This window comes from Emys orbicularis, chromosome 14 (assembly GCF_028017835.1).
Source record: "Emys orbicularis isolate rEmyOrb1 chromosome 14, rEmyOrb1.hap1, whole genome shotgun sequence".
Lineage (NCBI taxonomy): Eukaryota > Metazoa > Chordata > Testudines > Emydidae > Emys > Emys orbicularis.
Genome location: NC_088696.1, coordinates 38,550,877 through 38,689,515, shown reverse-complemented (window position 1 = coordinate 38,689,515; position 138,639 = coordinate 38,550,877). Strand labels below are relative to the sequence as shown.

The following is a 138,639-nucleotide window of genomic DNA, read 5'->3' as shown; positions in this document are numbered from 1 at the left end:
CGAGCGTCTACACTGCGGTTTTTACCCCTGCAGCTCCAGCCCCATGAGGTCCAAGTTAGTTGACACGGGCTCTGAGGGTTGCTGTCGTGGGTCTGGTTTTGCAGTGTAGACGTACCCTTAAAAGCCAGACATTCCCATTGTGGTCATCTAGCCTGACCTCTTCGTAACATAGCCCATAACTTCTCTGAATTCATTCCTACTGCAAACCCAAGAGCTGTGGTTGAGCATATCAGTCAGAAAACAAGAAACGAAAACCACCATCCAATCTTGCTTTCAAGATTCCCAGCAATGGAGAATCCACCATATCCCTGGGTAAGTTGTTCCAATAGTTAATTACCTTCTCTGCTAAAACCCTGCACTTTATTTGCACCTTTCCTCGTGCCGTAACTTAGTAATGGTTCCCGTGTTTCCATGAGATCATCTGTGTTATTCTCCATATTGAATGTTATATTGCTCATAAACCGTGACTGTTGGACCCCAGGACTGTCTCCTTTGGGCCCTGACTCAGCAGTTCATCCCTATTCAGCATGTTAAGCACTTGGTTTAAGTCCCAGTGACGACAAAGCCTTAAAATGTGCACATAGTCAGTATGTTATCTAGACTAAGGCCCAAATCCTGAAGCCGTGGCTTGCTCAGGCAAAACCCTCAGTGAAGTCAGTTGCGGGGTACAATGGGGGAAGGGTATGGGACCACTTTTGTCCTTGCAAATAAAAATGGAGTGAAGATTTTGTCCTGTGGCCCAATGGGAGTTTTCCCTGAGTCAGGACCAAGCTGAGCAAGGACCTCAGCCCATGGCCCGTTGGGTTTATAAGACTGACGCTCCTGGAGGACTTTGTTGCCCTTGGCTTTGGCTGTAAGCCCCAGAGAAGGCAAACCAGCTCCAGGATTCCAAACGAGGCAGGTGGGTATAACGGTACGGGGGGGAGAGGGTGGTCTCTCTCTTTCCAGCACCCTATGATACGGGGCATATATAAGGCCTGATTCTGCAAGGAGTTCAACATCCTCTACCCTTACTGAGATCAATGAGCGGAGGGGGTGCTTAGCTCCTCCCAGGATCAGGCCCACAGCCTTGGGTCTGAAAGTCAGCGCAGTGTGTTTCCTTGTAGCACAGTGACGCTGTGAGAGAGTCGCTGCTGCTCCTCTCCCCCCGCCTCAGTGTGGAACATGTGCCCTGGCTGGAAGGACGCCAGCTTCCCCATGCCGTTTCCTCCCTCCATCAGCACAGGGCTGCCAGTAATTTTCCACCCTGGCAGCCAGTGCCTCCCAAACCAGAGTCCCTGCAGGAGAAATTCTTCCTTAAGTATCTTTAATAGGGCTGGGTCCAGTTCCAGATTTTATTTTCATGAAGCCCCCAATCCACGTAGTGCACATTGATGTTGTTATTCGTGTTTCAAGTCAATTAAAGTCACGATTCCAAGGGACAGCTGGTCTCCTTGTAAACACAAACTCCCCCTTTCCCACACTTGATCTTGTGCAAATATGAAGGATTTTTTTAAACCCGACCATAGAAATTCCCATGGGCCAGCTGCATCCGTGTGGTAACTCCACTGGCTTCAATAGGGTTGCACCCAGGAGGCTGCATCTGGTCTCCCTGTGCCACTCAGCATTTCTATCTGGATTCTTTTGCTAGCCAGACACAAAATACTACAGCAAGTGTCACTCTAAGGCCTGACCCTCCAGTGGTGTAATTAAAGCACAGCTCCACTGTCTCCAATGACTTCAGTTGGCTTCAAAGAGCTGGGCTGGCGTGTACAGGTTCTTACAGATCTATAGAGATCTCTGGGAGCACTTATTCCTCTGAGGTGCACCCCTTATTTCACCTCCTCAGAACTGGCCAGTTATGACATGTTCCAGTTTTGGTCTCAGCCCAAAGGTGACTTTATTTTTTTAAGGGTGAGGACAATTCGTCCAGCGATTCGAGTTATTTATATATGAACCCACTTCAGCGGCACCTACCGGCGATCCAGCTGCTCTCCAAGTCCATGGCAAAGTTTCCAATGGCCCTGTGGCCACATTCCCTCTTCTGCCCCAGCTCTGCAACTGGTTTCCTGATCCTGCTGCCCTGCCCAGCCTCTAACACCTTGCGGGTGGAGGTGGCTCAGCCCTCTGGCTACGTCACATGACAGTTCCACCCTTCCCATGGCACCCAGAGTCCACAATCATCACAAAGAAACAAACCCTTCCTTTTCCTAAGGAGCAGCCTTCCTTAGCTCCCGGTCCAGCCTTCCCCCCGCCCCGAGAGCTCAAAGTCTGCCCTCCCTCCCAGCCAGGCAGCAACTGAGCTGGGCTCTTCCTTTTCAGCTCCTCTTTTGGTGCCTGACACCTGCTTCTGGGGTCACAAGGCTGGGCGCACTGCACCCCCAGCAACCTGTTAACCCTTTCCTGACTCGGGTGGGGACACCCCGTCACCATCTCCTATCACTAACCCTAGTCACTAACTGAATCTGGCCCACAGAAATCAATCACAATCTTTCCATTGACTCCAAGCCCTTATGGCTGTAGAAAGTGCATGCAAGACCCTACCATTCTGATCGCATTTGACATCCACTCTGCACAGGTCCAGTTGGTTACCCAAGGTGCCAGGGGGAAAGCAGGCTTTTACATTAAAGGTGCAGTGCAGAGAAAAGCAGAACATCCTCCCTACATTTCCCTAGCTACATATGCCACAGTAAAGAGGCCCCCTTTGGATGAAAGCCTGATCAAGCCCCAAACCAGGAAGTTTGAGTTTCTCTAATGGAGAAGCCCAAGAGACAACTGAACTGTTGGAAGGATGGATCTGTCACGTGAGCAGGTTGTCTTTACAGTTCTATGAGATACAACAGCACTGGAGACCAATCTCAGACTGAATGAGATAACCACGTTTTCCTATGTACCTAACCAAACATATTGCATCAAATAATGGAACACGTGCGTTCCCACTCTGACAAGTGCCTGTAAAAATGATGTCTTCTAACTCAACAGATCTGACCCCCGATTGCATCTTTTGACTCCAGTGACAACAATAAGTTGTCACTGCTTTTTACTCACTAGCTAGGCAGGAGCCAAGACAGGTACAAGAAAACGAGCTGAAGGGAAAAATCCTGGCTCCATTGAAATCAACAGCAAAACTCCCATTGACTTTAATAGGGCCGGAATTTCACCTCCATCTCATGAACATCAACAATACGGTGTGCTAAGGTCCAACCTGTGCAACCCCGTCAGGTTTGCAGCAGCGTCAACAGCTCTCAGCAGCAGCCCCTTGGTGACATGCTGAGAAGCAAGATCCCAACTCGACATCTGGATCCAAACACAAGTCTGCAGGGCCGGCAGTTCCCCCAAACCATTTTCCCTTGCAAACGGAGCACATCTGAGCTGGAGTCAGTGAGAAGTGAGAGACGCGGAGCCCCGTGGTGACAGTACTGACAGGCGCACTTTTCAGAGCACAGCTGCACTTTAAACAAATACCTGTCAAAGGAATGGAGAGGGGGCTGTTAAGGGGGCGATTGTGTGTGTGCAAATGTGTTTAACAAGTTGATACAGCAGAGAGAGGCCAGGGTCTCCGCTATTAAGAGCCAAGGAATCAGCATGTTATCAGAGGGAGTGTTAATAAGCATTTTCTATAAAGCAGCCACTTATGAAGAGGGAGGACGCCGCCCACTTCCTTACTTTACCTCCAGGGAGCAGCACAATGCACCTGCTCCAAGTCGCTGCTGATCGGTGGCTTTTACGGGGGTCGGAGTGGAAAGAATCATTTTTCTAAAAGTTTCCACACGTTCAAAAAATCCATGACAACCAGGGCCCAGTTTGGGAAATCAAAGGGCAGGGTTTGGAATCCAACTCCTACTGTCTCGGTGAACGTGGTTGTCAACCGCAGAGCACGTCAATCCAGCCGCTTGTCAGAAGCTCAGCGACCAGAACAGGAGTGGGCGTGGGGCGGTCCATGGGCTTTCAGAGCGAGGTCCCACTCTGAGAAGGAGCCAGCCTCCTTCCCCAGGTACTGGGCTCATTTCTAGCCCCAATTACAGCTCAGGCCACAGTATGTCATGAACAACCTGTTCCAGTGTGGCGCGCCTGCTGCAGAACCGCCGGATAACACAGAGCACAATGCTGTGTTCGCCTCTGAAATGGGCTGCTCAGATCCACTTGAGACCCTGCGCCTCAGAGGTGTGGAGCACCCACATTGTGAGTGCCCAGGGGGACAACTCAAGATGGGCTGTTTTTCTAGATCTGCTCTAGGAGTTATTTTGGGGACGTTCCATGGCTTGTGTCATTCAGGAGGTCAGACTGGTCCCTTCCGGCCTTGGAATCTATGAAAATCAGGGGAGATTTCAGCGGAAGCCCCCAGCTTGTGGCAGGAGGGGCTTGATTTGAGTTCCCATATATTACCGAGGGGATCCAGCAAACTGTGCTCTGCTATCAGTTCTCTCTGGACTATAACAAGGTCAATAAACATCAATCCATCCCCGCATGACACTAAGGACCCTCTCTGCCCAGGATCTGGAGTGTTTCCCAGCAGCCAAGATGCCCACGGTTCTGCTCCATTGTTTTGTGTGTGGAGAGGGCCCCTGGAAGAAAATGGTATAACAGTGTCTCTTGTAGCGCAGAAGCCATTTCTTAAGGTCCAAGTCTTCCCCTTCCAGCCTCCTGATCCCGCAACATTCCCATAACCTAGCACTGTAGCTGCCACAGGAAAAAGTTATATTAGAACAGCACTAAGGAGACTTTACCTGGGGACATGGTGGGTTCCCCATCACTCGTGTTCTATCAATCAAGTCTTTCTAAACCTCCTGCTGTAGCTCAAACAGAACTCACGGGCTTGCTGCAGGAATTCCTGAGTAAGGTTCTGCGGGCTGGGTTCTGCGGCCGGTCAGACTAGATGAACATGTTGGTCCCTTCTAGCTTTAAAAACGGAGAGTCCTGTGTGATGAGAATCTGACCCTGCAGTCAGTGGGAGTGGAGGGCACTCAGCATCTTTCAGGATTGGGCTCTGCCAGCAGCTACTTGGCTACATCCCCTTAACCTGTGCCTGAGCTATTTGTTTCCTTTCCCTGGGCACAGGCCTTCTCTTCCATTAGATGGGAGTCTCTCCACACCACCACCAGCCTCCTTTGATGCAATCTCTCCAGGTCACTGGCTTCTCCTCTGACTTTGGTGGAGTCCACACACTTGACCATGGTTGCATTCGTACCCATGAAATGTCCAGCAAAGAAAGATGCACGGAAGCTGTGCAGGCTGATGAGAGGGGAGTGGGCTGTAATTTAGGTGGTCAAAAGAGCCTCTGGGAATCCTAGAAGATGAGCTCCAAGTAGCAGGAAACCTCACTGCTTCTCCACTGTGATGGAAGCAGCTGTAAGGACCATCCAGAAATACTTCAGTGATCTGCCCAGAGCACAGCTTGAGCACTGTAGACACAGTGTCTAGGTGTACGACACCTATGAGGGATGCCTAGTCTTCAAACCCTCTCCTTGCCTTCAGGGATCTCATTTGACTGACCTCGTTTTGGTTAGAGGCTTGAGTGTTCCCAAGTCAGTGGTTGACTTTTAGGGACAGAGTTGCAGCAGGAGAGAAAGGGCTCAATGCATTGGGTTAACTGTTATTTCCTGGCTCCAGCCCTGCAGAAGGAACAGACAGTGAGCAGGGAAGGAAAGAGAATAAATAATAAAAATATCCAGCTTTTATACAGCACTTTTCTTCTGTAGATCTCAAAGCACTTTGCAAAGGAGGGCAGTATCATTATCCCCATTTTATAGATGGAAAAACTGAGGCACGAGGCAAGGAAGTGACTTGCCAAAGGTCACCCAGCAAGCTAGTGGCCAAGCCGGGAATAGATTCCCACTGCCTCCCATCAAAATGGAGACCTGCTTCCTTGGACTGGGTTCGCTCGGAGGTGGTCTCTCAGGGGCACAGTTAAATGGGGGTGTCAGCCCAGCTATTGATTTGCAGATGGGTTCTAAACACGTGCAAAGTTCTCAGGGCCTGTCTCTATTTCAACATCACTTAGTAGGGTTAACCCCTTTGTTACTAGTGCTCTCCTGCCCTGGCTGCGCGCCTTCCTTCCACTGAAAGTGACGGACAATTTGGAGACGCCTGGCGCCGTCACAGCAGGTGCATTCTGCATGGGCGCACCAGGCAGTTAATTGCTCGCCGGATCTCCTGATATTAGATACAGGGTTTTCTATTTAAAACCTGCTGGTTTTCCTGCTTGTATTAACGTAGTCAGCACGGGCCAAATTCTGCCTTTGGCTGCGCATACATGTGGCTCCCCCAGATGTCAAGGAGAGCCAGACAATGAATTTAAAGACAAAAGCCACGCCTGAAGCAGGGAGAGTCACATTCTGCCTTTCATCTACAGCTGGGAATGGCTTAGCCAGTAGGTGCAGGGCCTGGGGTAACTGAGGACAAAATCTGGCCCTGTGTATACAACCTCTTTGTCCAATATAGCATTTCAAAGCTTAGAAAACCATGGACCACCCATTCTGAGAAACCCACGTTTCTTTCCATGGGTCTGACAGGCTTCTCATCTCCTTATTCAAGCTCCCATCTGCCTGGGTTGTACATCTTCTAGTGTTGAAAGACCCTAACGTTCCTGTTCTGTTTACACCACTAGGCAATGACGGATCCAGAGCATCTGTCACTAGCGTCCACACCTTTAGAAACAAGAATGTAACATCACAAAAACTAGACTCCCAGAGGGTAGTGCGTAATGATCTGCCGGTAACATGTTGGCAGCTCTGAGACCTGGGACTCATTCTCGGGAATGCCAGAGCTGAGCTGGGGAAGGGGCATGCTCAGATTCAGGAAGGGGGATAGAGGCAGAAGACAGGGAAATAGACATCTGGCTGCTATGTGAGTGGCTCGTCCTGGCGGATTCCCGGAGATGTATCAGTGTCAACTTTAGGGAAGGCTGACCGGAGCACCCATCAGAAAGATGGTGCATGGAAAAGGCAAAGGGAGGTTCTTCAGAATGAAGGTTGGGGTGGTGGACCATCGCTTGGCTCTGTCCCTAGGATCACAGTAGTGAGAGAAACAGCCGTCAGCCCACCGAGTCCACGTCCTCACAAGGGCAGGCAGCCCCGGTAGAGGACACAGCAGGTATCGAACTGAGCCCACATGCTTTTACTAAGAGCTTTCAGAAAAGCTGGCACTGAAAAGGCGAGGCTGCCTGCTCATTGGCAGCTCAGAAACAGCACAGGGTGCCCTGCGTCCACTCCAGCCCGGCTGCTGCTGCCGCCCTTCTCCCTGACCCAGAGCCGATCAATCCCTCTTGCTCTGGGGATGGATCCATTGTTCCTAATGATTGTGTCCTGGCTCTCGCTGATGCACTAACATGCCACTCGGGTTTTAGGTTGTGGATATTTGTCGGCTGGGAACAGGGGTGGAGATTTCATAGAATCATAGAATATCAGGGTTGGACGGGACCTCAGGAGGTCATCTAGTCCAACCCCCTGCTCAAAGCAGGACCAATCCCCAGACAGATTTTTGCCCCAGATCCCTAAATGGCCCCCTCAAGCATTGAACTCACAACCTAGCAGCCCAATGCTCCAACCACTGAGCTATCCTTCCCCCATTTCCAAGTACTGTGTCTCCCAGGTCCCGAAAGAGGCTGGACAGAGGCCCTAGAGAACCACAGGGATTGCCTGATCAAACAGGCTAATGACACAGGACAATGGACTAACCCTTAACAGTGCAGCCATTACAGAACTTCTCCAGCACACTAACGAGAGCGTCCCCCAGCCCGCAGCAATCTAGCTTGGAACTGTCATTGATCATCGGGTTCAATCTACACCGCCCTTGGCTTCCGTGGGAGCTGCTGGGTGCTTGGCACTTTTGCAAAGCAGCCCATTGATTTAGGAGCCTCCATCAGGATTTGGGAGCCCAACTTCAGGCTCCAGTTTTGAAGTTTTTGACCCAAGTCACCTTTCGGAACAAAACTGCACTGTCAGGGCGAAGCACAAGGTCATTTATCCAGGCTAGTTCGGAGCGGCGAGCTGAGTGGGGAGGGGTCTCCAGTCACATGGGCAGGGGAAAACGTTCCCTGCGGATCTGCTCGTGGGTGCAGTTAGATGTTAGAGCAGCACAATGCACAAGCTGAAATAATAAACGGGTGGAATGAAATGTCTATGCTGGGTCCTGCCCTCCTCCCTTTTGTCTTTGATACAGTCCGTTTCCTGGATTCTGCCCGTCAGAAGCAGGCACTCATCCTACAATCCCTCCACCACTGCAAATGCCCTGCTCCCGCACGGCACCGGGGCTCAGCGGACACAGTCTCTCTCTGCGAAGCTTCCACACAAACACCTGCCTTGCTCCAAGGCGGAGCCAGCCCTGGCTCTCTGGCACGCCAAGCTTTTCCAGCACTAAGGTCACAGTTAACATCCGAGGACAAGATGTTTACACTTGGGCACCTAAAAGCTCCAGCTTCCCTTGCAGGAAAGAGAAGCAGCGTGCTAGTCTGAGCCCCTCCAGGCCCTGTTGATTTCAGCGGGAAATCACACCTCTCCACATCAAGCCATTTTTATTTACTGTCATGCTCAGATATGGATTTAGGTGACTAATGTTAGATTCCCCAGTTTGAAAATTTTGTCCTAAATCCCTTTTTCTTCTGCATTCTCACTAGGTTCCCAACCCCTGCAGCCCCCTTTTCAGAGCAGCAGAGCCCTCCAGCTGCTATCTCCCTTGAGGAGACATAGTGAAACCAGCGGTCAGACTGCCACAGGCAAATCTCCTTGCAGAACCCCAGCTGGGATACCCTTGAGCCAAGCCCGCTCCCTTCTCTCAGGCCCTCGACCTCTCTGCATCCTGCTCTCAGCACAGTATCTGTTCCTCTGTCCTCCCACCAGGGAAACCTTTTGGCTCAATGTCACCAGCCCTGGGCCATAGAATTCAGTTCTCAGGACTAAGCACCACCTCGTTCCTGTGGGCCTGGGCACGCACTCACCTCTTGCTCTGCAACACAAAAGGATCTCAGTTTACCCAGCATCCACTGGAGCGCCAGCTAGCTCCCCTCCAGGAGCAGTGACTTCGCCAGCCCTTGAGAGGTCCCTTGGAAAAGGGCCCTCGCTGCTTGTCCCTTCTATGGAGCGTTTCAGATCATGCACAGACCAGGGCGGGCACTTGGGCGGCAGTGTGGTCTAGTGAATAGGGCACTGCACTCAGAGTCAGGTTTGCTCCTGGCTTTGTGTGGGTCATGGGTGCCCAGGTTCGGTGCTCTGGAGCTGCTCTGAATGGACTTCAGACAGGCTCCTCTTGCAGCATGACATCCCTCAGGGCACACTCTCCTGGCTTCAACAGCTCCTGGGCCTGACCTCGGGGTGTTCAGTACCCCTGTTTCACGCTGTGAGCTCCCCGCAGTGAGTCCACCTGAATAGGAAACCTGGGGAAGCCTTACACGCTCCCTGAAGAGGCCCTGCACACCAACTTCGCAGTCAGCAGTGTCTCTCAGCCAGCGTTGTAAAACAGAGGGGTTTATGGGTTGACTGGGACACAGCGTAGAACAGTTCTTAGTTAGCACAGAAAGCAGGAACATCGGAGTCCATCTTGGGGGTGGGGAGGGGCGCGGATCCAGAGCCCTGGGCTCTTCCCCCGAGCCACAAACCAGGAGACTGTCCAGTTTCCAGCAGCCCACCCTCAGTCATGCCCGGCTGCCCTTTCTCCGTCCTTTGTGCTGTTTTCCGGGCAAACCGGTCACCTGGCCTCCACCTCTCTCTTTGTTCTCCAACTCCTCCGGCTGGCTTCTTGCAGAGGGTGGGCCCCAGCCATCAGTTACCAGGATACAGAGTGTCCGGCCATTGTGTGGGCCCAGGGAGCTAGGCGGCAGTCACACCCGCCCTTCTAGGGTCTCTGCAGTGACCACACATCCTTGTCCCACTACCTAGATACTAGTGCAATACATAGGGGAAACTGAGGCACACCGAGTATTCATACAAAACATTGAAAATTCCCACTTTGTCACAGTCACTAACCCACTGTCTGTGCTTGAGCAAGTCTCTGCCCCACCCTGTCTTGCCTGTTTAGATTGACAGCTGTCTGGGGTAGGGGCTGTCTCTCACTAGGTGTTTGTACAGCGCCTGGCACAAGGTTAGAGCCTCAAGACACTTCGGTACGTCAACTAATAATACTGCATTTCATTACCACCTGTGCCATCGGCTCCTGCAGCTCCTCGCCACCCGCAAGTGTATTTCTTGGATCTCACTTAGACTCTTAAGCATAGATGTGTCACTGTCACAAGGTGACTGGCCCCTTTAAGGGGAGATGGGGCCAGCCACACCTGGGCCATAATTAATTAGCTTCCCAGCAGCCTGAGGGCACGAGGCTAGGAGGGTCAGGTGATAGCTGAATCAACACCTGGGTCTTGTAAAAGATGTTAGATGAGAGCCCTCAGAGTGAAGCATAGGGAGCAGGCAGGAAGGCAGGCTCCAATGGAAGGCCCTGAGCCAGGGTCTGCAGGAGGCCAGCTACTCCAGGGGAACCAGCCTGGGGGCCCAGTGCTCTATACCAGAGTCCAAAAGACTCTTAAAGGTACCCCAGAAAGGGGCTGGAAACAGGGCCCTCGGGGCACAAGAGATTAGGGTTGCCAATCCTCCAGGAATTAAAGATTCATAAGAACATAAGAATGGCCATACTGGGTCAGACCAAAGGTCCATCTAGCCCAGCATCCTGTCTACCGACAGCGGCCAATGCCAGGTGCCTCAGAGGGAATTAACAGAACAGGCAATCGCCAAGTAGGGTGAAAAATCGGGACGGGGTGGGGGCTAATAGGAGCCTATATAAGAAAAAGCTCCAAATATCAGGACTGTCCCTATAAAATTGGGACATCTGGTCACCCTATTGCCAAGTGATCCATCCCCTGCCACCCACTCCCTGCCTCTAGCAAACAGAGGCTAGGGACACCATCCCTGCCTATCCTGGCTATAGCCATTGATGGACCTATCCTCCATGAACTTATCTAGTTCTTTTTTGAACCCTGTTATAGTATTATCTGTAATGAAAGATTATATCACGTGATGAGACCTCCAGGAGTATGTCCAACCAAAACTGGCAACCCTAGAAGAGAGGCCCCTGAAAGGCAGAAGAACTTTTGAGTTTGTTGGGACTCTGTAGTTTGGACTTTTGCTACCCTGGAAGGGGTTAAGTTTTGTTTGTGACTTGGCCAGAGTGCTAAGCCATATCTCCAGCACAGCCTGGTATGTGGCGAGCAGAGGAGACTCACCTTGGGAAAAGAAACTGAGTCAGGGAGTCCTGGCAGTGCCAGTCTTGGGCAGCCAGCAGCACGGGCAGCCATGCCCCAGGATAGTCACCAGTCAAGGAATGAGCAGTTAGCTCGTTGTACAGTTCAGTGGAATTTCCCATGAAGACACTGGTGTTATTTAATGGGACTAGCTCAGCCGGGATCATAGATTCATAGGGTTAGAAGGGACCGCAAGGGGCATCTAGTCTCACCCCCTGCCAAGCTGCAGGATTTGTTGTGTCTAAACCAGGGGTGGGCAAACTTTTTGGCCCGAGGGCCACATCGGGGTTGTGAAATGGTATGAAGGGCTGGGTAGGGAAGGCTGTGCCCCCCAAACAGCCTGGCCCCCGCCCCCTATCTGCCCCTCCCACTTCCCACCCCCTGACTGCCCCCCTCAGAACCTCCGACCCATCCAACCCCCCCTGCTCCTTGTCCCCTGACCGCCCCCTCCCGGGACCCCCGCCCCTAACTGCCCCCCCGGGACCCCACCCCCTATCGGAATGCGTCTCTGCGAACGCGGGCGGAGGACTCAGGAGGCGCAGGGGCAGCCACGCAGCTGGAGAGAAGCGGTGGTTTCCCCTTCAAAGCGCTGTTTCTCTCCGCCCGGTGCGCCTCCGGAGTGCTGTGGCCTTGTTCCCCATACTCCCGCCACCCGCCCCGCCCGCCTGCTCCCCTGCCCTTGCAGTGCAGCCCCTCCCCCCCCCCACGGGGGGTGCGCCGGTGATGAGCTGCCTGAGTGCCCAGCCCTGGGGCCCCCTGTTGTTGGGGGGCCTGTGCCAGGGCGCCCTGTGTTCACTTGAGCCGTGCCGCCCAGCCGGAGCCAGCCACGCCGCCGCGCTGCCGGCACGGCGAGCTGAGGCTGCGGGGGAGGAGGGACAGCAGGGGAGGGGCCGGGGCCGGCCAGGAGCTCAGGGGCTGGGCAGGACGGCCCCGCAGGCCGTAGTTTGCCCACCTCTGCTCTAAACCATCCAAGACAGATGGCTCCAGCCTCTTTTTGAAAATCTCCAGTGAAGGAGCTTCCACAACCTGCCTAGGGGTCTGTGCCATTGTCCTACTGTTCTTCCAGTTAGGAAGTTTTTGCTGAGATTTAATCTATATCTGCGGTGCTGTAGTTTGAACCCATTGCCTCTTGTCCTGCCCTCTGTGGCAAGAGAGAGCAACTTTCCTCCATCTTTTTTATGGCAGCCGTTCAAGGATTTGAAGATCGCTATCATGTCCCCCGCCTTAATCTTCTCTTTTCCAAACTGCACAGACCCAGTTCCCTCAGCTGTTGCTCATACGGCTGCATCCCATCCCTTTGGTCATCTTTGTCGCTCGCCTCTGGATCCTTTCCGAAATTGGACACCGTACTCCGGCTAAAGCCTAACAGTGCTGAGTAGAGTGGTACTATCCCCTCCCGTGACTTGCACGCTAGGCCTCTGTTCATGCAATCTAACACTGCATTTGCTTTTATTGTTTGCAGCAGCATCGCCTTGCTGACTCATGTTGAGGTGGTGATTGGGATCCACCACAACTCCCAGCTCCTTCACAGCAGTTATCCTCCACGCTGTATTTGTGCATTTGGTTTGGTATAAAGAATTTGGCCCTCTGAGACTTCAGACTACAACACTTCATTCCTTTAAGCCCAACTCTGATCTCACATTGATGTTACACTAGTGTACCTCAGTGGAGTCACTCCTGATTGGCACTGATGTAACTGAGCAGAACCCAGGCCCTTAAAATGCTATTCCTCCCTGAAAACCACCTATGGTTGCTCCCACGTCCTTACTCAATAGTTCTGTTCCCTTCAGAGCCACAGCCCCTTATTTCACTGCCTAAATAAGGCGATCTCCCCTGTCAGTGCTGCAGTGCCACCGTGGCTCGGGAAGAGGGAGCTGGCTATTCTGGATCATGCGCCATCAGAATCAGGTCAGCCAAGCTCCAGCTGCTGAATCTTTATTGGTGCTGGTGTAGGAGCCCAGAAGGACCCTGAATGACCTTCGCACCCAGGAGGAGTTTGCGGGGCTGGCAGTTAGGGTACGTCTACATTCGAGCTGGGAGGTGTAAAGGAGACTGTAGTGGGGCAGACTGCCCCACTCCCTGAGAGTGTGGGCTGCAGCAGGCCAGTGCGCCTGCGCAGACGGGCAGCCAATCGGAGAAGGGCTTAGTGGGAGCCAATCGGGGCCCAGATTGGAGGCAGCCAATCAGGGCCCGGCTCAGCCCTATAAAAAGGCTCCTCAGGGAGGGGAGAGTCAGTCTCTCCCAGACCTTCAGAGGGGAAGATCTGTCTCCTAAGCGGGGAGACTAGCATCTGGGACAGCGCAGTGCTGGGCAGGCCCGGGGGAGCAGAAGGGAACTCCAGCCCGGTGTCTGCCAGGCTGCAGGCCCTGAGGGGAAGGGCCTAGCGGGTGCAAAGGGGCCGAAGGGGAAGCGGCCCAGGGAAAGAGGCGCACAAGGGGAGAGAAGGAGGGCAGGAAAGCTGCCACCAAAGGGTCCCTGGGTCAGGACCCAGTGTAGAGGGTGGGCCTGGGTCCCCCCCTTGCACGAACATCCAGCCAGTGGATGTGGTAATAGTGGACTGCACCAGACACCGAAGAGGACACCGCCGAGCGGGAAGCAACACGGGTCCAGACAACAACAAAGGAGCAGAGGACGGACGGGACACCACCAGCAGCGGGCGCCCCGCCAAGGACTGAGCTAATTCCCAGAGCGACCAGCGGGAGGCGCCGCGGTGGTGAGTCCCAACCTCATTACAGAGACGTATTGGCACTAGCTGTGCTCAAGCTGGAGTGAAGCAGTGTTGCCATGGCAGCACAAGCGGTGGGATGGGCTAGCCACCCCGAGGATGCACCTAAGGCCTCGGACAGGATCATTCTTAGGGCAGGTAAACCCTCCCGCCGCTTGCACTGCCACAGCTACGCTGCTATTTTTAGCACACTGGCTTGATCAGAGCTAGTGCCAGTATGTCTCCCTGAGCTGGAAATTATACCTCCCAGCTCTGTGCAGATAGGAAAGAGCCACCTTTTCCCTTGTAAACTGAGCAGCTGTTAACTGGGAAACCCGAGAGACAATAAACAGAGTCCCATGGTGCCAAAGTCACTTTCAGCCACACTCTTTTAAAAGGACATTGCAGCTGCTCAAGGGTTGGTTACAAGTCACATGCTCCTGACTCTAGTGGGTTCGACTCAAGACCACCACCAGTAGAGATAACCAGCAGAATCTCAGCACCTCTCTGAGAGCTCCTTCGCTCAGTCACCTCCCTCTGGTGCTGCATGGACTCCCTGGGAAGAACCTTTCAGAGCCCTTCTCACGGGAGAGCCGATCACCTCTCCGATCGTCGGCCTCACTTTGATTTGATCTGTCTTTGATCCAATGATGCCTGGCCACAGTGAATTCCATCAAATGATATTGCATGCCAGTAAACAAAAGGCCATTTAAAATGGAAATAAACAACCCATTCTCTTCCTGCACAAGGGATGGGGTTGTAAAGCCATTAAACAATTGTAACATCACGCAGCCAAAGAACCAACCTACCTCAATGCAGTTTGCTGACAACAGTTGTATATTTCAGTGGGTCCTGGTCCAGGACGAGGGCTCCCAGGTGCTAGGGTAATGCAAAAAAGGAAAAAAAAAATAACAATGTTCTCTTTCCTCCATTTCAATCCTGTAAGTGAAACAATTAGACAGGTGGAGTCTTGCATCCAGCAGCAGCACAGGCAAAAATGAGATCAGTAAAGGTAACTTTGGTGTACCTGGAAAACAGTGTAGTAGTGTCATAGCTTGAAAATGTGAATGAATCCTTCCTGCAACTCCAAAGAACAGCTCTTCTCCCTTAGGGAATGAGATCATTTTGTGAGGTGTCCTGACCCCACTGCCCCTCCCACACACAATGCACCTGGGCCATCAGATTCAGTTTGTGCAGACACAATAAAAGACAGGCGAGCAGTTGCGTTAACGTTGTTGCTATGGTGGTACTGGCTATGTTTTTGGTTTCTTTGTTTGTTTTTAAGGGGAGGCAGTACTGTCTAGCGGTCAGAGTGAGGGCCTGGGAACTGTGAGATCTTGATCCTATTCTAAGCTCTGCCACTGATTTGCTGTGGGATGACAGGCCAGTCACTTAAACCAACATTTTCAAAGTTGGGCACCTCAATAAGAGTCCTGATTATTTTCCCCCCAGAGATGCTGAGACCCACTGGGGATAGTGAGAGTTGTGGGTGCTCATCACCCATGAAAATAAGGTTTAAACATGAATTACTGTGCCCACCTTTGAAAACACTGACCTTCTCCTCTGTGTCAGTTTCTCCATCTTTAAGAAAAGGTCCGTGTTATTTTCCTATCACACAGTGGGTTGTGGGGTTCGTTCAATGTTTGTAAATTGCTTTGTAATCCTCAGGGAACAGAGGCTATAGATGTATAAAATGTTCGTACTATTAACAGGCTTGTCGGTTTTTATTACTAATATTATCAGTTTCCTTATTTCTAAGACAAAAAGAACAGGAGTACTTGTGGCACCTTAGAGACTAACAAATTTATTTCAGCATAAGCTTTCGTGGGCTACAGCCCACTTCTTCGGATGCATAGAGTGGAACACACAGACAGAAGATATTTATACATACAGAGAACAGTTCATCTTCACTCTATGCATCCGAAGAAGTGGGCTGTAGCCTACGAAAGCTTATGCTGAAATAAATTCCTTAGTCTCTAAGGTGCCACAAGTACTCCTGTTCTTTTTGCGGATACAGACTAACACGGCTGCTACTTTGAAACATTTCTAAGACAGCCACCCTGGCAGTGGGGAGTGGTGTGGGTTTTTCTGGCCCCAGGTCACGTTTTCTTGACTGTTTGGTTTGTGTACACGGTATTCCCAACTTCAAGAGAACAAAAAGCATGAGTTGGATCCACCAAAATCGTGAGATTGGCCCCAAAATCATGACAATTTAAAAAAAAGATCACATTATGTTTTTTTAGGTCAGTCACTTGATTTTTTTTTTTTAACTCCCCTGGCCATCCCCAGGATGTGTACATGTGACAATTACTCTTGCCCACTCTCCCACATGTACTGGATAAGGTGATTTTTGCCCCTGCTGCAGGAGCTCTCACCCCCACATCTGCCCCTCTCGTGCCCAGAAATTAATCCTGCCCCCCATCAGTTCTGTGCCCATCCAGTATGAACTGAGGAAGAGCTAGTCCACAACCCCCATCATCAACATCCCATCAGTTCAGCCCCCCTACCCTCGCGACCCCCACCACCCTCAGTTCACCCTCCCAGCATTCACCCCACTGCTCAGAGCCCACCATCAATACAGCCCCCCCACCCCATCAGACCCTACACTCCTCACAAAAGCCTGACATTTGAGAGGTCTATCGCGAGATCGTGGGAAATGCAACCTAGGTGGAGCTACTATAAGGTGGGTGCAAAACTGGTTGGAAAACTGTTCCCAGAGAATAGTTATCAGTGGTTCACAGTCATGCTGGAAGGGCATAACGAGTGGGGTCCTGAATGGATCAGTTCTGGGTCTGGTTCTGTTCAATATCTCCATCAATGATAGATAATAGGATAGAGAGTACACTTACAAAGTTTGAAGACGATACCAAGCCGGGAGGGGTTGCAAGTGCTTTGGAGGATAGGATTATAATTCAAAACGATCTGGAGAAATGATCTGAAGTAAATAGGATGAAATTCAATAAGGACAAATGCAAAGTACTCCACTTAGGAAGGAACAATCAGTTGCTCACATACAGAATGGGAAATGACTGCCTAGGAAGGAGTACTGTGGAAAAGGATCTAGGGGTCATAGTGGACCACAAGCTAAATATGAGTCAACAGTGTAACACTGTTGCAAAAAAAGCAAACATCATTCTGGGATGTATTAGCAGGAGTGTTGTGAGCAAGACACGAGAAGTCATTCTTCCGCTCTACACCGCGCTGATTAGGCCTCAACTGGAGTATTGTGTCCAGTTCTGGGCGCCACATTTCAGGAAGGATGTGGACAAATTGGAAAAAGTCCAGAGCAGAGCAACACAAATGATTAAAGGTCTAGAAAACATGACCTATGAGGGAAGATTGAAAAAATTGGGTTTGTTTAGTCTGGAAAAGAGAAGACTACAACGTGTGACAAAGTTCCTCCTCTACCTTGGTGGGTCCTGCGCTTATTGGCGGATTTTCTTGCCTCAGAGATTCACCATGTGGGTTGGGGAACAGCCCAGAGACCTTCCCCTCTGGAAGAACCCACAGTCCAGGTCAATTGGGAGGTTTGGGGGGAACCCGGGCCCGCCCTCTACTCCGGGTTCCAGCCCAGGGCCCTGTGGACTGCAGCTGTCTATAGTGCCTCCTGTAACAGCTGCATGACAGCTACAACTCCCTAGGCTACTTCCCCATGGCCTCCTCCAAACACCTTCCTTAGTCTCACCACAGGACCTTCCTCCTGGTGTCTGATAACGCTTGTGCTCCTCAGTCCTCCAGCAGCACACCCTCTCACTCTCAGCTCCTTGCGCCTCTTGCTCCCAGCTCCTCACACTCACACCACAAACTGAAGTGAGCTCCTTTTAAAACCCAGGTGCCCTGATTAGCCTGCCTTAATTGATTCTAGCAGCTTCTTCTTAATTGGCTCCAAGTGTCCTAATTAGCCTGCCTGCCTTATCTGGTTCTAGCAGTTCCTGATTACTCTAGTGCAGCCCCTGCTCTGGTCACTCAGGGAACAGAAACCCTGTCTGACCTGGGACTAATAGATCACTCTCCTGTAGCCCTCTGGCCTGGAGGGAGGGGGCTGCTCCTCCTCTTTCTCTGCTACCTGCTTGCTGGCTGGCTGCTAGACCCACCCACACCCTTGGTTGCTGCTGCTCCAGCTACAGCCCCTTGGGGGGAGGGGGCCTGCTGGCCCACTCCCCAGAGGAGGGGAGGGAGAGACCCCAGCCATTGCTCCTGCTGCTGGGGATGACACCACCACCTCCACCTGAGAAGGGTCCTTCCTGCTGGCCACCAGACTGCCGCCTGGAGCTGCTGCGTTTGCCGCTGGGGAGCTGCTGGAGCCCTGAGGAGAAGAAGAGGACCATCTGCCAGTGGGGGAGCGCGTAGGAATTCTACAGACCACCGTGGAGGGGCCCTCCCGGACTGAGTAACTTTTGAACTGTGCTCTTGTGGTGGGGATCTAGACTGTGTTTGTGGGGACACGGGGTGTGGCGTGGAGCCTGCCCCCTGGTCCATCTGTGTCCCCCCCCCCCAATCCCCACCACCACCATCATCGTTGCCCCCTCCACCACCCCCACCGGCTACTCACCATCTACCTTGAGCTCCTGCCTCTGGGATTTCAGCTGCTCACCTAGGCTTGCCACGCCCTGTTGCCACCATTGGGCCTGATACAGCAGCCAGCTTCCAAAGACTTTCTTTTTGTTACAAGCGCATGTGGGTGCACGTTCCCCCCCCTTTTGGACTGACCCCCTCCCCCCTGCAGCAAGCCCCCAGCTTTGCCCCTGCTGCCTACCCATTTGCCCCTTGCTGCCTTTTGCCCCTCCCCCTTGCCCCAGCCCCTCGCTAGCTCCAGTTTGTTTGCCTGCCCCGCTCTTTCCCTCTGCAGCCTTTGTTTGTTTGACCCGCCCCAGCCTCTGAAGCTAGCCCCGTGGTTCCTCTGCCCCATTTCCCGCCTGGTTGCTCCCTTCCCCCTGCGGTTCCCTTGCCCTGATTAGCCCCTCCCCTCGTGCGCCCATGTCCCCTCCTATGCGCTTGTACCCCTCCCCGTTTTAGATTGATTCTGTCTCACTGCACCCCCCAATGCTGTTATATCCTCCCTTCCTTGGTGCAACAAGAGGAGCCGGAAACCTTCCCTGAGTCGGTGACTGACCCCTAGCCCTTGATAGTCCCCCCATCCACCCCCCCCTTTTTTTTTGGCGCCCTCCTCCCCTGCCTACAGCCTAGCGGGGAGGAGTGGTCGACCTGCTTCCCCCTTCCCTACCCCCCCTCCAGTGTTTGCTCTCCCCCCGTCCTCATTATGGCAGGGGACGAGGCGAGTGGAACCCCTCGGGCAGACCCTGCTGCCCCTCCTCCACCCGCCCCACCATCATCCCCCCTAGCCTCTACCTCAACCGCCGCTGCCGAGCCACCTACTACCACCCCTGCTGGAGCACCGGCAGCGGTGGGTAACGAGGTGACCTCCGCTGCTGCCACGTCCCTCGCCCCCTCTGACTCTGGGGGAGTCCCTCCGACCGGCAGGAAGGGCCAGGGTACAAAGAAGGGTAAAGGCCCCGCTAAAAAAGCCAGACCCTCCATGGCAGGGGGTGCCCCCACTGCCGCGGCCCCGCAACCGGCCGTGGCATCCCTCCCCGCTGTTCCCTCCACCAGCTCTGTAGGTGTCCCTCCCCCGGCCCCCAGGGCATATGCCCAGGTGGCGGCGGCCCCCCCGCCTGCCGCTACGTCATCTCCCCCATCCACCACTTCCGCTACCATCTATAGCGGCTGGGGCCCCTTCCCCACCTTGACTAGGAAGCACGGCGTCCGTTGCCTCCCGGTACCCGCCTCTCCCCACGTGGAAACCTACGTGCGGGCGTTGGCGAGGGTGGTGGGGCCCACGGCCATTGTGGCGGCCTCCAAGATGTACGGAAAGGTCGTCTTCTTCCTAGCATCGGAGGCCGCCGCCCAGGAGGCAGTGGAGAAGGGCCTGGCGGTGGGGGGCGTGTACGTCCCCCTGGAGCCGCTAGAAGACCTGGGTGCCCGACTGGTCCTGACTTCTGTCCCTCCCTTCCTTCCAAATGCCGCCTTGTTACCCGCCCTCTCTACCCTGGGGAGGCCGATCTCTGTGGTCAGCCCTCTTCCATTGGGCTGCAAAGACCCCGCCCTCCGTCATGTCCTCTCATTCCGCCGGCAGGTACAGTTACAACTGCCGCCGGCGGCACGTGACGGTGAGGCACTCGAGGGGTCCTTCTTGGTCCCCTACCAGGGGGCCCGCTAACGGGTGCATTATTCAACGGGGGAGGCCCGGTGCTACCTCTGCCGGGCGATGGGACACGTCCGGAGGGACTGCCCCTTGGCCCGGCACGGAGGGACATCCGGGACCCCCGAGGCCCAGCAGGGCGCCGGCCCCGTCATCGCCGGCGCCCCTAGCTGCCCGGCGCCCGAAGCCGCCCCTCCTCCTTTCCGGCCCACCAACGCTCCCGCTCGGGCCCAAGGGGTATCTCCCCCAGTGCGCCTAAACGAGCGGGAGGGGCCCGCCTCTGCCGCCTGCGATGTGGCGGGGCCTGTGGAGGAGGGTGAGGTAGGGATACTGCCGGGCATAGAAGAGGGCATGCCCCAGGAAGAATCTTCCCTCCTACATGCTACCCCACCATTGCCTCCCCGAGTCCCTAAGCCTTTGCCCTTGCTCCCTGACCCGACTCCTGTTAGCCAGCCCCCGGATGATGCCATGGAGGGCTGGTCCTTAGTACAGGGGAAGCGGGGCAAGCGGAAGGCTCGAGCTCCACTCCTTCCATCTGATGCGGTAGCCCCCCGGAAGACCAGGAAGCGGGGCACCGATGCTGAGCCTTCCGCTTTGCCCCCGGGTGGGTTTTGTCCACCGTTGCCGGCTGGGGAAGACGTGGCAGCATCGGAGGATAGCACTGCCCCTCCTCCCGAGTCCCTTCCTATGGAAGCCCCTGATGGAGCCCCTCTCGCCCCCTTACAATCTGAAGCCCCTGCAAGCACCAAGGTGAGCGTCACTTCGGGTGCAGGCGGGGAGAGCCCTGGGGTGGTGGAAGGTGATCTCCCTTCCATTTATGAGGAGATCGAGGCCCTGGGTCTGACCCCGGTTACCCAGGGGGAGGACGACCCTCTACCAGCGGGCCTCGATCTGAGCGACCTCGCCTCAGCCCCCCTTTCCCCATGTTCCATCCCCTTACCCACTGCTTCTGCTAAGACAACGGGAGGTCTTAGAGCTGGAGAGGCGTCTGGCCGCCAGCCCCGGTGATCCATCCCTCTGCGGAGCGTGCCGGGAGAAGCGGGAAGAGCTCCGGACCCTCGAGGACCATCGGGCCCGAGGTGCCTTTGTTCGATCCCGCATCCGCCTCCTTCGGGAGATGGATCGCGGTTCCCGCTTCTTCTACGCCCTGGAGAAAAAGAGGGGGGCCAAGAAGCACGTCACCTGCCTTCTAGCAGAGGACGGCACCCCCCTCACGGATCCAGCGGAAATGTGCGGGAGGGCCAGGGCCTTCTACGCAGGCCTTTTCTCCCCGCATCCGACCAATCCTAACGCTTGCAGAATGCTCTGGGATGAACTCCCGATGGTCAGCGCGGGCGACCGAGACCGGCTGGAGCTGCCTCTCACTCTGGCCGAGTTCTCGGAAGCCCTCTGCCGCATGCCCACCAATAAATCTCCGGGCATGGACGGGCTGACCGTGGAGTTCTACCGCGTGTTTTGGGACGTCCTCGGCCCGGACCTTGTCACCGTCTGGGCCGAGTCCTTGCAGGGCGGGGTCCTCCCTCTTTCGTGCAGGCGAGCCGTGCTTGCCTTATTGCCGAAGAAGGGGGACCTCCGCGATTTACGGAATTGGCGTCCCATCTCGCTCCTCAGCACGGACTATAAAATCGTAGCGAACGCCATCTCGCTGCGGCTAGGGTCCGTGCTGGCGGACGTGATCCACCCAGACCAGACCTACACCGTCCCGGGCCGCACCATCTTCGACAACTTGTATCTGGTCCGGGACCTCTTGGAACTCGGGTGTAGGGATGGTCTGTCGTTCGCCCTCCTGTCCCTGGATCAGGAGAAGGCGTTTGACAGGGTGGACCACGGGTATCTCCTGGGCACTCTGCGAGCGTTTGGCTTCGGGCCCCAGTTTGTGGGTTTTCTCCAGGTGCTGTACGCCTCCGCAGAGTGTTTGGTCAGGCTCAACTGGACCCTGACCGAACCGGTCAGCTTCGGGCGAGGAGTACGTCAAGGGTGCCCCCTCTCGGGCCAGCTGTATGCTCTGGCGATCGAGCCCTTCCTCTGTCTCCTCCGTAGGAGGTTGGCAGGGTTGGTGCTGCGGGAGCCGGAGCTGCGGCTGGTCCTGTCGGCGTACGCCGACGACGTGCTCCTCGTGGTCCAGGACCCGGGCGACTTGGTGCGGGTGGAGGCTTGCCAGACCATCTATTCAGCGGCCTCCTCCACCCGGGTCTATTGGGTCAAGAGCTCTGGCCTGGTGGTAGGGGACGGGTGGCAGGCGAGCTCCCTCCCACCCGCGCTTCAGGCCATCCGGTGGAGCGCGGGTCCGCTGCTCTATCTCGGCGTTTACCTTTCTGCCACGCATCCGTCTCCGCCGGAGAACTGGCTAGGTTTAGAGGGCAGGGTGTCGGAGCGGCTCCGGAAATGGACAGGACTGCTCCGGTGTCTCTCCCTTCGAGGGAGAGCACTGGTGCTCAATCAACTAGTCCTGTCCATGCTCTGGTACCGGCTCAACACCCTGGTCCCGGCCCCGGGCTTCCTGACCACCCTCCGGACGTTGATTCTGGAGTTCTTTTGGTCAGGACTGCACTGGGTCTCTGCGGGGGTTCTCCATCTACCCCTGGAGGAGGGAGGGCAGGGCCTGAAGTGTCTGCACGCTCAGGTCCATGTCTTCCGCCTCCAGGCCCTGCAGAGGCTCCTTTATGGTGCAGGTAGTCCGGCATGGAGCGTATTGGCGCACGCCTTCCTGCGCCGCTTCCGAGGGCTCCGATATGACCGGCAGCTCCTTTGTCTCCATCCAAGAGGTCTTCCACGAGGCCTCTCCGAGCTGCCGGTCTTCTACCAGGACCTCCTCCGGACCTGGAAACTGTTTTCAGTGACCAGGTCCGTGGCGGCCACCGTGGGGGCAGATCTCCTCACGGAGCCCCTGCTATACAACCCCCAGCTTCGTGTGCAGGTGGCGGAGTCCCCCATGGTGCGCCAGAGGTTGGTCCTAGCAGGAGTCACCAAAGTCGGAGACCTCCTGGACTACGACCGGGGAGACTGGCTGGATCCCCTGACGCTCGCTCAGCGCATGGGGCTCTCCAGACCTCGTACTCCCCGGCGCGTACTTCAGGAGGTGAGGGCCGCTTTGCCGCCCGCTGCTCGGGACTATCTCGACCGGGTCCTGCGAGAGGGCACGCCCCGCCCACCCTCCACTCCGAGCCCTCTAGACTTTTTCATCGGGCCCCTGCCCCGTGGACCCAACCAGCCCCCTCCCCGTCCATTCGCCATGAGCCGGCTGCACCATCTGCAGCCGGTTCTGTTCCGGACCGCGCCAAGGAAACATCTATACGCGCTCGTGCTCCATGTTCTTCATGTCCTCACCCTCGCGTCCCGCCCCGATACGAAGTGGCGGGACCTTCTGCCACCTCTGGAGGGTGAGGAGCCCCGGTGGGCCAGCCTTTATTCTGCTCTGATCCCGAAGCCCACCGGGGATATCAGTTGGCGGTTCCTTCACGGAGCCGTGAGCACGGGCGTGTACTTGGCACGGTTTACCCCATCCCAGACACTTGCCCCTTTTGCGGCGTGAGGGAGACCCTGGCGCATGTTTACCTGGAGTGCGCCAGGCTGCAGCCCCTATTCCGGCTCCTCACAGATATTTTGTTAAGATTTTGGTTGCACTTTTCTCCTCACCTTTTTATTTATGCACTCCCTATCCGTCGCCCCACAAAGTCACGGGACCTCCTGGTCAACCTCCTTCTGGCCCTAGCGAAACTGGCCATCTATAAAACCAGAGTGAGGAGGTTGGCCGATGGAGTTTCCTGTGACTGTGGGGCGTATTTCAGGTCCTCCGTTCTTTCACATATCCGGGCAGAGTTCCTCTGGGCGGCGTCCACTAGCTCCCTTGACGCCTTCGAGGAGCAGTGGGCACTGTCCGGGGTTCTCTGCTCGGTGTCCCCGTCTGGTTCGCTTCGTTTGACCCTTTGACCTCACTCCTGTCCCTGTTCTTTTATTAGTTGTCCCCCGTAATTTTTTTGGTCTCCAGGTCCTGTGGACCCCCCCTTAGGCTGGGGGGGATCCTTTGGCAGTGGGCGGGCTTCGCCCGCCCACTTCCTGGATCCCAATAGGTCTGGTCACTCAGGGAACAGAAAACTACTCATCCAGTGACCAGTATATTTGCCCTCTACCAGACTCCTGTACCCCACTGGTCTGGGTCTGTCACAGCGGGGACATAACAGTTTTCAAGTACATAAACGGTTGTTACAAGGAGGAGGGAGAAAAATTGTTCTTCTTAACCTCTGAGGATAGGACAAGAAGCAATGGGCTTAAATTGCAGCAAGGGCAGTTTAGGTTGGACATTAGGAAAAACTTCCTAACTGTCAGGATGGTTAAACACTGAAATAAATTGCTGAGGGAGGTTGTAGAATCTCCATCAGTGGGGATTTTTAAGAGCTGGTTAGACAAACACTTACCAGGGATGGTCTAGAAGATCATACTTAGTCCTGCCATGAGTGCAGGGGACTGGACTAGATGACCTCTCGAGGTCCCTTCCAGTCCTATGATTCTATGATCATAAGTAAAGCATAATTTTATTTCGTAATCGCGTCTCTCGCGATAAATTCCCGAGAGTTGTCATGCCTGGTACGGTATTAGGCAAACTCTAGTGATCACATAGGAGAGGATCTCTGAGTGCGCTGAGCAGGATCTGTGCTCCTGGCATCACTCTAAGGGAAGCAACCTGTCTTCCCGACGTCTGTAATTGACACAGATCCAGACCCACCAAGGGAGCTACCTGATCAAAGAGCACAGAGTCGGATTGGTGAGTTCCTGCCATTCTAGTGTGTGTTTCATCTTTTAGATGTCGATTCTCCCTGGACTCAGGGTACAGCTACAGGGCAGCTGGGAGCAGGCTTCCCAGCCAGCACAGACAGACTTGTGCTAGTGGGGCATGAGCCAGCGGGCTAAAAATAACCATGTGGATGTTACGGCTTGAGTGGCTGCTTGGATTCTCAAGCCCACCTGACCCACTGGGGTTGAGCTCGGGTGGCTAGCTCGACTCTCCGCCAGAGCCACAACGTCCACACGGCTATGTTTAGCACACTAGCTCACGCCCCACGAGGGCAAGTCTACCCGGGCTGGGAGGCTTGTTCCCAGCTGCAGCATAGACACCCCCTAAGTTACCGGCGCTGGTGACTTTCTCGGGCTGTGTTGAAGACACCGTACTCCTGGCGAAGAAACTGGCAATAGAAATGCTGCAGAATCTGGATTCTCCTCACTCCGATGAAAGTCAAGGGAAAATTAAACCGGTGTAAGTGAGGGGAGAATCAGGCCACCTGTGTCTACTACAAGGTCAGTACCAGACTTGCAGCATCAGCGACTGATCCCGTCGCCCTACAAACAAGCTTTGCTTCTTGTAAATGCAGCAGCGTATCAGTCCAGGGCAGGCATGCGGGTTTCACAGGCAGCATTCTTCTATGCAGCCCAGGATGATCGCATTTCACCTGCTGTGCAGGGCACCTTGGGCCCAGCTCTCTGGTGTCGTCATTTGCACCTGGCCACCGTGACTGTAAAACGCTGCAAGCGGAGAATTCTGGTCTGGTAGCATTTTTCACTCCCTTTGCCCAGGTGGCTACACAAGTTGTGCTCCCGCTATCCGTCTGTTGTGCCCACCTGTTGTCCCTGCTGTTGTACTTGGATCGGAAGCACTTCAGTTCAGGGGCCATCTTTTTGCTGGGTGGGTGTTTGTACAGCGCCTAGCACAAGGGGCTTCCACAGTACAAGTAATACAGAGCAGAGGAGAATCCGGCCCCTGGAATCTGCCACTAAGTGGGCCATAGAACCACAAAAGGAGAACCAAGTATATTTGGTGGGGACAGAGGTGGTTTCAGTGGGAGAATGAAACTCAGGCCTTGCACTAGGGCTTTGCTGCAGTGTAGCTTCACTCGTGCAAATCCCTCGTGCAGACAGGGTACGCCACTATAAGCTGTGCTGTCAAGTAAGGAGGCGCTCCGCTCCCTGGTGCCGATAGTGCCTTTGCCTGTTTACCCCAGGGGTTTGCACTGGCTGCTGGTCACTGGTGGCTGAAATCAGGGCAAGTCTGTGCAGACAAGGCCTCACTTCTCTCCTTGGAATGCTGCTGCGTGGCTCCATCTAGGACAAATTGACTCTACAGACCAAGTGCCTTCCTCTGTGAGTGCCTCTGCATTATTAATAGCTGACACGCTGGGGCTTGCTATAATAAAGGCTCTCTCCTTTGTCAGAGCGGGTTCGAGTAACAGGCTCATCAATTTGGGCATTTTGCCTCTCCCTGCTCAGTAAACCTTTCATCTATCTTCCATGACCTTATTCACAGGCTCCTAACAGGGCTCTCAGAACCAGCACGGACTGGCTTGCATTCCCCTCTGGGCCGTCCTCCTCATTTTCTGAACATGTGGTGCTCAGCGCCTGCCTTAGGCGAATTTCTAAAGCACACAGTTAGAGTGAAGCGGTCAAAATGTGGCATGTGAGAATCAGGAGCCCTGGGATTCATTCCCAGCTCCAGCACTAATTCACTGAGTGACCCTGGGTAAGTCACTTCACCTCTGTGGCATTTGTAAAATGCTGATAATAACTCAGAGGGGTGATGCGAGACTCAATGCCTGACTGTTTGCAAAGGGCTTGGAGATCCCCTCACGAGAAGATCTGCGGAAGTTCTGGGCTTCGCTACAACGCTGTAGGCAGTGGAGGAAAATAGATCACGCCCATTCAGCCAAGAGAGAAAAATGCTGTTGCCCTGTATCCGAGCCCCACAGCAATCAAGGCCATGTCACTGTTTCCGGCCGTGTGACTGCATTGCACCCAGCGTCCGCCACAAGCAGACAGTTCTCCAGCAGCTGCAGCCACGTTTTTCAAAAAGGAATGACTGGCTCTCCTGGGCCAGGGAGAGAACTGGTGGAAGGAGTCAGCGCTGCTGCTGCTCATAAACAGCAGGCATTCAAGCGAGGGAGCAGACGGGGCATGACTCAACAGCTCTTCTGCATACAGTCTAACCAGAGCTCCCCGAGCAGAATTTCTGCAGCCCAGCCTCTCTCAGTGACCCCAGCGTCTGCACTGAAGTGTGGGCCAACACTGGAAAGGGACCAGGGCAAAATGGCACCTTCGGACTCAAAGAAACCTCCTCCTCCACCGCCTGTATCCAGGGTTGCATCTGCTCTGACTTCAGAAAATGGAACTGCTTGTAACTTCTACACAACTATGGAAGCAGGACCCTGTTCTTTCAGTGGTGTCTGTTACACAGCGCCTTGCAGCCCTGCTGTATTAGGTGCTAGACACACACACAGGGTGAGACTCGAAGTAGACAAGTTGGAGGGGAAGAGAAGAGGTGATTTGCCCAAGGTCACACAGCAGCTCAGTGACAGAGCTAAGACAAGTACCCAAGTCATCTGACTTCCAATCAGTGCCCTATGTACTAGACCATGCCAGAGCTCCTGGGTATTATCGCTAGAACTGATTACTAAATTGCATTTACACCAAAACCAGTGAAACCAGTGTGACTCCAGAGAGGTCCCACAGGGCATAGCTTAAAACCACTGGTGTGATAAAGGTCTAAATGAGGACAAAGTTATTCAGGGCAAATTATATTACAGCTGATGACGCTCAAGAAGGAAAGAACCAAGCTTGAGTCTCAGATCCCAAGGGGAACCTGGCAGTTAGAAAATAAAACCGTATCTTTGTCTTAGTAAATGGCAGACATTTGAGATGGAAATTATCAGTCCAATGAACAAGGAACCTCACGACGCCATTTTCACAGAGTCACTCTTCAGAGAAAGATTAACGGCCACAAACTGGTATTTCAGTCCAGACCAGACATCACTTGTGTGTGGGGCTGGAAGCTGGTTCTCAGTCACTTCCTGAGGGATGCAGAACACAGAGGTTCTGTGGTTTTCATGTTTGAGCTGCTGCCCCTTTAACAGAGAAAATGGCATCCCTAGGGGCTGGAGGGGTACACTTGTACCTTCCCTAATTAGGGGCTGCCAGGGGACAACTCAGCCCCCAGCATGGGTTAGGCAGCCCTAGCAGCTGCTCCAACGTGGACTCCTCTTGGAATAGCCCCATGGGCCACTGCAGGTGTGCAGAATCAGCAGGCATAGGAACACCCCATCCATGCCCCTGACACTCCCTCTCCTTCCTGTGGTCCACTCCTGCTCTGCCCTGAACAGCCCTTGTTGCAGGGGCAGCACACAGCTGACTCTGTATCTGGCGTAGAGGGCCCCTGCACCTGGGCTATCCCCTGGGGTGGCTGTATGCCTGCCCTAGTGGCCCCTTTGCCCCAGGCCAGCTAGCAAAAAGCCACTGCAGGGCCCTGGCACAGCTCCTTTCCCTGTTTTCACTGTCCAGTCCCCGAGAGACAGCCTGGTATGTCAAGAAGCAGCCACATCTCAGCCTGGCAGTCTTCCCCGCTAGCACATCAGCGTCAGACGGGCACTGGATCCGCGCTGATTGATGAGACCTGGCGTGAGTGTCTGATCAGGTTTTCAACACTGCCTGCACCCACACCCACACCCCGCCCCCGTGGTAAAGTACGGGCTCTCCGCCTCCCTGCAGACACCACGCCGGGATGCTGTGCAGCACACCAGCGCCCCACTCACAGCTCTGTTCACCTCCTCCTCCCCGGACTGTTCTGTCAGCTCCTGCTGCCTTGGGCTTGCTACTCGGCTTTCAGAACTTGCTGCAGCGTTCTGCAAGAGCGAGAGGAGCTCAAGGGGCCAAGTTGGACCTGGATTGCAAAGCAACTCAGCCCAGCAATTTGCCAGGGAACAATTGACTCGGGGGCATGGTAAATTCTCCATCTCTGGCCCTTTTTAAATCAAGATTAGATGTTTTCCTAAAAGCTCTGCTGTAGGGATCATTTTGAGGAAATTCTCTGGCCTGTGTTATACAGGAGGTCAGCTTAGATGATCACAGCGGTCCCTCCTAGCCTTGGAATCTCTGAAACAGCCAATGGGCAGAGATGCTCAATAATAACACTCAGCAAATCCCCCCCTAAGGAGAGTGAAGCACTTTACAAACCACCACTAACCCCTTTTTACAGATGGGGAAACCGAGGCACAGGGCAGGGAAGCGATTTGCATCAGGTCACGCTGCAAGTTGATAGCTGCGCCAGGAATAAAACCAAGGTTTCAGTCTGGAATCCTCCCCACTTGGCTACACTGCTCCCTGGGCTGGGGGTTGGGTTCTCTCCTTGTTGCCTTATACTCTGTATCCATCTGTTGTCTTGCCCTTACATTGGAAGCTCTTTGGGGCAGGGACAGTTGTTTTGTTCGGTGACTGTGCAGCACCTAGCACCAGGGGGTCCTGGCCCCTAACTAGGGCTCCTGGGTGCTACCAAAACAGAAATAAATCGTTCATAATCATATCAAGACAAGAGCCGCTTGTCAAATGCAGATCTGGATTGGAGTTTGGATTTCAAGCACTTCCACAAGTAAAGGGCTGTCTCTAGGCTTTGCTGTCACAACCGTAGGCTGCTGGCCTGTCTCCCCAGCCTATGAAGGATTCGCTGCCACATCCAGGGTCTTTCAGCCCCTTCCTCCAAACCACCGTTTTCTTAATTCCAATAAAACCTCCCCAAGTAACACAAAGCTCCCAGCCAATGCAGAACCCAGAACCTTTCACTCTGCACCCCAGGGCTAGTCACAGGAGCCAGCCTCCCTCCTGCAGCCCCATCTTCACCCCGCGGTGTCTCAGCCCTTTCCAGGGAACACCTAACCCCTTCCCAGCTGGGTGTGATAATCAAACAGGACTGGGCCGCACCCCCTGTTCCACAGCCCCCTCTCTGCTTCAACCCACTGTTACAACTTCCCTGGGGTACTCGGATATCACTGCAGTCCTTTGGCCCAACCCCTACTGCCGGACTTTGGGGGAGTCGTGCACAGGTTTGGATTTTCCACCTCATGCAAGGAGGTGCCAGTGAGGGGAACTGCCCTCACAACCCCCCGCCCTTCGCCTCCAGGGTGGGTAGGAAAGGTTAGCAGACAGCGCTCTTGGGGCTGCAACCTATCTGCCTTGCTGTCCCTGTACAATCTGCACTGCTGGGGGAACCTCTGAAATGCCCATTCAAGGGGAAAGCGATCACACCAGCTCCCCACCCCTCATAGAGCCATTACGTCCCTGGGGCAGCTGAGCAGAGATCTTCCCAGCAGCAGCCTGCTGGGCTGCAAAATAAGAAAACCCAGGTGCAAGGAAAGATGCCAAATCCCCAGGGCCCGGGCGAGCTCAGTGCATGCCGGTAGTGACGCACGAGACTTAGCGACTGGTTCTGCAGTAACCTCTGCCAGCCGATCTCCGCAGCACATGCCAGATGCTGCTGCCGCTGACAGCTCGCATGTGGTGGCGGGGCGTGGAGAGGGAAGGACTGTCCCCCCTCCAGGGAGAGGTCTGATCTCTGCCTCTTACCCACGTCTTGCTACCTGATGGAGCATGAAAAGGCACCTGCCTCGCAACAGTATCTTACTGCCTCTGGTTCTCCAGCTCTGTTAATATTTCACTTGCCAGGGGACCCAATCTGGACCCTCTTCATTCCCATTGTAATGGCTCTTGTCACACAGGTGCTTCAGTACTTGCTCTGAGGGGCAGAGAATTCCAGGAACAGCCAAGCCCCCGGGCCAAGCGCTCCGAACTTGTGCAGGGAGTGTCCAGGCCGGGTTCTCGGGAATCGGCCTGAGGGTTGTGCTGAGGACAGCAGTGTGCGCAACGTTTTCGAAAAGAGAGACAGCTATCGAAAGAGGGAGGAGGGGTGGGACAAAGAGCCACCCCCCTCTTGATGCAGCCCTACTCACTCAGGCTGTAATCTTGTGTATTAAGCAGGATCAGTCCTGCTCCAGAACTGGGTGGGAAACCTCAACATCAAACCTAGGAAGCAGTGTTAACGATTCAGTAGGGGGCGCTCTTCCCTCCTGCCCCCCGCCCCCTGCAGAGTCAGTACTGGAAAGACGCCCCAGCATGGTGCTAAAGGAGCACAGTGCTGCTGACAGGGGTGTCTTGCCGATGAGGTGCCCCTCGTGGGCCTTAAAGATCCCTTGACACTGTTCAGTAGCAGGGGTATGTGCTCTGGGATCTTGGCCAAACTTCAGCTCTGCCTCCTTAAATTTCCCAAAGGGGTTTTTGGTGCAAAAAGATGTTCTTCCTTCTCCCTCCTGAAAGCTGTTGCTAGAGTAAAACGGGTGCTGCACCCCAGAGGGGGCTGCATTTCATTGGTTGGTGAATGATCCCTACAGACCCAGCCTGTAAGGCAACTGGGGATCCTTCATGGTGAGTGGCCTGACACACCTGCCCACACAGTAGGTTGCTTTGCTTCTGATGTTGAAGCCTCAGCCTCATGTTTTTAAATATGTTTAAAGTTTAAAGAACGGGTTAAGGACTATTTAGAAAAGCTGGACATGCACAAGTCCATGGGGACGGATGCGCTGCATCCAAGGGTGCTGAGGGAGTTGGCTGATGTGATTACAGAGCCACTGGCCATTATCTCTGAAAACCCGTGGCAATCGGGGGAGGTCCCGGATAATTGGAAAAAGGCAAATATAGTGCCCATCTTTAAAAAAGGGAAGAAGGAGAACCCGGGGAACTACAGCCTCACCTCAGTAGCCAAAAAAATCATGGAGCAGGTCCTCAAGGAATCCATTCTGAAGCACTTGGAGGAAAGGAAAGTGATCAGGAACAGTCAACATGGATTCACCAAGGGCGAGTCATGCCTGACCAACCTGATTGCCTTCTGTGATGAGATAACTGTCTCTGTGGATGAAGGGAAAGCAGTGGACGTGTTATTCCTTGACTTTAGCAAAGCTTTTGATACGGTCTCCCACAGTATTCTTGCCAGCAAGTTAAAGTAGTATGGATTGGATGAATGGACTATAAGGTGGATAGAAGGCTGGCTAGATTGTCGGGCTCAATGGGTAGTGATCAACGGCTCCATGTCTAGTTGGCAGCCGGTATCAAGCGGAGTGCCCCAAGGGTCGGTCCTGGGGCTGGTTTTGTTCAACATCTTCATTAATGATCTGGATGATGGGATGGATTGCACCCTCAGCAAGTTCGCAGATGACACTAAGCTGGGGGGAGAGGTAGATATGCTGGAGGATAGGGATAGGGTCCAGAGTAACCTAGACAAATTGGAGGATTGGGCCAAAAGAAATCTCATGAGGTTCAACAAGGACAAGTGCAGAGTCCTGCACTTAGGACGGAAGAATCCCATGCACCGCTACAGTCTGGGGACCGACTGGCTAAGCAGCAGTTCTGCAGAAAAGGACCTGGGGGTTACAGTGGATGAGAAGCTGGATATGAGTCAGCAGTGTGCTCTTGTTGCCAAGAAGGCTAACGGCATATTTGGCTGCATTAGTAGGAGCATTGCCAGCAGATCGAGGGAAGTGATTATTCCCCTCTATTCGGCATTGCTGAGGCCACATCTGGAGTATTGCATCCAGTTTTGGGCCCCCCCACTACAGAAGGGATGTGGACAAATTGGAGAGAGTCCAGCGGAGGGCAATGAAAATAATTAGGGGGTTGGACCACATGACTTACAAGGAGAGGCTGAAGGAACTCGGATTGTTTAATCTGCAGAAGAGAAGAATGAGGGGGGATTTGATAGCAGCCTTCAACTACCTGAAGGGGGGTTCTAAAGAGGATGGAGCTAGGCTGTTCTCAGTGGTGGCAGATGACAGAACAAGGAGCAATGGTCTCAAGTTGCAGTGGGGGAGGTTTAGATTGGATATTAGGAAACACTATTTCACTAGGAGGGTGGTGAAGCACTGGAATGGGTTACCTAGGGAGGTGGTGGAATCTCCTTCCTTAGAGGTTTTTAAGGCCCGGCTTGACAAAGCCCTGGCTGGGATGATTTAGTTGGTGTTGGTCCTGCTTTGAGCAGGGGGTTGGACTAGATGACCTCCTGAGGTCTCTTCCAACCCTGATATTCTATGATTCTATGGTTCTAAGTGAAGGCCCCATTGCAGAGGGCTGAGTCAGCTCGTCTTAAGGCAATGCTCTGCTCACGGACAGAAGGCTCCTCCTTCCAGAAGTGCAGCCGTAGCCGGGCAGATGGCTGAACAGCTGGAGGGGCAGCTGCAGGAGTCCAGGAAAGCAGACTTTGTAGTGTGCATCCCATGAGCATCAGCACGCCGAAGAGAGGTTGAGTTCCCTGCCTCTGCTTCTGGCCAAGAAGCCATCACATCATATCCCATCACAGATGTGGGGTTATTTTTTGTACCTGCAGCTAACTGCGGATGCAAATCCAGCCACGTGGAGGGCTCAGGCCCTTGCAATTCAGAGGCTTAACCTTCTAAATAGTCAGACGGGTGCCTGTCGTTCATTGCAGTTGCAAAACAAATATGTGGGCACACGATCTGCAAGGGCAAATTGCACCCAAGGAAAGGGAGGCTGCCTTTTAAAAAAATATATGCACCGGCCAGCTCGGAAGCTGAGAGGGTTTAGTTCCCCCCTACCCCGGGCCATATACCTGTGTACTTCTGGGCTGTGCTGACCTCAGTGGGTCTCAGCACAGCCTGGGAGCCAGGTGTGCCTGACTTGTAATGCTGGCTCTGACACTCATTTTCTCTTGGCCTCTCCTCTCTGTGCCTCACCTTCCCCACCTCTCATCATGGAGGCCGTCTCTGCTCTGCCTGCTCACTTCCAGTTCCACTGCCCATGGCAGGAGTGTGCCCCACCCTCTGCTACCACTGGTTTTTCCCTAGTACTGCACCTTAGCGGGCCGGGCGGACAGAGCAGATTGCTGGGCAGTGACTTCCAAAGGATGGTTTAAAGGAGCAGAATGGGTGGACTCCAAAGAGAGACCTTTGGAGGGTGTGATGGGCGAGGGGGCTGTCAGCCCAGAGGGCTGCGTACCTGGATGAGCCCGCCAGGAGGGGCCTGTCCAGCAGCAGAGGCATTAAGTTACAGCGTCCAAACCAAGCAGCTTCTCTCCTGTCCCAGCCCAGTCCCTGTGGCCTGTTTCCAGCCCAGTCCCAGATTAGAGGCTGCCAGGGCTGAACCCGGACCTGCCGCTCTCCGAGCCCTGCTGGAACGGGAGACTTGTGGGCTGGCTCTGACCTTCACTTTGCACCCGGTCACACACCCCAGGTCAATAACTAGGCGGGCGATAACAAAATGAGCTGTCACAGCCAATTAACACGCTGGGCTTAATCGGCTTGTGGAGGGTTAGGGGCCAGCTCTCAGGCGAGGGAGTCGCAGGTCTGGGAGCATCCCCTCCCCACCCCCGTCTCTCTTGCTCTCCTGGAGAAGCAAGGGTCAATGTCACACAATGCGCTTGAGGGGGTGGGCTCTGGGTCAGCAAGGCCATGCCCCCCAGGAGAGCTCTGCTGCAGAGCGGGAGGCAGGCAGACAAGGGCTATGGAAGGCTGAAAGCAGCCTGGAAGCTATTCTTTGCTCAGCGAGGGGAACAAGGTGGATCTCATTACTTGTGTATTAGTGAGGTTCTTTGCCAGGCACTCCCATAGCACCCCCACCCCCAGCTCCTATGGAGGCACAGCCCCCCTTGACCACACCTCCCAACAGTCACTGCTTCCTCTTGAGCCAAGTGAAAGGCTGCTAGGATCAAGAGGTAGCATCATGGGCAGGAATCTGCAGTGGCCATGGGCTTAAGGACCAACCCTAGGTCAGAAGTTCTGTCTGTGCAGCCACAGCCTCTGTGCCGGGTAAACCCCCAAAGGACTATTTACATACGCACCCAGTTGTTGGAGGTCGAAATGATTTGCAGCCCCAAGCTCCCGCTGGATCCCTTCCCATGCAGGAAAGCGCCACAAGCCACTTGCTACGTCGCCTGCAGCAGGCCAATAGACTGCAACTCTTCTCTCTGGGTTCTCAAGCCAGGCTCATGGCCAGGCTCACCAATGCATCAGCGACATTTCTGCCCCCTCCAGGATGGACCCAGGCAATGCACTCTGCTCGCAGCCACCTGTGGTGTGCACCCAGTGCAGAATATAGCTCCATGCCGAGTGGCACGTGGCGCTGAGAGCACGTAACGCCTGTTCACTGGTCTCTGCACTGGCTTTCTGATCAGGGGAACACAAGGGGCGAATACTCTCAGCTTCCCTGCCTGACGTGCTTTTGTGGGTGCTGTTCTCACACCGTTCTCAAGAGGTGGCAGTGATGCGAGTCAGTCTTGCATGGCCAGACACCGCTGGTCTCTCTAGGAGATGATACCCAAGAGGAAGGCCCCATGTTCTGGGACCCCCAGTCTTCTATGCACTGATCGCTCTGCTAAGAGGCGGTTCCCCAGTGTAACCTACCTAGGTATTTATTCAGCTCCTCTCGCTGCAGTGCCCGGATTCCTTCTCCCTTCACGCCGAGGGAGATTCAGCATCAGGCCTCCGGAAATCCTGTCTGCAGGCGTGTGCGTTTGTTTACTAGGCTGCAAATCCTTTTTATTGTCCCAATGCAGCTGATTTCTGAGCTGGCTCCCAAATGAGATGATTGCTGTTTACTGTGCTCAGCGGCATCAGTTGGGCTTGTCTCCATCTCCTGCCACCTGGGGTTGCTTTGCAGAGACGCTCCTGCCCATGTGCAGAGTAACAGCCACTCTCTGCTCACAGCCTGCAGAGGGCATGAAACAATGGTCACAGTGCAGCGAAAACCCACCCATCCCGAGTCATCGCCCGCAGTCCAGACGGTAAAGGCAGAGGGTGCCAACCAAAGGCATCCGATCCATTCATTATGGCAGCGATCAGCTATTATGGTTAAAAAACAAATGGATTCAACAGATTTGCTCAAAGCCTGGTGAGATCAGAGCTCTCCCAGGCAGATGGCTCCCGAGTAATTAGCTCCCTGCTTGTTTTTATGATAGAAGCAATTGTAAGTGAGATTGTCTTTCTTGGCCCGTGTATTGAAGGCAGTTCCCAATGCGCGATTTTTAAAGCAGTTACCTCTTCCTATGTCATCCAGAGGTATCACCGTGCTTCCGATTCAGGCAAAGCCCCTGGGCCTACAGAGACTCATTTGCGATCGCTTTGTAACCCCAGATTTATGGGTAGCCCTAGCCGCCCGCAGTGAGGCAACTGCTTCCTAGAAACATCGTTTGGTCACTAAATGCCATCAGTACAGTCGGCGCTGTATAAAGAGATGGAGACATGGGCCAGATTCTGAGCTCCAAGGCATTGGTGTAAATCTGGAGACACCCCTCCAGTCGATGGCATTACACCGGTGTAACAGAGATCAGAGTCTAGCCGACGATCTCTGTCCTGGGGAGTACATGAGCCAAGTTCTATCCTTGGAGGCAAGTGTTGGATTCACAGTGCTGGTAATGGGAGCAGTGCCTGTGTAGCTGAGGGTATGATTTAGCACTGAATAAATACCAGAAACGCAGGCGAGACCTTCAGAAACCTGATCAGAGAGCAGGGCAGGATTCATCCACACAGGTGTAATGGAGTCACTGGAATGACTCCAGATTGACACCAATGTAAGCGTGACCACATAGCGGTCTTGCTTGGAGTGGTACAGTTGGGACCCAATTCTGATCTCCATTCCTCCAGCGTACACCTGATGTACACCGTGAGAAGCTGGCCCTTGGCTTGCTTTTGCCCTCTAGTGGTTTTTCCTTTGAAAGCCTGTGCGGAGGAAGCGTGTGTTGAGGAGGGCTCAGGAATGGATGCCGTCGCTCCACTGATTTATGTAGTGTAGCCTGGCCTCAAAATCAATTATTGAACAGTCATTAAAAAACTCCATTTTCTAGATGGCCGAGGAAGGCTGGGAGCATGCATGTCATTAATTCTGAACAGGGCCCCTGCGTTATTTCTCTTTGCTGGTTCCTGACTGCTGGGAGTTTAATTCACAACCTACACTAATGTGAATTACACATATGATCGGATTACCCCTCCCGCAGTAATAACGCCCATTCAGAATTTACATTGGGGGTCACAGTGGACATCTCCACTGCCTGGGCCATGTAGAACGGAACAGGGTAAGGCACTCACAATGCTGGATGGGCCACAGCATGGTCCAATGGAGACAGCACTGGGCTGGGAGTCAGGAGAGCTGGATTTGATTCCTTGCTTGCCACTGACACACTATGTCACCTTGGCCATATCACTCAGTGTTGCCAATCCCCCAAAGCCATGCGCCGGACCCCCAAATCAGGAGAGTTTAGCAGAAGAGTTATGTGGTGGGTTTTGGCCTGTCTTCTGATGTTTGAATGCCCCCTGCCTCCTGTTCCCAGTGTGTGTGTGTGTGTGTCCGTTACCGCGGCCCTTCTCCCAACGGTATGGTGTAAGGGGCTTTTGGGCCTCGCTGCAGGCGCGCAGCACCCTTGTAGGCTGGCTGCATGTTTCAAACAGCAGGAAAGAGGAGGCCCCCAGGGCTGCTGGGGGTTATTTCATTCCAGTGATTTTAGGTAAAAAGTCTGTTAAAGACAGATATACTCATTTAAATTCACCTTAACCCAAGCTGTAACCTGCCGCCTATCACAGGAGCCAAGTACCCCTGACATGCTGGATAGAACATCGATTTTCAATCGTGAAAGCTTTAGAACCTAGCTAGACAGCCTGGAACAGATACAGATGCCTCTGCTAGCCCAGAGAGGCATTCATGGCTCTAATGACGGCGGCTACTGAAGTCCTTACTCAGCACCAGGAAGCTTCATGACATTTGACTGTTGCAGTTTCCTCCCCGTTTTTCCTTCAGAAGCAGGGCTGCCCCTGGCAGACTCCCCCTCCAGCTGGGCATGACAGCCACAAAGGAGATCCCACCATCCGTGGGAGGGAGGGAAGGAGGGGATCATTATTAATCCTGGTCTACATCTAGGGAAACTGAGGCACAGAATTAAGTAACTCGCCCAAGATCATCCAACGAGTAAGTGGCAGCACCAGGGTCAAAACAGAGCTACTATCAGGAGCATCTGGCACTGGCCACTGTAAGAGACAGGATACTGGGCTCGAGGGCCCATAGGTCTGACCCAGTGTGGCCGTTCTTATGAGTTCCTGGCCTTGTGTCCCATACTTAAACCATTAGACTGTGGGCCAAACCCCACTGGTGCTACAATGATTTACAGCTGCCAAGGAGCTGGCTTTGGGTTTGTTTTTCCATGGTAATTTTGCATAGTCCTTTTGCAATTTCTTGGTGTGACCCTGGGGCAGGGCTTTATTTGATCAATTCAGCTCTGGTATTTGATTTTTTTCTCTTTTATTCCTTGTTCTTGTAATTCTCCTTATGCTTCTACTGCAACCAGGGAACAAGCCCAGAGCCCTCCTGTGGCTAGCAGAACATCTGTCTCTGCTTTTATGGGCCTCAAAAGCTGAGAGCTCAGATCGTATGGGGGTTGGCTTTTTAGTAACATTTCTATTTGCTTTTTTACATTGACGCCTTTATTACAAAGTCACAGCAGAATTGTAACAGCGAAGTCATAGTCCAGGAGGAGATTTTCATTACAAGCCCCTGTTTTCAGGCAGTTATTACTTTTTTGGGGGTGGGGTAGATTACCTTTAGATTGAAATTTCTCATGTTTATTCTTAGGCCAAATGGTGCTTTTTTCTGGCAGAGATTTAATATAGGAAGCCTCTTCTCTTCTGACCCCAGGGTGAACAGAAGAGGGTTTCCAGGCTATAAAGCATTTCCCTGGGTTTTTTGGCTGGGATAATTCAATTTTTAATGCTTCAAAATGTGCCTAGGACTCAGTGAGGATATGAACTCCAAAGCACAAGGGCAAAGAGGATTTAGAAGTAATGTTCTTTTTGAATCTTGTTTATTGCCCAGCACTCACCTACGACAGCATCAGGCACTACAGAAATACCTGCAAGAGAAATACCCGGGCAGTACAGGCCTGATCCTGGGAGGTGCTTTGCTCCCTCTGCTTCCAGTTGCAGTCTGGCAGGATCTGGCCTATGTTTTCAAGAGGGCTCAGCTACCATTGAGAACAATGGACATTCACACTCCGCCCCCAATGCTGAGCGCATTGGTTGCTGTTTGGTGCCGAACATTTTTTTGTTTTAATCGAGCCGGACATTTTCATGAGTCACCAAGGTACAGAGTCCTGGTTTCACCCACGTTTGCGAGTGGGTGTGCAGCCGCACCTCCCCGCATTGACTTTGATGCAGCCCCACACCTCTTCTTGCTTCTCATCCATCCAAAGGCTTGGCCAGGCTTCCTCTGAGAAGCTGAGTCCTACGTGAAGTGTTTGAATGTGCGATCAGATGTCTGCTTACAATAGCAACACACACTGCACTCTGTGACTCATGTCTAGGCAAGGGGCCCCTCCCAAGATCCATAATATTTTAGGAGTCTCACCATGCCCAGAATTCTGCCAACCGGGGCAACAAACTCATGCTGATCATGCCCAAAGACTGGTGCTTGCAGCTCTCGGCCCTGGCACGGAATCTGCTTCCACCTTCCTGCAGGGCGAACTACAAAACATGACTACACGTTTTTTCAAGGCACAGGGGAGCAGCAGGGAAGAGCTGAAGCTACAAGAATTCACAGAGGCTAATGAAAGGTGAAAGGCCACAGAGTGTCCTGCCAATCCAGATAGAAAGATTTCTGAGGCTGCTGGCCCTGCTTGGCAGGCCGCCGTTAGAAAGAACTCTTCAAAAATAGAAGTGTGCTAATCTCAGGAACCTGCTGGAATTCTCAATGACATTAATGAGGTGTTTTAAAAGCGGAGCGAGCGCCTTGGCTTGTGCCATTCCTTGTAATTTTCCACAACAGTCTAAGGGAGGCACCGGGAGGCCCAGGGCACAGCTCTCTGGAATGGAGTTCTGCTCTACAAGGGAACAGCAAAGACTAATGCCAGGCGTGCTCTTCACCTGCACGGCATGCAGCACTGCGCTCTGGAAATGGGAGGGGGAGGAGGGAAAGTGAATGCGCCACATGGGGGTGGGAGTGGCAGTGTAGTCTAGCAGATGGGAGACCTGTGTTTTCAAGAGACCTGGCCTGCTGGGTGACCATGGGCAACTCATGTCCCACCCCGTGCCTCAGTTTCCCCATCTGTACAGTGGGCTTAAAGATACTGGCCTTTGTATAAGAACTAGGTATTACTAATCCAAAGATGTCCCTTTCACCTCCTCTTAGCACTGGTTGAAATAAAGCCAAGCACAAGGTGCTGACCTATGGGATGGAGGGGGAACATATTCATAACCAAACTACTGGTGGGAACTGCTGTTCTCCTGCTCTCAGACAGATGGATATTTATGCAGCTGTTTTAAAGCAGTTAGAGAACTGGACAGGGAGTCAGGACATTCCTTGACTCATTGTAGCATCTACCGGCCCTCCAGGTGACTGATAGTTACTCATGCCTTGATGGGGCTAGTTTTATGCCAACATGGATGCACAATCTGTTAACACAAGCAAGGCTGTTGTTAACAGGACACAGATAAGGAATTGTCTTTACCATTGTTTTACTTTAACGGAGTTGTACGCGCTGTTGGTTGTAGCTCAGAGTCACAGCTTCATTCTCGCCAGTTTGGTCTTTTTCTATTTGGCAAACGGTGATATATTTTCTCGTCCCTGGTGGAGCCTGAAATTAACATTTTGGTTTTTGTTTGCAGCTATCAGGGCTCAGGTTGGGTCCCATTTGATATTTGTTCCATCCTGTTACAGTATCTACAAGTTCAAAGAGACATTCTCAAGTAATTTAGGCTCCAACTTTGACCTCAGCTGGTGGAGAATAGCACCTGGATTCGTACTAGCCTAGATTTTAAAAAAAAAATGTTAAGGTAGGACTCATACAAAAACAGCATCTTCTGCTCAGTGCTCCCTCTGCTGACTCTGACAAGGCAGTTCACAAACAGCACAAAGAAGGTGAGGGCACAGACAGGGTCATTTCAAACTCCTCTCGGAACTAGTGGGGAAAATTCAGTAATTAACCGATAAATGTGTCCGATTCCGCAAGCAAGAGGTTAATACAAACACTGCCATAAAAAGAAGGGCAACGGTGTGTCCCTTACTTTGAATAACGTTGGCAGCAGACAATACAGCTTGAGTTCCTGACATGATTGGTCTAACTGACTGGCTGAGATCACAATGGCTTGGTCACAGTAGTCAGACATCACCAAGCCTTCCTCCCTCTTCCAATGAATCAGTGGATCATCAGCAAGGGATCGGAGCATTTCCGGGGTCAGATTTAACTGTGGGGGAAGGTGTTGGGCCAGTAACGTACATGTCAAAATCCAACCCAACCCCAGTGTGTCTGTCCTCTCTCCAGGCGTGTGAGTAATGGGAATTGGGGGTGGGGGTGCATGGAGAGGTGGTTAAGATGCCTACGGTACGTCTACACTTCAGTGGGGAGCTAGCCTCCCAGCCTGGGTAGAGAGACTCATGAGAGCTTGGCTCGAGCTAGCACTCTACAAATAGCTGTGTGGACATGGTGGCTCAGGGACAGCTTGGGCTCTGAAGCACACCTGGGCTCCTAGGCGTGAGAGGCCAAGGTGCAGCACCCACACGGCTATGTTTAGCGTGCTAGGTCAAGGCGCTTGCTTCCAGCCTTCAGTGCCGATATGCCCCGACAGTCCTGCTGATGCGAGGAAACAGAACGCATGACCTTGGAGCAAAAGTCTGCGGCTTCTTACAGATTCCCCAAGAGTCAACGGGCTTGGAGTAAGAATCACAGTTCATTCTGCAGGGATCTCCACCCAGCTCCATTCCCCAACTGAAAGCTCCATTGTGAGGTGACTCTTCCCCCAGGAGGTATTTCCATGGGAAGCCTGTGTTATGATGAACATTAACAATCTGCCCTAGGTAAAAGACCATGCTGTCGCCCAGGCTGACTTTGCAGAGTGTAAAAAAGGTGAAAATGACTGAGAACTGGACAAGTAACAGAATGCGAATCCCAGGGATGAGTCAGTCTGGTGATACCCTAAACAAAAAGAGCTCTCAGCCATGATTGTAGCTCTGTCCCCATCTCTTCTCCCTGATTCAACAGACGCTCTACGGAGGGAGGGATAGCTCAGTGGTTTGAGCATTGGCCTGCTAAACCCAGGGTTGTGAGTTCAATCCTTGAGGGGGCCATTTAGGGAACTGGGGTAAAAATCTGTCTGAGGATTGGTCCTGCTTTGAGCAGGGGGTTGGACTAGATGACCTCCTGAGGTCCCTTCCAATCCTGATATATTCTATGATGAGAGTGACGATCCTGGAATCTTATTATATAGGTTACTGTAGCACATAGGAGCCCTAATCCCAGACCAATACGCCCTCCTGTTATCTTAGTGCCTTTAGAAATGGACTCTGCCCACCACAGGTTTAAATCGTGTTGCCTGTTCACAGGGAAGCTTGGAAAGCCACGTCAAACCCATCACAGAGATCCCTTTCTCAGGCTAGTCTTGGAAAAAGAAACCAGTGGTCCCGCAGGATGCTAGTGTAGGCCAGACTCCCCAAATACTCACCACTCATCCCATCCCTGAATAGTCCCAGCACTATGAGCAATCGGGGATGTTATTAGCGGCTTCGTACAGAATCTCACTGAAGACGATTCGCAATATTAAGTGCTTAGGACTCCGCTCGCTCCAGCGGAAATACTGCCACTCGGGGAAAACCACCCAAAAGAGAAGAAAATGCAAGCTCAGCCCTGCTTCTGTGGCCACTTTGCAGCGGTGACGAAGCGCTGTTTAGGCAGGATAGAAGGATGGAGGGTGTAAGAAAGACGGCCCTCATGATGATCAGGTGGGTCCCGCCCCTAGAAGAGTTCAACAGTTAAATTTGTGACTGGGCCGATCAAAGAACCCAGAATGATTTCTAAATAGGGTAACTTGTAGATATTCTGTCGAGCCTTCCCTAAGTGAGGAGCTGGAGTTCGGCAGACACAGGGGCCTTGCCCTATTGGAAACTCTGAGGTACAGATTTATTGCAACAAATTAATACTTTGCACTGATGTTTATAAAATATCGCAGGCATTCAAACGCAAGTTACAGCTCACAAGACGTCCAACCCCTTTAGGTTGCCATTATCCTCATTTTACTGAGGCACAAAAAGGCCCAGATATTTAAAGGTATTTAGGCACTTAGGAGCCCAAATCCCATTGGCAGACAAAGTGCCTAATCCCTTTTGAAAATGAGACTTGGGCTCCTAAATCCATTAGGTCTTGCAATGCTGAGTGCAGCACGCCTACATACCTTTAAAGAGCCAGACCTACGTGACTTGTCCATTGTCACAAAAGGAGACTGGTGGGGCTAAGAACAGAACCCAGTTCTCCTGACTCCCACTGTTGTGCTTTAACCACTACACAATGCATCCTCTGAGCAGATGGGGCTGGGGGCACTTTATCTCTAGAACAGGTTTACCCTGGGCCATTCTTGGATTGGCTCAGGCCTGGACTGTGCTAGATCAAGTTGGATTGTGCCACTGGCTCAATTAGAATGTGGAGTACAGCACATCTGACACCATCCGTCCTTAGCATGAGGGAGTCTCATCTGTGCCTGCCATGGGTCAGTTCCCCAACTCTACTGGCGATGGGCAACACAAACCATCCCCTCTAGGCCTATGCAGGCCCTGCTACCTCTCTACAGGTTAGCAGTAGGAACACTCCAACCCCCGAGAGTCTCCCTAGAGCTTCCAATGATCCACTGGCCATTTGCAGTATTCACAGATTTACTACTTCCAAAGAAGCAATACATGGCAACTTAACAGTTCCACTTCAGATCACTACTCTGCTTGACACGCAACACTTACAGTGAAAACAAGTAAAAGTTTATTGAACGAAGTGTAGAAATTCATGTGATAGCAAGCAGAAGTACTAAAAACATATGGTTACATATAAAATAAAATCATGTTCTAGAACCTAGACACTTTCATGTCTGAGGGTACGTCTATACTTACCTCCGGGTTCGGCGGTAAGCAATCGATCTTCTGGGATCGATTTATCGCGTCTTGTCTAGACGCGATAAATCGATCCCGGAAGTGCTCGCCGTCGACACCGGTACTCCTGCTCCGCGAGAGGAGTACGCGGAGTCGACGGGGGAGCCTGCCTGCCGCGTGTGGACCCATGGTAAGTACCTTATAGTTCGAACCAAGATACTTCGACTTCAGCTACGTTATTCACGTAGCTGAAGTTGCGTATCTTAGTTCGAACTGGGGGGTTAGTGTGGACCAGCCCTTAGAGAGCAATGCTCACCCAAAGTCCTTGCACCGTTTTACAGCCAGGTTTGGCTATGATCTTCCATTCATGAGAAGTCACACCGTCAGCTTGCCTCCTCAGTGAAAGATCTAGGGTGTCTGTTTGCACCCACAGATATATCAGAATTATTGACTGTCCTTATTCATAAACCAGATGCCCCCCTGCTGGTTGTTTTTTCCTGTATATTCCTTTCTTGTAGATTTCACAATCTCAATCAGCATTTGACTTTGTCTGTAAATCAGCATCCATTGTGAGGCACACAATAACCATACAAGCATCCGGCGAGATGCCCTGCCTAAAAAGAACCTGTCCACAGCATGTCATCTCCTGGTTACCTGTCTTAACTTTAAGATTTTAAGAACACAATTTCCAGTATGGATAAGTAACTCCTTAAATATTATCCGTGAAAACATTTTGAAATGATTATGGAGACCTGTGGGCCACTGCCTCTCAGTAGAGACCTTACATGTCACCCTTTGGTGAACTAATACGCCTCTATCTGACCCAGGGGATCCCTGTGCAACCCTATGCATCCCTTGTGCTCTCTGCTGGTTGGCACCAAGAAGTCCCTGGGTTACACCTCACTCCTCAAATTGATGCAGTAGGGCTCAGCCACTGGCTAATCTGTAGGTGTCGGCTTAGAACCCCCCTTGCCAGGACAGTGGTGGGATTTTCAAGACTTACAAGCACACACCACATTGATTTGCAATAGGATTTGTGCTCCAAACTCACTTTGATACTTTCAAAAATCCCACCCTAAAATGTTTTCCTGTTAAATAGATTCCTTCCCGCCAAAGGATGTGCTAAAAGGTCTGGTGCCACTTTTTGCTTTATCTTTTCCTGATTGCTATTTCTTGATCTAGCTTGATCTTTCTGCTATGGAGATTGATGTCCAATACTGAAATCAGAATGACTACACCCACTACTTCCAGTCTGGCAGGGGCAATCAATATCTTCTCTTTGCCAACCAAAAATAACCCAAGCCCAGAGGACAGACTGAGACACTGATTAGAGCACAAAGCAGCTGGGGAAGAAGCAGCAACAGAAGTAAAAAAGGAGGAAAGAACTGGGATGGGTGGTTTTGCATGTTGGGTGAAAAGCTATTTATATTTAATTGGGCATCATGCCTCAGTGGCTGCCTCTGCTGTAAAGAAAAGTACCTGAGAAGCAATAAATAAAAAGTTTAAAGAGAATCTAAGTGCAAACGTAGACTCAGTAGGAGTTTTCCAACTCATTACTTCTGACAGGGATTCGCTGCCGGTATTCTAGAGCGACCTTCCACTTTGCTGGTTTGTTAAATACGTGCTCCTTAACTTTGTTAGTCAAATGCCAGGGATTGTTTCTGTTTTACAAGTATGCAAATCCAAACTCTTCTCACTTTAGTTTGCTGCTGTATGATTACGAAGTACAGTTTGTGTTTATCAAAATTACGCAGTAGGCTTAGCCAGATACCTTACAAGGCTTCTCAATGGCACCTAGTCTCTGGAACAGCCATGAAGTATTTCTGGATAGAATAAGGCATACAAGACAGCAAGAAAATCAATAGCACATAAAATCTGCTAACTGTTGGCTGCAATTTAAGAGGACACTGTCAGGTTAAATATGTTTTCTTTTAAAAAGTCCTATCTATTTTTATTTTTATTAATAACACCTGAAAGTATCAAAGGAACATTTATCTACGGAAAAAACAACCAACCACCACATTTCTGTGAAAATTTTGTACCTACTATTGTCACAAGTACACCTAAGATTACTGAAAGAGGTTAGAGAAAAAAAATTCTCTATTTTTTAATTTGTTCACTTTGTGCGTTTGACAGCATTTTGTGCAGAATCATTTCAATGTCTTTGCTGCTTGAGAGAAAACCATTTTTTAAAAAAACATGCCATGAAAATTGGTAAAAGAATTTAGGGAACGCGTGTTGTTTGGCAATCAGACTAGATTTCACGTCAATGCTGCCCCCCTTTAAAACTGGGTTTTTAAAACCTAAATTACTTTAAAATCATATCTGTTGATTGGTCTCAGTTTTCACTTCACTAAGCTTGGACAATGAAAACAGATTGTGTTTGTTTTGCTCTTATTTTGGAGCACCTGCATTCTAGTAGTTAGAGCACTGAGTAGGAGTCAGGACACAGATTCTATTTCTGGCCCTGCCATCATGTTGATGTGTGATCTTTGGTGTGTCACGTATGTCTGTGCCTCAGTTTCCCCCTCTGGGATTGTGAGAATTCATTATCTAATATTTGGAAAGTGTTTGAACATAAGCACTATATACCGTGAATGCTGTACAGTATTATCATCATCAGTCAATTTCACTTTCCGGTTCTTGAGTATTACCACAATGCTTCAATGTTTGGGCTGCACATGCTGCAAGAGAATGGTTACATCAAAAATATCAAATAGTTTCCCCCGGAATTAAAAACAAAAACTCCAAAATCTAAGCATAAATACTGACACGTTTCTGTCACTCGGGTTTTATACTTTTAAAAAAAAAAATAAATAAATAAAAAAAAATCAAAGGTTGGAGCCTTCTATCAACCTAGGAGTCATAGGCGCCGACTACATGGGTGCTCCGGGGCTGGAGCACCCACAGGGAAAAATTAGTGGGTCCCTGCTCCTCTGCCTACCTCCCAGCGCTTCCCACCCAGCCGCTGCCAAACAGGGGGGAGGGGAAGAGTGGGAACGCGGCGCGCTCAGGGGAAGAGGCGGGGCCAGGGATTTGGGGAAGGAGTCAGAATAGGGGCAGGGAGGGGGCGGAGTTGGGTGGGGACTTTGGGGAAAGGGTTGGAATAGAGGCGGGGCCTCGTGGAAGGGGTGGAGTCGGGGCGGGGGCGGGGGCAGAGAGGGGTTGAGCACCCATCGGCGGGAGCAGAAGTCGGCGCCTATGCTAGCAATGTCTCTAATGTGACTCGTGGCAAATGCTAGGGGAGCTGGAAGTCAAACAGAAGATGTTGCTATGCCAGCGGAAGTGTATAAACGTAACACTCCTATGTTTGGGAGCGGTGTGAAGAACATGGTGGGTTCTAGCAACAAGACTTCGCTAACCCTGTGGCTAAGGTTTCCGAGTGGCCATTCTTCTCCTGGCCATGACTGATTCTCAGCAGCAGGGCAATTACAGAGACACACTCTGTGTGAAGAACTTATTTCACGTGAAACGCTCATTTATGCAGCACAGAAATCCCAAAATAGAAAATATACAAATCCAGGCTAAAATTAGTTTCTTATAAAAAATGCATCATTTTCCTAGCATGCTGTCACTTAGCACAGTGGCATTTAATAATGTGCACGCTTGAACTCCCTCTTCATATTCCACTAGCCGCTACTTCATCTCCTGCAGTGGGACAGGTTGCCCTGTGCACTTCAGAGACCACGGCAAGTTGAAGATGCTGCCGTATCCAGCAGTCAGTGTCCTTTCTGACTAACTGCAGAGGCAGAGCTTTCACTCCTGAGGCCCAAAGAATGGCCACTTGCCCATTCTGGGGGATCCCTTAAGCCAACACTTACATTAAGTGTTTGTGGACAAGAACAAGTTGCCCATACAAAATGTAGCTCTCCATGGGGCTGATCCCAAGAGATGCTGAAAGTCTGATTAACATCCACAGCGACTAATGAAGTCAACAGGGACTGTGAATGCTCAGCACCTCTCAGGAGAAGGCCCCTCTTGTTAGTTACTTTTTAAAGGGCTTCCTCCCAAGGAAGGCTAAGAAACACCCCGATAGTTTCTAATGACTTGTCCCAAGAATACCAATTCCAGTGGTCCCATGAGTAGCTTTCTAGAGAGGGAACCATGTGTTTCTGGGTGTTCTCCTGCCCTCCAATGTGACTCACAAGCAGAGCTAGGTTTTGAGGACGTCTCCATATAGCAACTCTTGTGCTGTTTAATGAGTTCTAATTCCATTCGCTCCCAATGGCAAGAATGTTGTTTCCTCTCTGGAAATGCCAATAGATCAGAAGGAAAGAAACAACTCATTAGCTCTGCCCCTTCACCATTAGCCAAAACTAGCAATCAGGATAACTTCTTCCGCGAACTGGTGTCCACATCACAAAAACCACCATGCATCTCGGAGTGAATGGGCATTCCATTCCCACCTGCTGCCCAGAAGGAGGCTTTCCAGGTATAGTAGTGGCAGTGGGAGGTGGAAGCAGGGTGCGTAAAGCTTGCAGCGCCACTTCAACTGCTATGTGGACAAACAGAAGGCAGTCTCCACTGTACCAATGACAAGCATTAAAATCACATACAAAACTAAAGCAGCAACAGAATCAGCTAACAGCAGATGCTTACCCCTAACAAAGGCACTTGTACTGGCATATTAAGCCATAGCAAGAGAGAAGGGGATAACACAGTGCAGTCTATACCACTCTTCTCCTCATGTTATTGGGATGTCCTCTGGAATCATGAAGCTGGAAACAGCTGTTCCCATGTCAACACATTGGGGTATGTGTGGGGAAGGTGGGATTTGAGGTGGAGGTGAAAGAGTTGAAACTACATTTTCAGAATCCCTATTTACAATTCCAGATCTATTTATATGATAAAAACAGTAAATATTAAATGATCCTCTTTCAGAAGAGCCTTTTATATCCACTCAGCTATGAAGCCCAAAACTATTACCGTAAATCCATGGGAGAAGGATGTGTGTGCTGTAAAACAATTTTGTGATGTATTCTTGTTATACTCGTCCTCTAGTCTAAAACGTGCTTTGGTCTAAACTGAAGATGCTGCGCAGAAGAACTTCAGTTAAACTGGGAGGAGAGTCTGTCCCTTCCCAAGGTTGGCTGGTCTCTCTTCTCTCTGACACAGAGTACCTCAGCGTCCCCTGTAGCAGTTTTGTGTCCTTCATGCTTTCAACCATCCATGTCCGTGAATTTTCTCTTCCTGTAATTCTGCACTAGGCTGGACGCTGTGATCTGAGAAGCCTGCCCCTTCTCCCAGCACTGAAAGTCATTCAGCCCTTTCTGGCCAGCTCGAAACAACGCTCGTTCCAGCTCATCCAGCCGTGCCACCAGTGCAGAGGTGTCCTCATTGTAGGCATTCTGGGAGGAGTCCATGATGCGACGGAAACGGCCAATAAATGTCTAAGGGAGAGAAGCAGAATTACCAACGGCTAAGGAAGATTCTTCTTGAACTCAGGTGCTAGAGGCCTTTGCTTACGGAGCTGAAAGATCCAGGGTTCTAGTCCCTATGCTGTCTGTATGTACGCAGCCAAGGATTTGTTCTGGGCTAGCACCTGACTGCTGGTACTGAGCTCGATGTACTCAAGGATAAGCTTAACCTAACTGGGGTGGATGGATGAGTATACAAAATCCTGGCTAGAAAGTATGCGTATCACTGGGTGGAATTAGTTTTGGTCAAGCGTGATTGTTGCCTTCTAGTGGCTGGCCAAGAGAGGCTACTAAAACATAATACAACTATAATTCCACCTCCATTCAAGTGGGAGAAGTCATTGGTTTTGGAGCAGGGGGCCTTGCTCGGCTGCAGGTCATTAATCTGTGGTCATGCATTTGTTACAATGCTGCTTAATGTTTTTCTTCTCAAAATTGAGCCAAATGAGACTCCCCCTTTTAAAGGCAATATTATTACTCCTGATTGCATTTACCAAACACAAACCTCCCTCTGCCTCCGAAGCACTTGGGATGCCGCTCAAAACACTTTCACATTCAGTACAATTCAAAAACATACAATACATAAACAATACATTTAAAAAGCTAAACAAAGAGGGGATCATTTAAAAGATTTTTTTCCCTACCACCGGGGTAAAAAAAAAAAAAAAAAAAAAAGGATGTAATAAGTTACAAAGAAAGGAAAAAGGGTTAAACTCTTGATAATCTTTGGAAATTGGGTTTAAGATTACTTGGGAAACCATGCTTTTAGAAGCACCAGTCTCAAAATATGACTGGGTTTTATTTATTATTTCTAGTATATGCATTTATTTGGCATCTAAAACTTTGGTATTTGGGTGCTCTACAAGCACCAAATAGAGACTTTCAAACTCTCAATGAGCGCTCTGAAATTTAGTCACACATTTCATTTACACTTCTTTGAACGTTAGTTTATTTATGCCATGATCTACAAAACCCAACTCATTAACAGGGAGGAGGGACACTGTGGTGGGGCAGATCCTCACTCCAGTCAGGAAGGGGTTAAAGAGCTCTTCTAGGCACAATCAGCACCCAGCCCAGCACACCAGGGAAGCCTGTCAAGCCTGGAGATGAGCAGGTCCTTACAGGGGAGTATCCCTGCTCAGGGCAATGTGGCACTCAGAGGAAAGCGGAGCCCCCGAGGCTCACAGCACAGGGGCTGCTTATGAATCTCTGCCAACTTGACCCTCTGGTACAGTAAAAGGACCATCTTTACCTTGTTTTCTTTCTATTACAGTCCCAGGCACTCAGCCTGAGCCCCTCAGACACACAGACAATTAAGACCCTAGACTCCCCCCACTCTCTTCACAGAGACTATTTAACTTTTGCCTTGCAGAGAACAATGGGGTGAGCCTGTACTGCAGGATTATTGTTTGCCTTTTTTGTTTTGGATGCTGTTATACCAAGAAGTGAGCATGTAGGTGGGGGAGCAGCGTCCCTCAGATATACAACGAGAGGACTAAACGCTGCACTCCGAACCAGCAAAATCGTGATGCGTACAGCCAGAGAAGGATATCTGGGACCAAAGAGGCGCACCCTCTCACCTCAATGGGATGCTCCAGAGGTACAATCTCTGACAGATGCTTTGCATATTCTGTTACTAAGAAGTGATGCATCAAAGTGGTTCCTCTTCTAGGTGACATCATGTTCCTTGTACAAAACTCACAGGACCAAATTCGGCTCCTGGATGAATACATGTGAATCTTATTGAATTTTCTGGTATCTGAATATGCACATCTGAGGCCAGAGAGCCTGATCTTGCAGTCCTTACTCAAGCTAAAATCATGTTTTTACATGTTGTTTACAGCAAAGTTGCAGGAAATATGGAGGAGGCAGCAGCAAAGAAAAAGGAAACCAAATCTACCAAAGGAACTAGACTTGGTTCAAATACTTGCCTGCAGTATAGTCTGAGCTATCTCTGGATTCTCTGGATTGTCAAAATTCAGGAGCTGGGAGCCAAAGCCATAGTAGTATGGCCCCATTTTATGCAGGTCAACCACATTGGCATCAGCACTGAACACTGTCCGCCAGCCTTCCTTGTAAATCTTGGGCAGTTCCACTGAAAGTATCCTCCGTTTGTTGTCATACAACCCTTTTGCTAGCCACAGGGGTATTTCCACCTTTGAACCCTGCATTCACACAACAGAAACACCCCACACACACCCCAAAAAAATAGGTAAATGAACTCCAATCAGGATAACAAATAAACATGAGACTCAGATGAATACTGAAGTTTCACAAGGGAGTGATTTTATTTCAGTCTACAATAGTGGAAACTAATGTAAATCATAGATTTTTGGTTGTCACTGGCAAAGTCCGTAGGCATGAAATTTATGTTAGAATGAGTGCCAAAGTATGAGGCACAGAAAGACAGCTGCATGTGTAACATGTATATATAAATAAAAAACAACATTGCAGTGTAAGGAAATTTACAAGGAGAGTCCCTGATCCTGCAGACACTTTCACATATGTCCGGTGGCACCTCAAAGACTAACAGATTTATTTGGGCATAAGCTTTCGTGGGTAAAAAACCTTGAGGTTTTTTACCCACGAAAGCTTATGCCCAAATAAATCTGTTAGTCTTTGAGGTGCCACCGGACTCCTTGTTGTTTTTGTGGATACAGGCTAACACGGCTACCCCCTGATACTTTTCACATACACCTCTACCCCGATATAACGCAACCCGATATAACATGAATTCGGATATAATGCGGTAAAGCAGTGCTCCGGGGGGGACGGGGCTGCGCACTCCGACAGATCAAAGCAAGTTCGATATAATGCGGTTTCACCTATAACGCGGTAAGATTTTTTGGCTCCTGAGGACAGCGTTCTATCAGGGTAGAGGTGTATGTGCAACTTTGCTCATGTGATTCCCCGCAATAGGATTACTCCAGGAAGTAATTTTACACATACAATTTATTTGCAGGGCACGGTCCCTAGACAATAACCAGAATTTAAACTAAACAGCTAACCAACAGTAACTACATTCTCTACCAAAAATTCTCACTTCATTACAATATTTAGTGGGCATAACATTGATAGGCCCTTAAAAAAATACCCCTGCCACAGTAATTGCATTAGTAAATGCATTCTACAGGCTGAGGGTATGCTACATAAATAAGTACTTTCTGATACTGGTTTGAAGCGATATTACCCTCTAATTTCACTAAATAGCCCATAGATCTCAGATTAGACTATGGGGTGGGGTAAAATGGGCCCACACAGAGCAGTTTGCAGCCCCTCTAGTCTTTAATGCAAACGGGCATAGAGCCTACTGCGATTTATTGCACCCAAGGCCAACCCTGCCCACACAGAGGGTGAAATCCCGCCTTCGAGCAGAGACTTCCAGTCACCCCGCCCAACACCGAGTTCACGGGGGAGACTGCACTTCCCAGCATGCCCCGCTCCACCCCTGAGCTCAGCCCTCGGGCAGAGACCCCGGGTCTCCTCATGCCCGAGCCTCGGCGGGCAGATACAACGCGCAGCTCCCGCCCGGCCGACCCATGTCAGCGCCGACCCCAGCGCCCGCCCCGCCAGTCTGTCACGTGGCCAGGCCCGGTGGCTGCCGGGAGCTGTAGTCCCCGGCGGCGGGTTACCTCCGGGATGCCGTCGCTCTGGCCCGCGCCCTTGCCCAGCACGGCAGCCAGGCGGGGCAGAGCCGCCTCCACGCGCCCCGGTAGCTTCTCCTGGGACATCAGGATGTCTTCCAGCGAGAGGAAATTCTCCTCGGGCCCCAGCCCGGGCCCCACTGGGAAATAGGCTTCGGCCATGGCGGGGTGGCGGCGCGCTCCAACCCCGCTGCTCCCGCTCAGCCGCTGCCAGGCAGAAGCAGCCGCTAGGCCAGGGAACGGACAACGCGCATGCGTCCCTTTCTCCCCACCCCGGAAGCCGGCCGCAGCGCCAGGCGAGAGCAATCGAGCGGAGAGGGTGTGCGCGTGCGCGCACGTGCCATCAGTCCCACGCTGCAAAGAGCCACGATGGGGGCCTGTGCAGCTGGGAGTTGCAACTTGCGAGGCCAACGGTGTGGCACCCCGGCCCCGCCCGATGGGGGAGGGGCGCTGCTTCCCGACCCCGCCCGATGGGGGGGGGTCTCCTCCCCCGCGGGTGCTGCACCCCCGCCCTGCCCGATGGATCGTTGCGGGCGGCGCGAGCAGGGGCTGGCGGGGCGCGTGCTGCCTCATGACTCTAGCGGGGGCGGCCGGTAACCGACAGCGCCGCGGCGTCGAAGCGCGGGGCCGGGGCCCAACGGGAGGCGGAGCATGTGAGGGTGAGGCCCCCTGCGGTCAGTAGGGGGCTAGGAGGGGGAGCTCCCCTCGGACGGGGGGACCCCCCAATACTCAGTGATGTGCCTGGGGGACCCCCAATACTCAGTGGTGTGCCTGGGGGACCCCCAATACTCAGTGGTGTGCTTAGGGACCCCCCAATACTCAGTGGTGTGCCTGGGGGACCCCCCAATACTCAGTGGTGTGCTGCAAAGACACAGTGTATAACAGCTTTAATTCTAAACCAAACGGACCCACTGCTCCCTGCTCCCCCCCCCATCACCAGCTCTGCCCCTGGGGACACCAGCCGCCCTCTGGGGATACCAGGCCTCTGGCTCTTCCCAATGCTCACATCCCTTCCCCCCGCCGCCCCCGGTCCAGACGGGCAGTTTGCATTTGGGTTGAATCCAGCCTTGGTCTGGGACAGGTTGAGTCATGATGTCATGAAATGCCCGCATGAGACAACGCCACCCCCTTGCCGTGGCGTAATAACATTGCACTGGCAGGAGGTAGTGTTCAGGCTAACCTCCAACAGCCCTGCATGCAGGACCACTCCGGTGAAATCAGGACAGCCACGTAAAAGCCCGGCCTCTTGGGAACCTCTCGCTCCACTACAAAGTTGTGAAGAAAGGACCTGGGAATGACATGTTGCACCGAAGAGTTCATCGTGCTGTACAGACACGTAGGAAGACAGTCCCTGCCCCAAAGAAGTTACAGTTTGTTTAGATTTTTAAAATCTAGGGAGAAATTCTGGCAAAATTCTCATTGACTTTAATGGGACCAGATTTTCATCCCTAGTGAATTTAAATTAAAACTAAAAACATATAATTCAGAAGCTTTAGACTGCTCTGTCTAATTTGAGGGCAGGTCTGTTCAGTGGAGCTGGTTGGCATGAGAACATACCTCCATCCCATAAACTGTACTGGCTTCCCTGATGCAAGTTATTTTTAATTTAACGTAAAGCCCTCTGGCCTAGAATCTCAAAGGTATTTAGGCGCCTCACTCCCATGGGAGTGAAGTGTCTCAATACCTTTGAGGATCTGGGCATGATTTGGCATTTGTCTGTTTTAGAGTGTGGCCATCTCCTTTGTGATGGCTGAAATCAGCTGGAGTGTTTTTGCTGACTGTCTAAGATCTTGATGCAGGCAGTTCTTGGTTGGAAGGTCCCTGTCTGTGGAACTTTCTCATTCAGGCAGGTGTCAGATCTTGAATTTGTTAACCTTCAGCATGTTGTGCTAGGCTCATCTTTTCAGCTAAACCTTTGCCAACTGGATTTAACCAGAGGCACTGGGACAGGTTCACACTGATGCAACCCAGGTCGTGGGTCGCTGACAGCAGGAAGTCAGCCTGGAGAAGAGGCATAGTGATACAAACCATCCTTGCCTCTCTTTCCTTCCTTATCAGAACCCTAGGGGAGAGCACCTGTGATATCACAACTGCCTGTATTTGAGGTTTGAATCTTTTCTTCAGTGCAGCCACTCTGACAGGCACAGGGGAGCTGCAGATTGCACTCCATTATGCCCAGGGGGTGAATCTGGCCCTATCCACAAACTGTATGAAGACCACAGTGAGTATGAATTGGATCTGTGTGGTTAGGTATTCCTTTTTTTCTTTGGAGTGGAAACAAGGGTCATTTTGCTTAGTAAGAGACATAGTGAAAATCCAGACAAATTAATATCTGTGCTAATTAGGTTTAAGTAGATCTTAATGATCTCTGAATGCCAACGATTTAATTATTAAATTGTTTTCATGCAGAGGCAGAATATTGGATTTGAATTCAAATGCCACATTCGCTTTAGTGCTATAACTCAATAGACCAGAGATAATGCTTCTAGGTTAAAATCACACTCTTTGGGCCAGATTTTGATCTTGGGTAAACAAGTATAACTCCAGAGTAACTGCACTGATTTAACCGGAGTTACTCCAGACTTACACTGGTATAACTGAAAGCAGACTTCTTTTGTCCTTGTCTTGCTTGTTTAGAAATTTTAAAATGTTTTACATTTTATTTGGGAATTCATTTTTTTCTCTTTGCTTAATTAAACCTTGTTTGGCCTGCCTTTAATTGTGCACGTTGAGAAATAAAACAACATCAAAACCCCTGTACTATTACTAAGCACAGTAATCTATAAAGTAACAGAGCTTTTATATCATTGATAAATATTTTACTTTCCTTGTATCAGGGTTTATAGCTATGTTTATCAATCTCTGCTCATACAAAGCTTTGAGTAGGTTTGAAAGAAACATGAGCATCGGTACACCCGTGGGAAATGGTGATTTGGGTTGTTCCCACAGTTTTTGATTACTTAAGCAGAATGATATTTTTGAAACTCACTCTGTTTCCCTTCCAACCAAAGACATACTGGTAAATGGACCAGGAATGAATCAAAGGTATGGGGTGGGATTTTGAAAAACACTAAGCCGCTTTCAATAGGAGTCAGGGCCTAATTCTCATCAACATTCTTGAAAATTCCATCCTGTTTTTAGTGTGGTCAATATTAAAGTTGAAGGGTGGTAACTAATGTAGCCAAAACCAGACTAATCTGAAAAAAAGCCTGAATAGAAGAACAATATAGGGAATACTGTGATCATAAGACTTTTTCAATACATTTTAATGAACACTGGCTCATGATGATTTAGCCATGAATTGCAAAATTTCTCCCTAGTCGTTTAAAAATGGACAGCCTCAGATTCAGTGTGAAAGACTGGTGGCTCTCATCCTCTCTTTGAAATGTAGCTTTAAGTTTAGGTCTATATTTGGTCCCCCATTGAATTTGTCAGAGATTGACTTTTCATTGATTTTGAGCCTCTCCGATTGTACCACTCTTACAATTGAATACAGCCAAAGTTTTAGAGTAAACTTGGCTTGGATCCATGAAAAATATATGGCCCCAAATAGGTTCATATATTTGTGGGATCAGATTAGTAAAATGTGGGGAGCTTTTGAAACATGGGTCCTAGCCTGTCACACCTCCCCCAACCTCCAGCTTTGATTCTGGTTTAATCTGGCACGGCTTGTTGAAAGAGTGAGTGGGGAAGTTGAGTCTGCTCCGTGGAATGGATCACCCAGCTGACCCTTTTTTATGCAGAGGGTTGGGATTCTGTATGCCACTCTTTGTTTTACTGGGAAAAATAATAATGGAAATGTATAGACTGAACTGGGATTATAAAAAGTGTGTGTGATTATTAACCATGAACACTTGTTTCTTATCATCTTTTGAGGGGTGAAATCAGTCACTGCACTTGCCAACTAAAAATCTACATTTGAATCTTTCAAGATTTCCCTTTAAAAATTCATATATATCAAAAAGAGAAAGAAGAATAAAGGAAGAGATTTTGCAGTTCATGACTAACTCCCCAGTCAATGTCACTCTTTTCATTACTTTTACATTCTTATGATCACAGTGTTCTCCATGGAGCCGTCTGCTCAAGCTGGTTTCAGGCTGGTTTGATGTTGTTTTGACTGTGTTAATTTCCACACTTGTATTTTGATCAAAATCAAACCTGCTAAAACAGCCAAATTTGCAACACTTTGTTAAATCTTGTATTATCTATTTTGTTCAAGGAAAATGTCATCAAAAGTTTTTTTTAAAGTACAAAATGTTGGGCTAAGAATACACACTTGGATTATTTACTCATTGCTTAGATACCATGGTAATAGGAGCTATACAAAAAACACAGGTAGATAAAAAGTAACAACAGTTTTTTGTGAACTCCAGTATGCTGAAGTTGTGAAAATCCAAATGAACCTGATTTGTTAGTTAGCTGAGTAGAAAGGACATACACAGACCAAAGAGCAGAATATCTGCACATGTGTATGCAAATATGACACCCATACTTTGCCAGTTTTAGAAAGTCTCAGGTACATTACATCTTTGCAACAATGCAATGCACAACTGAAGGGCAAAAACCAACACCAGAAAAAAGAGTCACATAAAAATGAAAAGGTCAACATTTTGTCTTTTTCCCTAATAAGATTCCAAGTTTTCATCCATTGTACAGAAAACAGTTGGTATATTTCAGATAGAAGTCTTAAATATTGTCCTTGATTTGTGATGAGACAGAGAAATTTTGGAATAATTTTATTTCCATCCTTGCACATTTTCCAGAGGGCTGGTATAACAGATTTCAAGAGTCCTTTTTAAAGGACAGTTTTGGTTGAAGAGTCTAATTGAGAAGACTGGACTAAAAAAAATATCCCTGTTTAATCGGGTCATAGGAACAATGTCTTTGTGCTGAAAATGGACGTTTGCAGAGATTGTGAGACGAGAGGATTGTACAAATGGAGTCATCTCTTTTTATAGGGTTTGGAATCAAAATGTCTGGAAAGAGAAAAAAGAAAATTAATATTTCCATCAATCCCGAGATGCCTCAGCCTGAAATGAATGATACTGAAGTGAGACAAGACGACCCAGAGAGACTGAGGTACAGGGCAAACACAAAGATAAAGGAATCACGTAATTTCAAAGAACACTCCTATACTTATTACAGGACTACTCTGAGGCCATATCTACATTACAGGTGCTACAAGTGGCACAGGAGCAGTGCTGCAACTATGCCGCTGTAGTGTAGACCTTTCCTACAGCGACGGAAGGGGTTTTTTAGGGCTGTCAAGCGATTAAAACAATTAATTGTGATTAATTGCACGATTAAAAAAAATTAATCGCGATTAATCGTGCTGTTAAACAATAATAGAGTACTATTTATATAAATATTTGTGGATGTTTTCCACATTTTCAAATATATTGATTTCCATTACAACACAGAATACAAAGTGTACAGTGCTCACTTTATATTTATTTTTATTATAAATATTTTCACTGTAAAAATAAAAGAAATAGTATTTTTCAATTCACTTAATACAAGTCCTGTAGTGCAATCTCTTTATCATGAAAGTTGACCTTACAAATATAGAATTATGTACAAAAAATAACTGCATTCAAAAATAAAACCATGTAAAACTAGAGCCTACAAGTCCACTCAGTCCTACTTCTTGTTCAGCCAGTCACTCAGACAAACAAGTTTGTTTACATTTGCAGGAGATAATGCTGCCCGCCTCTTGTTTACAATGGCACCTGAAAGTGAGAACAGACGTTCTCATGGCACTGTTGTAGCCGGCCTTGCAAGATATTTACATGCCAGATGCGCTAAAGATTCATATGTCCCTTCACCCACCATTCCAGAGGACATGCGTCCATGCTGATGAAGGGTTCTGCTCAATAACGATCCAAAGCAGTGCAGACCAACACATGTTCATTTTCATCATCTGAGTCAGATGCCACCAGCAGAAGGTTGATTTTCTTTTTTGGTGGTTTGGGTTCTGTAGTTTCCGCATCGGAGTGTTGCTCTTTTAAGACTTCTGAAAACATGCCTCATCCCGATCAGATTTTGGAAGGCACTTCAGATTCTTAAATCTTGAGTCAAGTGCTGTAGCTATCTGTAGAAATCTCACATTTCTTTGTGTTTTGTCAAATCTGCAGTGAAAGTGTTCTTAAAACGAACAACATGCTGGGTCATCATCCGAGACTGCTATAACTTGAAATATGTGGCATAATGCAGGTAAAACACAGAGCAGGAGACATACAATTCTCCCCCAAGGAGTTCAGGCACAAATTTAACTAATGCATTATTTTTTTAAGAAGTGTCATCAGTATGGAAGCATGTCCTCTGGAATGGTGGCCAAAGCATGAAGGGGCATACGAATGTTTAGCATATCTGGCATGTAAATACCTTGCAATGCCAGCTACAAAAGTGCCATGCAAATGCCTGTTCTCACTGTCAGGTGACGTTGTAAATAAGAAGCGGGCAGCATTATCTCCCATAAATGTAAACAAACTTGTTTCTCTTAGCGATTGGCTGAACAAGAATTAGGACTGAATGGACTTGTAGGCTCTAACGTTTTACATTGTTTTGTTTCTGAGTGCAGTTATATAACAAAAAAAATCTACATTTGTAAGTTGCACTTTCATGATAAAGAGATTGCACTACGGTACTTCTATGAGGTTAATTGAAAAATATTTCTTTTGTTTATCATTTTTATAGTGCAAATATTTGTAATAAAAATAATATAAAGTGAGCACTGTACACTTTGTATTCTGTGTTGTAATTGAAATCAATATCTTTGAAAATGTAGAAAAACATCCAAAATATTTAATACATTTCAATTGGTATTCTTTTGTTTAACAGTGCGATAAAAACTGCGCTTAAATCGCATTGAAATTTTTTTATCGCAATGCATTTTTTTGAGTTCATTGCGTGAGTTAACTGCGATTAATGGACAGCCCTAGTTTTTTTCATTGCTTTAGGTAATCTACCTCTCCCAGTGGCAGTAGCTAGGTCAATGGAAGAATGTTTCCGTCATCCTAGACATGTCTACACTGTGGGTTAGGTTGGCATAGCAATGGCACTCAGCAATGTGAATTTTTCACACCCCTGAGCACCACAAGTATGTGAACCTAACTGTTAAGTGTAGACCAGGCCTGAGAATTGTGTCTCTGTATGCGTTGTAAGAAATGTTGGAATTCAGCTGCCAGGTCATGTTTTGTATAGTTTGCCCTTCCATGATAAGAGAGATACCATACTGGGATTTACCATTGAGCTACTGAGAGGGAGTCTTCAGCAGGTTCCAGCATTCCAAAATGTGTATAATCAGCCTTGAACAGCAAACCAGATTATAATTGATTGGCCTCGTTGAAGGAAAGGGAATGGTCTATTGCATAAGTGATCCTGCTTATGCATTGTGGAATTAATTATAATTCCATAATATGTGAACGTCAGTATAAATTGGGAGTGATCCTGTTGAAGTCACATGGAGTTACAATGGTATCCAGTGGTTTGAGAGGAGGATCAGACCCATTAATGAGATGAACAAAGATAAAAATACAACAACCTAAGCTAGGTAGAAGAGGGCAAAGAGGAGAATGGGAAAACAAGGGGCAAAGGAAAGGAGATGATGGGAAGATATGAAACAAAAATAAGGACAGAGGAGGTGGAATACAAAAGCAATGGGAGTGGGGAATCAAGAGGATAGGACACAGAAAACAGAAGGTGAAAGTCCATCTTGCCATAAAGGTTATAGATGAGAAGTGATGCCCCACTGAAGAGGAGAGTAAAGTATTGCAGCAGTAAATACTGGCTGTTATGGGGCAAACTGAATCACCTGAGCTTATGGTAGTGAAACTGGGGGAAAAGCAGGCAGTATCCCATTTCTGTTGGTATTAATCTATATCCCCAAGATCTGGAATCCCAAATCTCCAGGCCAGGATTTCACCCTGTATCATAATGCATGGAATAGGGGTAATTGTGTGCACAGGTAATGCTCATGTCTGTTAGGGGTATGCATAAGGCTGTGAGTTTGTCATGGAGGTCACGGAAGTCACAGATTCCGTGACTTTCCATGACCTCCGTGACTTCTGCAGCGGCCCGTGCAGCTGGCTCTGGGGCTGTCCGAGCAGCTCAGGCGGCTCCTGGGCCAGTTGCACCGGCCACTGCTGGGGAAGTCTTGGGCCCCCCCCCCCGTCCCCCAGCAGCAGCAGGAGGAGTTTGGGAGTTGGAAGGGGCTGGGGCGCGGGAGGGGGTGAGGGCTCTGGGTGGCGCTTACCTTGGGGGGGGGGGAGAGGGGCCTACCTGGAAGCGGCAACAGGTCCCTCCCTCCCTCCCTCAGCTCCTAGCTCTGTGCACTGCCTCCGCCCGCAGGCACCGCCCCTGCAGCACCCCCCAGACTGCTGCTCCCACAGCACCCGCAGCACTCCCCAGGCTGCCCCCCCATGCACCCATGGTGCCCCCTGGGCCACCCCCCCAGCATCCACGGTGCCCCCTGAGCAGCCCCCCCGAGCACCTGCAGCCCACCCCTGGGCACCCCTTCCCCACGAGCACCCGCAGCACTCCCAAGATTTAGTCAGGGGTCATGGACAGGTCACGGGCCGTGAATTTTTGTTTACTGTCTGTGACCTGTCCATGACTTTTACTAAAAATACCCGTGATTAAAACGTAGCCTTAGGCATGCACAGTTTTGAATATCAGGGCCTTAGTGTTTGCATGGCTGCTTTGAAGTTATAAGTTACTGTCATTATCCTTCAACCTGAAACTGTTCCAAATATTGGTTAAACCCATTTCTTTCCTTACTGGAACATTTGTTGATAGGAACAATTTGTGTTTCTTATTCAGCCTTGGTCTGATGATGTGGGTAGCATACTTGTAGCGACCAGACATATTGTATCCTCCATGCCAGATTTTGCAACCCATATGTTGAGTAGGACTGACAGTACTTGTGGAAGTAGTTCCATTGGCTTCCGTGGGATTACCTGTGGGAGTGAGTGCTGCTTCGCATGAATAAACATTGCAGAATCTGACCCTCCTTGAGCAATTTAGCAGCTAATTCATTTCTTGGAGAAAAAGAAGGAAGCAAGACTAGGAGTCCCTGCTGGAGCCTGGGTGAGAATAACAGCCTTTCTGCTGCTTTCTGGACACCTGCAAGGTCCATTAATAATGATTAAGGCTTGTCATCCCCTAGATCCCCAAGCACTTTTCCCTGACAAAGGAGGAACACATTTTACAGCTAGTGAAACAAACCAGGCCTTCTGAATTCTCGTCTAGGGTGGGGTCTTCTAGGCCACACTGCCACCCTATGACATTACTGCCTTCTACAGTTGGCCTATAAGATTAGGACTTGCCTAGATAGGAAGGAAGAATCCCGTGCACTGCTACAGGCTGGGGACTGACTGGCTAAGCAGCAATTCTGCAAAAAAAAGACCTGGGGATTACAGTGGACGAGAAGCTGGATATGAGTCAGCAGTGTGCCCTTGTTGCCAAGAAGGCTAACGGCATATTGGGCTGTATTAGTAGGAGCATTGCCAGCAGATCGAGGGAAGTGATTATTCCTCTCTATTCAGCACTGGTGAGGCCACACCTGGAGTATTGCGTCCATTTTTGGTCCCCCAACTACAGAAGGGATGTGGACAAATTGGAGAGAGTCCAGCGGAGGGCAATGAAAATGATTAGGGGGCTGGGGCACATGACTTACGAGGAGAGGCTGAGGAAACTGGGCTTGTTTAGTCTGCAGAAGAGAAGAGTGAGGGGGGATTTGATAGCAGCCTTCAACTACCTGAAGGGGGGTTCCAAAGAGGATGGAGCTCAGCTGTTCTCAGTGGTGGCAGATGACAGAACAAGAAGCAATGGTCTCAAGTTGCAGTGGGGGAGGTCTAGGTTGGATATTAGGAAATACTATTTCACTAGGAGGGTGGTGAAGCACTGGAATGGGTTACCTAGGGAGGTGGTGGAATCTCCATCCTTAGAGGTTTTTAAGGCCTAGCTTGACAAAGCCCTGGCTGGGATGATTTAGTTGGGGATTGGTCCTGCTTTGAGCAGGGGATTGGACTAGATGACCTCCTGAGGTCCCTTCCAACCCTGATATTCTATGTAGTTCATGGCAAGATGGGTATTAATCTACTCTGCACTAGCCTGCCGTGCACTAAGTGTCCGTGTGGACCCTGCTACTATGCACTAAAATTTCCCCAGTACACTTTAATCTACTCCTGTTTCAACGCAGCATACTGCACAACTGAACTGTTAGCGGACATCAGCAGGGTCCACATGGACGCTTAGCATGTAGGAGGCTAGAACAGGGTAGATTTACACCCAATCCAGCGTGCCACGAACTAACTGTTCATGTAGACAAGCTCTTAATTTCAAAGTTTTCTAAGAAGCCACCGAAGAGGAAAATTAAAGTGAGAATATATTTGTCTTTCAGATACTACAGTTTCTATTGAAAACTAAATTTTCAATAAAAATGAAAATGGAAGCATTACAGTAATTCTTCGTTTTTTTCCCCCTTAGCTGTCATACGTTGTGTGAATCCCTATTATCGTATGGGAGTGGATTCAACAATTTTCAAGGCATTTTTAACTGGTCTGTAGTCCTATTGGTAAGTGGAAAATCACCAAGTAACGTAGACCGATAATAGATGTTTGATTAGTGTTTCTGACTTTAAACCCTTACAGGGAGGTGCTGAATAGATTAAACCTTTCATGATTTACTTGGTAATACTTACAAAAATGTTTGGTATTTCTTGTCTCAGCTCCTAAATTTAGAGCCAGCAGCTGTCACTTCTTTGTTGTACCAAGTCAGTAACTTTCCATTCTCTTTGTGTTCCTTTATGTATATCACTAACTCTTTGCAAGTACCTGCAGCTTAGAATTGTGGGGAAATGGTGGGGAAATGCATTTTTCCTTTAGGGAGAGGTTGATACAACATGAAGCCCTGTTTAATGTGGGTCAGCATATTTTTCTAGTAGATCCCAGTGAATCAGTGTGATTCCCCACAGTTTCAGACCCCTGAAGTCAATGGAATGTTGTGGGTGTAAATCTGGTGTAATGCCATGGAGAGCCAGACTCAATATATTTGTTTTGTTTGTTTTAGAGAGAGGACTTCTCTTCTTCCTAGAGAGGGCCAACTGAGTAAAGCAATCAGTCCTTTCCTCCATTTTCATCATTAGGGTTTAACACCCTCCCTCCCTCCCTGAAATTTGTCACCTCGCACCGCAGGCTTCTTGTAACTGATTCTCTTCTCACACCAGCTATGCACAGATGTACTCCATTATGGGGAGTGACTCCTGACTTACACCTTAGGAGAGAAGAATAAGATCTGTTGTCTTCCCTGGGATCTATTGAATAGATTGTGGGGTTTTTTTCAAGCAGAATAAAACAAATGTCATCAAGAAATGTAAGAAATTGGAGTTGGTGATCAGTTTGGGAAAAAAGAGGCTATTCTCTTACATAAACTTGACTATTCTGAATGGACCCATCAGCTTCTTCTGAGCTACTCTGGCTTATTCTAATTAAAGGAAGCCAAAAGAATGCATTTGTCATCAACTTTTTGGTTTGTGTAAAGGAAATTAGTTCTTGCAGGCTACAGGCAAGCTGTTTCCAGCCAATCTGAATGCTGATATTTTAAGTGTGTTTTTGCATAGAACTCTGGTGAACTGTGTATATTTCTTTACTCTAGGTCCTCACACATGTTCACATGAGCCTGGAGAATTTCATCAGGTAAGTATGTCACTAAAAAAGAAAAGCAGTGTTTCACAGTTCTGGGGAACTTGAATTCTTAGTTGCAGGGGGAGTAGGCGTATATTGACTGAAGAGTCATTCTGTGATTAATCAGTAAACAACAAAAAAAGAAACAACTGCATCAAATTTTCCCCTGAACACTATGACGGTGTCCCAGAATTGTTTGCTGGACAGGACGGCATAGTGGTCTAAGCTTCAGATTTCAAAATACCTAGATTCTCTAACCATGGTTTCAAATCCCAGCATGATTAACTCGGCCCTTCAGCCTTCAGTGGTGGATAAGTTAAGTTCCATGATGTTTACTAAATAATTTAGTCCTTAGAAACCTGTTTGCTCTGCCTGAACATTAACAATCCCATGGTATGTTTCAGACGAGTACAGGTTTGCCCTGCTGTCCTTGACCAAAATTCCTGGGCATCCCCCAGTCATGCTGTGCATCATTTGTCCACCTGATTGCTGCCTTCCACTGCCAAAGTAGCTGCATTTCTGGGCTGCTGTGTGGTTATAGGACCCTTCTTCTGGTGTCCAAGAGTGGGGAAGGATGCAAAGAATTTGCTTTACTGACTCCCTGTGTAGGGGCTGTCCCGAATCATATTGTGTAGAGCATGCAGCATCCTCATGTGTTCATCTGCCACGTAGACCCTATGCAGCCTCCAAGCCGGAGGGTGCCCACGGAAGAATCTTGTCCATAATTTGTGAAATATTTTGGGATCCTTTGGAGTGAAAGATGCTACAGAAGTGTAAGACCAGATCTTCAGCTGGAGCTAATTGGTGCAAATCAATTGAGCTCAATGGATCTACACCAATGTACACCCTCTGAGAATTTGGCCCGTATAATATGATTACTATCAGAACCAGCTCAGCAAGGATATTTTGCATTACTGTAGGACCCTTATTTTATGAACTAATTGGGAACCGAAAATTTAATAAAATTGAAATCTGAAAATTACAGTAGGTACACTGCATACGTGAATGTAGTAATTGTTCAGTGAGTGTCCTTAATGAATGGTAACATGTATACAGCAGCCTGATTTTTCAAACCTGTACAGCCGCTTGAACATTGGCTGAGGGATTGAAGTCACATTTGGCAGCAGAAAAAAGGTTCCTATAACTGGCCGTTCATAAAATCAGGGTTCTACTGTATTTGGAAAAAACTATTAACCTTGGAAAGGGGGAATGTAAACCAGGGGAACCAACTAACAGGTCCATCTGAAGAGGAGTGAAGCAGCACATGTTGCCCACAATCTCCACTTCTTTAGGAGACTCCGAACCTGTCAGTGCATCCTAGCAAGTGGGCAAGACTGGCTAGTGAGGGGGCAGGGCCAGAGTGCCAGGGAATGTGTGCTGATTTAATGCATCTTCTGGGCACATGCCACTTGCAAGTCTCCTGCAGAACCCTCACCAACATTTTAAAACTGCTCCCTCTGGTGGAACCCCTGGGTGATGTTAAATTATAGTGTCTCTGCTGGAGCAAAGAGAGAATACGGGGGGATCGGATTTCAGTCCTCGATCCCAAAAATTGGGGGAATCATGCTGTCCATTTTGAACAACTACAGTTGGGAGAGGTTTGGGGATTCAAGGTCTGGGGGAGCGAGTAGGAGAAATGACACAAGCATCTTTTCTGAGTTTGACAATTAGGTAGAAGTGTAGTATCCATGGTTCTAAGTATCAAACCATAGAGTTTCTGCACCACCTCACTGTTTTTCTCTCTCAGATATGGACTGCTATTCGACCCGGTAAAGATAATCTCCGTTTTCCTGAAAGACCCCTATAAGTGGCCAGCAGTATATCTCATTGCTGGTAAGATGACAGTGTGCAAATATCATTTGCTGAATACTTAATGGTGTCACTTTTGAATTTAACACCATCCCATGAAATATTTCTATAACAAATGTATTTTCTCTGCACTTTTCTGGATCACAAGCAGCATCCAGTTTTATCATACAAACCCAGATGTGGATTTTTGGCAGGGTTTAAATCCCTGGTAGGAGAGGCAGCGTAGCTTCTGGTTTTTTCTTTTTTGCATATTTCCATATTTACGAGCAGCGTTAATGAAATCAAACAAAAGCACATTCAGTGAGAATGCCAAACCCAGGATGAACCTAGCTCAATTATTATGAGTGATGCTTTGAGACTTGGATTTTCCTAAAACAAGGCGTTAAAAATCTATCTTCTAGCAATGAAGTCTCAGGGCCAAATACACCAATGGTATAAGAAGCTGTAACTCCACTGGAGAAAGCAGAGTTGAATCTATTTACACCTATCGTGAATTTTAGCTTCTAGGAGAGAGACTTCAGAGGAAGAGTTTCTGTTCTATTCTATTGATTAGCCTGTTGTCCTCATCACCATAGTGTCTGAAGCCAGGTGTACACTAGGAATGCTTTGTTGGTTTAGCTGTGCTGAGCATTATACAGGCAAAGTGCTGCTAGAATGGTCGTAGCTTATAACCTGCATTTTTGACAGTATGTTTTTTCTCAGGCCCCGGAGCAAAATACGGGTGAGGGTGAGAGTACGAGTCCCCCAAAAGTGCGCTTTTGCCGGTATAACTACATCTGCAATAGGGGCTTCGCCAGGACAGCTATATTGGTCAGGGATCACACCTTTTCACACCCCTGACCAACATAGTTATGCCAGCAAAACGTTGTGGCCTGAGTGCCTTCCAGTGGTGCATTTAGCAACATGACTAACATCTATCACATGTGACTTGTTCTCTCTCTCCCCCAGGGGAGATTTGTGTGTGCAATGGAGTGCTTTGTTTTGGTAGGGTTTTGTTTGAGTTTTAAAATGTCTATGCTGGTCTGTGTTAATGTTAGAGAAGGCAGGTCAGAGGAGTGCACCTGGCATGTGGAGCAGAAGGTGAGGAGGTTTGTGATGGTCTTTGGTTCCTGGGGGAGTTTGTTCCACAGTCTGGGACCAGCCCCCTTATGGTAGCAAGTTTAATTATCATTCCATCAGAATCAAAGCTCTGATTTTCCCTACTGTGAGTGAGGTCAGTAGTTAGTACAATTGATCGGATTCTGCAGCTACTGTGCATGCACAGTTCCTATTAACTTCAGAATGGCTGTATATCTTAAACCTTCCTGATTTACAGAGCAGTTTGCTGCCTCTTTCCCAGCAAGTGCAGATACGCAGAAATAGTGAGCAGTTTTTAAAATGCTAATCATTTAAAAAATCTAAATCAGCTCTGAAAATAAAGATCTGATACAATTACCCCACACTCCATCAGGATGCTGCTGAAAACAGCATGGAATTCAAGTGGATTTTGGCTTTAAGTGTTGGTGGTGGTTTTCACTGTAGAGCACAGGAAAAGCGATACTCAGCTCCTTGTTATTAATGAGAACTGCACATCTCATTCCCCACATATGGCACTAAAAATTTAACCATATGGTGCTTGTTGTTTTACATTTTCCCTTCAGCTTCATTATATTTTTTCATATAACGCACACTCAACCTGTGGAACTCTTTGCCAGAGGATGTTGTGAAGGCCAAGACTATAACAGGGTTCAAAAAAGAACTAGATAAGTTCATGGAGGATAGGTGCATCAATGGCTATTAGCCAGGATGGGCAGGAATGGTGTCCCTAGCCTCTGTTTGCCAGAAGCTGGGAATGGGCAACAGGGGTTGGATCACTTGATGATTGTCTGTTCTGTTCATTCCCTCTGGGGCACCTGGCATTGGGCACTGTCAGAAGACAGGATACTGGGCTAGATGGACTTTGGTCTGACCCAGTATGGCCGTTCTTATGTTCGTATATTTACTCAAGGGTGAGGAAGTGATGATATTCTGCTCAGACTCTGTCCTCAAGACAAGAATAGGTGGATGTTTCTCCTAACATCATTAGCTGTAAAATAGTTAACCGTATTGAGTTTAAACTGTCCTTGTCAGGTATCAAAGTTAACATCTCATTGAGATGAATGAGAACAGCTCACACCCCTCTTGGCACTAACTGCTGGAACACCTCATGCAAAGTCCAGTTTTGGACAAAAGATCTAAGAGGGGTTGTAGGAAAAGACATTTTCCCTTCCCCAACCCAGCCAGTTGATGCTGAGCAGCTGCATAGCCACTTCAATAGCCCATGTGCTTTAATAACAACTGGGGCCCATATGCCTTCATAAGTGAGCAGTTTAGAACTGTCCGTATAGTAGCTGCTCTCTATGCCACTCTTCTACATGACCTCTGTCACACCACATTCCACTGCATGCTGTCCCTATCCTTGCAGGGAACCACAGTTGTTCCACAGTTTGTTTAGGGCCTTCCACTTCTGTGGAGCAAAGTTTAGCATTTAGCCCTGGGAGCTTTGATTTCATTCTGCCTGAAGTGTCATCTTGGTGTTGGATCACATTCAGAACAGCATATTCACAACCAGAAGGGCTAGAAACATCCTTTTAAAAAATGAAAGCTTCCATTCTGCTGAAACTTGTAGATCTCCAGAAAAGTTCTAGTAGAACATGTCACTGCCCACCAGTTGAGTCCTACCCGTGCACTTACTTACCATAGATGTGTTTGATACAGATTTATTTCCTGATGTTTTATTATTTTTCTTCCTTTCAGTCTCTGTTTTGTTTGCACTTCCTGCAGTTTTTATAGAAAGGTATTTAAGAAAGGTAGGTGAACTGGTTGTTTGCTATGCATTGTGCTTGCTCTCTCTAATGATATTTCTGACTGAACACTTCTTGTTATGGATCTACTGGGAGAAGTGAAATACCCATAAGCCATTATTGATTGTAAAGAACATTAGTAGCAAAGTAGCACAGTTTAATGTACTCGTGCATTTCAGCTTTGGAGATCAAGAGTCAAATTTAGATTTGGTCACCAGTAAAATTAGTTATGTGGCCTCAGTCTGGCTAGCTTTTTATCAGCCCTAAACTACCACACAGTTGGCACAACTCTCAGTCTTTGAGTCGGAGACTGGAGTTGAAATATATCTTGGAGGCTAAGATGGTTGGTCTTTGGTAGAGGTATATGGAGGAAGCTTGCAACATTCCTAGTTTTCTTTTCTGTCCAGCACTTTCATGAGCAGTAAATTCACCAAAAACATCCTGATTTAGAAAGCACTTTAGTGATAAGGCCAAAGAATCACTGGTTATGCTATAACATTATTATCCTTTGTAGGTTCGTGGCTCTGAAAGCATTGGTTTGGTGTTGCAGTCAGTTAATCTCTTTTTACTGGTAATATTCCCAGCTGTGATGGTTTATAGAATGCAAGCCATAACTCCAGGTGAGAGACGCTTGTTTTGTGCTAGAGGTACTTATGGCCAGCACTATAATGTAATGTGCAGTTTGTCACACAACAGGTGTGTTTGTCTTCAGGTGGGAGGAGAAGGGAAGGGCTGCTGGCTGCAAAAAGCAATATATTGTTTTTAAAATTCAATATGACAAAGTATTTAAGAGTGTATAGGGCAGTCTTGGTAATTCAGTATCATGTGGTCTCTGAACAGTGCCACAGAACAACAGGCATTAAAATTCTGACTTTGACATCTCGAAGTTCTTTTAGTAATGCGCATGCATATTCATCTGACTTGTTTGGCATGCAGAATATAAAAAGACAATTCTTCAAGATATTCTATCCTTCTGTTCCAAGTGTTCTGTTCCCTGGCCCCTTTGTACATGTGTGTAGCTTCTGTCAGGGATGATGATAATAAGTCGGCGTACCAAGAGGTGTCGGGAGTCCCAGTTCTCCTCTCTCAAAGTTTATGATGTTAACAGAAACCTTTGTTGGTCTATAGCCTCATATAATACATAGATGCTTGTACAGTAGATTATTAGGCCATCTATCCCAAATTCTAATTTAAAGCACTACTCCCACAAGTAGACATATTTTTAAAATATATTTTAGGAAATGTATATTCAATTTTTGTGTACTTGTTTATATTCCTTTTCCCAATATACCTGTGCGTAAATATGTCATCTTTATAAAAACCTGCTCATTCTGGCAAATGTATCCTTCAGTGTCCCAGTCTGGCACCAGGTCACTTCCATTGTAGTGACCTGTGATGTTTTAAAACACTGGATTGTGACTTCAGTGAGGTAATCTGGCTGAAGGAGATGGCTGATTATCAAGGTGAAAGCTGCTGTTTACATACACACAGGAAGGAATTACGTAAAGGCCTAAATTTGGGACCCAGAGGCCTGCAAATGGACATACAAGTGAGCCTAATTTGTGGTGCAAATGACCAGTTAAATGCACAGCTAGTCATTTGAGTGTGCAGTCACCCAGTTTGCATATGCACGTATGTGATAATTACAAGTGCTACCTGTGTGCACACTAGTGAACCTGGAGTTCTGAAACTTGGGCACTGAATGTACATAGCAGGTTAACCAATTTGCTAAACTATCATATTGTTTATAATTTCCCTGGAAGTAGCTGGCAATTCTTTCAACAAATAACCAAGCAGAAAAAGTACTTTTTGCTTTGAACACATTGGGTATGTATAGTAATGCAATAGCAATAGCTCCATCTGCTGAAACAAATAGTAAATCATTGGAAACTCCAGATGTCACAGCCAAGTGAACTCCTACCCATAACTCCCAACACTGTTAGTATGCCATGACACTTTCATGTCTTGCATGCTCTGTTTAATAATACACCAAACAAAAAAAAATCTGTATTCAGATTTTTGAGGGTAAATGTGTGCAGTGGGTGATAGTGTTAATTCAATCAAGTGAACTGATGAGTGACAATAAATAAAGAAGCTCTCTCAAAATTTGGAGTGTCACTTAGTTTTGCGGTGTGCAGATTAACGATGTAACACCATCATCTGATGTAACTAATATGATGTGGCTACATCACTAGGGAGAAGGAAACCATGTTAAACCATATTTAAAGAGGCTTTCTCTGCCATGCTTTATAATTTTAACTACTAACATTGTTTGCCATTAAAAAGTCACAGGTACAGCAGTTATTTCCTATACTAAATCTAGAGAGAGCCTATGGTATCTCTGGTATCACTGTGTGGTAACATGCTGCCATATGCTTTCTTTTCAATGGTCACTTCTGTTACCAACCTCCTGATTCACAGCTTTGCCTGGTTTAAGGATTGATCCACCCTCCCGGGGCAGTGCGGTTTATGCTGTGCTTCTCTATAGGAGCAAGGCCCCTTTCGCTATAGGGGGGCTTCACAGTGGGGGAGAGCTGGCAGTGTGCCCACTGCTGCCATCCAGCAGTTTTAATCTCTAGGGGTCTCTTGGAGCCTCTCTGGCAGAGGCTTCAGTGGGGATGTACTGAGCCAGGACATCTCTTGGCTGACTTGCCATGCCCTCTCCCTGGCCACGGGCTGCCCACCTTTGGGGCTGCCTTGGCTCTTGTGGGCTTTGTGACAACCTCTCTAGGCAGAATATCTGCTGCCAGGGCCCTCTGCCAAAGTCGGTGCCAGCAGAAAATTGGTCCCAAGGTGTGTATAGATTTAAAGGACACTCAAGCAGTCAAGTGTCATTGGGCACCTCGTTGTAATGAGAAGGAATTAGTTTGCAAATCTATTTTATGGATGCATTAGGCAGGCTGCACAGATAGACTGATATCCTTTATCTAATTAGCAAAGACAACATCGTTGTACTAAGTCTGTGTGTTTGGGAAGAAAAGATAAACTGAACCTGGAACTACCACAACAGGTTATTTTCTCTCTTGTTTCTTAGCTGGAGGGTTGCTGACCATGTTTGTGTATATCATCATTACCCTGAAACTGTTCTCCTACTATCAGGTGAATCGCTGGTATAGGGAGGGAACCCCCAGACCAGTCAGAGGAACTTCCAGAATGCAAGGTCAGCAAATTCCGAACCCTCCTATCGCTATCAGTAGGCACCGAAAAGAACGTACTATTTATGTATGGCTCAGTGGAGCGAGCAGAGCAACGCCAGGGGCTTGGGTTCTCATTCCAGCTCTGTCATGGATTCCTTGTTTGGCAGTCTCCTTGTCTCAGCTTCCCCATCTATTGACGGAAAATCTCTCTGTCCAGAATATTTGTCAATGTGCTTTTGTTGTGGCATCGAGGCATCTGTTATCTCACACGGTTATTGTAAGGATTCACTCGTTAGTATTTGAGATAAGATATAAAGTGCTCTATAAGGGCTAGATCTGGCAGCACTGAATTCGGTGGGAACAGGACCAGGGCCTCAGTGTTTATGAACAGGCAGACTCTCACCCTGCTCTCAGAACAGCGTGCACTCAGTAGGTTAATGTCTACATTCACCCCTCCCTAGGGTTTGCCTTTATTGTTAACTTAAGTAACAACCATACTTACTCCTCAGCCTACACTTTCTCCTGACCTTCGCTTGTTCCTAGCATTCTTCCCTGCAGCATTCCTAGCCCTAGTTCACCTCTGCCTCCGAACGACATTTTGAGCCCTTTGATGCTCTTGGTTGGGAGCAAATAGGATTCACCCAGTCTGGTGAACCAGCAGTAATAACTCAGCCTCTCTGTCCTGTGCACTGAATGAGGCAGCGGTCCTGTGGAAAAGATAGAATGTGATAATGTCATTAACGCATACGCACAAGGATGATGAATTAAGGTTGCACAGGCAACCTGAATACTGACGTTTCCTAACTTTTGAGCGCTTGGCTTTGCAACCGTAATGATCATTTAACATAGGTTTTTTTAATGTAATTTCCTAGGTTTTAAAAAACAATAGAAAAAGCAGAAATTTCATCCTGTGGACCCATATTGACTCCCACATGAGTCATCAGCAGGGTTGGGGTCTTTATCTGGAGCTAGCTGTCTTGGTGTAAAAACACACCTTTTTGGCAGTGAAGACATAGCTGTAACTGGGAGTAGATTGACAAAAACGATTTAAATTCCTCTCTACCATTGACTTCAGTGGGCTAAGAGTTAGGGCAACGCCGAGCTCATGTGAAAATCCCACCATAAGCTCCTACCTGCTTAGAGTCTTACCTACTCTAGCCTCTTGCTTGCCTCTTCTAGGCTCCTCTTTTTTTGGGGGGGGGGGTGTCTATTAGCCTCCTCCAGTCATCCTGCAACCAAACCCTGTGTGCTGGTTTGCCCAACCAATAGCAGATGATGCACATAATCACAGAGGGGAAAGGCAGTGGTCCGTGTGATCACAAAAGGAAGGGGAAGTAACTCACACAGTCGTGAACCACAGGAGACATGTTCATGAGATGATCTCTTTTTCATAAATATGTGGTTCTCTTTGTAAAAAAGAGGAAGAACGGTCCAATGGTTAGGGTGCTAGTCTGACACTCAGGAGACCCAGGTTCAAATCTCTGCTTTGCCATAGACTTCCTGTGTGACACGGGGGATGGCCTCTCAGTGCCCCATCTGTACAATGGGGATAATAGGTGCTCAGATATTATGGGAATGGGGGCTACCTAAGTGCCTAAAGAGAGAGAGAAGAAAAGTTGACCCTTGACCCAAAGTGTTGGAAACTATGCACCCAGTGATTAGCATGAAGTCAAAGCTGGACAGAAAGTTGGTGTTGGTGTCACCTCCTTGAACTATGTAAAAGTTGAGCTCTGTGGCTTCAGTCCCAGCTTGTTATATAAAGTCATTCGTGACCTTCAATTCACTTGAAACCATATGATAGATCTTACACCTTTTGTTAGCAGCAGATCCTTCAGCCCATCAGTCCAGAAGGAACGAAAGAGGACAGTCTAAGCAGATCATGTACCCAATGAACCTGAAAGTAAAAGGTAACATTTACACATATTGCAGCAGTTACCTCTTCACCGTCAGCAGTCTTCACTGTATTTGCAGCAGCTGAAATAGTTTAGCTGGTGGAAACCTAGCAGCTTACCTTGATAACCAGGTGAACAAAAATTGCATTTATAATAGTTCTTAAAAGAACATTGTCCCTTAAAAATCGCACTTCTGGCTGAAAATACTTTGCCTGCCACTGTTACAAGTCCACCTAAGACAACTGTAAGTGGAGGAGAACAGAGAAAACAATATCTGGGTTTTTTTAGGTTTCAGAGTAGCAGCCGTGTTAGTCTGTATCCGCAAAAATAACAGGAGTACTTGTGGCACCTTAGAGACTAACTAAATTTGTTAGTCTCTAAGGTGCCACAAGTACTCCTGTTATTTTTGCATAAATTTGTTAGTCTCTAAGGTGCCACAAGTACTCCTGTTATTTTTGCGGATACAGACTAACATAAATTTGTTAGTCTCTAAGGTGCCACAAGTACTCCTGTTATTTTTGGGTTTTTTTAGTTTACTTCGTATATTTGGCAGCACTTTAGGTATAGTCAATTTCACAGTTCCCCTTGTACAGTCTGTTGTTTGTGAGTCTTTCACAGGGCAACAGTGTTTGTGTGTTGGGGAAATGGGGAGAATGTTTTAAATGGAAACTATATTTATAAAGCCACAAAAATGGCTAGTCGCATTCGGAGCAGATGTAGTACCTGGAACTACTTTTTAAATCATGTTTGTGATTTTTTTATTAGCTGCCTAACTGGCACTGGTGCCTTTGAAAGATATCCCCACCTTGTCTCAGTGGGAGCTGTTGGGGGTTCAGCACTTTTGAAAATCAGGCCTTTTATTTAGGGGCCTTAGTATGATCTTAGGAGCCTAACATTAGCCACTCATTTTATAAAATCTTGGCCTTAAGTTTGAAAGTACGGGGCACATCTCACAGCACTGCCATTTAGCCTGCGTTCTAGTCATTGCTTCTATGAAAAATTAACTGTCTTTAAGTGTGCATGAACATTGCACAGCTCTGTCAGAACTGGAATAGTCTTCCAGAGGAGGTTGTGGAATCCTTGTCACTGGAGGCTTTTAAGGACAGGTTAGATTAACACCTGTCAGGGAGGTTCTAGGTTTACTTCAGCAGAGGGTGGTGGACCAGATGACCTCTCAAGGTCCCTTCCAGCCCTACATTTCTAGGATTCTATTATTCTAATGCTATTCCAGAGATAATGTCCTTATAAGAGAACGTCTTTGGTTCAAGGAGTTCTCTTTGCTGTGTCTGCCATGTCTCTGAATGATTTGTGTTTTGTAGCTGTTGAATTCTGATTGAGCTCCATGCAAGCTTCCAAATGTGAGACGTTATATGAGCACAGCAGCCTCACTCATCCCAAAGTGTTTTGTGATGAGCAGTGATAGCTTAATACAGTCAAATTGGTTGACAAATGTAGCGAAATTTAGCTATTATGGAGCACACTGTGCAGCAATCTCGCTCTTCCAGCGTAGCCCTACTATGGCTGCGTGGTATAGTCACTTAGAAGATGCAAAGATAAAGGGTGATATCCTGATCCTATTGAAGTCAGTAGGAAACTCCCACTGGTTTCAAAGGGCCAGGGTTTCACCCAAAATGAATACAGTCATAAATGCTAAAAGCAAACAACATCAAAGGAGAATTTTTTAATGAACCTTTCAGTCCCTCTTAGGGCGAGATTGTGCTGTCCCCTGCACATGTGCAAGGGTGGAGGGAATGCAAGGAACTTCTCCCTTCACAGAGCCCCATGCAGAGGCCGGCCACAGTTGCAGTCCTCATGCTTCCCTGAGCATAAGGACTGTTTGGGTTGTTCGGGCTGCCAAGTCTGTCTCTAGGGGTGGAGAGGAGGCCTGGCCATTGCCCTCTTTAAGAGCGGTGAGTCTCCAGAAGGCAATATATCACCCGGTAATTGCTGCACTGCATGTTGTGGGATGGAGGGACTCAGCACCACCCACATCTCAGGCTGCTGCTTCATGTCCCAGTTTAGCTGTCAGGGGGTATGTCTCCACTGCAGTTAGACACCTGTGGCCGGCCTGTGTCAGCAGACTCAGGCTTGCAGGGCTTGGGCTAAGGGGCTGTTTAATTGCAGTGTAGAGGTTCGGGCTTGGGCTGCAGCCCAAGCTCTGGGACCCTCCAACCTCACAGGATCCTAGAGCCTGTGCTCCATCCCAAGCCTGCATGTCTACACTCGAATTAAAAGTCCCTTACCCAAGCCCCACGAGCCCATGTCAGCTGGCATGGCATGGGCCAGCCGTGGGTATGTCTACACGCACTGTGAGCTAAGTCATCCACCCACTTCTTCTTAAGTGACTTTTATTTACACTGGAGTTATGCATGTAGCGTAGGTCAGGATCTAGCCTTAGATTTTCTGTCATTGGAATTACACATGTTCATTTGTGCATTCCTACAGTTTATTGGGTACCCAAAGTGATGGCATCAAGATACTCCATGGTTCTGGTTATGATTGGAATATCATGTCTCCAACAATATGGCAACCTCCATCTCTTTCCCGGTTCCATCTAGCAACATTAGCTTTCAGACAAAGCCTGTATTGGTTGAAATCACTGTACCTCACAATAAAAATAAATATGGTCCAAACTGTGTAGATATTCTGAATTCTAAAGTCGATTTGCCATGAAAAGTGATTTTTTTTTAAAACCTGGTATTTTTCTTCTTCCCCAAGATCTGTATTACTTCCTGCTAGCCCCCACGCTTTGCTACCAGCTGAATTTCCCAAGACAAAAGAATTGCCGGCAAGGCTATATCATTAGGAGATTCATTGAAATGGTGAGAACAAGGCATTGCATTTAAAACTGTCTGCTTCTCTGCTCCCGCTATCACAGTGAATGTATCAGACCTTGAGGTTTCACGTTGCATATGTTCCCTTGGAGGCTGAATGTGACACTTCTGAGCCAGGCATGATTTTCCCATTATATTTTACAAACACAGATAAGCCATTTCTGCTGTGTTAAAAAGATTTTCTTAGGCCCCTCAGTCCCTGGAGGACTAGAAGAATGTCCTAGGACCTCCTTCCAGCTCTTGGTCTACCAGGGATGGAATGCCATCCGGAATGCATCCTAAAAATGCAACAGCCAGCAGTGCTACCTGAAGCCTCTTTTAGCTTCATTGAGGCAAATTGTGCTGTACGTGTGGTGTGAAATGTCATCAAATTAACACAAATTTCAGATTTTTTTATTGACATTTTTGCAAAAATGTCCATTTTTCACAAATCCATTTTGAATCCCCATCCCCATCTTTAGAACACTCAGATGAGAAATTGTCTCTATAGGGGAGCCCTCTTGATGCCCCATGTTGCCACTTAGAGCCCTGTGCCATAGCAAGTCTTATGCTAAAGGTTCCTTTTGCAGCCTGTAAAGTGTTGGCCAGTGGGGTCACTGAAATTGATGTGAGGCCTCTGGAACTCTCCTGTCTCCAACCAACACAAAGAGCAAAGGATCAAACTTAGCATCCAAACATGGACCCTCCATGTATAACTCATTGCATTGCCACTAGTCCATCAGATCAGCTGATCTTTGGTCAGTTAATGCAGGAAATACACAAGATTAAAATTGCACTGCAGACTCCATGAAAATGCAGATGATGAGATGAGTCCTTGTATTTTGAAGATGTAGATGTTTGACATCTTGTATTCGATTGAATAATATGCTGGGAAGCATGCCATTCACTAGATCTTCACGAGAAGGCTGCAGCACAAGATATTTTAGTGTCAGTTGTACTTGAAGATACTGGGGCGGTTATGGTATTTTTATACAAGATAGACTGGAGATTTTGCAGTGATGACCCAGGATACGGTCAACTCAGCCTAAGGGAGTTAAGGTTCCAAAATCTTCTTTTGTTGTTTTCTTTGCAGATTTTTCTCTTTCATCTCATGCTGGGGCTAATACAGCAGGTATGTTTTTTGTCTGAGGTTAAACCCCAGGGATTCAGCTACCATGGATAATGAGGACTCTGTGAACCACATATTGCCTCTTAATGCTATAAGCTATTTAGGTCTGACCTTTAGCACTTCATTTTCTTTACTGTCAAAATAAGCCCCTGCACCTACCTTAATACTCACACCATTTGGAAATAGCTCAATCATTTAGATTCCTATCTTTAGCTGCTTAGACTGAGGCTATATCTATGCTATGATCAGCATGGATGCAGTGCACACAGACAGAAGGAGTTTTGCTGCTGCTGTAGGCACACCACGTCCCTCACCGATGTTAGCACTCTTCTGTTGGCATAGTTGTGTCTCCATCACCCCTGACTGACATAGCTATGCCAGGACAAGTTTTAAGTATAGCCCAAGCCATAGTTACTGCTCAGTGAGCTACCACGAGACCACAGTGCAGATATAATATAACAAAGTGAAGATGATGAAGTGTCGGGGAGTGGGATGGGGGGGAAGTGGGGCGGGGGGGGAGTTCTCCACTCCTGTTAGTTGTGTTGCATGCCCCCCGCACCTGCTACCTGGCTCCTCTACGGCTGTCCAGCCTCAAGTTAAGCACTGGGAATCCACAGACTCCTGTGGCTGAGTGCGTGTAGGGAAAATACCCACTGCGTCCCTCATCACAAGGGGATTGTTAAACTTGTTCTGCCGCTTCCTCGGGCTTCTCCCCATCTCAGCTGCTCCTCTCACAGCAAGCTGGAAAACATTTAATAGCAAAGATCTAAACTGGGGGGCTGGGGTTAAATGGCAAAGGAATTTCCACCCGGACCTGAAGACCAGTCAGGATTCAATGAGGAGACTAAATCCTCCACTAAGTGCACAAATATCCATGCCCCGTATTGGCCTGTTTCTAAATTTGTTCCCAATTCCTCCCCTAACACCCAGTTCATCAGCTCATCCCATTCACTCTCTGTCCTCAGCAATTGTCATCTGCCTTGTTGTCCAATATTTTCCCTTCCACGATTTGCTCCAAAATCCTTTTGCCTGCAGCAGTGGCAACTGAGTGCAGTGAAGGAGGATGCGGATGTTTTTCAGTAATCAAGCATAATTTTGAAGTGGATTAGTGCAGTTTAATAATCCATCTCGTAAACTACTAACTTTACGACTGCACGTAGAGCTCTTATTACGGCATGTTCATCTAAGATGCCACCCTTTTGCACCATGATAGCAAGTGCTGAGGATTCTTTACCATGCCGACGTACCCCCATACATTTGATTGTGTTTGCTCACAGCTAGAGAGAGTACAAGCGCTTTGTACCCCCAGGCTTCAGGGAGATGCAGGGGGATACAGATTCCAGCCCATGTCCAAACTGATGCTGAAGGCATTCTAGAGCGTCATGGTCTTTACACCCGCAAGGGAGTGCTACCCATGAGGACGACAGTAGTCAGCCGGCAGGTTGGGATGCAGCTGTTTAGCAGGGTGTCAGATGTCCTCCCAGCTATTCAGTTGGTGTGACAGCCTCAGGAAGGGTTTGTATGCTACTCAGGCTACAGTTGTGCTTTTTCATTATAGCAGAGACATAAAGGAATGAGTCACTTTACAATGCCTTCCAGAAAGAACTGTTTGTACCCTCAACTCTGTGTTTATTTTTCGTTCCAGTGGATTGTACCAAATATTCATAAATCAATGAAGCCCATAAATGTAAGCAAATCACACCTGGTTATTTTCTTGAACCAAATTCTGACTCATTCAGACCAGTGCCAAAGATAACAGTCATCTATTTTGTTTATTTCTGCAGGAAATAGAGTCCACCCTGCTTACAGAATACATCTTAAAACTAGCGGTGAGGTCAATCTGCATGCTTTGGATTCAGGGGTTAATCTGATGTGCATCTATGAGAAATTTCCCTTTGGAATAGAAAACAAAGGAGATTTGGGAATGCCAGGAGTCCAGTAACCATGCTAAATGTAGTCCCTTCTAGCTCTTTAATCTCTCTTAGGGTTTTATATTGCTGCCCATCACCATAGCATCTGATTGCCTTCCATGTAAAATCAGTAGCAATAGTGAAGTCCCTAGTGGACTTCATGGAATCTCTGGCACTTCTCACTTTTTGGAGTCAAAACTTTATTTGAAGTATCGTATTTTCTTTTTTAAATTATTGTTCTGGGTAAGGGTTACTGGGCAGAAGAGGGTATCGGTGTTGAAGATTATTGGGTACAAGGGGGTGCCAGTGTTGTGTCATTCTTATGGTGGAATTACTTTTTTGAAGAAGAAGGTTTTGCAGCATTTCTTGAAGACCCTCACATTCTGGATTGGCCCAGTCTCCTCTAGGAGTTTATTCCATAGGCAGATCCCCTCAGTTGAGAATGGTTTGTCCCTACTTCTCATGTGCTTCGTTCTGGGCTCTGTGATCTGCATTGTCCCAGAAGAACACAGCTGTTGTCATGGTTCAAAGATCGAAATTCAATCTTCGATGTAACTAGGGCTTGAGCCATTAATTGCTTTGAAAATAAGGACCAGGGCCTTAAATTGGCAGCAGAAGCTAACTGGGAGCCATTGGAGGGGCTTGAGCACTAGCCTGATATGCTCACAGCAGCCTAAGCCATGGAGAAGGTGGGCAGCTGTATTCTATACCATCTAGAGCTTGTGCATGGTTTTCACATTATGCTTCAGATACCATGAATAACAGTAATCCAGCCTGTAGGTGACATGTGCATAGATCGGTATTGGCAGGTCCTCATCTGGGAGGAGGGGACAAAATATCTTATAGTGAGCTGGAGTGAAAACCCTTGTGTTAAGTTAGCAGTTATTTCTTTTCCACAAACACTTACCTCCCTCACTGATATGTGGGAAAGACCTCCACATCCCCGGTGGAGCCCTAAACCTTCCTCCACTTTCCCCTGTTTTACGCTACGTCCGTTCATAGCTGGGTAGCGTCCCCTTCCAAGGCCTGTCAACAGTCCCCATGCTTCTGGCCAAGGAGGCCTAGGCAGCATTCCCTTTGGATCCATTAGCACCATGAGAGGTTGCTCGTCAGTGATGAAAAGGTCCTCTCCCCAGAGGCTGCGTGCTCTGCCTCCATAGCACTAAGCCCCTTTGGTTGTTATGGCAATGGATTGGTATCAACATCTTTGTGTTTGCTTTAAATGGATTTAGTACTTGTGGAAGATGCCAGCCTGTCAGTCCTGGAGATTGACATACTTTGTGTATCCAGTTGAACTGATGTTGCACAGGAAGGAACAGAGTCCAGTTCACTCTTAGCTGGGTTGCTTCTGCAGAGCTATGTCCCTGAAGTCAGCAGTTATGATGCACGCAAAGGGCTTAATTCACCTCTCCCCTTCCTTGGTTTTCCACCAAGAAGCTCCACTGATTTCGGTACAGTTACTCCTTATTTACACCCATGAAAGTAAGCAAAAAATCAGGATCAGGAAACAGATCTGTTTGAGTAAATCCAGTTTGACATGATCACTTTTCAGAATAGCACTGCGTTTTGTCAGGATCTTAAACTGCCATCATGTTCCATTTGATCATATCTCATCTTGAACTAAACTGAGAGCAGAAAAGGTATTATGTGGTGTCCTATGCTTGTTAGTGTATCAATGAGAAAATGTAACCCTTCATTTTAGAAAAAAAATACAAGGGGTGGTATTCCCTTGATGCTCCCCTGGGAGTTACACATATTCAGTGATTACATTACTAATTGCATTCATTTGACTGAAGTTGTTATGGGATTGTACTAAACAGCAAAGCAAAGCCCATTAAAAAGTGCTGCTGTTACACTCCCATTGTGGCAGATGTCTGGAAATTTGAAGTGAAATCCAAGCCCAGCTGAAGTCAGTGGCAAAACTCTCACTGATTTCAGTGAAGCCAGGATTTCACCCTGTTTTGTTTACTGCAGTTTTCTAGGAACAGAAAATTGCAAAGCTCCTCTGTGAATTCCTGGGAGACAAACAGGGGGGCTGGAAAACATGCAAAGAGCCAGACAAAATCAACTCCAGTCTAGATGTGTGTCAGAGAGGATAGCTTAGTGACCTAAGCATCAAGTTCGACTTAGCTAGATTCCCTGAAATCTTGAGGATTGAAGCCCAGAAGGGCCAGTGCCACCCTTTACTCTTCCAGTGTACCATGGATAAATTGAGTTTTATGCAATTTCCCATGTGCAGATCTTTCAGATGAAACCTCAGAAGCCAAGATCCTGTCTCTCCTGAATAGAGATTAAAGCTCTCATGTCACTTTTAGAAAGTCTAGCGATTTGTCCTGTGTCCTTGGCCAAAATATCCTCTTCCACCGCTGTTACGCAGAATGCTGGGTCCCCCTCATCTGCCGTGCTACCTGAGAGCTAGCAGTCGTTCGGTGGAAATGTCTGTCTATACCATTCTCTAACTTGTAAAGCACTTTGGGATCCCTCAGGATGAAAAGTGCTATGCAACCATAAGGCCTGGTCTACATACAGATTTTGTACCAATATAATTATTTTTGGTTAGGGGTGTGCTTTTTTTTAAACTGAAATTGTTATTCTGGTTGAATCCTTAGTATAGATTCAGGTATAGCTGTAGAAAGGTGCTTTGTACTGGTATAGCTTATTTCCCTTCCTGTCTATAGTAAAATTTATACTGGCATAGCCCCTTAGTGTGAATGCAGTGTACACTGACAGAAGGAATTTTTATGCTGGTGTAGAAACACCATCTCCCCAGACGATGTTAGCTATGTCAGCAGAAGCACTCTTCTGTCAGCACAGCAGCATCTACACTGGGGATTTTGTCGGCATAGCTAAATTGCTAGGGGTTGTGGCTTTTTCACTGACGTAGCTATGCTGGGATTAGTTTTATTTACGTGTAGACCAAGCCTAAGCGATACTGATAAAAGCACCTTTATTCCAGTCTAACTGCATCCACCCGTGGGGGGTAGTACTGCTACATGGTGCAGTTAAAGCGGTATGTCTTTTGTGTGTCAACAAGGCCTAAAATGATATTATCTCTTACAAGAAAACAGAGAAAACAAAGCATTGAAGGTGGGACCATGGTTAATGGATGAGTATTTCCCTGTTGGAAACCTGGGGGGTACAAGAGGAATGTATTTGATTCATTCTAGTTCATATTACATTTTTATCCACACTGAAGATAAAAAAATCTACCGCCCCCCGCCCCCCCCACACACACACACATTGAGCCATCTCCTTAGGGCACGACTCAGTCCAGATCTATGAGGCGCATTGGCACAACTGCCTGGAAAAGTTTGTCTGTCCTCTGCCTGACTCCAGCCGGTTACTCACTCTCTCAATATTCGCTAGGTTCAATTCCAAAATTACCTCATTACACACCATAGGCCCATATAGTTTCTCAGTTTCCTATAGAAACCCTGCCCTGCATTAGTCTACAAGCTTTATTTATATTTGAATCATTTTCATGTGTTTCTTTATATTAATCATATTTAAAAGCCTGTCTCCATTGCGTCACTTGCAACTGGATACCTTAAATCCAGGAGAAGGTAGATATCTTTATGAGAGCAGTTGCTGTGGCAAGGGCCAGTTTATATCTGATTATATTCAAGCAGTGCTGGAGGAGTGTCAGTGTACGGGAGGGAAAGATTGTTTTTATTATGTTCCCCACACAGGTGCCAAATCATTTCATCTGGCTGATCTTTTTTTATTGGTACTTTCACTCCTGCCTCAACTGCCTTGCAGAACTGCTCCGATTTGGAGACCGGCAATTTTATCTAGACTGGTGGTAAGGTTTCTTTTACCTCTTGTCAAAACAGATCGCTGTTGCTTAATAGAATCAGACCGCTATGTGTCATGCTTAATGTCAATGGGGAGACTGTAAAATTACCATTCCAAAAAAAGAGGAATCTGATTGGCTGGCAAAGGTGTCTACCTGTACAAGTATCTAGCATGACTGACTGGAGTTCTGTAACTGTTAGTCAATTAGCATTGTTAGGTAACAATGGGGCTGGGAAAAGCAAGGTAAGGAATTTAAAGTACAGATGTAGATGCTCTGTTGCTTTGCACCTTGTGCAGTCCTTTACACAATGGAAAGAGGATGTTAAAACATCACCTAATCAGACAGACAGTGATTTACACCACACTTTGCACGCATGTAAGTGACATCCCAAGAATCTGCCTCATAAACTTTACAAATATACTTTAACTTTTACCGCTATCTCTGCAGAAATAGACATTGGATCTGTTAAAATAAGATTCAGGTAAGGTCCACAAATCTAGGCTTTACCTTACTTTGGCCAATTCCCTGTGGAAGCAGGAAACAGAAGCCAGCAGCTGAAAGTAACAAGTGTTTTGGCATCTGTTTCTTGTTTCCACTGCCATTTGCACAGGAGGTGGGCTTGTGAAAACAAGATACAGGAGAGTTCTAAAACAAAGTCTACACTTTAAACCATTGTCTGATTTTTCACTGATCTGACCTCTATTTCCAGAAAAGCTGGTAATGTCAGTATCACTAGCACCTGATAGGGATTCCAGGGGCTGGCTTTTCCTGGCAAGATCTAGTTTGCATAAGTAGCCCAAAAGCCTGCAGTACACCTCTACCCCGATATAACGCTGTCCTCGGGAGCCAAAAAATCTTACCGCATTATAGGTGAAACCGCGTTATATCGAACTTGCTTTGATCCGCCAGAGCGCGCAGCTCCCCCCCCCCGGAGTGCTGCTTTACCGCGTTATATCCGAATTCGTGTTATATCGGGTCGCATTATATCGGGGTAGAGGTGTACTTCAGATTGGAAAGGGATATTTTTCATTTAAAAAAAACCACTTTGGGTTCTTTTAAAAAAATCAAATAGTTATTTAATTTCCAATCAGACAGTTGTACCCAGACATGCCTACTTTGCAGGTACTGTAGTTGAATTCTCTGTGCTTTTGGCTTTCAACCTGGTAAAATGACACACTTTCCTGTGTATTATTATTTATATATAGTACATGTGTCATAGAATATAGAGTAATTATTCTGTTGATACTCATTTCCTAAGCATTGGTACAGAAAATACTTTAAAGTTGTTGGCACACAGAGATGTTAGTTACAGCCTAACTCTGCTGCTGCTGAGGACAGGTGCATGCATGTATAGAGTTAAGCAATGAGTCATGGCCTGCAGGGGTGGAAGGGATGTTCTGCATACTGTGGATGGATCAGGAGACATGAAGCACGAATGATTTCAGCCTCCCAAGAAATGGCATAATCCACCCGCAGTGTCTGAGTGGATTTACGAGATACACGTTATGAAAGGGATGTAAAGAACCATGATACTTTGGTCTTTGTTGGGCATTAAGGAGGTGAATTCTTTTACCAACAATCAGAAAGATGCATGTATAGAAAGGGCTCCAAAGCCATTCCGTAGAGCTACTGGTCTAGTCCCCGCAGTATGTGGGAAAATTAGGGCAGTGATTTCAGTGGGAGGATTTCAGTACAGTACAGACCCCGGAGGCCAGGTGCCTAGGGCTCATTGGTGGGTTGTCTGCTTGTCAGTCAGGATGCCCCATGTCAAATATTTGACCATGTCATTCCTGCTCTGCCCTACTCCGAGGCCTAGAGATGCACTTTAGGAGCCTTGCATCCTTCTCCCGTCCCCTCGTGTCAGTAAGGGTGATCAGTGATTACATTTCCTGCTCTCCAAGGACAGAGACTGCCCTCCCCAAATGGCTTCCACTGGTACCTATTTGTTACCTAATCACAGAAACAAACTCCATTAACCCAATGGCAAGTCACTACCCCCAGGGACAAATACTTTGTAAGTGTAAATATTAAGCTACAGCATTGCCAACCCCAAGTGTTCAAAAATCATGAATCAGGCCTTTAAAAACATTAGATTGGCTCAAAAATTAGATTAAAAAAAATCAAAACTTTCGGCTCTTTTTATTTGCCTTCTGGTAATTGAGTCTTTAGAGTCCACGTTTTCCATTTTTGCTCTGCAGACATCAGGGCTAGAAACTTATTTTTTTACAAAAAGCTGAGATTCTCCCATATTCATATGACACACACTAAGCATGAGACTCAGAGACTGTGTCATCTCGTTGTAAGCTCCATGTGTAAATTCTTTGTAACTACAGTATAAATTAAATGAAAGCTAGCTATAAATACAGCATTCAAGAGAACCACGAGATGATAGTCAATAGAGTGTCATCAGGGTACGTTCCATTTGTATGCATAATCTTCTGTTGCTGGTATAAACATTGTCAGGAAAACCAGAATGTTACACTCTAGAAGAGTGGGTGAGAGGCAGGAAGTGCAGTAGGTGATGGATACCTCTTCATCATTTTCATTGACTATCCACCTAGCTCAGATTGCCAAAGCTGTAAAAGGGAAAGTAGGAATGGCTGCCAGTTAAATTATGTAACACTGAAAAGTTTGAAGTGATCTGCTCTGCAGCATCTGCACAAAAGTATGCAGGATTCATGCTGATCAGGTCTAGAAGATACAAGGTGTGAGATCTGCAGGAAAAGGGGGCTATTTTCTTTCATTTTTTTTAAAATTGGTTTGCCATTCTCAGTCATCCTTTAAAATATCTGGAGGGGGCATGCTAACCTCTGCAGCTCTTTTAGATATTGAATTTAGCTGAAATAAAAAACTACTGGCTTTCAGGGCTCTCTCTTCCCTGTATGTTTCCATACCCAATACCTTAGCCTTTCCTTTCTACAGTTAGGTCTGATAACTGATTCATTGACAATGAGAGACCTAAAATATTAAACTCATTGTCACAGTTCAAGGCAACTGCACCTGTATTTCCCCTCCATGGTCCACCAAGGATATCCACTTCAGGCTTCCAGCTCCCAGCGTCACCTCCCTCTCACATCTCACTCCCTTCTGACTAGGGATTTTAAGGCTGGAGATATCCCCAGCAAGCCAGACTGCCTAAAAGGCCAGTGCCTGTGCTGTCACATACAGCACTTAGTGGTTTCATAGTTTATCAGAATACATCATGTGTAGGGCTCCGTGTGTGTCACGGAGGTCGCAGAGGTCACAGATTCCGTGACATTTTGCGACCTCCGTGACTTCTGCAGCGGCCGGTGTGGTTGACCCCAGGGCCGCCCAAGCACCTGGCCCCGGGGCCAGCTACGCTGGCCACTGCTGGAGTGGCTCTGCAGCCAGCCGCTCGGGCGGCCCCTCAGCCAGCTGCTGCTGGAGTGGCCCTGGCCCTGGGGCCAGCTGCACTGGCTGGTGCTCTGGTGGCCCCGGGCAACTGGCCCTGGGGACTGCCTGAGCAGCAGCCAGTGCGGCTGGCCCCGGTGACTGCCTGAGCAGCAGCCGGTGCGGCTGGCCCCGGTGACTGCCTGAGCAGCAGCCGGTGCGGCTGGCCCCGGTGACTGCCTGAGCAGCAGTCCTGGGAGCAGCAGCTGGCCCTGGGGCTCCCCTCCCTAGCGGCCGCTGGAGCAGTGGCTAGGCCCCCGGGGCTCTCCCTCCAGCGGCGGCCGGAGCAGCACCCTCTTCCCCCCTCCCCCCCCAACATTCAATCATGGGTATTTATGGTATAAGTCACAGACAGGTCAAGGGCTGTGATTTTTTGTTTCTTGCCTGTGACCTGTCCATGATTTTTACTAAAAATACCTGTGATTAAATCATAGCCTTAATCATGTGTCATCGTTAAATGTGAAATAATTGGCTCCCACATTCTAGATCTGGTAAAAATGATGGGCTTACCACTGGAGGGATATATGCATGCAAATCAACTGCAGAGTAGTTACATGTGTGAGTAAGTGGATTTAACTGTACAGTACTCCAGGGTGCACTTGATTTTTTTTAAACCCTTCTACTGTAAATAGCAAGCACTGCATTTAAATGAAGTAAATAGCAACTCCCGGGGTTGCGTTACAGAGAATACCAAAGCCCTTATCCTGAGGTTATTTCAGTAGTGCTATGGAAAATGCAGTTGTAATCAGCAGATTGACTGAGCTGCATTTTGATTTTTGGTGAACCAAAATTGGTGCTGAAAAATGTGTGTCTGGTAGAATGGGTGTATGCCCTTCCTTCTGTGCTATACAAAGACGTCCCTTCTGCTTGTTCTGTTCTTGTAGGAATGCAGACTCCGTCTTACAGTTCTGGTCCAGATGGAATATCCCTGCCCACAAGTGGCTAGACAGGTACAAAAATGAGTTCTGCATTTTTCAGTTAAGATTCAGTTTCATTTAGGAGATGAAATATTGCTGCTGGGAATCAATAATAATAATAATAACTGATTTTCTTTGTGAAGGATTAAATCACCATGAATGGGTCTATTTGCCTGCTGTATCACATCAGTAGTTTTGCTGGCTTGAAATTTAACTCTGAGGCATTGCAATTAAGCCTTGACATTTAGGCATAATTAATGGGTGAGCTTTACATTTCAGGTGGTTGTGGAGGAATAGCAGGGTGGTGGAGGAAATGTAATAGTTTTGTTAAGTTCAATGCTTTAAAATAACTGTAAGAATCTAGCGTGTGCTGCTGAGAATGGGATCTTCAGGAATAATACAGCAACCCCATAGACCCCTGTCCCCTCTGCAATTGCAGGGGGTTCTGATCTGTGCAGTTCCAGTTGTGGGGGATGCAATTTGGGAACCTCCTCCTCATCAGGGAATGTGGAACCCTTTTGCATCACAGACCTCTGCTCCATGAGGCTTCACCCCAATGTGTAGATGGTCAGGGATGGGCCAGGGAACGTGCAGTATGGTGGGTCTGCCATTCTCAGTCACTTTCCCTATGCACATGGGGTATGTTGGTGTCTGCAGTAGCAGGTTGGGAGAAAGGATTCCTTAGCACTGAGATTCCCCAGCATGCAGCCCAACTATCCCAGCTGTACACTGGCTCTTATCTGGTTCTACATCTCAAACAAATAGAGTCTGTGTCTATTCAATGTCCATTGAAACTGGTAGCTCTTCTAGTGCCTTCTGGTACAGGTTGAAAAGGCTGAACAGGTGATTATGTGTTCCAGCCTAAAAGCCTCTCTAACTTTGGAAGGATAAATAGTGACCTGTTAGTCCACTGGGAACCCGTAATATTTGGGGCCTTTGCTAAAGTGACTCCTGCTCCCAGCGAAGCCAGTGCTACTCCATTCCCACGTTACCTGGGCATGACCTGACAGAGTTCCTTGTCATGATAGTCCTGTGCTGCCTAAGTCACGGTAGCAGGGTAACCAGTCTGAAGAGCTTGTGAGCTTTCTAACCCCGACCGTGCAGAGAATCATACACCCTGACCTCCTTAACGCTGCCCACCACCAATGTACTGTGCAAGAAGCAGGACCACTCTTCTAGGTAAAAGCTATTGCCAAGATTTTCAAAAAGGGGGTTCTAAGGTCATATTTAGGCAGCGAAATAAGTGGCCTGATTTTGATTCAGCTGACTTCAATGGCAATTACTGGTGCTCCGCACTTTTGAAAATCAAACCAGGCCACTCCTTTTCAATACCTTAAATATGAACTTGGAAGCAACGTGAATAGCCCATTTTTGAAAATCTTGGCCTCTTCGTGTAATTATATTTTTGATGCATGTTCATTAAAACATATGGAGGAACCAGTAAGCTACTAAGATCTGTGTGGAAGCTCACAGAACGCAGGAGAACCTATGGAGGTTGCAACTTACCTTCCTAGCAACATACCAGCAACAGCCAGTTCAGTGCAGTTACCCTTCTCCCTAGCTCCTTCTGTCACTGCGTAGGGCTAAAGGGCAGGAAACTAATGAATAGTGCTTTTGTAAGACAGAATAGTTTTCCTGTGGGCCAAACTCTGCACTTATTTACTGGTGTAAATCTGGAGTATCTCCACTGACTTCAGTGGAGTTACTCTGGTATAAGATACATATCTAGCTCTGTCGGACTAATACGGATATTAATGGCTGACTGCACCAGGAAACAACGTAAGTAACTCTTTTCCTTTTGGCTTGTGTCCATAGACATGTATACAGGCCCTTGCTGCATCACGGCTATGACAAGTGGCAGGCCCGAATGACAGTATTCCTACTCTCTGCATGTTTCTATGAGGTAGGTCACAACAGCGCCAATCTGGGCTGTGTGTCCTGGGTACACTAGCTGAGAAGCATTTAGCATATGGGACTAAATGTACTGGCGATGTCAATGGCCGTGTAAGTTAGACAGAAAATGGGTTGAAGTGCCAAAGTAGGCTAAGCTTCACCAGTCTGGAATCCACCAGGTGTGCACAAGGAGTCTCATTCCACTTAGTCAGACAGTGACCCAGGGCCTCGTAAGGGGTGTGGCTATAAAATGGGGTGTGGTCAGTTAAAAAGAGGGCATGGCCGGGGGAAAGTGCTACTGAGGCAGGTTAGCAGGTGTAGACATGCCAACTTCCCAGCCTAGAAAATTTTCTGGAAAAATTAACTCCTTGAATATGGGACTCTTTCCCACTGACAAATGCGTCACTAGTAACTGATGATCCACACAGTGCTAAGGGTGCACAGGTTTCTTTGAAGGTCTGTGCCGCTTTCCTCGTTCCCAGTTTTCTCCAGGGCTATCCCTCATTTCAGAGCTGAACGCTAGCACTGGGGCCCTGGGGAATTCCATTGTTTTAATATTTCATAACAAAGGTTCTGAGTCACTCTCTATCCTGCACTGTCACTGTGAGTCCAGTTCTGAAGAGCCTGCTCGGGTATCTGCTCCTGTGGACTCATGCAGCCTTGGGGATAGTAGAACAACCCTATTCCTGCAGACGGTGGGTGGCTACATGACCTGTTACATAACCCACCTGTCACAGCCTCTTTTGCTTCCATGACCAGGGTGCAGCATAGGTGCAGTTACTGCTGCCCTAGACACCAGAAACACCTGCTTTAGGACTGTCAGAGATTGTCATGGGGGAACTAGGCACAAGGCTGACAGGACCCTGGCCAGAGACAGCCCAGCACCTGTGCAAGCCATACTGCTGCTGCTGCATGCAGGGACGGGGCCAGAGGGCTACGGAGACTTCCCTGTGTATACTCTTGGTTCTTGGCAGTTAGCTGCCCGATTGACTGTGCTTTAGAACTAGACAGAGCACGTGAGCTCAGGCTGATGCCAGCAATGCTGGCTGTCATGTGCCCCACCCTGGTCCCTCTGGTCAGTGTACTAGGCTGGTAGTTCTTTACGAGCTATGCATCTCAGAAGGCTTGCTTTCCCCTTCTTCTCTCCTTTGAATATGAAGGGAATTTATCAACATCATTCCTTCCTCAGGAAAAAGTCCTATTGAAGTCATGTCAGGATCAGGCCCTTCACACTCACATATCCACTGCTTATTATAGTAAAGAGCAGAGTCTTGTAGTCTCATTCAGGGCAGTGCACCTCAGAGCCTTGCTTTTGTCTTTTTCAGTATCTAATTGCCATCCCACTGAAGATGTTCCGGTTTTGGATGTTTTTTGCTATGGCAGCCCAGGTATGCTAAGATGGAAACTCTGCCAGTGAATGTAAATCTAACGGGGAGTGGTTACCAAGCTCTTTGTACTGTTGCTGCTAACTAGCGAGGATCTTTATAATTAAGGCATGAAGCTTTTTAGTTTAAACCACGAGTAAAAGCTTTGCCAAGCCCAGGGTTTCTAGTGAGCATTGGGCAGGCATAGTTCACGCTGGGGAGCTACATTACAAAATGTTTTTGAGCTGTCGCTTTCTGACATGCAGTAAAGATGCTAAAAAAAACGGTACCCCAGTTTTATTTTTATGGCAAAAAATGCCAAACATCAGACGTCTTGGCTTATAAACCCGTCACAGAGAAATTTTTCCTTGTTCTTTGGTTTCTTTGGTATAATGTTTAGAGCCATTGGCAATCTGGGAAGAAATGTGCCAAATTCTGCAGTAATTTAACCCTGAACAGTTTATAAAATCTTTTTAAGCCAACAAGAAAAAACCTTATTGTGGTCTTGTAACCAGCTCAGTAAAAGTCGCTCAGGCCACCTGTTCTACACTTTAGCTCCACCTGGTTTTAAAACCTGTTGAATTTTGAGGGTTAATTTCCTCAGTGTAACAATCGCTCTTTTGCTATGATGGTTTGTGTGGTGCAGAATTTGTTCCCCCCCTGAAATCTTCTTATTTAATCTCTCCCTGCCTTTAAAAACCATCTTCAAGCCCTTCTGTTCCAACAGTGACTTTTAGTTTGACATCTGTTGGCTCTCTGTATAGGACCTTTCCTTCTCCTTGTGACTGTTTAGTTGTTAAGTATTAGCAGGTGGTCTCTTTAATGATTTTTTTAAATTGTTTTATTATTCTGTGCACAGGCCCAGGATACTTTGGCAAAGGGACGTGTTAGAAATAAAATGAGTCATTGTTATATAAAAGCAAATTCATTTTGAACCTAGTTAAGGGCACTTGCACCATTTAGAAAATGGTAGGAACTACTGGGAAGAATATTGTTAGTGACTTGGTGTTTGCTTCTCCCTACAGGTCCCACTGGCTTGTCTAATGAAAAGGCTTTTTGGTGGTAATTTTGGCAACATCTTCATGTGGATCAGTCTGGTCTTGGGTCCTCCCCTCATGATGCTCTTGTATTTTCATGACTATTACATCCAGCACCATCGGAAGGATTCAAGCTGGAGACTGTTTTTTTTCTAATCGACCCCAGTCCTAGTTCCCTTGTGCTCTCTGTCTGTCTGTCTTTATGTACGACAGAGGCACCCAGACTTGGCTCAAATTAGAACCACAGATTGAAGCCACCCTTTTCTTTAATATGGAAGGGGTGGCCCGGGCCTGCAATGCTCCATCTGGCCACTAGGAGATAGAGAATTGCATGCTGGTCTCCCCTGCATATTGAAGACGAGTGAGCGCAGAGCTGTGTGGGCCACATGTATTTGTTTACTTTGGCCACCTCTGATCCCTTTGTTTCTTCAATAGAAAGTTGATCTTTGGCTCCTGCAGGACTGACTTTAAAGAAACCTGCACAAGGTCCCTGAAAAGTCTGGTAACAGCCCTGGAGATAAATATACATTGTAGTAGATGCTCTTTATTCATATTAAAGTCCTGCTGTTTATGCTAACATCGTGCCTGGGAAATGCATTTAAGAATCAGGTAAAACCTAATACTGTTTCCTCACTTTTTTCATCCAATGATTTAAATGGGAGAGTTGAATTAATGAGGAGATAATGTCAATTGAACAGAAGGTTGTCACCGGAGAATGGGCTCCCGCAGCTAGATAAATGCGAAGGTGAAGCCAAGACATTTCTGTTCGCAGCAGGAGACGTTGAAGGTTTATTAAAATCATTCTCTTTCTTTTATCCCAAGTGACTGCTATATAGTAGGTATCATTATTTTGGGCCTAGCTCTGCCACCCTTACTTGTATTGAACACTTCCCTTGCTCCTCAAGTAGTCCCAGTAAACTCCAGGGGACTGCTTGCAGAATGCTATTCTACTCCCTGGAATTAAGGGTGGCAGCTCCAAGCCCTTTGTATGCAGTAGTGGAGTGGCAATTGCTAATGGATGACTAACTGCTTTCTGACTGCCCTGAATGCATCACATCTTCCTAAGGTGTGGGTTTCACCCTTCCCTTGCAGGACAGAGAGCTGCCTTCTGTCTCCAGACCTGTGTGGGGAGGGAACGGGGGGGGGGGGGGAGGGGGAGGGGGTGGAACTTGCATCACACCCCCCATCCCCGTGACCAACCCAACTGAGGCTCCAAGTACAGTATTCTCGAGACAAAGAAGTTGTGTGTTGCTATTTGGAGGCAGTGAAGTGGTTGGAGCTAGAAAACGGCCATTTGGCAGGGAAGTAGCCCCGAGGCTAGCGAGGTGCCTTGCCAAATTCAAAGGGATTCTCCCCAGAACACTGCAAGTGAGGAGGCTTTGAGGATCAGATTTCACACATGATCAGTAGATTGTTTTACCAATAGGCATGTAACAAGGATCACCTGATGTACTAAAGGGAGTTAGCTTTCACAGCGCACACAACAGTAACCAGTAGGTGGCCAAAGGATCCCTGTTCAGGAAAGCACTTAAGCCCTTGCTGAACTTTACAACTTGGGCTTAAGTACTTTCCTGAAGGAGGCAAAGCTGTTCTGAACCTGCCTGGCCTCATTCTTTGTCTCTCTTGCTGCACCATATAGTGAGGCCAACATTTTCATACGTGGGTATCTACAGTTAGGCACCTGATTCCAGGTTTGTTTATTACTGTCATTCTTTGTATTACCGTAGTGCCTAGGCGTTCCAGGTGCAGACCAAGACCCCCTGGGGCTGGGTACTGTACAAGCAGCACAAAAAGACAGCCCAGCTGTAAGGAGTTGACAGTCTACGGCAAGAGTCAATAGATGGGTACAGATAGGGGAGCACAAGGAAACGGAGAGACAGGATTCAGCATGATGGACAGGGGTCTCAGCACAACAGCAGGCTACATTAGCCTACATAGGTACCTGTAGCGGGGCAGTAACCCTGCTACTGCCCTGGAGGGCTTAAAACAGCCCTGCAAGAGGGCTGTGGTGGGAAACCAGTAAGCCTGGGCTGATTGGGGAAGCAGCCACAGCTGGGCCACGCCCCAATCAGGCCGCAGCTGGCCCGATAAAGGGGCTGCTAGGCTGGAACTCAGCCAGTCTCTCTCTCTAGATGCTGAGAGGGATGGGCCTGGCTGCTGGGAGCTGAGCAGGGTACCTAGAGTGGAATAGGGCTGGGGAAGGCCAGAGGAGCTGGGGAGCTCTGGCCTGGAAACCCCTCCAGGCTGCAGGCCTTGTTAAAGGCCCAGAAGGGTACTGGGGTTGCAGAGGGCAGCCCAAGGGTAGGCAGAGGCAGCAGATCCAAACCCCCCTTGCCAATGATGAATGGCTTTTACACTGCAGTCCACCCCAGTGAGCGGGGGCTAGATGATGACTGGCCGTAGCCAAGACTGAGGTGAGGTGGGGATAGCGGGTTGGGGGTTCCCTGGGGAGGGGAGACCCAGTGAGACAGCGGGTACTGCACGGAGCAGAACCCCGAGGTAAGGGGCACCGGGGTCCGGGAGGGACACCAGGGCCAGCGGCAAGCGAGACACCGGCCTGCAGAGGGCGCTCCTGAATGGAAAGAGCTAATTCCTTGGATGACCATCAGGAGGCGCCCTGCTACAGAACCTAAATCAGCAGCCTGATTTTCAAGCACCCATTGACAACAGTCAAATTCCTTAGATTAGATTTGCTTAGACTGTAAATTCTCTGGGACAGGGAGTAATAATATCAGAGTTACTCCAAATACACAGTGAAGGGAGAGGACAGTCAGGCCCAGTGTGCGCAGGACAGATGACATACAGGGAACGAGGCACTCAGTGAACAATGAGGATGAAGAGAATTTCTCGGAAAGCACTGATTGCAGCCAGTGGATTTATTTGTAACCAGTGTAACAATCAGTATGGTAATCCATTTTCCCCGAAGACGATCACTGAGTGGTGAGAAGTGACGGGGCTGGGGTGCTGCATGCAGCCTTCCTCTTTGCTTCTGTTTGAAGAAGTTATTTAAACAGAAATGTCTCGCCACTTCCTCGCTCCCTGGGCACTGTCCAACTGTGTCCGGGCCGGGGCCAGGAGTGTGCAGTAGCGACAGTACACGAGCGTTTAAGGAAAGCCCCTCTCGCCGTGCGAGCACACAAAGGCACAGTGCGGAGGCTGTGACCGTTGCCATCCTGTGCGTCACTGCAGTCGGAATGCTCTTTTAACACCAGGTTTCATAGGGAATCTAGAGGTATAAAAAGAACCATTCATGTCTTTCCGGCACTTCCATGGGGATGTTAAGATATACACGGGCTGACCTTCAGAGGGGCTGACCTCCAGCCGCTCTCATCGACTTCTGCACCTCAGAAAATCAGACCTAGAAAAGCACTCCTGACGGGGGCGGCTAAAAGCAGTTAAAGGCCAAGGAGGGCCCATTACTTATCCTGACCCCTCAGCTTCTGTAAGGGGGGGTTATGGGCTCCCGCTGCTCTTTCACTATCTCCATATTTACACTGATGATGATTTCAGCATAACTGGCAACATGTGGACGTTTCAGATGCATTCCATGTGAAAAATATTCTTGCTGCATGTATGGCCTTTTGGGACACCAGAGCTGCTGAAAATGTGGCTCCGTTACACACCCCCTCCCGGCTTTGACCAGCCTTTGTTCTCTGGCCGTTTTTCCCCTTCCTGTCCTCTTTTCTCATAGGAAAGGCAGAACTTGTAAGGCTGTTTCAGGGCGACACAGAACCCCTGCAGGCTAGGAGCAGTAGGCAAAAGAGCAGATGGGTTTTCCATCCAGGAAGGTTTTTAAAGATGGACTGTTGTGTCAATCAACTATCCTGAAATATATCTGCACTTGCTCCGAGTCATTGGCCGCTCCTGGCTGCACCACTTCTTCATTACAAGGTCACCCTATGTCACGAAGATGAATGTCATCATCTCAGCATGTGTGACATACTCCCGGTGTATGTTTTCTAGTAGGAGAAATGTGTCAATCAACAGGAACACACTGGGAAGTTTTTGAGGCCTTCCTGTCCTTGTACTCCCGTAAGCCCTGAGATAACGAGCATTCTCCACGGGGCTTCCATATCTGCCATTTCTCTCATTGTGCAGTCAGTGTATTCGGAGCAAAAATAAACCAATTCATCATGGGACTGGATGCTTCAGGCGACTGGTGGTGAGAGATGGAACCTTTCACACCTAAGACACAGTCCCCGGCAGTAGTAACTGAAAGCTGGTACCTTCTGGTGGTTGCTCAGTAGTCCACGTGGAATAAGGCTGTGGGCTCAATTTAGTTCATGGTGGAAACTTGTCCGCATCACAAAACCATCACCGCAGTCAGCACTAACCAACACCCGTGTTGGCAGATAGTAGAAGGGCTAAGGAATGGATGGGTAAAGAGGCAGCTGTCATCCCTACAGGCCAGGCCATGGGCTCCTGTGGGGGAATCTCCAGCGCCACTCTTTGTGTTGGACTTGGTCTGTGGCAGGAGGGCGTGAGTCTCCAAGGCCCTCAACCTGGCACATTTCATGAATGCTAAAAACAAACCCAAAGCCCCCGTCCATCACCCTTGAGCAAAGGACCCAAGTGACTGTATAACAACTCCGTTCACCTCCAGCAGCTGTTTACATTGTGGCTGGATTCAGAAAAAAACTCACTCTAAAGCTTTTCCTGTACAACTGTGGGCAGGAAATTCTTCTGGAAACTGCAGGGATCCTGGTACATTTGGCTGGCTGCATGAAAATCTTTGCCTGTTTGCATCTTAAATAAGGACATTTTAAGCAAGGAAGTTGCCAGTTCCTGGCTTGCCTGCAGGCCGAATACTTCCATCTGTAAAACTCACTGGAAGTCACTGAGCAGCATGAGAAACTGTGCTCATGGAGGCATTTCTGCAGGGCACCCTGCCGAGACTTCAGAACGAAGTCAGAAGGGGCTGTATCCGAGATCTGCCCTTAAAGGTCACCAGGAGCTATGTTTTTCGGTGATAAGGCCAGCAGTGAGGGGGATGTGATTTTAATCTAGAGATGCAAAGCAGCCTCACAGAGCCGATAATTGAAGAGGCAGGGCACCGATGTACAACTCTGCACAACGGGACAGAGTTCTGGGAAATAAGTAGAAACCAGTTTTTAAATGTCTCACTTTGTTTTGTTAATTTAATCAAGATTACCTGTCAAACGTGGTAAGTAAAACGGTCGCATTTATTTTGCCAGGTGGAAAACCAAATGAATGCATCTCAGCAGCCAATTGGAGACGGTCCTGTGTGTGCAATTTTTGCTGGATTCGTGGTTTTCCGGGATCAATAGATTTTTATTGGGTAGTTCCTACTTAATCATTAAATCTTCCCTGACACTCTGAATGAGCCCGAAACATGAAAGCGTAAGGGGACATTCAGCCAAGTAGATCAGTTGTTTGGATGAATGCTCTTAACCCCCTCAGTCTGAATAGAGAAGGCTTGGTGCCCTGGGTTGGCTTTCAGAACTGCAGCCTGTTCAATTCCAACTTCAGTAGGCTGAAAGGTGGAAGCAGGGCCACAGGCCTGTCTACATACAGGAGTTATGCTGGTTTCTATAAAGAGGGGTTTTAAATTGATTAATTCATAGGCTATGGCTTCACTGCCAAAAAGGTGTGTTTCTACCACAAGCTAGCTAACCCACATTAGTTGTCTCCCTTTAAGGGAAGAAGTACCCAGCCCCACCTGTGACTGATCAGCTCGCTGCCTCCTAGATGAAGCTGTGGGGCTAGGGGTCAGGTGATCCCCTAAGAGCACCTGTGTCTTATTAAGGCCAGTGAGCGCTCAGCTGAGCCAGAGAATTGCAGGGAGCAGATTGCTGGAGCAGAGGAAAGACTCTAGTTAGTAAGCGATCCCCAGGCAGATGACCCTGTGAGTGACAACTACAGGTGTGCCAGGGTCCGAGCAAGGACTGGAGGGGCTGGGAAAGGTGAGGGGAAAGTCTCTGGGCATTCAAGCCTACGTGGGGCAGAGGACCTGCTTTATTTGGGTATTTTGCTTGTGTGTTCAGTTTAACTAGTAAACTGTGGCCTGAGGCATGGCCTGACCCAAACTCTGGCACGGCAATGATCCTTCGGTTGCTGGTGAGGTTGCTTACGCGGCCCTGTACGTGAACCAGCTGCTCTGTGCTTTGCATCGGCCCTGCATGAGGAGCTGTCTCTGTCACAGCTCAGCTGCGAGACTAAAATGGCTCCGTTTAATGTGGTGGTCTGCAGACTCAACTGCTGCTCACGGAGACAACATCCTCTCCCTAACCTCAAGGCAGTCTCTCCAGTGACAAAGCAGCAAGCCACGTTCCCCGCCGGCTGAGCCAGCATAGAAGCAGCAGTGAGAGTTTCAAAGACGCATCTCCTGGGCCTTGTGAAATGCTGAGCTTCCCTTAAGGACATAGAGAGAGATGTTGCACCCTGATTCCACTCCACTAATAGAGACACTCCATACATGGAACAGTTTGGTAAACGCTTCCCCTCTAAACGAGCTTAGTGACAGATCCCCCAGAAGTATCCTGCACCGCACAGGCCTGCTCTGACAAGTGACTCTAGAAATGGCACCATGGGGCTCTGGGTTTATTGTCCATGGTTTCTGTAATAAATGTGCTGAGTTTAAAAGTAAGATTGCCAGCCCTGCCCACTGAGCCTAGCATGGCAGAGTCAAGCTGGGTTCTTTCCTTCTTGTGCATCATCACCACCAATAAAGATGCTGCCAGCCAAATTTTCTGCCCTTTGTTACATCCGTGCACCCCCACTGCCTTCGATAAGCAGGTTGGAATTTACTAAATCGCTCTGTGGGTGATGCATGAGATGGGATAGATTCCAGCTGAGTGACCGCTGCAGAGATGAAGTGCAGCAAATGCTTATTTTTGTAGCTGAATTGAGCAGAACTGACTCTGAGTTCACACAGGGAGGCAAGAAGGGGCCCCATTTTAAGGGTCCTTTCCCCCTGCTTTAAACCCACCAGTCAAGGCTCTGTTTTAAACACGCCATCCTTCCTGTTGGAGGACTGGGCAAAGGATTCACTTTGGAGCATCTCATTTCTGCGCTTTACTCTGCCAGGGCGCCTGCCGATGAATTACAGAAGAGACGCCCTTCGCCTCCAAGGTTGCTGTCAGGGTGGTGCCTCCGCAGCTCCCTGAGGCGTGAGAGCGGAAGCCAGCTTCTGATCTCCGTTCCCTCAGTGCAGTGTGAATTCAGAGTTCCTTCGGCCGGGTAATGGAGTGCACTCTGCAGTCACACCAAGGTCACTGGGATCAGTATCTGCCCCGGGGACCATGAGTCACATCTCAGTCTCTGGTGTGGCAGTGCTAAGCTGTGGGCTGGCCCTACCATTTTCAAACCGCTCTTTGATGGGAATGAAAGAAGATCCCTTCCACACTCCCCCGTGCAGGATGAGAGCCTCACCGGCTGGCTGCACATTGCAAATGGGCACTGAATACCGGCCCGCGGTGCTGGTCTCTATTTGGATCGGGGGGATTGTACCTAATGCTAATCTGAATAGAATTGTTTGGGGATTTTCATGCTTCCTGGTCCTGTAGCCAAGCCCCAGCTGAGCTACCCTGGGGCACCGGGTACTGTACAGAGCGTCTTAAACTGGCTCGCTTTAGCCTCCTCCCTAAGCGTGGCTGGAGATGCCATGGCAACAGTGATCTAACAGTGGCTGATTATGCAGCATCAGAACCCTGCCAGCACACGCGGTGCCCTGCTCCTTGGCTCGGCCCAGACGAACAGTGACTTCAGGGAGCGAGTGACGAACCTTCTCCCTGGGTAAAGCAGCTGCAGAGAGGAGAACAATGCAGAGGAGACCGGGGCGAACGCTGGCAGCGGGGGAAAGGTGGGGATGGAAGTGGCTGGGGGAGGTCAGTCTGTTCTCTGCTGGGGAATTGGGGCTCACACTAGTCTATGGCTAGGATAACCCAAGGGTTTTGGCAAGTGGGATGGAGAGGGAAGGCTGGGGCTTTGGAGATCGTGTAGGTGAAGAAGCAGGAGTCTGGCTGGGGTGAGGGAGAGGGGAGAAGGAACGGGGAGCTGAAGATGATCAGAGTGGTGATGGAGAATACGCTGGAGTGAGGCAGCCACCTGCGGGAGCTGATTTCTGTAAGAATGAACACGACACAGTAGGCCCTGCCTCTTGGTCTGTGAGGCCCCCTGACCAGCTGGGCAAGTCCAGCACTGGTTGGCCCTGGGTTCCCCGCTGAGCCGCAGCGAGGCCGCATGGCGGACATCAGGATGTGCAGAGCCCTAGTGTGGGAAGGATGCAGAGCTGGGACGGCGCTGGGGAGAAAACGCCGTTTCCAACTCGGCCTGGGGGACAGACAGACGCCTGGGCCTCCTACCAGACTGTCTAGCAGGAGGAAACCCTAACAACCCCTCCCCTTGCCGTGTGGCTGCCTTTGCAGGGGCCGAGGCGATGGTCTAGGCAGCTAAGGTGCCCCAGGCAGGTGATGGCAGGAGGATTGTTCTGTGGTTTCCCTAGGGGTCCGTCGCTTTGCCAGGGCAGCAGGACGAGAGGCCTGGTGCTGCTGTGGCTGTGCATTTCACGCTCCCCGGCAGCTGGTGAGTGAAGTTGTGTCTGGGAGATGCGACTGGGACGTTGCACTCTGTGATTTTATGAAAATATGCTAATGAGTGTGAATATGATGTAACTGGAATATGCTTCATGCAAAAGGTCTCTTGTGAGGTATCATTACAAAGCTTATAATCTACTGAGTGTGATACATTTATACAAATAGGATGATCACTCTTGTGTCTAAAACTAGAAATATGAAATATAACTCTGAGGGTCTATTGTAATTATGCAAAGTGTGGGCCATTAATGGTGGTTTGGAATCTTGATGGCTCCCATCAGCCAGGACAATTGACTGTGGATGGCTCTGTTTGCGGCCTTCCTGTGAGTCAGGCTGGGAGGAATGAAGGCTTGGAGTCTCACAGGAAATGTGACCATGTCACCTGGTACTGGAAACCATCTTAAACCTGGTGCTTTTCCATTTGGGGGGGGGGGGGGTGAGGATCCAGAGAGACAAAAGATTCCTGCCTTGTGCCAAAGCCATATAAGGGGGTGGAACAGAACAAAGGGGACTGCAGTCATGAGAAATCCCCTAGCTACCACCTGAGCTGGAACAAGGACTGTACCAGGGAAAAGGATTGTGCCCAGACTAGGAAGGCATCCAGTCTGTGAAAGAAGCTTACTGAAACATCTCTGAGGATGAGATTTTATCTGTATTCAGTTTTATTACTGTATTAGGCGTAGACTTGCGTGTTTTATTTTATTTTACTTGGTAATTCACTTTGTTCTGTCTGTTACTACTTGGAACCGCTTAAATCCTGCTTTCTGTATTTAATAAAATCACTTTTTACTTATTATTTAACCAAGAGTACGTATTAATACCTGGGGAGGGTGGGCAAACAGCTGTGCATATTTCTCTATCAGGGTTATAGAGGGCAAACAATTTATGAGTTTACCCTGTATAAGCTTTATACAGGGTAAAACGGATTTATTTGGGGTTTGGACCCCATTGGGAGTTGGGCATCTGAGTGTTAAAGACAGGAACATTTCTTAAGCTGTGTTCAGTTAAGCTTGCAGTTTGTGGGATGTGGTTCAGACCTGGGTCTGTGTTTGTGGCTGGCAAGCATGTCTGGTGCAACCAGGCAGGGCTCTGGAGTCCCAGGCTGGCAGGGAAAGCAGGGGCAGAAGTAGTCTTGGCACATCAGTTGGCAGCCCCAAAAGGGTTTCTGTGATCCAACCCGTCACCGTGACCTGACCATTGCACTCCCCAGCCAGTGCCTTCAGCTTGCTCCCAGGGGTGACAGAGCCTAGGCCCTGCCTGAATCAGCTCCAAGTGAGGTCAGCAATTTGGACAGCTGGTACTCATGGGACGGTGGCGCTGCCTGACAGGCCTGCTCAGATCTCAGGAGGCACCAGCAGCAGCCACTCACTAGTGAATGAGATGACAGGGGCCAGGGCGGGAGAAGGGAGGCAGAGCGCAAGCACTGCGGAGGAAAGGATGAGGTATTAATGGAGGAAAAGCAGAGAGGAGAGAGTGGTAATAGTCTGGGAAGCACAGGTCTGTCGGGTCCCGAAAGAGCCCTCCATTTGCTTTGCAGGATGTGGTACACAGATGAACTTGACACCATCTAGTTCAATGCAGGCATTTGCAGCTGTGGGGGAATTCCCCTGGGTGGTGTCGATACAGGACCTACAACACAACCACCTGGCCTTTGGCTCCATCCTGAGCGAGCACTGGATCCTGAGTGCTGCATCCAGTTTTCAGACAAGGTATGATGTGCTGTGGCGCTCTTCCTTATGGTGCGAGCTTGCTCTCAACTCTGGAGGACGCCACTTCTCAGAGGTCCTCTTTGGATGGAGGCTGCCAGGAGCACCCAGTTCCTCAGTGCATTACCTTCCATGTTCTGAACCAGCCCCCCCAGCACAGACTTGACAAGCAGGCTTTGCTGTAGAAAAAGACCAGGAACTGAGCCAATCGGAAGATTAAATTATCTCTAAAAAAAGGAGTACTTGTGGCACCTTAGAGACTAACAAATTTATTAGAGCATAAGCTTTCGTGGGCTACAGCCCATTCTTCGGATGCATATAGAGTGAAACATATATTGAGGAGATATATATACACACATACAGAGAGCATGAACAGGTGGGAGTTGTCTTACCAACTCTGAGAGGTCAATTAAGTAAGAGAAAAAAAACTTTTGAAGTGATAATCAAGATAGCTCAGTACAGACAGTTTGATAAGAAGTGTGAGACTACTTACAAGGGGAGATAGATTCAATGTTTGTAATGGCTCAGCCATTCCCAGTCCTTATTCAATCCTGAGTTGATTGTGTCTAGTTTGCATATCAATTCCAGCTCAGCAGTCTCTCGTTGGAGTCTGTTTTTGAAGTTTTTCTGTTGTAAGATAGCCACCCGCAGGTCTGTCATAGAATGGCCAGACAGGTTAAAGTGTTCTCCCACTGGTTTTTGAGTATTATGATTCCTGATGTCAGATTTGTGTCCATTAATTCTTTTGCGTAGAGACTGTCCGGTTTGGCCAATGTACATGGCAGAGGGGCTCGTTCACCTGCACATCTACCGATGTGATATATGCCATCATGTGCCAGCAATGCCCCTCTGCCATGTACATTGGCCAAACCGGACAGTCTCTACGCAAAAGAATTAATGGACACAAATCTGACATCAGGAATCATAATACTCAAAAACCAGTGGGAGAACACTTTAACCTGTCTGGCCATTCTATGACAGACCTGCGGGTGGCTATCTTAAAACAGAAAAACTTCAAAAACAGACTCCAACGAGAGACTGCTGAGCTGGAATAGTGTCCACCCTGGTGATTTGGACAGTGTGCCAGCGTTCAGTCAGCGGATGCGCAGCATTTCAGCCTGCCCCTCCCAGACACGGTACACCTAGGCCCCAATCCTCCCCTCTGATGTAGCACTCTGATGGTGAAAAGCTGGCAGTGGGGGAATCACTGGGTATCAGAGCTGCTATGGCATCTGTGCCCCCCTGCTCCATTCCCTGCTGTCAGAGGCATGGCTGAGGGAAGGGAGGGAGGGGGGGGCTGTGGGTGGCCAATGTCTCCCTACTGCCAGAATAGCCCCTGCAGGCTGTGCAATTTACAGCAGTCCTTAGACTACACGTCTAAGGGACCAGACAGGGGCTGGGCCACCCAGGTCTGGTGGGATGGCGGCATAAAAATCACCTTTGCACACATCTCCCTCCTGAGCTGTGCTGGGATCTGGACCCTGAGCCACCAAGTCAAAGGCATGGAGCCAATTCTGATCTCGCACTGGCTTTGCACCAGTATAAACTGCTTTGCCTAGTGGCCTCAATGTCTTCCGGGAGCTGGTGTCACCCTGCACACATTGAGCTGTCAAATTCCCACTGCCAAGGGGCTCTCCGTTCCCGGAGCTCTTTGCACGTCTAAGGCTCCTCTGGTCTCTTTCTTCAGGCATCCGGCTTTCGCCGAGGTTGGTATAACAGATCGGAACATGCAGAGGAAGCCCCAGCCCCAGTACTCAATCAGCACCATCATTCCCCACCAAGACTTCAACGCAATCACACTGGACAAGAACATTGCCCTGCTGAAGATGGCCACCCCCATAGAGTTCAGTGATGCTGTTCTGCCCATCTGCTTCCCCAGCAGGAACCTCACCGCAGCCACCCTGGAGAACTGCTGGGTGTCAGGGTGGCTTCACCCCACTGCAGGTAACCCCTTCCTTTTCCTGGGTGACCTGTACTAGAAAAGGCACAGGTCGAGTTTGACTGCTATATTTGGGGGGACAGCTCTAGCCAGGCCAATGGGACCGTGTGTGTGCGTTGAGGGGGACAGACGGACGTATGCACACACACACACATGCTGAAGCCAGTCCCCCGGCTCGCTGGTTCTCTCCCCCATACCTGGAGTGGTGGGCACTCTGGCTGCGGCAGGTTGCGCATGACCTGGGCTGCTGGTTTAGCGGGGGAGCCCCAGCAGCTGCTGTCCGCTGTAGCGACCTGAGTGCAGGAGCTGCGGCCGCTCTGGCACCAGCAGGACTTGATGCCGCTGCTTTTCTAGTGCCTCCTGGTGCTGCTGTGGCCACCTTCCTGCTGCAGCTGCTAATGAGGGGAGGCTGCTTCCCCGCCACACCACACCGAGACACACGGCAGCGCGGGCTCCACTAGGACCCTCACTCTGGGCTGCTGGGGGGTGAGGAGGAGGAGGAAGTCAGGGGTCAGTGGGGCTGCTGGCAGGCACCTGTCCTGGTGCATTATGTTAAATGCACTGAGCCTCATCCCCCCAACCTCCGCACCCCCAACGAGGCTGGCCCTGTTGTGGGGGGGGGAACACTCCCCTCGTCCCCCAAACTATGCCCCTGGAGAAGGCCAAACCTCAAGAGCTGCATTCAGAAGTCTGGGTGCTTTTAGTGAGACTTCAAAAGCCAGTCAGACCTGCTGGCTTCTTCCAGCTAGAAAAGCCGGTGAGAAACCAGAATGGTGACTGTGGTTCTTCAAGAGGTCTTGTCTGTGTGGATCCCACTCCGGGTCAGCATGCACCTGGGCAGGGTATGAAATCCAGTGCTGAGTAGCGGGGTGAGGGGTACACGGTCTGGGTACACGGGGCAGCATCCCAATTACAAAGGTCTTTGTTTTCTTTTCCTCCCCATAAAGCCACATGTCCTCTCATGCTAGGGGAGGCCAAACAGTGCTCCCCAGGGAGCTGTTAGATCCATTTCTGCTCAGCAAACAGCAGCTGGATCGGAGTCTCTGGGCTGGGGGGAATGGGGGTGCAGTGCCCCCGGGTGAAAGGAGAGGCTGGAGCCATGTTTCAAACCCAGCGCTCTCATTTGGCAGTGCAGGGACCTATCCCTGCCCACCCAGCGACGCTAATCCCTGATGGACTGAAGCAGATAGCGCTCCCTTTAGCCTGCTGGGCGTGTCAATAGGAAGAAACACAGCACATGTGACGCGGCCACTGCCAGTTCCTAGGCCCTAGACTGGGGGTCTCTGATCGCTTGGTTTCTTGGCTCAGACAGGAAGACGCACGGCAGCGAGCTTTCTAAGGAAGCTCTCAGTAGTGGATGTGGATCCCTGCCCCTTGAAGAGAATCGTTACGACCGAGTGCAGCAGCCACCGGGACTCCGATAACGTGACAGGATGTTTGGTAAGGAGCTTCTACTGATCCAGCCGCTGACTCTGATACAGGGTGCGAACTACAGGGGGACCTCAGCTCTGGAAGAATGGGAGCAGCCTCTGCTTCCCTATCCCCCAGTTAGCTCCTGTATTGTCCATGAGATCCGGGGCCCGCATCAGCCTTGGGCCATAATAAAGGCCTTAGTTTCCACAGGTTACTTTTCACTCTCCTCTGTCCTGCGGTTTTGTCACATCACACGCACTAGCCTTCGCCTGGGAAAACTAAAGTGGGTTCCCCTCCGTACCCCAGGAATGCGGCCCCTGTTCAGCCCGCATGCTGGGGATGTTTGGGGAGCCCGAAGAGCAGATTTCTGGGCAATGCATTTGTGATGGGGGTGCTCTAACAGCCTAAAGAAGAGCCAGCCCCCTGGAATTACTGGTGGCTTGTTGGAGCTGGTGGGATCTGTCCCCCTTCCAGTTTAGGATTAGTATAGAGGTGCCCACAGGATACAGGAGCAGTGAGAGCACACGTAGGAGGAAAACTGGTCTGTTTTGACTGAAACCTGCCTTTTCTCTCTTAAAGGGGGACCCAGGGAACCCAGTCATGTGCCAGGCTAAGGGAACTGGAGACTGGGTTCTGAATGGAGTGCTGAGTCAGGGCGGCATGAGATGCTATGGACCATTTCTCTACACCAAAGTGGCCTATTACAGCGACTGGATTTCAGCCACAACAGCTGATGCAGGAGTCCCCGTATATCCCACGTTTGCCAGAGGGCGCTCCGCTTTTCAAGCTCCGACTGAGGATTTGGGAGGGTCGTTTGAGTCAGCAGAGAAGGTGTTTCGATCCTCAGTCATCGCAGAAGCTGGGTCTGACCGTGGCCAAGCCAAGCAGCGACCGAAGGACATCCAGCCCGCCCAGGAAGGGCTAGCCAGGGCTTACAGCAAGTCTGACCCAGTGTACTATGACTACTACAGTGGGGAAACGCTCCCCATTTCTCAGGGGAGCTTACATCTGCCGCAGATCCCCACGGAAATGAGCGCTGTTTTCCTTCTGCTCGGGCTCCTGTTTAGATGAGACACTGTAACCGAGGCAACTGTGTGATTGACTGGCCTCGGGGACCATTCCCAGCACTCCATCGGTTTTAGTGCTGTTGACAGTGGCTATGTGGCATGATCCATGTGCACGATGCTGACAGGTCCTCCCCCCACAGCAACGCCCTCGCGTGTTAATCCGTCTCTGTATTTTAGCACTCACTCAGGCTATTAAACTTTAAACTCCTCCCCCCCCCAAAACTCTCCTGATTCCTTTTGTCCCGAGGGCCAGTCCAAAGAGGACAATGACTGTAAACATGTCCAGATACAATCGCCAGAGAGTAACTGATCAGACGTATTTGAGAGGGAAGGGAAGCTCAGGAGCACAGCTGATTCAGAACTTTGGGAGCCCCACAAAGAACCCAGGTCACAGAGCCCAGTGGATGCTCCAGCCTCTCCGACAAATGGGACTGGACAAACTAGAGGAGTCCGAACCCAGGCGGTTTTGATTTCTTTATCAATTGGGCTGAAATGGTTCCATCTCTTTTCACAGACCAAGCTGCAGTAGAAAGTGTTCTGCATTCCCCCAGTCGATAGCTTCATTTTTCACGTGGCTGGCTCCAAGCCAAATCTCTCACTGGCCACCTTGCAGGGGGAGACAAAGCTGTAGCTGGTTACTGGCCATCTTGACCTTGTTCCAAGCTCTGCGGTAGCTCTGCAAGGACATCTGCAGAAGTAAAAATGGAGAAATAAGAAGCCAATGGCAAACTGCCATGGAGTATACTGTACACCCAGGGCATTTGCCTCCCACGGCTTTCCTCTGAATACTGTATAGAAAGCAGTGAGATCCCCCACAGCAGTTTATACTGGGATCTGAACCTCAGGACTCTGAACCTGAATAACACTGAACTTTGGGGAATGCTGGATTCAGACCCCAGGGTGGATCTGACCCTTAATATTATTGGTATTACCCTAGTGCCTAGGAGCCCCCTCCTGAACCAGGAACCAGTGGTGCCAGGCGCTGTACAAACACAGAACAAAAAGCTGGTCCCTGCCCCAAAGACCCTACAAGCTAAGTATGCAACGTAGGGCCATCTCTCTGCATTAGAGAGAGAGCGAGAGAGAGAGTGGGTGTGTGTGTGTGTGTGATTAGTAGGAACCTGCCCAGGTTTCATCACACTACTGCATATCTCAATTCACTGACTGTGGGGCGAGGGTTGCGTTTCAATACAGAGAACTCACCAGTAGGTACTAAACAGTTCCCCTTTATTGTTGTTTTCTTTCTACCCATCTCGCTGCGTAACAAGGCATGATCTAAGGAAATAGCTTCAGGATCCTTTTCCTAGCTTGGGGCCAGACTCACTGTGTGTCCTTGGGCAAGTCACAACCTTTCTGTGCTTCAGTTCCTTCATCAGTAAAGTGGGCTGTGACGCTGGCAGACCAGGTACCAGCTCCTGCCAAGGCCCAGGGCGTCAGTGAACACTGACAAATGTGGAGCTAGAAACCAGTCTGGTTAGTAGAGTTAAAATAGATCTCAGGGTTAGACTTTCCGGAATGCTTGTAGGATGCTGCATGTATTAATCCGACTTACAATATCTGTCTCCCATGGTATAAAGTTAAATTGAGTGTTTGCATTGTAACCCTCTGCAATTGCGTAACTCACCAGACAGGAAGAGAACCATTAATTAAGGTAAAAGTGCTCGTCCTGCACACAAGATGGCCCATTGAAGGCAAATGAGGCATCCTGTAGCATCAAAGGACAGGTTTCAGAGCCGTGTTAGTCTGTATCAGCAAAAACAAGGAAGAGTCCTTGTGGCACCTTAGAGACTAACACATTTATTTGGGCAAGATGTCAACTGTTGGGAATGGGCCACATCCACCCTAACTGAATTGGCCTCGTTAGCACTGACCCCCCACTTGGTAAGGCAACTCCCATCTTTTCATGTGCTGTGTATTTATACCTGCCTACTGTATGTTCCACTCCACGCATCTGATGAAGTGTGTTTTAGCCCACGAAAGCTTAAGCCCAAATAAATTTGTTAGTCTCTAAGGTGCCACGAGGACTCCTCGTTGTTTTCATCAAAGGACAGAGACCTTGTTGATTGCATTCCTCACTCCCCCCAGGAAGCAGAGGCCTGTGCATGAACTCATCCCACCAGCTTGGATTCTGGAGTGAAGGGGATAAAAATCCCTGACAAGAAGGAACCATGTCTCTTTATATTGTCTGGACTCTGAGGGGCAAAACATAAGCAAGAGATCCCCATGCAGCTTGGCATGGGTCAGCCCTAAAGGACATAGAGAGCTGCTTATTACAGAAGCTTATATTACCGTTTAAAATCTAAGGGTACGTCCAGACTACCCGCCGTATCGGCGGGTAGCGATCGATTTATCGAGGATCGATATATCGCGTCTCGTTAAGACTCGATATATCGATCCCTGAACGCGCTCCCTGTCGACTCCAGAACTCCACCGGAGCGAGCAGCGGTAGCGGAGTCGACGGGGGAGCCGCGGCCGTCGATCCCGCGCCGTGAGGACCCAAGGTAAATCGATCTAAGATACTTCGACTTCAGCTACGCTATTCACATAGCTGAAGTTGCGTATCTTAGATCGATCCCCCCCAGTGTAGACCAGCCCTAAGACTGTGTGTGCTTCCTGCTTTAACCTTGTTGTCAATAACTCTCATTTCTTTTCTTAGTTAATAAATCTTTAGTTAGTTTATGACAGGATTGGCTCCAGGCGTTGTCTTTGCGTTGAGATCTGAGTACAATTGGCCTGGGATACGTACGGCCTGAATATTGTTGGGATTTTGGGTGGAAAGTGACTGCGATGCTGTATGGAATATGGGAGACACTTTATGATATTCTGGATGCCAATATTGTAAAATTGCAATGAATCGTGCCAGATAAGCCGTGTGAGGCATCTGCAAAAATGTTACAATTTGCCAAGTATGATGATCTTGTTTATATGTTTGTATCACCTTTGTGCTATGAGTTATAGATATGTAGGGTATAGCTGTATTTCCAAGCTTGTGCTGTGTTGCTGGGTGACACTCCCAGACAGATTGGCATCTGCCCTGCCTAGCCTGCTTGATGGCCCATCAAGGGACTTCAACTGAAAGGAACCAGGGAAGACACCTTATGAGTGAGCAGCAAAGCCTGTGCACAGAGAAGTCTAAGGCTTCCATGCCATGTGCTGGGCAGTTTTTGTTTGGAACAAAGGAAATAAGAGCCACATGGCAAAAGACTATAAAAGGCAACTGCATCATCTCCATTTTGTCTTCATTCCTGCTTCTTACCTCTGCAGGAACTTTGCTACAAACGGAAGCTCTGAACAAAGGACTGAATATACTGTAGCTGTGAATGTGTTCCAGAGGGACTTTTAAGCCAGCAAACTCACCAAGAACCTGATGTATGGACTTTGAAGTCTTTGTATGTGTGTGACCGCTTTACTATTTAACATCTCTCTTCTTGTTCTTTCTTTTCTCTTTATAATAAACCTTCAGTTTTAGATACTAAAGGATTGGCTGGCAGTGTGGGATTTAGGGTAAGATCCAACCCAATATTGAGCTGGCAATGTGGCTGGCCCTTTGGGGTCACAAGAACATTTTGTATAGTGAGAAGAGTTTTTAAAGAACTCCTCACCTTACTGCACCTAGGTGCTGATTGGGAGCCAGAGAACTGGAATGCAAGAAAGGGGGCTGTGTGATTTCTTTTTTTGCTTCTTGATAACTAGTGTGGGGGATCAGGAGCACGGTTTGGGACTGGTTGGGGCGTTTAACATCAGTGTCACCTACCAGTCTCGGGAGGATCTACTCTCCTCTTTGCAGCCTGCCTTGACCTTGACATTTCCAGTGAGGCCTGCCCCAGGCACCCCGGGGGACAGTGACTATCTATCACATAATCCAGTTTGCCTGGGTGGCAAGATAAACTGGAATGCCCAAGGCGACTGTCTGTGACTCCATGGTAAGGCTGTTACAGCGCTTTAGGAGTTCACACTTGTTACTGTGTTGGTGAAATCTAATTATAGAACATACCACCAATTTGGGGTGTCTCTGCCCTGCTTTTTGACCATCTGCCCTGAGGTTGGCACTCCCAGTCATAGCCGCCCCAGCCAGCGTGACATAGGGATAACGATTAGTCACTGATAATGAATGCTTGTAAAGTGCTTGGAGCGTGTTACAGGAAGATGATCAGAAATCAGCTCCAAAACATTTTCAAACAATCACGAGCGTGGGTGTTTGAAAAGGCCCAAACTGGTTACATGGGCAGAGGTGAGAAGTTTACACTGCTGCTCTTCTGTATTTGATAGTTGTTAAAAAGGTCAGGATAATAATAACTGGATGATGCTTCCTATTAACTCACTAATAACCAGGTCCTGGCTTAAAAGCCCTTGGGTTCCGGCCTCAGAGTTCAACTGTGAGACCCACTCTGTCCTCTGAATACATTCAGTTCAGCCTCTGACACGATCGCTGCTTTGTAAACAGGAAGCTCGTCGAGTTGTTCAATTACACTGTAGTTAAAACCACAACTAAAATCGCCCACTCATGCTGCAAAGCAACAGACCCCTTCACCATAATCGCATGAACGTGGGTGGGCACAGACAGGTGCCCTCTGAAGTTAAACCCCAGCTGTGTGCAGGGAAGGACACAGACACTGTCTATGCTCAGCTACAGACTCTGGGAGTTCTTGTCTTACTGTACCTCGGCGATCTCCACCTTCCTCTCCCAGATCTTAATATTGTTTTCCAGGTCATAGATGGCCATCTTCTGATTGACATACTTCACCACCGGGGGCACTCTGTAATCTGAGAGCTGCTGCCGCAGCTGCTTATTCACACTTTCTGCTTTGGCTCGCTCCTGAAAGAGGAAAAGGATCCAGGGCAGGTAGATTAGGTGGGATATTGCTTTCTGCAAAGCCGCAATTTGGAAAAAAACCAAACCCATCCCCTAAAACTGAAGGTCGAGCGATTAAACTGTGCAGCTGCTATTAGCGTTTCGGTTTTCTGTCTGCCGGGGGCACTCCGGAGCTGCTTGAACTCACTGGGCACTCCCTGCTGCTACAGCCTGGGACAGTGGAGTGGCACAAAACCCAGCCGGGGCCCCCCTTAGAGGGGGACGGGCAGTGCCTCTAAAAAGAGGAAGGATATTAAATGCAGGAAGCTATGCCAAAGCTGGGTGCCTAAAGTTAAAGTCCAAACTCCATCCTTCAGCACCTAAAGTGAGAGCTGGTTTTCAGAGCACCACTAAACCCTCTGACTTCAATCAAAGCTGCAGGTACACAGCCTTTCTGGTACCAGGGCACCTGCCTGCAGGTGCCTGAATGTAAATTTCACAGCATAACTTTAGACACCCAGCTTCTAGTATTACAATTAAATATATTGTAATATTCCTTTGCTAATTACATACGTAATAGACAATTTGTGATATTATTATGAGCATCTCTTATTTGTATGGGGTTGTGTCTAGGAGCCCTAATGGGAGATCAGGCCCCGCTGTGCTAGGTGCTGTACAAACCCAGCACAAAAAGACAGTCTCTGCCTCAAAGAGCTTCTGATCTAAGTATGTGGCCAAGTTAACACAGCTTTGAGAATCTTCATTCCTTCATCTCCTGACTTTTGTGTTTTAAAGTCCCTCCCAACTGCTGCCGGAATGAAAATAACTCCCATTGCTACGCCAGTGAAGGGCAGCTTACAAAGAGCCGAGGGGCCAGATTGTGATCCCATCAGTATAACTCAAGAGTAACTCCGCTGAGGTCAATAGAGTTACCAAGGGTGCAAAACAAGGGTGTGATCAGAACTGGGTCAACTGACTTGAATGGAATTACTCCAGCCTTACGCCCGTGGGACTGGGATCAAAATGTGGGTGTAATTCAATACCAGCCTCACTTACTTCTATGCAGTAACCCAGTGTTAGAAAATCTTAAAAGAAATGGTCTCATAACATGACATTTCTGGATTAAAAAACCAAGTAAACCCACAATCCCTGTATGGATTGTTTCTGATGTTCCTACTACCTCCTCCACCAGGATGGTTTCCCTTTCCATCTTCTCCAGCGCCTCCTTCCTCTGGGAGATATCTTTCATCAGGTGGGCGGATGTTGCGGTGGTGTTCTGCAGCTTTCTCTGAAACAGCACAATGTGGTAAAGTCAGCGAGCCCAAAAGAGGGCAACAGCTCATCAGTGACCATGGAAGGCTGGAGTCCCTTTACTCACTACACCGTCAAGCTTTATCTCGGGCTGGCCTTCTGGGACTCCGCTCCCTACTGCCACTTCGTCGTAGAATGCATTGATCAACGTGGCATCTCATTTCTGAGTTTCCCTTGTAGATGGCAGCCTCGGGATCTAGCCTTTGTTTAACACGTTCTAGCATGATGTTACTTGGTAGCCAATACGTCATCAAGGAGCGGTGGGGCCTGTGTCCTAATATTGCGAGAGGCAGAGCTACTGCTGCAACCCAACGTTTCTTACTCCAGAAAAAAGGAAAGGAAAAATCTTTCCCCTGCCCTTTCCCAGTGTAGTTTAACAATAACTCGGGGGAAGATTTCCAAAGGAGTAAAGCATCCAGAACCATTGACTGTCGGTGGGAGTTGCACATGCCTGTGAAAATCTCCCCCTTGGTTTATAAGGTAGCCATACCCAGGGATCCTAAAATATGCAATGGACTCACAAGCTCTTCATTTTTCCTCCCGCGGAGGTGCAGCCAGCTCTGGGGTGGAATGCAGTAACCTCGCTGGAGGCAGGAGCGGAGGGGAAGCGAAAGGTACACTGGAAATGCCTAAGGTGTTATTTTCCCCAGGATACTATGCCCAATATCCCAACTCTTGCAAAAAGTGCCACGGGATGAACCTTTAATGACCACATCCCTCTTTTTTATATTACAGCTGAGAGACAGAATCTGCGGCAGCACAGTGCCCCAACGTTAGTACTGACTCAGAGAGGAGGAGTCCACCTAATGAGTCACCTCCACCACCTGCAGCAGCACCTGGATTTTTCTTGAAGATCACCCGTCCAAGGACTGGGTAGTCTTAACCCTGCGTAACTGACGAGATCACAGCTGCAAGGATACGCAAAAGTCTCTAGGTAGGTCAATGCTAAGGTTACTGCTTACGGCCCTGTGGGACAAAATAACCACACTGCAATGTTGGCAGCTTCGCACCATCACATGTGGATGCAGGGCCGTCCCTAGACATTTTGGTGCCCTACGCAGCCCCCCCGTGGGGGTGTGGGGGGAAGAGGGCTGGCCCCAGGCCTCCGCGGCGGGGCAGGAGCAGCTTTGGGGGACAGGGAAACTGTCCCCCCAGCACGAGCCGGCGGAGCGGGTTGGGGCCGGGTCGCTCCACTTCCTGCCGCCTGGTGATTGCAGGGCGGGCCCGACCCCGTACTCACCGGGCAGTGGGAAGGGGACTGACCTGGCCCCAGCCCCAGCCCGCTCCGCTCTGCTCCCCTGGCTCCCAGCCTTGGGACTTGGGGGGCAGGGGGGAACCGCCCCCCAGCACTCACTGGCAGGGCAGCTGGGAGCCGGCGGGGCGGAGTGGAGTTGGCTAGGGCCGGGTCACTCCACTTCCCACCGCCCAGTGAGTGCAGGCCCGACCCCTGCTGCAGTCCCCCAGGATATAGCTCAGGGGAAGGGGTGGGGCAGGGGCAGGGGCAGCTTTTCTGGCCAGCTCAGCTGGCCGGGGCATCGGGCCAACCGCAGGAGCAGCACGCAGCTGCGTAGTTTGCGTATGGGTAAGGACGGCCCTGTGTGGATGCCACAAAACCCACATCAGGAGGATGTATCGAACACACCCTAGCAGCCACAGCGAATGTAAGGATCTTTATAGGCAGGCAAATCCATCAACAAGGGAATGGTTCCAAAAATTCCAGGGCAGGTGCCAACTCCCAGCCCCCACCTGCTGGAATGTATACTGCAGGCAAGCCAGGGAGCTGTTAAGCAGGAATAAAAATGCGTCTGATTGAAAGAGATGGCCTGGAAATAGAGTGTGTGTGTGTGAGAGAGGGACAGTGTAAGCACACCCCCCCCCCTTACCCTGCAGGAGATAAAGAGAATGCAGGTGCCATGGGCTTGACTCACTTTGTAGGAATTGAGGATTTGAAGAGTGTTTCCCGCTGTCAGTTTTAGCTGTAGCAGGTCCCGGTTCCTCTCATCAATCTTCTCCAGAAACTGAGCGTTCTCAATCTTCAGCTGCTGGAAATCAACCTCATGGAGTGCCTCGCCCATCTCTTCCTTCTGTAAGCCAGCAAAGAGACAGAGGCTGATGATCACTGAGCTGAGGCTAAATGCCACATAATAGGGCTTTGCTCTGTGGGGACAGCAAGCGGGGGGCCCCTAAAGGATGCAATCGTCAACCCAACCTGGCCGGGCTGCTAACTCAGGGAATGGGGAGGAATAGGGGACATAACCTGCTGCTTCCTTCTTAATCTGGGTTTCCGTTCAGTGGATCCATGCAGTGCCTGACCCCAGCACCACTGGCTATTCTCCTGCGACACCCACACGACCCCTTCCATGAGGAGCTGCAAAAATCCACCCAAGCTCTTCTCCATAGCACAAAAAGGTGCAAATTCCCACTCGGCAGGATCTCTGCTGCGGTCACCCTGCACAACCGTCTCACAGGTCTTAAGCTGCTTTGGGGCCTGCCTCGAACATACAAGGTGCTCTAGGTTGGGGCCTTTTCTTAATAAACTCAGAGATGACTACAATCTCTGCCAATCACAGGAATTAAGCTTAGAAGCAGAGAAAATACACAGAAACATTAGACCCGCCCTGTCTGGGTGAGCCCCTGAAATCGCCCTGCCTGCCTGCAGTGAGCTGCCATTGGCCCCTTTCATTTTCAAAGGGCTGCAGCTTCCCTGTTTCTCTTCAGTCTTTACACACCTGCTTGAGCTGCAGCTGCAACTTCTTCTTCTGCACTTTGAGAGAATCATTTTTCAAACGCAATTTTTCTTTCATTGCATCCTAAAAAAGACACCGGGATCTACTGTCATGGTCCTGGCTCTCTCTCCGGTGGGGCCCAACGTGAGAGAGCCCCCGGGCTCCACTTCTTAGCGTGACGCTCCCGTTCTTCCAAGACACGGTGTAACTTTCATGACACTTTGTCACTAGCCAGAAAAGGAGGGGAGCCAGCACCCGCACGAGGCTGTCGTTCACGCCCCTCTATATAAATCAATCAATAAGAAATGCTCCGACAGCAACCGGGACAGCACCCTGCCCCAAATCCCACATACCTCAGCCGTGTAACTCCTCCAACCTGCACTAGGGTGTGCATAGGTGAGCTATGCAGTCATTCATGTACCAAGTCTCCTGTGTCATAGCTGGACATGTCATTGGTGAGCCCCCAAGCAGGCTTCTAATGCACTACTGTAACAGTGAATTGCAAGGTAAAAAGAGATATCCAAACAGACTTGCCAAGGTAGGTGTACGTATGGCCCAAAACGTGGGGGAGATTATCCATGGATCAGGATTTTGTCTAAACTATTTAGCCTGGTATACAATGAATGTATAAATACATAACTCTGAACTGACCCTGTAGTGGTTCTTCTCCTCAAGATATCTCAGCACCTTCTCAGAAGCTATGACACTCCCTTTCTTCTTGGATATTGTTTGGATAATGTCTTTGTTAAAGTTGCACATGGCTTTCTTAATATCAGCCCACCGAATATCTGCTTCTTCCATGACAGCCTGTAGAATCGAAGTCACATTATAGTAAAGAGATGTCATCTCCCATTCATTTTTTGGGCCTTGGGGTGGAGAACAACACATAGGAACGGTGGGACAAGTTCTCTGTTGGCATAAATCCATTGACGTCAGTGAATTTTGCCCTATTTGCCCTGTGGCAGTGATGTTTTGGTAATAATATCAATCTCTCATTCATTGAAGAACAAGAAAAGCAAAACATCTACTGTACTTGAGTTTCAGGGTTAATCAGTTCTGCCTTGACTTGCAAATATCTCCAGATCTACCAAGTCTGAAGGAATGGTTGTGTTCAAAACGCCACTTTTGATAAGAACATATGAATGTTCAGGATGATACAAAAACAACGAGAAGTCCTATGCTGTGTATTTATACCTCCCTACTGTATGTTCCACTCCATGCATCCGATGAAGTGGGTTTTAGCCCACGAAAGCTTATGCCCAAATAAATTTGTTAGTCTCTAAGATGCCACAAGGACTCCTCTTTGCTTTTGCTGATATAGAGTAACACGGCTACCAGCACTCTGAAACCTGTCAGGATGATACAGTTAGGTTCTAACCATTTAGCTTAATCAAAGGGCTTTTATTTCACTCTCCCAACCCAAAAGTGGGTGGGATGAAAGAAAAAAAAGATGCCTTTATAGTGTAGAAGAAGCCCTTCCAAATTGATTTGTGTTGATGTTCTGGATTAGGAATCCAGGCAGCATTGCCATTTAAAGACCTCTTTGCAATTTTTAGGGACCTCAAAAAACAAACCCTTATTGGGTGAAGGGGCACATGGATCGGCAGATCTGACACTCGCGGCGCTGTATCAAGCAAACCTGCCTACTCAGTTAAGCAAAGGTGATTCTTTAAAATCCCAACATTTCCTCCCCTGAACTACGAGGTGTGGCAAGTAAGCAACTCCTGGCTTTGTGAGATGAATCTCAGTGTAAAAATCAGAGTATTTCCATTGATTTAAATGGTGTTACTCTGGTATCACATCAGTGTGAGATCAAAATTCTGGCCCTTTATCACTAGTGAAGCACAACAGCTCTTCTCCCCCCGAGCCTGGCCCTCAGATTTGGGCAGATTTGTGACACTGAAGTTAGGAAAAAAACTGGGTAACACTTGTAAACTGGGTAAAACTGACAAAGAGTCATTGACAGGGCCGGCTCTGGCTTTTTTGCCGCCCTAGGCAAAAAAGCCACCGGCCGCCCTCCCCCCCCCGCCCCCGCCATTGCGGCAGGGGAGGGCGCCGAGCCCGGCCGCGGGCCCGCAATCCCCGACCGGCCGGAGCGCCGGGGGGAGGGCGGCAAGCCCGCCGCGGCTCCGCTCTCCCCGCGGCCAGAGTGCCGGGAGGAGGGCGGAGAGCCCGGCCGGGGGGAGGGCGGTGAGCCCGGCCGGGGCCCGCTCTCCCCGACCGGCCGGAGCGCCGGGGGAGGGCGGCGAGCCCGGCCGGGGCCCCGCTCTCCCCGACCGGCCGGAGCGCCGGGGGAGGGCGGTGAGCCTGCTGCGGCTCCGCTCTCCCCGGCGGCCGGAGCGCCGGGGGAGGGCGGCGAGCCCGGCTGGGGCCCCGCTCTCTCCGACCGGCCGGAGCGCCGGGGGGAGGGCGGCGAGCCCGGCCGGGGCCCTGCTCTCCCCGGCGGCCGGAGCGCCGCGGGGAGGGCGGCGAGCCCAGTCGCGGCCCCGCTCTCGGGCCGGAGCGCCCCGCCGCGCCACCCCCCTCCAGGCGCCGCCCCAAGCACATGCTTGGTGGGCTGGTGCCTGGAGCCGGCCCTGGTCATTGAGACAAAATATGGAAGCCCAACGTGCCATTTTTAGAGCAGGACCAGCCTCTCAGAGTTCTTGGGACAGCTGCTTTATAGCAGCAGCCCTGCACCTCCTGTTGCCTCCCAAGAAGTTGCTATTGCCCAGTAACTCTAAGCTCACAGAAGAGTGATCACAGCATTTAGCAGCACACGTGCTACATGTTGGCATGATGACATTCCAGCCCCTTCGTTCTTTGTGCAGTGTAAAGAAGCCGATACGCAAACTGGACGGGTAATAACGCAATGGAATGCCACCATGACAAATGATCTAACGGGGGCATGAGGCAAGTGTTTGGTGCCCCTGTAGTTTTTGTCCTTACCAAGGATCATAAACACCCTGAGCAGCTGTTGCAGCAGAGAGAATCTGTCTTAGTTCATCTACCAGCTCTTGCATCACAGAATCATAGAATATCAGGGTTGGAAGGGACCTCAGGAGGTCATCTAGTCCCACCCCCTGCTCAAAGCAGGACCAATCCCCAACTTGCATCCTCCAAGGCAGTCAAAGAAAAAACCCTAAAGCTAAATGAATCATACTAACCTTCCTCTCTGGGTTAGCAATTTATAGGCATCTAAGAGAAATTAACACATTTCTCTAGAAAATCATCTTCCTCAGAGGAACGACCCTTTCTTCATAGCATAAGGGCTGTGAGGCTAAAAAGAGGTAGGACAAATGAGGATACTAACTACACCAGGGATTCTACAGCTCATGGAAGGCTGTACCTGGTAGTTTTGTATAATCCGTTCAGAATCCCCCTTGGTCCACTGAATTTCTTCCTTCGTCTCATCCAGCTCCCGCTGCGCTAGATCATTCTTCTGCTCCACTGTCAGGCCTATAAAACGATCAGCTGCAGCACGGGATTTAGATTTACGTCTGGCACGTGTCTGCAATCCGGAGAAACAAAGGACTGAAGGAGCAAGTAGATAGCGACAGGATCCATTCGAAGTGGTCGCCATTAAAAAGTCAATGTTTGCCAACGGTTACCGTATTTTCCCTATACTTAGAATAGGAAATAACCACTGTGACTGTGAGGGATCTGTAGACACATGATGGGCCTGATTCTCATTTACACTTAGGGTATGTCTTCACTGCAGGCACTTACCCGCGTGTTGCTCCAACTCCCATCCGGTACACACACAAAACTCTCTCACCCAATTTCGGTGGTGCTTTCAACCTGGGCTAGTAGGCTAAAGTTTGAGGGAGGCTTTCACATGAGCAGGTAATGCACCCACTTGGCAGTGATGATGCCAACTAAATCCCTCGGGTGCTGATACTCCTTCAATGTCTTCCCACAATTCCCCCCGGGTATCCAGAAGGACAGACAAGTTCTCTCCCAATTCACTGGGAAAGACTCGCACTGCAGCACAAAGACACATGGGATGTGCCCCCAGAAGTCCCAGCGACATACAGGTGGGTGCAGAACAAGTGAGGACCCAGTAACTCAGACAGGGCTCTGCAGTGTGACTGCTCACACCTGGGCTACCCTAACCCAGGTGCCCATCATCTGAGTTAACTCTGCATTGAAGCCAGACCCAGAGTGGCAGCATAAAGGGGCCTTAAAAAGGGTATAAATTAGCAATGTAAAGTGACTTTAGTGTAAATGAGAATCAGGCTTGTAGACTGTTTAGTAGTGGTGTCCATTTGTAGCCCCTTTTGGGCTGTTCTGATTGCTATTTAAACTCCACTCCACCTGGGAAAGAGCTGCCAAAGAGGCTACCCCAGTCTCAGTTTGAGGCTTGGAGACGGTGCAATATACCCCCAGGAAGGAGACCAGGGTGAGGAGTGCCCATAGAGCTCCCACTCCTTGAGTCATTGCTGAGAAGGTGAAACTCAAACTCAGGGGCTGCCTAGCTCACGGATCACAGGCCACAGGGGCAAGTAAAGTGCTCGCTGGAGCACAAGAGGGAGAGTCTGGGAGAGGTGGGTCCTGTCACAGATTTGATGTGTGGCCTCGGACAAGTCTCTTGATCTTGTTGTGCCTCAGTTTCCTGATTTGTGAAATGTGGATAAACCTACCTTACAGAAATTCATTAGTGCTTATAAAGTACTTTCAGATCTCTGGCAGGTGCCATGAAGGATAAAGTGTTATCGTATAAGAGAAAAGGTGAATGGGAAACTGAAAACTGGACTGGTCTTCAGACTGAATCCAGCTGCAGCAAGGGACAGCGCAAACCCTGATGCCTGCTAGAGCATCGGCATCTCACCTCAAGTATGTGGTTAATTTCCTTCTAAGACATCCGAGCACTGTGGCTGTACGGTAGAGAAGTTGCCTGGTAAACATCACTTTTCAACTCCACTCGCTTATTTTTAAATATTCCAGGGTACATTTCAAACTGGGTGAGATGCAAAGGGAAACCCATTGGATGTGTTTATGGGTGACTGCTCCGCTTGTACCTCTTCTCACGCAAGCATTAAATGAGAATCCCAGCGAGAGGGAGGCGGCTGGAGAGTCGGAGTCAAGCTGACAGGCAGACCCCGAAATGCTGCATTGCAAACAAGAAGTAACTATCGCTGTAGCTCTGTACAGTACCTGCCCCAGGTCCAGCGAGGATCCGAGTACATCTGGCAACAAATGGCTGACCAGATCCTTTGGCTCCATCTTGTTGTAGTATTTTTCAAACATTTCTGTCTCGACTTTGAGAATGGAGAGGGCATGGCTGCAAGGAGGTGGAGGTTGGCATGAGCAAGCTCTGACTTTCAGGTATAAGAGACTATAGAGCATATGGTCAGTGTATGAAACCAGAGGGGAAACATAAGGCTTATAGCGGTGGAAATTTTAGGTGGGGCACCATAAACATCCATAGATGCACACAAATGACTTGACTCTCTTCTTGATGCAACAGTGGGGTAAATGAAAGAATCAGGCCCATGCTCATTAAAGCCCCAATCCCGTTCAAACTGAAATCCATGGGAGATTTGCTATGGATGTCAATGGGAGCTCAGGCTCTAGGGGAAGGGGACTTTGAATGCACCCCTTCAAATCTTCTTCTGGGGCTGATCTTTCATATACAGGATCTCTGCTGGTAGTCCTGATCCCAGTAAGGCGTTCCCAGCTGGAACCAGCAGCACCCACTGTGGAGCTGTCCCCAGCTGGTAAATCAGCAGCTGTGAGTGACACATAGGGTGACCAGATGTCCCGATTTGATAGGGACAGTCCCGATATTTGGGAATTTTTCGTATATAGGCACCTATTACCCCCCACCCCCGTCCCGATTTTTCACACTTTATATCTGGTCACCCTAGTGACACACACAATCGGGATGTAGATAAAGTAACTGATCTTATTTTCTCATGTTTCTGATTGGGGCCGAGCCCAGAACATCCTTACCGAAGAACTGCCACTGGGCTCCTGTCAATTATCAAAAAACCCACCAGACTTAAAGGCTTTCTGATTGCATACAAGGCTCACACCTTTCTGAGGAGGCTGTGCTGAGACCACAGAAGTAACCCTCAATCCCCATGTGATCCATGACTTTTGTACAGCTCCACCCACCCACATCCCCGGTATATTTCCTCTCTATTACATTTGCTCCATCATTTTATTTCCAGCGAGTGACAGATGGAATCATCTACTGGGAACTCATTATAAAGGGAAGAAAATGTTTAGCAGATGGTTCCTGAACAGTCTGGAATGATGGACCTTGCTCACATATACACACAAGATGCCTCCTTTACTATCAAATACGTCACGATGCTTCGCCCTTCATCAGGGGGACAGGCACCCAAAGGCAGAGGGGTGGAAGCAGCTTCAAGCCTCGCACTGATCGACATAGAAAACATAACCCCAAAACCCCTCTCTCATCAGGGACAGAGGGCATTAAACCTGAGCCAAGTCTGTGCCAATATGAACAGACTGTGGGGGAAGAGGAGCATGTTATAATCCAGCTTTCTTGTGCATAGAGGATGGGGTTTTCAAACAGTCCTGCATATAAGGGCCATAGGGAAGGTATTGCCTCAGCCTGCCCTGATTATAAAGACTGGGGGAGATTATATCTGAATAGGACCGTGCTCTGTGGAGTGAGAGTGTGGTGTGCCCAGCCCCCCCCCCCCCCCCACGTGAGATTGGAGGCATAATGTACCCCCTATGAGAGCTGGGGGGTCCAGTGCCCAGCCCCCCATGTGGGATCGGGGGCATTATGGACCCCATATGAGAGCTGGGGGGCGCTGTGCCCACCCCCCATGTGGGATAGGGAGCATTTTGTACCCCCCTATGAGAGCTGGGGGGCGCTGTGTCCAGCCCCCCCCCCCATGTGGGATCGGGGGCATTATGGACCCCCTAGGAGAGCTGGGGGATGCTGTGCTCAGCCCCGTCCCGTACCTGGTCTCCTGCACCAGGGCCTCGAGCTGGGGCAGGGGCAGGGCTGCGAGCTCCTGGGACTCCGCGGTGCAGACGCTCTCCGAGTCCTCGTCCGCCATCGCTCCCCGGGGTTACCATGGCAGCGGGAGGCGGTGGCTCCGGGCTCCCCGCCCCGGCCGGCCTGGAACCCGGAGCCCGGGCCCGGCCCGCGCGGAACACTCGCCCCCTAGGCCGCCCGGGCCTTTTACCCGCAGGCGCCAGCTGCTGCCTCCTGTGGCCCCCCCCCCCGAGCCCTGCTCCTCTGGTGCCCCCCAGAGTCCTACTGCCCTGGTGCCCCCCAGAGTCCTGCTTCTCCCTGTGCCCCCCCGAACCCTGCTGCCCTGGTGCCCCCCAGAGTCCTGCTGCCCCACCCCCGCGACTGGCTGCTGGCCCCTGTGCCCTGCTGCCCCCCCGTCCCCAGCCTTGCTGCCCCCCCGCCGAACCCTGCTGCCCCCTTTGCCTCCCAGCGGCCGGCTGCTGGCCCCTGTGCCCCTGTGCCCTGCTGCCCCCCCGTCCCCAGCCTTGCTGCCCCCCCCGCCGAACCCTGCTGCCCCCTTTGCCTCCCAGCGGCCGGCTGCTGGCCCCTGAGCCCTGCTGCTCCCATGTCCCCCAACCCTTCTGCCCCCACGAGCCCTGCTGCCCCCCCGCCCCCAGCCTTGCTGCCCCCCTCCTCCGAGCCCTGCTGCCCCCCAGAGTCCTGATATCCCCCGAGCCCTGCTGCCCCCCCGCCCCCAGCCTTGCTGCCCCCCTCCCCTGAGCCCTGGTGCCCCCCAGAGTCCTGCTGCCTCCCCTCCCCACAGCTGGCTGCTGACCCCAGAGCCCTGCTTCTCCCTGTGCCCCCCAGAGCCCTGCTACCCCGTCCCCCAGCCCTCCCCAGCAGGCTGATTAGTGCCGTCTCTGGAGGGTCTGAGGAAGCTGAAAGGTCTTTTTGGAACACTAGGTGTGCAAGGGAATGCAAAATCTCTCCCTCCGAAACCCACCTTTACACGCCCTGGGGAGAGACCCTTTGTATGCTAACCTAACCCCCTTCTGGAAACCCCAGATCTGTATCCAAAGGGAACTGAGCATGTTACCAGAGTGCTTGTTTTGAGCTGACCCACCAGGTGAGGTGTGAAAAGACTGCATTTGCTAAAGTCCATGTGAGAGGATGAACTCTGGTGTGCTTAGAAGCATGCATGTGGGTTCCTTTGTTGTTTGTAATCTGTGTTCTTTGTAATGCGTCGTACCTTAAGAACAAAGCCGGCTTGCATACACGGATCTGTATTAATTTATGTCTTATCCGTCTCTGAAGGGAAAGCATGAAGGTGTGCCAGGGCAGTCTATCCATGCTGGGAAGGCGGGGAACTGTCCAGCCTGGGAATACCCCGTCAGAAGGGAGAGAGATGAGGTCTCCACTCAAGAGAGGCAACAGCTGAGGAGCTGAAAGCCAAGAGTGGTGCCCTTGCTGAACCACTGAGGAGAAAGACAGGTGTAGTTGCCTGGAACTGTGACAACATCACCAAATATTGTAATACAGATAAAATCACAGTAGGTTTTGGGGAGTGAGAAATCTCAGTCCCATAGGATTTGCTCAAGGCTGTCAAAATCTTCTCAGGCAGCAATGACCATTTGAAAGGCAGTGTCATCTAGCGGATAGGGTACTGGGCTGAGAGCCAGGATATCTAGGTGTATCTTTGTTCCTAATAAAACCTTAGATCATTAAAAAGTGAAGATTTGAAAAGTCCGGTGTATTTGTCACTACTAATGGTTTGTTCGTTTTTGCAAATGCTTGAATAAGGAAAATCGGTGAAGTCAGTTTCACTTTTCATTGCAGTCACTTTCACTCGGATTCTTAATCTTTGGGTTTCAGACACAGCAAGGGAATGTTGATGTGTTTAAAACAACCGTTTTCATGGGCATTTTAAAAAATGAATAAGTGGAAACATCGTTGCTGGGCGTAGATTTGAGAAGAGCTTGGTTTTACAGCACGTGGAGCCAAATTTACATTGACAGTGTTACATTTCCTATGGCTTTCCTTCTGAAAGATCCCAAAGCACTAAACGAACCCTGTACCACTGGGATCATCACATCTTGTCCCACCTGGCTCCACCCCCCCCAAGTCTCTGAGGGAGGAAATCTCCACAAGGACCCCCCCTTGCAGAGCCCCTCCCTGATCTTTCCATTGCTCTCTGTTTTCATCCCACCCCCAAGTGCTGAAACGTGGGACCTGTCACCCTCCCCGAATCCTCGCAGATCCATCAATGCAGAGGCTCTGAGCCTCCCCTGCTGTTCCAGCCTCCATTGCCCCTCCCCTCCCAAACACACTCTGCCCCCTGGCAGTATGGTTCCATTGGAGTCCCACTACCAGAGATTCCCTGGACTGTGGCTGCCCCAGGACCTCCCTCAAAACTGGGGTCCCACCACTAAAGAAGGCTCTGTGGAAGAGACAATAAGGTCCCAGATAGTGTGGCCATTTTTTTGGGAACCTGTGTGTGGCTAGAGCTGGGAAGATGGCAATATCTCAGCCCTGCCCCAACTAATCTCCAGCCCCTTCTCCAACAAAGTATCTTCTGTAAGGGTTTTTTTTTTTGTGGGGGAATGGTGCTGGAACACACCTTATGTCTCCCCCACATTGGAATGGGGGGGGTTGGATGTGAAAGGTCCCTAATGCACATAGGTTGGGGAGATGATCCCACCCTTGCAGTAGAAAGCAGCAGCCAGATTCACAGCGCAGTGTACAACAGGGATAGAGGCAACTTTGAAGGCCAGATTTTCAGTGAACAGAGACTCCAAGTTCACTTGCAAATACCCAGGTGTGGCTTCTTAGAATGAACACTGGCATGTGTTTAATAATCCTGTAAGTGGAGTTTAATGGAGATCTCTGGGTACTATTTCCTTTAGGGTCACATTTGCTCATGCTTTTGATACTTCCAGAAGCTCCCATATTAAATGTTTTCCTTTAACTTATCAGCATCGTCCAAAACCTCTGATTTGATCAGTGCCTTTGTAACACCCCAGGTGGGATAGCTGCAGATCTGATGTAGCTGCCCGAGCTGAGGGGTCAGGTTCATTAACTTGGAGGCAATAGCAACCTCATAAACCTCTTTCTGTGGCCCACCCACTAGAAGGGGACAAAGACATACTTTATACCTGAATTCCACTTTGTGAGTGCAATTGCAGTATGTACGCACACAACTGCAGGTGTATTGATATGTGTGGACCTTGGATCTCTTTGTTTCAGACTATGGAGCTGATGTTTATTATCAGAGGGGTAGCCGTGTTAGTCTGAATCTGTAAAAAGCAACAGAGTTAGTCTTAAAGGTGCCACAGGACCCTCTGTTGATGTTTATTATGATACCGTTGCATCCAGTAGTAAATTAAGGTAAATTGTCAAGGCCCAGTTCTGCAAACAGTTCCTCTTGTGTGTATGTCTACTGCCAGGAGCAATGGGTTTATGCATAAGAATAACTGTGTGCAGGAATAGGCTCTAAGGCCCAGATCCTCAAAGACATTTAGGTGCCTAGCTCCCAATGATTTAGGCGCCTAACTACCTTTGAAGATCTGGGCCTGTGTCTCACCACTGTGATATCACTGAATCAGATTCAAACTTGGGGTAAGCAGGTGCAAGGCCTTTCGCTGCCGTTATGTTGAGTAGGAGGGCAGTGACAGCACCAACAATGTGTTTGCAAAGTCAGTGTAAATAGACATCTCTGTCCTCCGCATGTAGCACAGTGACAAATTCATCCAACCCTACTGGAGTTGGGATACGTGATGTTAACCTATTTATATAACTACTGTGGGATCAGGACAGTGGCAACATTCTCCCTATTTCTGGTCTGTTGCTAAAACTTGATTTATTGTGTCACAATTATGATCACATCATGTTTGCAGAGGAACCGAGCCAGGATACTGCATATTCACAGAATGGCCAGAATATGTCAAAACCCATGTACAAAACAGATCTTAGGAATAATCAGATCTGATCCTTCAGCAAAGAAACAAGCTCTGTGGCCTCATTACTATTCCAGCAAGATGGCCACCTACTTGTGGTCTTATATCACTTATAGAGACTGGCTATGAATGTAACAAAGCTTTCTAAGATATGCTTTTTATAAAAAGGTTATGGGAGTGCGTGTGTGTGTGTCTATAGACATACAAAACAATTAATTTAAAAGTACATTAAGGTTGCAAAAATCAAACACTCAAAAATTAGGAAATACCACAATTAAGCTGCCTGTGCAACCTTCATTTGTCCCTCTTGTCTTTAATTAATGATCAGATATTATTTTTTCAACAGGAACCCTACCTCATTCATTGCACAGGATGGACAGTGCTCAATTATTGAGCAGCTATTCTGTATTTTGTTTTATCCTCGTTGTTCAATGTGTGGCCCTATGCCTTATTTACTGCACACCATTCAAACTATGCAGACAGAATTATTCATTTCCTCGTGGTCTTTTCTATCGTGTGCATTGCTATAGTATCTGAGTATTCCAGAAATATTAATGAATTTATCTTCATAGAACCACTATGAGGTGAGAGGGTGGTGTTAATCCTATTGTACAGATGATGAACTGACACACATAGAGATTAAGGTCAAAAGTATCCATTGATTTTGGGTGCCCAGTTTGAGTCACCTAGGACTTGATTTTTCAGATTACTTAGCATTATATAGCACTTACACGTTCAAAGTGCAGCTCCCATTGATTTTCAGTCACAGCTGTGAATGCTCAGCACTTTGGCAAATCAGACCTCAGAGTCTCGAGCTGGGTATCCAGAAAATGTGGAACACCCAATTAGCGACCACTAGTGAAAAGTCTGGTTTAAGTGACTTGCCCAGCACCACACAGGAACTCTGTGGCAGAGGCAGGGATAGACTCCAGGGCAGCGTTCAATTGCCTTAACCTGATACCATCCTTTCTCTTCCTGCAATCCCCCTGCCTCATTTACTACACACCTTCCAACTTCTGTACCAAATGAGGCAGGGGTCCTACAGACAACAGCCTTCTTCACTACACAACCCTGATTCATCCCCAAGGCAAGCCCATCCTGTGCATTGAATCAGGCAGGGGTCCTGTGGAAAAATAGTATGTGATCATGTAATTAAAGATTGTCTCCTAGTGCGTATGCCCAGGGAGCTGAAACAAGGTTGGCATTTCCTAACCTTTGGGTAATTTTGGCATTTCCTAACCTTTGGGTGCTTTGTAACCTTAATGTTCTGAAGGGGATGCTAGCATGTTTAAAATAAAAGTTCATCCAAACTTTTTAAATGGCAAAAAGTGTATTTTTTCCCCTAGCCTTGTTCTCAGAAGGGGCTGAACCATTTTGGCTGGAACTTACCAAAAACAATCAGTCTGAGACGGAACCCAGTATGTAAAATTTTAGCCCAAAAGGTTAAAGTTTGGCGAAGTTATAAGCAGCTCAAAACAGGGTCTTATAATGGGAAGTGCCAGGCAACCTTAATAACTAATATATATATTTACCTGTACCATTAGCTAACTAAAAATTACTTCAGGATCCTTCTTGAAGTTACCATGTGCAATATGGGCCTCCAAATTATCAAGAACTAGAATATACAGTAAGTCAATTCGTAGAGGTTAAAGTATCCACCTTTCAGGGGGAACAAACTGGGGGTGTGGGGAGGTGATGATCAAACATCAAGCTAAGCAAAAGGTCCAGTTTGGTTCTCAATAAAAAGTAACAGAGCATGTTCAAAGGAGAAAGTCAGATTGGTACTGAAGGAAGATTTGGCAAGGAGTCTTATCCAGACCCAGGGATTTATGTTAGTGTAGTCAACGGAGCTATGCTGATTTTAGGGTGACCAGACAGCAAATGTGAAAAATCGGGACCGGGGGTGGGGGGGTCATAGGAGCCTATATAAGAAAAAGACCCAAAAATCGGAACTGTCCCTATAAAATCGGGACATCTGGTCACCCTAGCTGATTTACACCAGATGAGGAGCTGGCCCTATATTTCTGTGAGTCCCCCAAAATCCCTTGGTATTGTACTAATAGGTACAAGTACATACTTCCAAATAGCAGAGTAGCCAAAAGCTGGACAGTTTTAGCCTCATTTTGAAATAAGGTTTGGAATTTCATGCCTAACATGTTTGCTTAGTTACTCTGTTTGCACAGACAGGTCAGGGGGTTGTGCACGCAAGTCACCGTAATTAGTCATTTGTAGGTACAACTGCCCGATCTGCACGTGCAGCCATAGCAGCTAGACACACTTACCTGCATAATTTGTTTCCATTCATGGGGTGATGTGAGTTATCTCTAATGTTAACTTGATGGTGCTGCAACATACAACTGTGTCAGTCTGCTAATGTGACTGTTTGGAATATTATCGGCATGCTCTGGTGTTGGTCAGAAGCAGGAATGTAACTGAATTTGGGGAAGTTGGGGCCGGACCTGGATCCAAACCTTCTCAAGGACTGAGGGTGTTTGGATCTGGATTTTGATTTGGGTTCACCAGTAGCTAGAATTGTCTGTGTCATATGCACTGTATTGTATACTATATGGTAGTGTTACTTTAACCCCTGGGGGAGGGATAGCTCAGTGGTTTGAGCATTGGCCTGCTAAACCCAGGGTTGTAAATTCAATCCTTGAGGAGGACATTTAGGGATCTGGGGCAAAAATCTGTCTGGGGGTTGGACTAGATGACCTCCTGAGGTCCCTTCCAACCCTGATATTCTATGATTATTACTATACTATACTAAGAGCAGGACTTCAGACATGCCAATATCACAGAGCTACTTTATACCATATGGTAGTATGAATCAACCCTTTTCATACACTATCACGAAATCTAATTGACCCTGGTAGGAATCACTGATTCCCTTTCTCTAATCAAAAGCAAAGATAATCCATTTCTGTATCCCTCAGATTCTTATTCCACCATACACAGCACCTGATCATCTCATCCTGAATTTCCAAGGGCTTCGACAACTTTTCTTTTCCTTTGCGAAGGCCTCTTGAAGTGGTAGATAGCTCTGACATTTCCCTTCAGTGCTGTGTCCCACATCGGGGCGAGGTAGGCCCTGCCGTCTGTTATTATAAAGTCTCATTTGGTTCTCTAGTCAATTTCATAAAGCGGAAGCTTTACAGGATTTTGCGTGGTAGATTCCATCTGTCTCTTGTATTTTTTTGAAATATTTCCGACGTTGCCTCGGCTCTCATCCCAGAAGACTCTATGGGCCTGATTCTGATCTCACATCAGGTTCACACTATCCAACTCATCTGACTGCACTAGAGTTCTGCTGGACTTACACCTGTGTGAGAAGAGAATCAGGCCCACTGTGTGCTTTTCCACGCTATTTTCTCTGTAAGGGAATGCACTCCAGGACTTGATGTACTGTATGGGCCAGAGCCTAGGCTTCACTATGGCTGCTTTTTGGCCCTCCAGCAGTGCAAAGCAGCTTTAAATCCTTGGGTAGCATAAAGCCACTGTAAAGGCTCCTACACCACCCTCCTTGTGACTCCCAATATATGGGATGTCTCCAGGGAAAGAGGGTGGGGCCAGAGAGCCGCTATGATCTGATTGCTGGAAAGGCCCTGTGGGTTCGATGGGTAGCCAGCATTAAATAGAGCAGCCCCGTGGCTGCTCTAATTTCCATCAGGGTCTGAATTGGTGCTTGGACAGCCCCAGGATTGGCAGGCAGTAAAGTTGACTTAAAGCCACTATTGCACCTTTCCTTCTTGAGGTGCACAAAGCTTTAAATCTGACCAGTGGGACACCATTGATGGGCATGGTGTAAAACACCAAACTGAAGAGAAATAGAATTGATTCCTCCGCATCAGCATGGGTCAAATGCAATGCCGGTATAAGCAGGCACAGCTCTTTCGAGCTCAATGGAGTTGTGTCCCTTTATGCAGGGCTGAATGCATCCCAGGTGTTCAGTGACAGAGCAGCAGTGTAAGTTTGCATCAGGGCTATTCAGGAACAAAAGCACCGTAATACCAGGTAACTAACAATACCGTAACATTGCTCCAAAATCCCTACCAGTAAAAGAACAGTGTGTTAGTTGGGAACCAGGGGCTGGTGGGTTAAAAAAAGACCATCGCTGTGCTGTGACTGATACTGATTCCTTTCCCCAGCTCCTCTCTGAAGCTAGGGATGGACACTTACTCTTGCATCTGTTCTCTGGCTGACTCTCCTTTCTCAGCGGATCCCACACCATTGGCAGTTCCTGGCACAAGCAGGCTCAATTCCATTGGCATCAATGGAGTTGTGTGCCAGCAGTGAGTTTGACCCTCTACATGATAACGGCCTTACACACCACAGCACACAGCCGGAGGTTCACTCTCTCTCTCCCAGCCATTAGGTAACGGGTCCCAAATGGCCTGCACTGGCTTTACCATTGTTTCACTGGTTTGGTTGGTCTTTGGGGGCTGGTTGAAGCAAAGCACGAGGGAGTTCTGTTTTCTTCAGCCGATGAAAATAGAGCCGCAGTTTCTGAGTAGAGGACGAAGGGCGCCATCCTTTGGTGCTTGTAAAGCTCCTAAACATAATCTCCAGGCCCAGACAAAGGCAAAGAGGACAGACGTTCCCACGGAAAGCATCAGCGTGGTGGAGTTTGTACCAATTAGCATTTGCGAATGCTGAAAAACAGATGCACCAGGGAAGCACAGAAATGCCCAAACAAGCTGACTCTCTCCCCATATGTCTTCTTTCCCCATTTGCCAGCTCCTCCTCCCTATATCTCCTTTATTTTCTGTTCTGTTTCTTTCCATTTCCCTTTGTCCAGTCCATATTGTCCCCTCTTGTGATGAAGCCCAAAGGCAGGATTGGACATAGATCCTAGGACACTGCAGGAGGTTCCCCAGTAGGGTTACTAACCCTCCAGGATTGTCCTGGAACCTCCAGGAACTAAAGATCAATCTTTAATTAAAGATTAAGTCATGTGATGAAACCTCCGGGAATACATCCAAGCAAGCCTACTAGACAGAGTTCCTGATGGACATGCCCCTTCCAGGGGAAAGAAAGATGGGTTTGCTCCAGTCCCACTGATGGGCTGCCTGCCCCTCTGTTCTGCAGTCAGGAACCCGGCGGTCCCTCACACTCCCGGAGAAGCAGTGCTGCTGTTGGCCACACATGCAGTGTATTCGCCCTTCCCTGGGAAAGGACAGCACAGAGCCGGAGCTAATGCTGCTCCTAGTGGCCATAACCCCTCCTGCTTTCACTCACCTGGGTTAATCTAAAGGGAGCCCACCACATAAACTGTCTGCAGTGCTCCACATCTTCACCCTCCAACATACCCCTCCTCAGAGCCCTGTTGGCCTAAGGTATGTCTACACTGCAGCGGGGAGCCAACGTCCCAGCCCAGGGAGCCAGACCCCCGCTAGCCGGGCTCGAGTAGAGTGCTCAAAATAGCCGTGTGGACATTGCATGTCAGGCTGCAGCTCCACTCAACCCCCAGGGCTGCCACATCCACACGGCTATCTCTAGCTCACTCGCTCAACCTCTGCCAGCGGGAGTCCCTCTCCTGGGGCTGGGAGGCTGGTTCCCAGCTGCAGTGTAGACACACCCTAAGGGACCTTCCTGGGGAGGAGGGTACAAGCAGCACTGCCTGTACTCCCCCCTCCTTCTATCCACTGCTTCTGGGGCATTTCTGCCCCATTCCTTTGATTTTTACTGTCTCTCCTCCATGTCTAGCAGCTGAGAGGGGCTCCAGGGCCTAAATCCAGACGACAGAGGCCTGTCACTGAAAGCCAGCTCCCAGCCCTGACACCGCTTCCTTCCACCAGAAGAATTCTAGGAAAGGGCTTCCTCATGCGGTCTGAGATGAGAATCATGGTGTCTTAGCGGGGAAGCTTCCGGCAAACAGTGGCTGTATTTAGAAGGGCTGGTTTTAAGTGTCTGCAAATTAGCCTCATCAATGGATAAAACTTCAGCTCAGTCAGCCTCTCTCCTCACCCAGCTGCTGGAGGCTGGAAAAGCTGCCAAATAACCAACAGTTTAACCTTTCAGAAGCTCTTGACATCGCTCGCATGTTCGTCCCCCCCTCCCCAAAGAGTGAGGGGAGGGGGGAAGGCTGGATTTAACAACTCCCTGGCATGAGTCACCAAGAATGGGGGAAACAAACAGGCACATGAAAGTCAGAGAGCCAAGTGCTGACAGCTTGGCTCAGGCAAAACTCCTGATGATGGGGGATGGGACCCTTAGCACTTTTCCCTCTCACTGACTTCGGTGGGAGCATTGCCTAAGTGAGGGCAAGGGCTTTGTCACACAATGATTGGCGCTAGTCATCTGCAAAGCAACGTTCAAAGAACTGGCCAGATTTTTATTTCTTATCCACCTCCTATGCCCCGCTAAAGATCTTACTGACCAATGGAGAATTCTCTTCTAGGGTGGGGGAGCTCTCAGCATAAAGCCACTCCTGCACCAGCTTCCCCCCACCCTAACAGAGGGGGCACATGGAGATCAAAGGGAAACAGAGAAACCAGAAACACCAGATGGAGCAGCTATGGAAGTGAAGCCCTTGGAGAGCAAAGGGCTATGGATGGGAAAGGAGGAGAAGGCAACCCAAATTTGTCAAAGAAATAAAAATCAAGGGGAACATCCACAGTCAGTCTTAGTTTAGAGAGAAGAAGAATGGTAAGGGGACAAGGTAAAGTAGACAAACCAATGAATGGTGGGTCTAGACAAAGAAATACTTTTCACCTTAGGCCTGGGCTACACTAGCGGGGGGGTTCGAACTAAGATACGCAACTTCAGCTACGCTATTTGCGTAGCTGAAGTCGAAGTATCTTAGTTTGACTTACCTGGCCATCCTGACGGCGGCGAGTTGACTGCTGCGGCTCCCCCGTCGACTCCGCTTACTCCTCCTGCCGAGGTGGAGTACGGGCGTCGATTCGGGGATTGAATTATCACGTCCAGATGAGACGCAATAAATCGATCCGCGATACATCGAACACTACCCGCCGGAGTATAGACATACCCTTATTTAACCAGCAGAACTCACCATCACAGGACATCATAGAAATCAAGAGTTTAAGAAGATTAAAAAAAGAGGAACCATTTGTATGGATAAGAGAACATGCATAGATATGTTAGGATAATTTTTAAAAGAAGTATAAACTGTCATGCTGCAGGGCAAAAGCCAAACATTAACTGAGGAGAGTTAGGGAGAATTTTCCCTTATAAGCAGATTGTTCCATAGTTGTCCACTATGTGGTTCTTGCCCATTCCTCAGGAGCAGCTGGTACTAGCCAATATAAGAGACAGGGTATTCAGCTAGAGGTTTCACTGGCCAGCTCTGGTGTGGCCAGGGCCGGCTCCAGGCACCAGCCCACCAAGCTTGTGCTTGGGGCGGCACCTGGAGGGGGGCGGCGCGGCGCTCCGGCTCTGGCCGCCGGGGAGAGCGGAGCCGCAGTGGGCTCGCCGCCCTCCCCCGGCGCTCTGGCCACCGGGGAGAGCGGGGCCGCGACTGGGCTCGCTGCCCTCCCCGCGGCGCTCCGGCCGCCGGGGAGAGCAGAGCCCCGGCCGGGCTCTCCGCCCTCCTCCCGGGGCTCCGGCCGCCAGCGGAGCCGCGGCGGGCTCGCCGCCCTCCCCCCGGCGCTCCGGCCGGTCGGGGAGAGCGGAGCCCCGGCCGGGCTCGCCGCCCTCCCCCCGGCGCTCCGGGGGGGTGGGGGCGGCGGGAGGCTTTTTTGCCTGGGGCAGCAAAAAAGCCAGAGCCGGCCCTGGGTGTGGCCCTTCCTGCAGACTGATAGGCTGACCAGAGAGCAAGTGTGCAAAATTGGGACAGGGGGTGGTGGGTAATAGGAGCCTATATAAGAAAAAGCCCCAAATATCGGGACTGTCCCTATAAAATCGGGACATCTGGTCACCCTACAGACCGAGATGGCGTTAATCAATATGTTATCTGATGTTGTATATAACAAGAGCTCCCAGGTCAAATGAGAAATAACTAGAGTTGAATGAAAATTTTCTGTTGAAACCTTTTTTCTTTTTAATTGCCTTTTTTTCTAAACGAAATTTTCACAGAAAAAAAAAGATTGTTGTGTTAGAAAGTTCCTGGTTTTCAATGTAAAACTGAAAACTTTTTTTTTTTTTCCAAAAATTTAATTTTTTTCCCACAAATGGAAAACCCATTAAAAAAAAATTCTTTCAAAAACGCTCACAGAAAACACCATTTTCTGAGCAGCTCTAGAAATAGCCCAGTAATGGTGGCAACTTATAACTCTTGGGTCAAGATAAGGAGAATAAAAAAAGAGAGAGAATGCAAAGCCGATTTGCTCTAGGCACTAGAATAATGGGTCTACCCATTTTTAAACCAAGAGTGCATGGTATAGGCTCCCTGGAGTGAATGACTCAAGGTCTTACATAAAACAAATGCTTCTTTCACACAGAGTTCACTGACTCATTTGAAGGTCTAAGGAATTGGATTAAGCATAAAGCAACATTTTACGTATACGTTCCAGGGAGAAGCGGAATGTGTTGCACTGGAGACCAAGGAAAACAAGTCATAGAAACCAGGGCCGGCTCTGGCTTTTTTGCCGCCCTAGGCAAAAAAGCCACCCGCCCCACCCCCCCACCCCAGCGCGGCAGGGGAGGGCGCCGAGCCCGGCCGCGGGCCCGCAATCCTCGACCAGCCGGAGCACCGGGGGGAGGGCGGAGAGCCCGGCTGGGGCTCTCCGCTCTCCCCGGCGGCCAGAGCGCCGGGAGCAGGGCGGAGAGCCCGGCCGGGGCCCCGCTCTCCCCGACCGGCTGGAGCGCCGGGGGGAGGGCGGCGAGCCCAGCCGGGGCCCCGCTGTGCCGCCCCCCTCCAGGCGCCGCCCCAAGCACATGCTTGGTGGGCTGGTGCCTGGAGCCGGCCCTGATAGAAACCCATGACTTTGAGAAAACTACATCAGTTAAGGGAGAGGCCTCTTACTTTCACAAGATACTTAGGCAAGTTAGACCTTACCAAGAAGAGCGTGCAGAACAGCCAGAACTAGAGATATGGGCATAGGAGGTCAGACTGTGGAGCCCTTGTTGACTCTGGTGAGCACTTACTCTTTCAAACAGTCCCAGTGAAGTCCTTGGGACTGTGTGAGTAATTACTCACCAGTGGGAGTAAGAGGTTCTCAGTCTGACCCAGGGTTATCGGAAAGCCTGTGTGGTGTTTATCCCTGGCACCATGTAGCTATCTGCATCCATTTTAGGGCCAGATTCTGGCCCTTTTACTCCTTTTGAGTAGTACTTTGGTCCACAAGTAGTAGGACTGCTCGTGTGGGTAAGGGTGTTAGAATCTAGCCCTTACGTAGCTGCAGTTGTGTTTACTCCACAGAATTGGAGCCCAGTCCTGCTCCCAGTGAAATCACTTAGGCACAGGTACACATTGGTAGAGCTGATGTAAATAGGCCTTCAGGAGTCTAAATCTCTGTCTACTCTGGAGTGTTTTGCACCAGTGTAGCTATACCACAGCCAACCCACCCTGGGCTGGGGCAGTGCACTGGGGAAAGACAGGGAATGCACCAGTGCAATTTATCTCAGTGAATCACTGGGGTAAATCGCACCAACACAAGCACTGTTTTCACCAGTGCATTGTGTCTACATTAGGGGTTTGCCTCAAAGTAGCTACATCTATGGAGCAGTACCTATGCAAATTTCCATAGACTAGACCAGCCCTATTAACTAGCATAAAGGAATTGTAAGCTAATGAAAGGTGGTCTAATTTGCACCACTCTGCATTGACTCTGTGCGTTTTGCCCTGCGTACTCCCAGCTACCATAGTGGGATGGTAGCACCACTTTAGTTAAGGTTGAGACTGGCTTACTGTTTAACGGCTGGTTGTTCCTAGTGCTGTAAAATCTACATGCTTACTGAGATTGTCTTGACATTTATTGTGCCTCATGGGGATCTAAGGTAGGGTCAGTGCTCCGTATCTGAGGTTATTTGGCAAGGAGTTGCTAAAATTCAGCCTCCACCCAAAAAGTCAAGGGACTTTTACTGTTACGTTTTTCTGCACACAAATGGGGCTCAAATTGTCATTCTGATCCCCCCCCCCCCACACACACACACTCACAACTGATATCAGAGGAGTGAAGTTCTGGAACAGTCTTCCAAGGGGCATAGTGGAGGCAAAAGATATATCTGGCTTCAAGACTAAGCTTGAGAAGTTTATGGAGGGGATGGTATGATGGGATAGCCTAATTTTGGCAATTAATTGATCTTTGACTATTAGCGGTAAATATGCCCGGTGGCCTGTGATGGGATGTTAGATGGGGTGGGATCTGAGTTACTACAGATAATTCTGTCCTGGGTGTCTGGCTGGTGAGTCTTGCCCACATGCTCAGGGTTTAGCTGATCGCCGTATTTGGGATTGGGAAGGAATTTTCCCCCAGGGCAGATTGGCAGAGGCCCTGGGGGTTTTCGCCTTCCTCTGCAGCGTGGGGTACGGGTCACTTGCTGGAGGATTCTCTGCACCTTGAAGTCTTTAAACCATGATTTGAAGACTTCAATGGCTCAGACATAGGCTAGGGGTTTGTTACAAGAGTGGGTGGGTGAGATTCTGTGGCCTGCATTGTGCAGGAGGTTGGACAAGATGATCATAATGGTCCCTTCTGACTTTAAAGTCTATATCACCCACTTGGGATTGATCTCAGATAGCAGACCTCAAGGCTGTATTTCCTAGTTTTCAGAGGTTTAAGTGTAGGTGCATTAGATGTTCTGGAAGGATATGGCACTGCAGGTCAATCTTAACTCTGCGTTTGATTTACTGCAGAGGGACTTGGGGGCGGTAGCCACGAGTTAAGGTAGTAGTTACTGATATTGTGTTGTGTATGTTCCAGAGAGAGAACATTTACTGCTACGTATTAATTAGCCAACTTCACTTCCTCTTCTCTGAGAGGCATCATAGGGGAATCAGCGGATCATAATTTTTTGGCTTAAAATACCAACAGAACCCTACTTATTACCTGGATTCCCTGTAATAACTGCAGTAATCTAGGAGAAAAGAGTGTGTGTGGGGGGGTACCCTTCTAAACTGCTATAGAAAGGATTCAAAGGAGACCAGGCCAGGCTAGGTTTAAAATGGTTCCCTTTATTTTGAGCTCCGTTGTGTCTTTTAGCCACCACTGCATGTTAGGGATGGTGTGAGAGGTGCCATGGTGTTTAGCTTGAAATGGTGGTGGGGTATGTAGGAGGTGATGGTGTAGAAGCAGCAGTAAGGTTGGATGGAGATGGAGGAGTAGGTGATGGAGGATGTGTGATGGAGACTTTGTGGGGACTGAAGAACTGGGAAGGAGTTCTTAGGCTCTGAGATGTGGGGTGGGACCTGGTTGGATGGGGAGTTGCAGGGCTCTGGGACCTTTGGCTTGTAGGGGGTTCTAGGGACATGTTGGATTTCAGGGTTATGGAGCTGGAATGAAGTGGAGGCTCAGTAAGGTTCAGAGTCTGGGGCAATAGAATAGGGGATTATAGGACTAGAGGGATTAGGAAGGGAGGTGAGGGGTTATAGGGCTTTAGTGTTTGAAAGCTAGTAGTGGAGACTGGGGGTTGTAGATCTTTGGGGAATCGTAGGACAGTGAAGATTGTGGATTATAGGGCTCTATGTGTAGCAGGGATGTGGGAGATTTATAGGGTTTTGGGGTAAAAGGGATTATACCACTTGGGTTTGGAGAAGGGTTACAGGTCTCTAGGAGTAGGAGAGGAGGTTGGGGGTCGAAGGGATTATAGGGCTTTAGGGATAGGTGGGGAAACTGGGGTTCATGGGGATTTAGGGGCTTCATTTAGGATTTAGGGGCATGGTT

The 138,639-nt window shown here is 49.1% G+C and overlaps 4 protein-coding genes across 5 annotated transcripts; 2 read left to right on the top strand and 2 right to left on the bottom strand.

The window, feature by feature from the left end:
• Positions 1 to 47,267: 47,267 nt before the first annotated feature.
• GINS3 (GINS complex subunit 3) lies at positions 47,268 to 53,023 on the bottom strand. 2 transcript variants are annotated; one of them, XM_065416553.1, is made up of 3 exons: positions 52,850 to 53,023; positions 51,149 to 51,382; positions 47,268 to 49,190 (listed from the first exon to the last, which is right to left on the bottom strand). In XM_065416553.1, exons 1-3 carry the CDS (start codon positions 53,021 to 53,023, stop codon positions 48,960 to 48,962), a joined length of 639 nt encoding a protein of 212 aa, XP_065272625.1. In that variant the 3' UTR covers positions 47,268 to 48,959. The 2 variants fall into 2 exon arrangements, with proteins under 2 accessions (XP_065272625.1, XP_065272626.1); XM_065416554.1 differs by lacking the exon at positions 51,149 to 51,382.
• Positions 53,024 to 53,341: 318 nt separating this feature from the next.
• LOC135888906 (diacylglycerol O-acyltransferase 1-like) lies at positions 53,342 to 93,052 on the top strand. The gene is given in 19 exon segments (XM_065416700.1): positions 53,342 to 53,404; positions 53,406 to 53,520; positions 57,820 to 57,940; positions 63,350 to 63,437; positions 64,517 to 64,557; positions 66,293 to 66,378; positions 69,130 to 69,182; positions 69,691 to 69,796; positions 72,211 to 72,336; positions 74,134 to 74,220; positions 76,924 to 77,027; positions 78,112 to 78,150; positions 79,793 to 79,834; positions 79,932 to 79,976; positions 83,747 to 83,859; positions 88,149 to 88,214; positions 89,997 to 90,084; positions 91,400 to 91,462; positions 92,464 to 93,052. Coding segments are annotated over 19 exon segments (1,575 nt in total). The 5' UTR covers positions 53,342 to 53,380; the 3' UTR covers positions 92,632 to 93,052.
• A 7,077-nt stretch (positions 93,053 to 100,129) lies between these two features.
• Positions 100,130 to 107,159, top strand: PRSS54 (serine protease 54). The gene is given in 5 exon segments (XM_065416803.1): positions 100,130 to 100,297; positions 102,612 to 102,739; positions 104,424 to 104,680; positions 105,988 to 106,115; positions 106,668 to 107,159. Coding segments are annotated over 5 exon segments (1,173 nt in total).
• Positions 107,160 to 107,750: 591 nt separating this feature from the next.
• Positions 107,751 to 123,006, bottom strand: CFAP263 (cilia and flagella associated protein 263). The gene is made up of 9 exons (XM_065416849.1): positions 122,909 to 123,006; positions 121,121 to 121,247; positions 119,313 to 119,474; positions 116,636 to 116,791; positions 115,988 to 116,068; positions 115,187 to 115,342; positions 113,128 to 113,235; positions 111,816 to 111,971; positions 107,751 to 107,843 (listed from the first exon to the last, which is right to left on the bottom strand). Exons 1-9 carry the CDS (start codon positions 123,004 to 123,006, stop codon positions 107,751 to 107,753), a joined length of 1,137 nt encoding a protein of 378 aa, XP_065272921.1.
• Between the last annotated feature and the right edge of the window lie 15,633 nt (positions 123,007 to 138,639).

What these genes read in the sequence shown, in the direction of transcription:
- CFAP263 (XM_065416849.1), bottom strand. Translation starts at nt 123,006, where the DNA reads ATGGCGGACGAGGACTCGGAGAGCGTCTGCACCGCGGAGTCCCAGGAG. An exon ending in TGCAGCTGCAGCTCAAGCAG is followed by an intron (nt 115,343 to 115,987) that starts GTGTGTAAAGAC and finishes GCTGGCTTACAG; the next exon opens with AAGGAAGAGATGGGCGAGGC. An exon ending in AAATCCTCAATTCCTACAAA is followed by an intron (nt 113,236 to 115,186) that starts GTGAGTCAAGCC and finishes GTGCTGTTTCAG; the next exon opens with AGAAAGCTGCAGAACACCAC.
- GINS3 (XM_065416553.1), bottom strand. Translation starts at nt 53,023, where the DNA reads ATGGCCGAAGCCTATTTCCCAGTGGGGCCCGGGCTGGGGCCCGAGGAG. An exon ending in AGAGCGACGGCATCCCGGAG is followed by an intron (nt 51,383 to 52,849) that starts GTAACCCGCCGC and finishes GTGTGAATGCAG; the next exon opens with GGTTCAAAGGTGGAAATACC. An exon ending in TAGCTCAGACTATACTGCAG is followed by an intron (nt 49,191 to 51,148) that starts GCAAGTATTTGA and finishes TCTCTCCCTTAG; the next exon opens with ACATTTATTGGCCGTTTCCG.